Genomic DNA, 116,962 nt, shown 5'->3' with positions numbered 1-116,962 from the left:
ATCACAAGCTGTTAAGTAGTCACACAAAATAAGTATTATAGTCAAATAGGTATGAGTAGAAGTAGCCTGATTTGACAACTTATAAAAATAATTTATTATAGTCATAAGCGCAAGGAGGTCAACAGATAAAAAACTGCCTCCAACCCTGGTTATTCCTGCCACTGTATTATATGAATCTGACAGTTTAAGCTGCTTCATCTTTCCACCTCACTGACTCTTACTGACTTCTCTAGAACACAGTGTTAAATTCAGCGTTCGCTCTATTCAAGTAACTCAGAGAACTGAAATGTCAGCAAACAAATAGACAAGAGCTCCTCCAAGTAATTGCCTAAGACCTTTTGAAGGGTAAAATGTTCTGAAAGCAGTGGGGTGGTGGGGAAAATACTAAACTTTATGTTCTTGGGAGTGGGGGAAGAAAGTGTAATTGATAACTTCAGCACAGGTAGGTCTACCTTTCCTGAAAATGCAAGAAAGAAGAGAAGGCGACATGAGAGAAGAAAAGGGGGAGGACAAGCTAGTCCTGTTATCCTGCCTGGAAGGCTGGAAAAGCAGGGTGGGAGAACCAAAACCCCCGGGCTAGTGTTGTCATTTCTAGCATCTCTTGCTATTATTTATAGCATCTCTTTTGAGGCACTGAAATAGAGCAGTGACAGGCTTTACACAAATCTGCACAAAATTAACTGGACAGGGAATCTAGAAAAGGCAGTAGCCGTGTTGTGCCAGTATTTCAAGAATAAGGACTTTGTACTCTGCCTGGAATTCATGTGAAACTTGCTGGCTGTTGCTGGCGGGGATCCCAGGCGGCGTCCGTGCTGGAGGCGGGGGAGGGAGAGTGCGAGGAGAAGGAGCAAGTCCCAGCCCGCTTCCTCCGGCGCAGCCAGGCCTTGGAGGATCAGGACTGCTCAGCCCGCCAAGGAGCAAGAGGGATTTTGGAGAAAGAAGAATAATTGAGATGAGGGTTTGTTTTCCACATTGTTAAAAGGGGTCGGCCTTTTTTATTAGTCTTGATGACCATTTATGGAGGCTTACTGGCTTACAGAGGAAATTACTATCTGATGTTTTCTCGGATTCGTGTAAGTAACTTTGCTGATCCCTAGAGGTGGATGTTAGATTTATGAATTAAGTTGTTTTTTTCATTTAACAGCTAAGGAAACTGGACAAGCCCTAGGGCCCAGTACTGGGTTCATCACATCCTAGCGATGTCAGTGAGAGCTCTGCTTTCAGAAGGAATCAGCCCCTAACAGAGAAATGTGAATATGCATATTTAAATTGATTTTTTTTTTAACAAGTTTGGTACTTCTTCTAGCCCTTCAGTAAGGGTAGTGCTTCTAAAATGGCTTTCAGTAAATCAGGAAGCACTAATTTTAATCATGCCACAGCCAATGGTATAAAGACCCAAATATCTTTTAATACCACCGCTGCACCTCCCTGGTTTGAAATTCACAGCTTTCCTGAGGGGCTGTACAAAGTCTCAGTCTAAATGCCTGCTCTGACCAGCTGGCTGTGCTGCATGAACCTGTGGGGAGAAGGCGGAAGGTAGCAGAGCTGTTTTACCAGCTTGGAAAGCTTATCAATGCCCATGAGAATCAAGGGGTTTCTTAGATGTCCAGATCTGTCTGGTTCCCTTGCTCCACTAAAGCTCACAAGGGCTGTGATGATCCTCAGCTACTCAGCATAGGCTGAGAACATGTTCACTGCAATAGCTTTGGCTTAATCATGTACTTCATGCCCTTTGAACATAATGCTGCCTACCACTTGCTGGGAAGGCAGAGCTCTGCCTCCATTGTGGAAGCACTGTAAAGACGTTCCCATTACAGATTAGGACCAGAGCCATTGCTAGTTCTTCCTTCTCGCAGGTTAATGCCTTCGCGCACATGCCTGATTGTCACCTCAGATCTGTCCTATGGGGCTACAGTTCATCAGGGCTTTGGGGGAACTGTTGCCAGGCTGTGATTCTGAGCTGCCGCTATCATACAAATAAAAGATTTGAGATCCTAGTGAGTCCTTTGCTTCACATTAATACAGCCTGGTTTTCAAAGCGTGATATTAGGCTTCTGGCATCTGCATTTGCAGTAAGGTCTTGCTTTAAACAGGCAATGCGTTGCGTCAGAGGGATCTCGCTGCTTCCCCATTAATCTCTGACTCAGCCAGGGGGCAGGGAGGAGGAGCTCTCAGTACTGCCTTTAAGGATCTTGCTGATAGAGAAGGGAAGCGCCATCAACCCTACGGAAAATTCCATAACTAATAGAGATCAAGCATATTTTTTTCTTTTTACTTTCATTTCCCATATTGTCTCAGCCATAGCCAAACAAGCACCTAGTTGTTACTTGGAAAAAATCATCAATGGACCCCAGGTTCTGACTCTTTCTATACTGTTTTCCTGGCCAGAATAACAGCATCTGCAGTTTTTTTATCCTATAGCTCATCCTTTGAAATGTATAGGGCAGGATTATACTCTGCTCTGGCCAGTTCAGTATTCCTCAGATATTCAAGGTACCTGTAACGCTCTTATGTACCAAAAAGGCAGAAAAAAGTTCTCTCAGAAAATGCTATTTTTTCCCTACTGGAGAACATGCTGATTTTGGAGAAAAAAACGCACAAGTCTTTCATTAGTCAAGATGGAACTTTTCAGTTCTCTGTGTTTAGAAGTGACTTTGTTTAGAAACATGCTTTTAGTTGTTATAGAAAGTAAATATTCTTATTAGCTTCAATCTGTTCCTTAATAGAGCTGACAACAACTTTGTTCTTGTGCTGGTTTGAAGTGGAAAGAAGTGTGGAAAAGTAGGGACTTTGCATGGATAGGATATTTCAGATTTTCATCTCTTTTCACAGTGAAGGAATAAATGTCATCTTTAATTTACTTCAGTGTACAGCATGAAGATGAGCATAGGGGGTTGCAGAGAGGTGGGTGCTGGTCTCTTCTCCCAAGTGACAAGTGATAGGACTTGGGAAGAAATGGCTGCAAGTTGCGCCAGGGGAGGTTTAGATTGGACATTAGGAAAAACTTCTTCACTGAAAGGGTTGTTGGACGTTGGAATAGGCTGCCCAGGGAGGTAGTTGAGTCACCATCCCTGGAGATATTTAAAAGACGTGTGGAAGAGGCACTTAGGGATATGGTTTAGTGGTGGACTTAGCAGGGTTAGGTTTATGGTTGGACTTGATGATCTTAAAGGTCTTCTCCAACCTAAATGATTCTATGATTCTATATGCCAGTCCCCATGGAGCCGGTTTATCACGTACTTTTGCATGACTGTTTGCACAATTTCAGTGCAACATTTTCTGCAGATCCCTTAGTCTGTGGCCGTTCACAAGGAAAAGGAGTGCCTTTCCCAAGCCATTCTTTGTCCAAAGTGACTAGTTGTGCTCTCTATTTCAGCAAGCATAGGAAATTGCTTCCAATCATAAAATTTGCCTTACCAGACAAAAATAAATATTGAGAAACTGAAAGGTTATTTCTAGGTTTTTAAAGTCCAGGTTGAGTTCATAGAGTTGGCAGGTAGAAAAACTGGCTTGTTAAATTTGTAAATGGCATTAAGCTTTGAAGTCCTTTAAGGAAATAATCATAATGATATTTATGTTTCTGGACAGTTTTTAGTAACATTCAGATAGAAACACCTCTTTGAATGTACTAGGTGACATCCAAACCTAAGAATGTTACAGTCCCTTTCCTAAAAATTACACTGCAAATACTAGTTTCCAGGATGCCTTTTCTTTGAGGCATTTTTTGTGGTTTCAAAGCTCACAGTAAGTATTCAGATTTTCCTGGACCTTGAAGATAATTTGAGGTTAAGCGTGAGATACTAGTTTTACTTATCATTACCTTCTGTTTGTAAATGGTGAAAACCTTCCTTTCAGTGAATACCAGCAGTTCTGTGCGTGTATTGAGTAAGTGGCACCTTTAACACTTGTTTAAAGCCATGGGCGTTTAGCCTTCTTGCCAAACACTCACAAGTCCCCTGAAGTTATTAGCAGCTGGGAACAGGTCAGATCTTGCAAAACTGCATGCTGTGCGATCTGACCTTACCTGGCCTCAGAAGTGTCTTGCAGCATCAGTTCAACAGGGCTCTGCAAGCACACGTTCAGGAATGTAGGGCCTGCATAATCAAGCCCTAGTAGTTCAGTCCATCTCTGTTGTAGCCAGCCGCAGGCAGTGGCAATATGATTGTTGTAATGCAAGGCAGTTAATGACTAAACTCGTAGGCAAGATAACCAGAACTACTGGGCTCTGATTTTTTTTTTTTTTTTTTTTTTATTCCACCAGAATTTCTGTAACCAACTATGTACCTGTTTCACACATGGGGAAGCCACGAAGTTTACCAGGGAAAACAATGGTAAGAAAAGACATTCACTGAGGGTCTTTTCTGTTTTTTACGTGTTGTGCTTAAGAAAATTTAAACAGATATCTCTTTTTTCAGAAACTCTTTGAGAATCTGAGAGCAGTTAATACAGGTTTAAAACTATTGGTCTTTCAAGGCATTTCATCCTACCTTCTTAGGACATGGAGGTTTAGGAGTATATATAATATATGGTATAGTACATTTACTATGTATTTATCACATTGCAGTATCTATTAATGAACTAGCAGTCAGTAGATATGTTCTAGCATATGTATTTTACCTCAGGTGAACATCTGTAAGCTGCCTCTTGCAAACACCTTGAGCAACTAAGACGTGCTGAGATATTCTTAGGGTGTTCAAGGAAGAAAACCAAGGTTAAGCCTGTCACTGCAACCTTGAAGGAGGTGTGTAGCACTGGGTGCAGCGGATGCAATAGTCAAGGCACTGCCATCATAACCAGCATGACTCCGCACCAACCACCTCTAAGCTCCTGTCCCACTCGTTCCAGGACCCTTGACAGGTATGTCCTACACCCCTGTACAACGGGTGCCTCAGGAGACTTGCAAGCATCCAACCACTCATTCTGCTGGAAACGTCTGCTGACATCAGTGCAAATCTCAATAAAGAAATGCACACACAAAACTCCTGTGCGAATAAAAAAAATAGTACAGGTTTTGGAAAACGCAAGAACTTTTGTAAATATTCAGGAGCTCCATCTGCTGGCAGTATTTGGTAGCTGTTTGCATCTACACTGAGTCTTCATAAAATTTTAAGAATAATAGTTTAAAGTCTATTGTAAAGCTTACAAATGTTTTTGTAATATTACCTCTTTACTTTTAATTTCAGGAGCTGCCTAGACATTTGGCTAATTTTATGCTTGTTTCCAAGCACCTGCGTATCAAAACCTTCAAAACCCAATTTTTTACTGATACTGGTTGATGATCTTGGTATTGGAGATGTGGGTTGCTATGGCAATGATACAATAAGGTGAGAATGTATTCTACGAAATAACTTAATCCTTCTTGGTGAATTTCAGTGGAAAAAAACACTGATAACACTTAGTATTAGAAAATTCATTATTATGGATTAGTTTGTCTAGATACACTTCTCAAACCATGTAAAAAATAAATGTTCTACAGTAATTCCTACTGGAGTAATAATTATACAGGCATGCTTGAGCAACTTTCTTGGACTTCTAATTTTCAGCATATGCAGTCAGAACTTTGCAAATGTGTCCATGTGCTGTATTTGTCAGTTTTTAAGTTTCCACAACTCCAGGTTTGAAATATCAAGGACTGAGATTAGGATTTAGTATCAGTTTACAACTCGAGTAGGCTTGTTATGAAATGACAGCTCAGTCTATGTGATATATTTATCCCTAGTGCAGTTATCAGTCTGTATATAGGTTGATTGATAGAATGATTGTGTATATATATTCTGTGTTTACTCTAACCTACTACAGTCTTGGAAATTGTGTTGTCCTGTATCTATTAATGGAATCTTTTTCACTATGCTGCACGAGCTTTTAATATGGGGATAGACCTGAAATACGCTTTTTTCCGCCCTTTTCCGCCCCTTTTTTCCTCTTTTTTTTTTTTTTTTTTTGTTATTAATAAAACACATTTATCCATGGAAAATTCACTTCTAAAGAGTCAAGGTATTTCAAAAAATGTATAACACAGAGCATTCCTAGTTGAGTTGTAGATAAACAGAGAGTTTTGTAAATTTGATGGTGACATCCTTGACAAAACTAGGAGGAGCAGGATACCACGAACTTCTGTATAATACATTTTTATCAGAGATGGGATTTTTCTCTTTAGGACCCCTAACATTGATGGCCTGGCAAAGGAAGGAGTGAGACTTACTCAGCACGTTGCTGCAGCTGCTGTCTGTACTCCGAGCAGAGCAGCTTTTCTGACCGGCAGATACCCCATCAGATCAGGTTGGGCCTCTCTCTAATGGTTCACTGCAGTTTGTCTAGCCGTTATTGCTATTAAAAATCCCCTTAAGTAAACCATTTTGAAGACTAGTTAATCTCAGGGTTTGGGGTCTCAGTGAGATGGGCAAAAATAAAGATGACTAGATTTAGTGATTGATTTCTATGGGAAAATCCCTACATAAAGCACATTTAATATGGCTAAATGGCGACACAGAAATGCATGAAAATCCAAACAGCACAAAGCACCCAGAGGTAGAAATGTGAAGAAGAAAATTGTGGGAACACTGTATCTTCAGTGGTATTAAGATTATATTAAGTAAAGTGTAATATTTTGAATATTCTGGCAAACTTTTTCATAGTGAAACATGTCAGACTGTGGAATAGTTCTCAACAATAGTGTTTTAAAACAGATTTACTTCAGCTGCGTAAAACTTCAGCCACCGCGTATGACAGTAATAATCAGTAATAATCAGTGTAGCTCCTCTGATGTGATTCTGACTTTCTAAAGGAGAAATGTAATCATGAACTGTACATTTCAGAAGTGTGTATCCCTGACTCTGTAAGCCTTTTGTTCTGTATAAAACTTCTTTTCTTTTTCTTTTTTTTCCCTTTTATTTTTTTAACTTTACATTTTAATAGAACTTTGGTTGTGAGAGGTTGCCTAATGTCCAAACACAGGCATCTTAGTGTCGTTTGTAGACACCCCAGCATAGTTGAGGCATCGGCACTGGACTAGCAGATAATGACATGGGACTTGGAAGAGACATCATTCTGGGGGTCAATCAGAATATCCCAGGGCATACTTAATGGCTTACAAAAAGGCACTACGCTTAGGCAACTGAGTCCCATTCTTTAGAAAGAACAATCTGAGAAGACTGAAAATCTGAAATCTGGCTTGTTTTATTTTAAAAACTTATTCTTCCCTAGGCATGGCATCCAGCACTCAACAGCGGGTTCTCTTTTGGAACGGGTGTTCTGGCGGGCTCCCACCAAATGAAACTACTTTTGCCAGAATACTGCACCAGCAAGGTTATTCTACAGCACTTGTAGGTATGAGACATAGCAACTTGCCGCCGTTTCATTGCTTGTTATTCAAATGAGGCTGCTTCTGTAAATATTTTTCTTTGCCAAAATGTCTAGGATCAGTTAAACTAGAGTTTCTTGTATGCATAACTTTCAAAATCAGCAGGGTTTTTAGAATTTCATCCACAAGCCCCAATGTCAGTACAGCCTATCTGATAAATCCAAAATGAGGAATGGAATACATAGATGTACACTGCAAACAGAAGTAAATGCAAAGGAAAGAATCTTGTTTGCCCAGTACAGATTGCTTTAGGAAGAACCAACAGAGAAATTCACTGATCTATTAAAGCAGAAAAATGTTGTCTTCCAGTTGGTACCTAGACACCACAGTGGTCTTAATTATATCTGGTGGCTAGATTTTCTGTTATTTACGCATCCTGCTTATTATCACAGTTAAGACTCTAGAAGGGCCTTACTTTCTGCAAAAAGAAACTCTGCCAAAAAAAGCTGAAAGGGTCCCATCAACTTCAGTGGGTTTTGGTTCGGAATACATGTTCAAAAAAAAGGAAAATCCTGCTAACTCTTTGCTAATTTTGCCTGAACAGCGATTAAAGGCTCTGTTGTTCAAGCACCTCTAATTTTTAATCTCTTTTTTGATGTAGTCAAAGGTGTCATGTGCTTAATTGTAATTACTGTGATTTTTCACACCTCTGCTTGGCTCTGACACACTGAGATGTCATTTAGTTCCTAAATTGATGGGAGTCTTGGTGATGTACTGACTGCACACAAGCCTGTGCAAATGGGTGAACTTCCCCTAGCTCACTGCAGTCTGGTATAGCTTATACTGTAAACTACATTCATATACACAAGCACAGAGTTGGTTAGCAGTTCTCAGAAGTTATTTGTCTAGCTAATAGGCCCTAGGCCCATGGTTATAGACTTTCTGTCCTTCAATGTCAGAATAATTACACCGCTCTGTAATACGACTTCATTAAGGTTCATTATCAGTGTATGACATATTCTTGATATGTCCAATTGTACTGGATAATTGGAATGGCCTATTTTTGCTACTCATTTTAGGATGAATATAGACACAGAGCCAATATGCACACCTTCTTCCTGAAATTTGTTCTTGGACTGTGAAGGTCGGATAGAACTTGTTTGTAAATTAGTTCCTATTTTTGCACTTAGCTGTTTCTTTTGGCACAAGGGTTTCTCTGGTTTCTCCCCACCGGGCTAACCATTAATGAATGGCTACTTTATCATGTGAAAAATAGTAAATACCAACTATTGCAACCCTATTTGTTCTTATTCAGGGGGGTGTCTGAGCTGGACCATTGCCCTGCACGGAATTTTAACAGATAGGTGAGGAAAACCAGCTGCTCTAGGCAGATAAAGTGCCACACCAGCTCCTCCCTTGGCTGCACCTTAACTGAGGAGTGCAGCCAACCTATTAGAAAACACAGGCAGACACACCCAAGAGTAATGATGTTGGATTTAAGATCTTAAGATGGCATGACTGGATGGATAAATGAGGGGAAGGCAGTGGATGTTGTCTACCTTGACTTCAGCAAGGCTTTCAACACCGTCTCCCACATCATCCTCATAGACAAGCTTAGGAAGTGTGGGTTAGATGAACGGGCAGTGGGGTGAATTGAAAACTGGCTGATAGACAGAGCTCAGAGGGTTGTGATTAGCGGCACAGAGTCTAGTTGGAGGACTGTAACAAGCGGTGTTCCCCAGTGGGTCAGTACTGGGTCCAGTCCTGTTCAATATATTCATCAATGACCTGGATGAAGGGATAGACTGTGCCCTCAGGAAGTTTGCTGAGGACACAAAACTGGGAGGAGTGGCTGACACACCGGAAGGCTGCGCTGCCATTCAGCGTGACCTGGACAGGCTGGAGAGTTGGGTAGGGAGGAATCTTATGAAATTCAACAAAGGGAAGTGTAGGGTACTGCACCTGGGGAGGAACAAGCCCATGCATCAGTACAGGTTAGGGGCTGACCTGCTGGAAAGCAGCTCTGTGGAAAGGGACCTGGGAGTCCTGGTGGGCAACAGGATGACCATGAGCCACCAATGGGCCCTTGTGGCCAAGAAGGCCAATGGCATCCTGGGGTGCATCAAGAAGAGTGTGGCAAGCAGGTCGAGGGAGGTTATCCTCTCCCTCTACTCCGCCCTGCTGAGGCCGCGTCTGGAGTACTGTGTCCAGTTCTGGGCTCCCCGGTTCAAGGAGGACAGGGAGCTGCTGGAGAGGGTACAGCAAAGGGCTGCAAAGATGATTAGGGGACTGGAACATCTTTCTTATGAGGAAAGGCTGAGGGACTTGGGTCTTTTTATTCTGGAGAAGAGAAGACTGAGGGGGGATCTTACCAATGCTTATAAATACTGAAGGGGTGGGTGCCAGGAGGATGGGGCCAGTCTTTTTTCAAGGGTGCCCAGTGACAGGACAAGAGGTAACGAGCACAAACTCGATCATAGGAAGTTCCATGTAACCATGAGGAGGAACTTCTTTACTTTGAGGGTGGTAGAGCACTGGAACAAGCTGCCCAGAGAAGTTGTGGAGTCTCCTTCTCTGGAGATATTCAAAACTCATCTGGATGCATTCCTGTGCAATCTGCTGTAGGAGAACCTGCTCTGGTGGGGGGGTTGGACTAGATGATCTCCAGAGGTCCCTTCCAACCCCTATCATTCTGTGATTCTGTGATCTTTGTTTTATACTTTCAGGGAAGTGGCATATGGGTGTGAACTGCAAATCCCGCCGTGATCACTGCCACCATCCTTTAAATCATGGCTTTGATTATTTTTACGGCATGCCTTTTACCCTTTTGAATGAGTGTCAAGGCACAGATGACCCTGAACTGGCCAAGTCTTTGCAAGATACATACTGGCTTTACACACAGATTATCATCCTTGCAGTGCTTACTCTTGTGATTGGAAAACTTACCAATTTATTCTCAGTAAAATGGAAAATAATCATATGTCTTGCCATCTGTGGTCTCCTGTATTTCATCTCCTGGTTCTCCAGCTATGGTTTCACCAAGTACTGGAACTGTATCCTGATGAGAAACTTTGATATCACTGAACAACCGATGAATCTAGAAAAAACTACTTCTAATATGCTGAAGGAGGCAGTTTCATTCATTGAAAGGTAACCAACAAAAATTGTATCATATTCTAAGGACTTTTAAAAATTATGTGATTACTGTGTCATACACCACTAAGATAGGCAGCTGGCATGCTGAACCGCCTGTCCTGATGCTGGCCAGTAATTTGTTTTCTGGCATCCCTCTACCTGACAGCATCCAACTGCTGTCCTTTGTCTTACACGTAGCTTGTCAGCTCCTCAGGAAAAGGAAGATGAATTTTTTTGTGTTTATGCTTTGTTCACCCAATACAAAGGGGTCCTGGCCAAGGACTGGGCCTTCTGCTGGTAGGAGCAGAAAAATTATCTTAGCCTGATGAATGGACTGTAATAGATAGTGTCATATGAAGTTCATATTTTACTAACAGGAGGGTGATAGTGAGTTTTGTTTTGTTTTCCAAAGGCATCCTTCATTTACAATACTTTCAATTCCAGTTGAGGTTACTGAACAAACCACTAAGTCTTTAAAAGTATTCATGTGTCAAGGGTGGGCATAACCTTGAATAAGATTATACTATTTCTGTCAGGGTATAGGGGTTGGTTGTTTGGTTTTTAAGGGAAATTGGAGGTAAAATAAGTCCCTTCTGTAAAACTTCGAGCATAGCTAATTTCAGGTTCCTAGGATATCCTTCCTGGACTGATGTTAAAGGGATATGGTTCCCCTGAGGGTGCAGTGTCATAGCTGCCTCTTGCATGAGGATGTCTCAGATGCTCAGTGACATCCATGTTTAAGTTTAAGCAAGCAAGTCCTATTCTCCTTGCCTCTGAGAGTGTGTCAGTCTTTTGGCTATGATCTTCCCTAGTTATTTATTTAATGTTCTACACATGTCTAATTTGGAACCAGAAAAAAAATGGGCCCATTACTATTCTGGTATTAATAGAGAACCAACATCTTTGAGGGGTGTTTTAATCCCCTCTGTCTCCCAAAACCTTAAAAGTGCAAAGATGCCAAAATAAAAAATTTTTGGTTTAGACCACAATAATAATTTTTATTGAAATAGACACTATGATACCACTGTTATCTTTTGGGTTGAGTGACAGTTTGCAGAGAAATGACTGTTGCTTTCTTTTATTTCAGAAACAAACATAGACCATTTCTTCTCTTTGTTTCCCTTTTACATGTTCACACCCCTCTCATTACCACAGAGAAGTTTCAGGGAAGAAGCAGGCATGGCCTATATGGAGATAATGTAGAAGAGATGGACTGGATGGTGGGTAAGTGGTCTTCTTGAAGAAAATCCTTCATTTATTTGAATGTGGAAGAGAAATTAAAGGGGTGGTCACAGAACTCCCTTTTTGCGTATGTCAAAAATCAGTGAACTTGCCTTGGATACAGTTAGCTCCAGAGATTGCCATACCATTACCACACCTCTATCTTTTCTTTCTTAAGATGAAAGCTTAAACTTTTCTTGTGAGGATTTGTTCTTATTTAATTAACACAGTTCTGTGCTGCAGTGTTAAATGCAGTCAAATAATCAAATATGTACTTGATCATGTTGTTAATCAAAATGTATGACATTTCTCCAGCTCTGTCTAGTCTTGTATTATCTAGAAGATATAAGTGGTGCTGCTGATGAATATTATGTTATACGGTGGTTGTTTTGTGTATTTGTTCATTTTTATCAAAGAATAATCCTTGGAGCAGAAACCAGAACTCCCTCCTAGTCAAAAGACCAAGTTAAAAAGCTATGGAGTTTCACTTAATAAATTGTGTGAAGTCAGTACATCGTGAAGACTCACTTTGGCACTCAGAGCCTAGATTTGGACCTATTAAGTTTAAAAATCTAATTGGTTTAATTAGGTTTAAAAACCTAATTGGCACTCAGAGCCTACATTTAGAACTAAGCCTTACTTAGTTGTTCCTTTCTGCTTCAATGGGAGGGAGATAGCTACTGTTTGTATTTAGTCAAAAGTGAAGACCCTATTGACAAAGTATTCACCTCCTGTCCAGGCCAAGATTCAACCTCTGAACCTTTTCTTCCTCCAATAACCATGTTTACAAAATTGGCTTTTGAGATGAGCCCCACTGCTTCTGATGGGCAGCCTGAGAACCTCTGCAAGATCCAGTTGAACCAGAGGACTCTTCCAAATTTTTGGCACCAGTCACCTTCAGGCACGGGCTACGCAGGCAGAGCTGTATAGCAGAAGTCCGATGGTGTAAGGAACATGCCTTGTATAGGCCAAACAGGATGGCAGCTAGTGAGGACAGAAGTCTCCAGGGTTGGACAGCTAAGTAAGAGATTTGGGGTCTAATTCAGAACCAATATGCCTAGACTCAATCTAAACTCTTTTGAGGGGAAGGTGTCTATTTTTAGGTAAGGCCAATAAGTAGTTTGACCAAGGAGACACAGGAAGTCTGTAAAGGAGAAGAGATTGAGCAAAAGAGCCTATCACTGGCTTATGCTTTTTCCTTGTGTACTTCAGCTTTTGCTGCTGCTTCTGTATCTATGGAAGCTGTTCTTGGTGAATATATTTGATGCAGAAGGTGATGAGGACAAGTAATCAAAGATAAATCATGTTCTGTATAAACATCTGATGCTATCAGTACCGAAAACATTTCTTATGAAGTTAGGTTTGAATTGCACTCTGTGGAGTTTTCCTACTGACATCAGGAGAAGATTTTGGTTGATACTATGCAGCCTGGTCTCAGAGTCCCTGTTCAGTCCCTGGTGAGACATTGCAGTTTTCTGTGATTAGGAATCTAGCCAGCACTAGTATTTAAGCTTTTCAAGATGCTTGAGGCTACACAATGGAGATAATCCTTGACTTAGAGAATTTATAGCGTAAAGCTGATGGAGTATTCTGAGTAGCTTGAATAAAAGGATCATTCATTTAAAGTATTTTCCAATTGGTTTTATTTTTTATTTTCCTGTTTTTATAGACATCACAAACAAATTTTGGACACATTCAGCAGCTTTCCATTGGGTTCTTATTATTTCTCTAATGCAGGATTACTCTTTGCATTGCTTGTGGTAGCTCATAACAGATCTCATTCAGGTAAATGGAAAGACTCAATCTTCACTGAATTTTGAGTCAAGACCTAAAAAATCTGACTGTATCTCTGGACATAATTATGATGTTTTGCTTTGTTTATAGGCAGGCTTCTGGATGTTATTGACAAAGAAGGCTTGAAGAATACCACATTAATTTATTTTGCATCTGATCATGGAGGATCCTTAGAGGCTCACAGAGGAAATGCTCAATTGGGTGGATGGAATGGGATCTATAAAGGTAAAATTTTGGTAGTGTGTACATGCATAAGACTTCCTCTTAAAAGAAAATGATAAAAAAAAAGAATAAAATACATCCAGATAGACTATATTTACTAACCTATATGCTGGGATGATAATCTTGGATTGTAGGGCTGGAGCAAATTCAGGGTATCAGCTATTCATCTTTCAGCCCCCAGACAGGATCACTTTCACCAAAGATATTCCTGACAGCTACATTGTCTAACCTATTCTTAAAGACCTTCAGTGATTTCCCAGATAATCCAGTTTTCATTGTCTGTGCTACCTGAGGTTTTTTCCTGGTGCTACTTTGGATTTCGTTGCTGCAGTTTAAGCAACAGATCTTGCCCTATTCACCATCTACAGAGAAGAGATTCTTCCTTTGCTCCTTGCAGCAGCCTGTTGTTGCAAGGTCATCATGTATTTCAATGCTGTTATGTTCCCCCTTGTTCGTCCTTTCTTTAGACTCCAGTACACTTGTACCCTCTTCTAGTTCCATGTTGTCTTTAAATATTGTAAGCATACTTTCTAATCCATAACCCAAAGCACTACTTGATATATTCTATGATGCTACAACATTTTCAAGTGGAAGGGACCCATAAAGATCATCAAGTCCAACCCCCTGCTCCTTGCAGGACTACCTAAAACTAAACCATTGGACTAAGAGCATTGTCCAGACACTCCTTGAACTCTGACAGGCTTGGTGCCGTGACCACTTCCCTGGGGAGCCTGTTCCAGTGATTGACCACCCTCTCTGTGAAGAAACTTTTCCTAATGTCCAATCCGAACTTCCCCTGATGCAGATCCAGAACACACTGTTTGGAGTCTCATTTGATATATCCTTCTGTTTTTCACAGTAGACAATTATCTATGTCAACACTGGCAGATATCGTGATGACTATTTTCTTAATATAGTTTTCCAGTTTCTCATCGATCATATAGATGTTTCATCCAGACTGTCTTTCTGTGACTGGCTTGCGACACAGTGTCAAAAGCTCTGTGGAAATGAAGATTTATGGTATCTCTTGCATGTGCTCCCTCCAGACTGCCAAGCCTCAAAAAGCCACTGTGACAGCTTGGGCAGCTTGGCACTTACTGTATAATGAGGCCATCACTTCCCTACAGAAGAAGATTCGGGTGTCTTGATCTTGCTCAGCATCAAAATGCACATTGTCTAGTAGTAAGTTACTTGATGAGTCACACAAGCAATGTTTGATACAGCTGGGATCTCATCCAGGAACAGTCCTAAATGCTAAATTAGCCTTCAGTTCTGGATATGAAGTTTCCATACCAGAAACAGATGAAAAAAGGCCAACAGCCTCACTTGAATATCTCAGAACCTAACCTAGGGGATTCACTTCTACTAGCCTAACACAAGTATATTGGTAACAGGAGAGTCCAGAAAGGAAAGGTGATTGTGATTAGACAGAGATTTCAGTATGAGAAGACAATGATGAATTCATGCCTGCTTAGAGAGGAGACAAGAGGAGATAGAATATCAGTTTAGATACTAATAACAGAAAGGCATTCCCATTTATGTCCACACAGAGCAGAACAGGGGACATACATACCAGTGAAACTAACTAGCAACAACTCAAAGAAGATTAAATAATTTGGTTAAATTCATAAATATCTGTAGAACTCACCGCTGCTATGGCTAACAGGATATTAAAAACAAGAAGATAGATAAGCATGAGTTACCATTATCCTACATAGCACAAAGGTTATTGCACAAGCAGCTGCACTTGCCTTGTTTATAGTCCATCATGCCACCCTGTCAGCCTTTAAAACTGAGCTCTGGGAACTTTGCCTCTCAGCTGTAACTATGAGCCCACCTCCACCACAGCAAAGTCCAGCATTACTTAGCAAAGCCAGAGGTTGGTATGAATACCATTGAGCTGCTGATTTATTAGCTGAGCTAATAAGCTAGCTTCAAGGTTTGTTTGCCAATTTTTCTACACCACTTTTCAGCAATGACTTGTCATTTCTGCCCTTGATAGGAGGAATAACAGCGCAAAGGTCATATAGGTACCCGAGCTTCAACGTTTTGCAATTTTTGTTTTCTAACTGGACCCTCAACTTGGAGTTCTGGCTTTAAAACACACTGTTTCATTAATATTCCCATCCTTTATGTCTATAATTCATATCTGTAATTAATTAATGGTTCTCACTTTGAAATACTATTCAGAACAATAAAAATTTTGACTTATAAGAGAACCAATGTATGGAGGAGAGAATTTAGAAGAAGACTAGAGGAATACAAGAGAAACCAAGTTAAGAAAGACTCTTTGGATTACCTCAGGACAATTTCAACAGAAATGTAGGTGGAAAGTCTTCATCACTGCAGCATAGTCAGAGCACTCCCCTATTTACTGCATGCGTTCTGCACTCTTCTATTTGGGACCATGTCAGAGCACCCCTGAGACTGTAAACTCCTGGAGGGCAATCAAACGTTATCCTAATTCCCCTCACTGCTCTCCAGGACTGCAAATCATTTTGTAATGTTCCTGCTGCCTCTGATGGTGAACTGTCTGATAACCAAGCTTGCCCTGTGTTAATCCCCCTTCCTCGGGCACCAAGTGGGGCTGCAACCTCTATTCCATTGAGACCAAGTCAGGTTTTGCTTTTTATTAATAACAGACTTTTTTTCTTGTATATGTTTCCAGGGAGAATGGAGATCATTCTCAGAAATGACATTCAATTAAAATTATGGGTCAGAATGTCTTCTCAGACATCAGAGGGTGGAATTGTTCCTCTTCTGCCAAAAATGCTTAGTAGTGGGTTGCCGTATGTGCCACCCAAGAAAGCAGTGTAAAACAGAGAGACTAATAACACTTAGTTTTGAAGAATGGAATTTGCACTGTAGTCATTGCACTGTTCTCCAGGATTTAGTGTGTTTTTCATTAAAGTTATTTGAATATTCTAAAAGTTTTAAAACCTTTTGTTACACATGCATAATAAACATCTAATATCTGTTATTCTTTTATCTTTTTTGGTACTTTTCCCCCCCCTCTCTAACAGGTGGAAAAGGAATGGGAGGCTGGGAAGGAGGGATCCGTGTCCCAGGAATAGTTAGATGGCCAGGAGTGTTGCCTGCAGGGACAGTTATCAATGAACTGACAAGCCTTATGGACATTTTTCCAACAGTGGTTCACCTGGCTGGAGGGGCAGTGCCTGAGGACAGGTACAAATGTGGCTTCATAAACCATAGCTGCTCCCCTTTCTTGATTTAGATAGAAGCTGACTGTCATGCATCCTAACAGCCACAGGTTAAATTCTGTTTGTTTCTAAACAGGCAATTCTCTAGCTTTGCTTTCTGTGTAGCTTTCCCCATCTTATCTGCTTATATGGAAAAAGCAAAGGAAAACAGCATTGCGGGACATGTTTTAGTGGGCATGGTGGTGTTGGGTTGATGATTGGACTTGATGATCTTAAAGATCTTTTCCAACCTTAGTGATTGTGTGATTCTATGATTTAGCTAATTCAATTTTCTAATCCCTGAAAGGGTAACCTGGTTGATTTGGGACACTTGGATGACTGTAAAAAAAAAAAAAAACCCAACCAAACAAAAAACCAACAAAACCCCACAACTAAAGCCATCCCTTCTAATTTTACTTTTTATGAAAAATCCACAGATATTCACAAAGCTAGTTGGTCCTGTCAGAGTACTAGAACAGGCCCTTTCCAAGACTAGAAAGCTTGGTTCTTCATGAGTAGAGAAGATGGAGCAAATGGCACATGGCCTGCATTGGGCTGCCAGTACCAGATAAGTAGCTTCCTCAATAGTAAACAATTTGTAGCATCTATGTTAGACTCCTTTAAAGAACATGAGAAAGCGTGGGTGGCTAAGCCATTTGAGCAAAAAGCATAAAAGTACTGGTGATGTGTATCTAAACCAACTGTTAGTCAATTCAGAAAGTGGCTTTTTTTTTTTTTCTTTTACAAAGCCTCAAGCTCACAGAGCTATCAGTGACTTCCATTTCAGGGAGCAAAATTAAAAGCTGTGAACCATGCCTTCACTATGGTTATCACTTACTCCCAGGAAAATTACAGGAATGGTAACTTATCTCCCCAGGCAGGATGTGTGAAAGAGCTGTAATTGCAAAAACTGCTAGTAACTGCTAATCACTGTTCTCCACCCATCCACACCATTAGAAATCTCAGGGCTCATTAGCTAAACAGTAGCTTGGTTTAGAAATGACACTTGAAATCCTAATGCTGCATACATGGAGAGTGAGTATGCTCTAGCTGCAGACTGAAATTCTTAAGCAGTCTGGTGACTCCTGTCCTCTCCGTCAGGGTGATCGACGGGCGCACCTTGCTGCCTTTGCTGCGGGGGACAGTCCAGCACTCCGGGCACGAGTTCATGTTTCACTACTGCGGTGTGTTTCTGCATGCAGTGCGGTGGCACCAAAAGGACAGTGAGTATAAACCACCCCCCTTGTGCAGATCAGAGATGATGTAATGACCTCTAGCTTCCAATAGAGTATCATGTAAAAACATATATACGTATATCTGGAGTAAGTTTATTGCCTCGAAAGCTCACTTCTTCCGCAAGGTGCGGAATGGCTTTGTTGTTAGCTGTCCTGCCTTGCCTGAGGTGTAGAGGTTTGCTTCCTGGGTAGCATAGCTTCAGAAATCTCCCCATCGTTGCAGTGTTTCTATCGCTTTTTGCTCCGAAAGCACTGGGGGTCAGCTTTAGTGTAAGACTGAAGAAAAAGGAACTGTCCACATAAGGTCTTTATCTTAAGCAGTAGTTTGTTTGTCTTCAGTAGCCCTATCTTATTTGTTTCATTTGTTTCAGCTGTGGCATTAGACAAGCTGACTGCAGCTGTAAGGCTTTCCTGAGCTTTCAACAATCACCCAATCTTTGCTGATGTCACCCTCTATTAAAGTGTAAGAGAACGGGCCAGTGACTGGTAGCCTGTTTCTCTCCACTGACTAAAAAGGGAGCTAAGGCTGACCATATCAGATATAAAAATCACCTTCCTATTGAAGTTAGTTGAGATGAATCACACCTTTTGTGACTGGATGATGTGACAGTAAGTGTAAAGTTGATGAATTTGTGGTGATGTTGTATTATTTTTTTTTCATTCTGCACAGCTGGAGAAATGCAGGAGCTGATGGAGTAGGCTATGCCTACTCATCTTCCCATCCTTTAGAAACTTGAATAAGCCCCTTTAATTTTTGTTTTGCTTTCCCTGTCTGTGAAGTGAGAGAAGAAATACGGAGTTCTTGAGAGACTGCAATTAGGTAGCAGTTGCAAATGCTAGGGCATTCCACCATCAGCAGCTGTCCCCATTCAGCTTCTATGTTGAGAAGGAGCTGAAGAGCACTTTGAATGCTGACTGTGGGGTGACATAACCTTAGGCAGCCCAGTGGGAAATCCTTCTCACGTCAGTGTTAACTGGGTGATTTTTCTCGTGTCCATTTACATTTCCTTTATGATACTTTCTGATACCATGACAGTATCCAGTATAGATAGTATCAAGCCAAGAATCTACTTGCCTAGTGAGCACTTGAAGACTACAAAACTTACTTGTACTTGCAAATATTTCAAAATTGACTTCTCTGTTCCCCTAGATACCCTCGTGTGTGTGTGTGTGTATCAGGATAATGGTTGAGAACTTTGCTGTCTGTCTTGTTGGCGTGAATACATACCAGAGTTGCAACACCAAAGCTTTAGTCATGCTGCTGGTTTAACCTTGAGGTCAGTGCCCTTGTTGTCACAGTTTGACAGAAGCATTGCTCCTGGGCAGGAAGTCACTACACTCAGCTGACAGGAAACATGGAGGAAAGGGACTAAGGACTAAGTGTGAGGAAGTGATGCCAGGTGCTGCAGTGGAATTTTATTTTTAGGTTCTTGATCCCCAAAGATAAATCTGGGTACTTCATTCAGGGAAAAATGTGCAAGCTATACAAGACATACGGTACTTAGGGAGCTAATCCCTTCCGGGTAAGATCCAGAGCAACCCATGCGCACTGCTCAAGGAGCTGTATGGTAGAAAATGCTAAGTACAAAGGTATTTCATAAATCCAGTTCTTCCATGGAGTGGAGCATCTTCAAGCCCTCCAGGGAAGGATTTCGGGTTTTGTTTCTTGAGAATCCTCATTCTCTATTTTCTCTAGAGAGAAGATGCTGATGATAACATTTTTGTCTAAGAACTAGGAAAGGGATAATTCATTTAAAAACTAAAAAGAAAGAAAGAAAGAAAAGGGAAAGAGTGCTGCAACTGCTGATACTCTGCCTCGTAGCTAAGTGGTAAGGCCTTTACACCCCTACCGGGGCTGCTGCAACTGGGCAGAACTGCTGCGGAGCTGGTGCTTGGCGCAGCCACAAGCCGGTGGGCCTGGTTGCAGCAGCTCGCTCTGTCTCGCTGCTTCCCCCAAGCCGGGGGTTTGGGTGACCGCGTACCACCACGGCTATGAAACAAGGTGCTCCCATTGAGGGAACCACACTTAAAGTGCTCAAGGCTGACATTTTGGCTGTCTCAACCAATTACTTACTTATCTAAGGAGACCAGGACTCAGTTCTTTCCTCTGTCTGGGCACAATCAAAATGTATCATCTCTATGCGACATGTGTAAATCACCACTGTGCATCTTTGCTCTTCCTGGGGAAAGTGGGCCTCTGCAGTAATTATAAACCAAGATTAGTTGAACCAAGCCCATAACCTAACACTTCAAGCAATCAGTTTTGGTTAGGGGGTATCTCCTTCCATTTTTATTAAGCACCTTAACATGATTAAAAGATAGATGGAAAGAACCACTGGAGGAGGGACTGGTGTGCTCCTTCAGTAGGAAGTGCTGTATGGAGTAGCCAGCAAGGGGGAGAAATGCCTAGCAGGAGAACGCTGCAGGCGTGGCGGTGTGCAGCACCCACCTCCCAAAACACTCCTCTTCCCCCTGGCCTAACCGTCCCCCAGCACCGGGGGGGCAGGAATGAGGGTCTGGGTTTTGAGCGTGCTGCCGCAGAGCTGCGCCGCTGGGCCGCTCTCCCCTCAGGCGGCAGAGCGGAGCCCGCAGGGGAAGCCGCCGCCAGGGGGCAGCGCGGCCCCGCCAACCGCCACCGGCCAACCGCCGCAACCGCTGCCTGGCTGGGCGGCAGGCGGCAGCAGCGCGCGCGCTCGGGGGGCGCCAGTCAGACGTGAAATGAATGCTTCAGACGAGAAGATTATAACAAAATAAAATCTCCCCGGCTCTTCAGCGTAGTTAGCTGCTCCGCTTTTCATTTTCACGTCTCGAGGTGCCACCCGCATCCGTGGCCGGGCAGAGGGAGCGTGGCCGGGCCCCCGCAGGCTGAGGGCTGTGGCCTGCTGCCCTGGGTCCCCGGAGAGGCATGGGGCAGCCCCGGGCCCAGCCGGGCTCACGGCGCCAGGGGTCCTCGCCGGGCCCCTCCCCATGGGCAGTGGCTTCATTTCCAAAGCGGCGTCACGGCTGGTGCTCACCTGAACCGCAGCCTGAGCTCTAGGCCAGAGGTTTGAGCTAACACACACCAGCAGAGCAGGACATGGCCTGTGCCCCAGGGAGCACTGCGCTGTTGTGCATGGAGCCCACAACGGCCTACGCTTGGCAGAAACATAAGTCAGTCACCACTTGGAAGCTCGCGCTCTCTCTCTCTCCCCGTGTATCCAATACTCAGCAGACCAGGGAGTTAGAGACTGACAATGAGAGTACAGCTCTTAGAGCTGCCACTAGAGATGTGACGCAGACTGGTGCCAAGCCGGCACCACACCACAACCGCCAGTAGCTCCAGGCTTGAGCACATCTAACCCTGAGCCCAGTCAGCTGTTCACACTACCTAAAGCAGAATAGTGGTCAGAAACTCAAATCTCCTATGCCTCTAAGTAAGTCCATCACTATTCCTAGAGCTCTCTCTTCTTTTCTTTGTAATGCATATTTTTTTCTGGACACAGAAAGTTTCTGGGACAAGAAAGCTTTGTCTGACTACAGCAACTCCTGGAGAAAACTGCTGCTAGAAGAGTCATGCGGCACTTCCCTAGTGAAAGGCTAAATACATAGTCCCTCAAGGGGTGCATTTGAAGAATTGCTTTTCAGGTCAAAGGGCCACTGTGCTCCTCACCTAGCTTTCACCTCTTGTTCTCCTAGACTATGTAAGGTGCATCTATGTTACAATTTTAGTTCAGATCAGAAGCATGCTTTTGAAGCAAACCCCTCTTGAGCATACCCACTCATTGTGCTTTGGTTTGCATTGTAGAATGGGCTTGGAGATCATGACTTTAATTTAGATGAAACTAAACTGTAAAATAGGCTTCAGGATCATACCTAATATGCTCTAGTCACTAAAAGATGTTGTGTAGACAGGACCGGACAAGAGTTAGTGCCCAGTGAAACACCCCCAGACAAACAAAGTGTGGATGTCCAGACATCAGTAAGTGTTCTGCTCTACAGATGTTTCTAATAAGCCACACTACCTGTAACATAGACACAGATACAATATTCAGATGCAAGGTGTATTTTGTGTTCCTATGAAGCCACACACACAGCTAGATCTCTTATGCATGCCTTTCTGCCATTTTTTCCCCCATGGAGACACAACTGCTCATGGCAAGGGGGCTGAAAACAATGCAATGTTCTGCATATGAAAGGCTGGCTAATCAAATACTACCCTGGCGCCCAACTTTCAGCCAAGCCAGAAATTCTGATTCTTTGCTCCAACTACCATTACTTCTGACTGGGCTGACAGACTTTTTAGAATCTGTTTTAGCTCATTTACAATTATATCACGTTTGTATTACATTTTTATTGTCTGTTTACTTCTATCTATTGGACAGGCTAGATATGAAGCCATTGTGTCTTGAAGTCACCCAGGCAGGACCCATCAATTAAGCCCTTCACTGAAGCCAGAAGAATCCTTTGTCTGTATGTTAAAGAGTCCTTTCCTCTACCACAGCACAATAAGGCTTATTAGTGACAGTCCGTTTCTTTCTGCTAGTTAAACTGATTGATTGTTACCAGATGGGTTTGAGAGATGTTTGGATTGAAGAAGCATGTTTCCTTTCCCTTGGATATATTATATTAACATGTTGCCCTAAAATTCACACGCATCCTTCAAATTCTGTCAGCTACTTCAGTAGCAAATTGCATATCCCTCTTTGCCTCCTGGAGATGACTGAAACCCTGCTGCTTCCATCAGCACTGATTTCTACCACCTTTTTTTTGTTTCTTTGATCCCTCTGTAACCCAGCTGTCTACTCAGCTCACCAAGACAGGTTAATTACAATCAGCCTCCCTGTATCCTTCCGAATGAACTAAAAAGAACCTGGCTCTCTCCCAGTCTGCAACTCCAGTAATTACTTGCAGCTGTGAAAAGTGGATGTTAAAATTTTGCAGAATCGGAACAATTCTCCTCACTCTACAGTCACTTCTCTGAACTGCCCTATAGTGTATAAGTTATGGGGAGTTCAGCTGAATTATTTATGGAAAAGAGTGACTACTTTGTTTTTTCTGAACATTGATCACATAAATTCCTACCTATAGCTAGATAAGTCCACCTGTCCATCTCATATTTATCTATTAAATGGCCATTTTAGCAATATCACAATAGCACTCTGTCTAGAGCAAGCTAATCAGAAAAATGCGTATGGCCATGACAGTACTTCGTTCACTCCTTCTAACAAGTATCTATGCTACCTGACCAACAGACCCAAATCCCATGCTCGGGGAACCCTTACATAACAGAGGATGCTTGCGTTTTTGTCACGAGACAAAAAGCCACATTTTTGTCACGAGACAAATGCTCTTTTAGTCTCAAGACAGGGAAAAGTAGAAGGACATGGAGCACATCCCAGCCAGAAGCAAAGCACACACCCAAACAGCTAAGGGATACCTATCCTTAGCAAGCCATCAGGAAGTAAGCCTGTTTCCTTTAAGAAATCCACCTTCTGTATCCTTTCTCTTGCAATTTCAGAAATGGAGATATCTAAAATCTGTAACATTTCTAAATGTGTTATGCCAAAACATTTGAGACCCATTGAGACATCATCCCTCCACAGAAATGCAGAAGCATAGCTTAGCAGGATTTGGAAACTGTGGGGTAGAAATAAAAACAGACATAGCCCGCCAGCAAGCAACTGGAGATTTTAAGCAAAATGATTATCTGAGCCTTAATATCTGTTATTTGTTCCCCCTCACCTTTTAAGAAGTTTTTAAATTTTATTTATTAACAAAATATGTTCTAGCAGTAGTGACATGACAGAGACAGAAGAATAAAGCTGCAGACTCCCAGGCATAAAGAATACAAGGACAACAGAAGGAAGGGAAGTTCAGCTGATTCCATTGAACCAAAAAGAAAATGCCATGTTGGGACAATGCAGTTGTCAGCTACTTGTCCTCAATGCATTACAGAAGTGGCTCCAAGTGTTGAATGTCCTCTTTCTTATCCTCTCCCTATTTCAGACATAGTATCTAATTGCTGACTTTGTGTTAAGCACATCCTTGCCTCCCAGTTGAGCAAAGTGCTTTCTAAACACGAGGAGAGGAATAGGGGAAAAAGGAGGAGGGAGAAGGAAAGAAAATCTCCTGTTGCACTGCATTCAGATTTAGTCCTAGTCATCTGTCAGTTCTTTATTACAAGTTACAGACCTGCACTTATCCAGCGGTCAGTACAAGAGCTTGATAAAGTACAAGCTCTAAAGCTGCAAACTAGTTGCCTTCGTCATGTTAACTTAAAAACTAGACTCTATATTTTACTGTTTTCATGCCCTGCAATTACCACCCTGTTTGAAAGCATGCTGGAAAGTGAGCATGGAAGAGAGCTGTGATCAGTTTCTGCCCAGGTGCTCTTCTTGGCTTAGATGTACAGAGCCAACAGAAGAACTACCTACCAGGATCTGCCCCCAGAAATCACAGGCTTTGTTCTCCATTTCCTTCCCCCCCCCCCCCCCCCAAGAGGCATGTAGAGTTTTAAAGGGACACAAGAATGTGGCAGAGATTTCCTCTGCACCCAAAATATTAGACCTAACCAACCACACTGTATATGGCCCTGCACATACTCAGAGCCCAGGTGTGCCCGTGAGCCTTGAAATCCATTCTGAATCCCTGCCAGCTCCCAAAAGAGCCTTTTCCCCCTGTGTGACAAGCACAACATATAAGCTTGTCCTAGGAATGACAAAGCAGGTCACTTAAAACCCAAACCAATATTTCAGGGACCTCCCCTGAGTCCTAATGCCATTAAGCTGTTCACATGTGCTTCTTCCGCTACAGGTGGCACCATATGGAAAGCTCATTATGCTACTCCAGTATTCCAACCGGAAACCTCAGGGGCCTGTTTTGGAAGAGGAATTTGCCCGTGTTTTGGGGATGGTGTAACCCATCATGACCCTCCACTACTGTTTGATCTCTCACAAGATCCTTCTGAGGCAAATCCTCTATCAGCTGACACTGAGCCCTTGTTCGACACTGTAACAAGGAGAATAGGAAGAGCTGTAGAAGAGCACCGCAAGACCCTGTCTCCAGTCCCACAACAGCTGTCTCCTTACAATAATATATGGAAGCCATGGCTGCAGCCATGCTGTGGCACATTCCCGTTCTGTTGGTGTGATGAAGAAAACAACAAAGCAGGTGGCATACTTTAATACCAAAATCAAAATACAGTTAGCTTAAAAAAAGGTAGTAGTTTTCACATTCACACGACTACAGTCATACAGAGGTATGGGTCTAATGACACTGGAATAACTGAAAGGGACATAATTGATGCTTTTTATTCAACCTTTTCTCTTACCCACAGAAATTCAATAAGCCTGTAATTTAAAAAAAACCTGAAAATGCTCCACACATATTCCATCTATGGGTCACTTCTATAATCTATCAGTCAAGTGCATAATTCTGGGTCAAATACCCAAATAAATGAAACAATTTATTTCCTTACTGATTTTCAATTCAAATAAATTATGTATCATAAGAAAGCAAACTTTAATTGCAGCTGTTTGTACAGGCAATATGCTTGTTAAGGCAACAGGACTGACCCCAAGAGGGGATCTATATTCAGGTCTTACCATTTTAATGAAAAAAACTGTCCTGTGTTTAAAAGCACAATTGCACATTTAATTTGGAAACATACCAAAACACACTGGCCTCTAAGAAATAAACACCTAGTAATTTACAGCAATTTTTTTGCCTCATCTGTACATTCATTTATCTATCATGTAAGAATTCCCAGGAAAAACTGAACTGCCAAATATGTTTTAAAAATTAGGTAGCTAAAGTTACCAAGTTCAGCAGTGAAGTATCTCGCTATTCTGAAACGCTAAACCACAGCAATTCCTACTGACATACATTTTCCACCTTGTTAAATGATCTTACTTGTGAGAGCATTGAAAATCATCACCCAGCTGCCTTAACAAGATAGGCAAATTTCATGATCTGTGAGACCAATTCAAAAGCTGCATGTCCCACTTCAGCAACAATACTCCCGATTTTGTAAGAGTGCTATTACACCCTATGAAAAATGTGCTTTGTTTTGTAAGACAACGCTTTGTTTTCAGTAAGAGGTGTTAAAAAATTCACTGCACACACTAATCACTTCAGTGGACAGGTCATCTTCTCCAAGCCAAACAAGTGTCAGCACTCTGTACAGTCATTAGGGAAAGGGAGGGAATTAAAATATCTAATCCTCTCTTGCCACCCTCAGGTTAAATAAATTCATCTCTCAATATATAATCCTAACCATGCTCTTGCAGGGTTTTTGTGTCAAATCCCATTTTTAAGCAGAGGCTCCTGCTTTTTCTGCTTCAAAAAAGCTAGATTGCATGCCAGAGACTCAGATTCAAACTTCTAAGAATCCTGGACACTGTGTATTCACTCCTACTGCACAGCTGAATGTCACCAAGATTTTAAAAGTAAAAAGGGATGGCAAGAGCAGCACAGCAGGTGCTTCAGATGACTTGTTTCCTTAAAGCTAGCTGCCTTGCAGAACCACTCCAGGGCAGTTCTGCTCAGTACCAAGGTTGTCCATGTGTCATTTTTTGCTTTTTGGAAACAGGAGGAGATAAGGTGGCCCACAGCAGCTGATAATCCTAGAGCAGTGTGCTGCTCTCTCAGCTCAAGCTGCAACAGCAGGTCCCAGCCCTTTCACCAGCCTCGGGACAAAAGAGTGTGCATGCCTGGACTATGCACCTTCTGCAGTGTTTTCAGGCAAGCTCTGGACTTACACCCCCAGTGTGGTATGTCACTGGTGTGGTAAGTCAACTGTGTTATTTTGCTCTAAACAGCACAGGTTGTGACCATGATGCAGCACCAAACACAAGCCTCCAAAAAGCTGACTAGGCATTTCTTCAGGTTATTTCCTGTTTTACCTTTCCTCTAAAAGGTCACCAAGCAAGTTATCTGGAAATTATTCCACCTAAATCAAAGGGATAATCTGACAATGAACTGATAGGACACAGCAATGTCAGACTTGACAGAAGTATCTAAAAATACATTTGTTCTTACTGCTTGATAGCATTTAAATCCACATCAGCATTGCTAAGAACTTGTCCGATTTTACATTTTTGTGTCTGACAGGGGTTGAAACCAGAGCAGCTGCATTTTGCTGGATTCATGCAGAAATAAAAGAGCATAAAAGACCATGCATTTTAAAGCCAGTTTTACCAATTCAGAGACAGAGGAAAAATCTTACTGCTCAGTGAGGAGCAAAGCCAAAAGCTGATCTCTAGAGTCAAGCCAGTCAGTTCAGTAACATCTACGTTGTCAGTTAAGCATGAGGATAAGCTTTTTCTCAGTTCATCTCACTGCCCTCCCCACCCCCCCACCCTGTTCAGACACAAGAGGCCATGATTAGAGCATTTATCAGGGGATGAGAAGGTTTTCAAGCACCCACGCAGCATGTAAGCATAGGTCCAACCTCCTGTTGACAGACTGGGAAGCCCAGTACATCAGCAAAAACCCTGAACTCCATCTCCAAGCATAGCGTGAAGTTTAAAGCCAGGCTAAGAGCTAGAAACATGAGCAGAGTGCATTTGGATTGGCTTGTACCATGTCCATCATGCAAGCCTGTCCTTCGCCTCACAGTGGGAAAAAAAAAATTAAAAAAAAAAATCACCCCTTATAAAAGTAAACATTAAACATTTGTGCAACACCTCATGCCCCTGAAAGGTAAATTTGTTAAACTGACATATAGACTTAGGCACTAAGGATCCACATAATTTATTTGCTGCCTTCCTGACATCCAAACACAGATAATTTCTTCTTGGCTGGCATCTGTGGAAACCTGAAGGGGCTTTCCGGCAGGAGGGGGAGGAAACAGGCCTGGCAGCACAGAGTAACTGGCTTTTGTCAAGTAACTGTTAGAGACCTCAACCAAGCACAGGGAAATAGGCTCTCCCCACACAGAGAGGGAGGAAGAGCGCAGACAGTGCGCACAAAGGTAATCTGTAGGTGATGAGGAGAACAAAGTAATAGGAAATCACTGAACAGGATGTAGAACATCACTTCAAAAAAAACCCCAAAACATTAGGAAGGGAGAGAGAAGAAATAATGCCCTATGCAGACTATTTTCAGTCCTAAATTCCTTTCACTGTCTAAAGCTAAATCTATCTTAAAAGATGCAAATTTTGAGGAGACAGTGGTAAGCAGGGAATGGAAGTAAATTATTTTACCTGTTCCCTGCAGATATTAGCCATGGACTGGTTACAGATCTCTCTCTCTGTATACACTCTAGCCAGAACATGCAAGCTCTGTACAAGCTATTGTTCTGATCTCCTAGGAAATGTATATTCCCCACAAAGCAGGTGAACCAAACATCACACTTGAGTTGTCCTGGTGCACACTTCCACATAAAATGCATTAATAGGTAAAAAGCTGTTACAAAAATTGTTTGCATTTTAATAATACTGAAAGAAAAACTCTTAAGTTACATACATTTGCTTGAAAAAAACACTTATAATGATCTCTTGCAAAATATATGAACATAAAAGCTAAGCTATATGCTGTCTCCCTTCTCTTCTCATGGTCTCTTCCTCTGCAGAAGGGAGCCAGCACCACATAAAATGGTCTGTTGGGAAAACCTGAGACAACTGGCAAATTCCAAGCCAGTGTCAACCATAGCAGAATGTGTCTACACATGGTTAAATACAGACACCACAGAGAGGGAAGCACTACTCTGTAACAAATGAAGTTTGTTTTTACTGAAAGAGCTGTGGCTGAACTGTATAAATGTTTGTCATTCATGTTGTATGAAGCTGCCTTCCACCTAAATAGTCTGATCATTATTAAATGACATTTGGAATCACTGCATTAGACTGACTCAACAAAGTAACTGTCGACTCTCACAGTAGTGACAATAAGCTTCTAAGGGACCTCACTTCCCTGTGTTAAGTATCAGACACGTCGCTTTGTGCTCTGCTGGGACCCAAGGGAATGCCAGCACATGGATCACAAGATCCTATCATTTGAGGATGCAAAATAATTGTGTAACAGATAAACTGAGAAAAGCAATTTGAGCTCAGAGTTTATCCAGCTTGAAATTCCTGAGGACTCTGAGTATATTTGAGAAACACTTATATAAATGATCAAAAAAGGAGGAGTAAGTATCAAAAAAACTTTTGCTCATCGCCAGACTGTAGGTTAAAATATATACAGTGTGAATAAAATATTGGAGGATTTCTGTAGAATGTTTTGATTTTAATGTTACATCTAAACAACTCTGTAAATAGCAAATTTATTAAAAACCTAGTTTCTCTTTGAATTACTATACTAATGCATTACTAAGATTTTTTGAAAGCATGAAAAAAATATTAAAAACCCCACCCACATTTCTGAGATAAATGGGGATATTACAGGTTCCAAACAACCCTGGGCTTATGTTCTGCCATTTGTCTAAAAGCTGTAAATGAAAGGTTTGGAAACACAAAGAATTTAAGGAGGTTTAAAAAAAATAAGTCTTTAAACTAAACAAAATATAAAACAGGTACCCACCTATTACATACAATCAGCTTTGTTCTAAGTATTTAATACTATGAGAAGGCTTTGAAAATCACAGTTCTCTAAAATAAAACAAATCACCTGTTTCTGATATTAAACATCTAAGGGAAAACCACCTTTATTTCATGGTTCAGAACCCTGTACAGTACCATAAAAAGAGAACAAACACTTTTCCAAGGCAGTTAACATCATGCCATCCTGAAGTGGGAAAAGTATTAAAATAATCACAAGTCAGAGGCTGGCTGTCTTGGAATTTTTTTTGCCTCCAGTTTGTTGAAGTTGAAAGGGTTCTGAAAACAGTCAAAGTAAAATTCAGGAAAAACGCTTGCAACGGTATTTTTCCTTTGTTCATAGTATATCATTGTCAGTCTTCTAACAGTTAGTTTTTATAAAGTCAATTATATATCATCGTATTTTTTTAACTACCTTTGCTATAATTATCGTATGCTGTTATTACAAGTTGAAAGTTTATACCAGGATGCAACATATTGCTTGAGCATCACCCCTTTTAACTGTCAGCACCAAAGAAACTATTATTTGTGAGCCAGACAACTTAGCATGAACAGAATTTCAGCTGAAGTGTTTTGCAAACAATATACTGAAAATACAGACTATTTCAATGACCCCCAGACCTGCTTGTGGCCCCAAGGTTTCAGAATGATGTCTGTAAGAGCAAAGAATGCTGCCTAAAGTACAGCTCTTGCAAATTCTGGATTCACTCACAAGATTCTCACAGTCTGGGGACAACAGCACTGTGCTAGAATCCACTACGACACTACATTACTTGTAACTAGTTCAACATTTTTTGTGTGAAGACAGTTCACAAAAACTCGGGCAGGGTTTTTAACCACAGAGGTACTTTTCCATGAAATACAATAAACCAACTGCTGTTTTCCTAATTCAAGAGATCCTAAAGCTTATAATTATGTATGTCTATAGAAATAATTATAACTCACACCTTTTAATTCTGCTCAGCAGGTAGTGCTAATGTCTCAAAAGTGATTAATAAAATTAAAAAAACATATTAAAGTAACTAGTCAGTCCAAGTAATACTCCCTGGCACAACATAAACAACCTGTAACTCTCCATAATCTGATAAGCACATGACTTCCTATGTCCTTTCCATTTCTATTTCCATGACATTAATGTACTACATTTCTTTGTGGATTATACAATGTTTTGCACACAGTACCATTTTACATTGTAGCTCTTTCAAATGTATTCCATGACAGCTCCTTTTACTACATGCATATGCCTACTTTAAAACCTTTCAGTTACTGATGTCACATCAGTAATTTTTCTCCCATAATCTAATTAATGTGCCTAGTTAAATTCTAGTAGTTCCTGTAAAAAGTACAGCTGCCTGAAGCATGAGTTCACGTTGTTGACTACAGTTCTATAGTGTCTTCAAAACCTGTTTGAATTATATTAGCATTAATGCTTATAAAAACAGAGAACCTTCTCAGAAGTGCAGAAGTTCACTAAGAAACTGGGATAACCAGCAGATCAAATGCTACACGAGTAAGAGTACACTGCAGCTGCTGTAATCTCTGCATAGTGCTGCACTGGGCCACACACACCAAGAGGTAGAATGTACCTACTACTTGTGTTAACATGCGACGGTTACCTACCCAGGAGAGGCAGGCTATCAAGGACCCCTTTATGATCAATGGAGAAATTGAGAAGAGCCATCTTGTGGACATCTCTCTCTGACTTCAGCGGCCCTGAACATCTAACTTGAACTAGAAGCTTGAATTCAGCAGACCCACCAAAGAGATTCCCATTTTAAGCGTGCTTAGAATAAATGAGAAATAAAGAACCAGATAAAATCAGAAATACTCCACTAAAGTAAAAGCAAATCCACTATTACGAATATTGATTCTAAAATACTCTAAAATTTTTCTTCCTTTAAGGGACGTTTTGACCCTTTCACTCCTTTCCTAATTTGTGCAAGTTATTCCCTGCCCCCTCCCCCCCCCCCCCCCCCTTTTTGATGGAGGAAAAAGAAACAAAAATCCTTCCCTCCTACCCTGCCTTTTTCTCCACTAGCATCTATGGCAATCCCTCTGATGCATAACATTACATCATTGTTTTTTAAAACAGAATTCCCAAGTTATTTCATTAAGTAGATCTGTACCAAAATTAGTGACATATTAAGACTGAAACATGTTTCAAGTCCTGCATCAGCACTGCAGAATTCTTCTTCTAATATTGAGTAGCGTTATTAACAACTGTGTCAAATCTGCTATCATATTAGCAGGCCTGTCAAGCTTCTTTCTCTCTAAGTGTTTCTTTTTCCTTGTTTGTTAAGACAAACTTGCTGAAATTAGTCAAATTCAAAGACCCAAATTCACAAAGCAATCCCCCATAAGTATCTTTAACATAATGGAGTCTCATCAATAGATTTTTCTGGAACTACACTCAGATTTATTAGTTCCCACACACAGCTATTGTTTAAAAGATCTTCAAAGGGCCTGTTTACTAAAACAAGTGCCAATTGTGTTTACAGTTCCACTCAAACTGCCTGCAATATGGGGCCACCATGCTACAGGAGAACACCTTTGTCAACTGCAGTTCAAAGTACTGTAAACAAATTGATATAAAGCACCAGAAGGTTTACACCATAGTGTCAGCATTTCTTCCTCTGACTATGCAACTCTGAAAATGCAAGTAAAGCTGACAATATTTAAAAAAAAAAAACAGTATCCTATAGCAACGATATAAAAGGTTAACATAGTCTATCTTAAGAGTTCTACACCACTCTTCATCACACTGGTGATGAAGCCGAGCAGCTTCCTATAAATAGGGAGAACATCCACTAGTGATGTCAGACAGAGTCTGAATTTCCTCCAATCCTAAGTATACTTAAATGACAAGATTTTGTCGCAGACTCCTATGAGGCCATGATTTCACCTCCTCACTTCCTTCTCATATTGAAGTCTACATCATGGTTGCCCTTGAAAGTGTTAACTTGGTTTCAGGAACAAGGTTTTCATTTAAATAGTTTTATAGCATCTTCTATAAGGTAAAAGTATTTTTTAAATAATCTCAACTTGTGTAATAATATCAACTTCCAACATGTTTCACACTCTCGACTGTTTCTGCAGAATGCTATGGGGAGGAGCAAGGAAGAGTGATAAATAGAGGAGTTCAAACTCAGAGGGTACCATTCATTATACTTCAGAAGGCACTATGGGAGAACAATGGAGATGAGACACACAACAATAAAGATGAGGCACATTTAACAGTTAAAAAACCAAGAGTCTGTATCTGTTAATCTTCCCACAAAATACACGAGGACCCATATCTACCTCTAACTTTGGTGTCAAATAAACTATGAAGACAGCCAAGTATTCAAGGACTGCATTTATAGAAGAAACATAGATTCTGATGGCCATTACAGTACACTCCATCTTAATGTAAAAATGCATCCAATTTCTTTTTGATATGTTCAAAAGCATCTTTTCCCATATAGTCCATGCGCCCTTCCTCCCATTTTCTCCGTTCATCTTCTGGACTTGGTTCTTCTGGTTTGAAGTGAATAGACAGCTCTGAAACAGAATGTGCGACCTCATTCTGTGGGAAGAAGCAGAACAATGGGAAAACAGTCATTTGGTTGTTCTCATTTCAGTGCTGTTAAGTTAAACCTTAAATGTCAAACTTCTGCTTTGTACAGTCCCAGTCAAAACAATAAAACAAACAGTATTCATTCATTCTTATTTGATAACGTGATCTCATTTTCCCATGCTTTTACTACTTGTCATAGCATCTTTGAACATACTATTTGTTTTACTTGTCTTAACTCAGACCTTGGCATACTCAGCAACAACACAATGAGAGTATTACAACTAAGGCCTATTTAGAGTAGAATCTCCTACAATAAAGTGTAACCATGTATCTGTGCAAATTTTGTCTTCAACAGGCTTTCATGTGAACTTACGTTCCTAGAATTTTTTGTCATTTGTTTTATCTGTTCTCAAGTGAGATCAGTATTATTTAGCAGACGTGAGACACATCACCCATATGAATTACTTCAAAAGATTGACACTATTCATTACACTGATAACTGGTTCATTTTGAATGACGGTCCGAAATTGTGAATCCTGGTTCAAGATCAAGTTATCATAGATGTACAAAAGCAAGACACATTATTAGTGATAATTTCAACCACACAAAAGGAAAACTGGGTCCATGATTGACCAATACCAGTAAAACTGGAACATCCCAACAATTATAACCAGTAATAAAGATGAAATATAACAAGGACAAATCAAGGCAGCTACTGAAAACCTGCTTTCAGTACTACTCCAAGAGGCTCCAAGGCAAACAATGCATCTCATGTTATAAACAAAATTGGAATCAACCACAGTCGCCTTCCAGTGAGGCTCTCAAATTCAATATGAAGATGTTTCACAATAGAACTTAAATGGGCAGGAGTCAGTGGCTTAAACTGCCCAAATTCCCTGGAATAACCATTCATCTGCCGATTTGGGGCAGATAAGGCACAGGACTTGCGCAAGACCTGCACCTGCAGACCATCTAAGGCATTTCAAACAGCCAACATGACACTCCATGCTTAGGCAACTGCACCCTTCCATATGTATCCAGACCTAGGTCCCACTCTGTATGTGACTTTAAACATGAATAAACACTCTGAAGAGCATGCTTGCTCCCTACATATGCAAATATGCAACAATACTTGGTCTTTAAATTTTCAGGCTTTCTACACATGTAACTGCAGTAATGCATGAAGGTTCCTTTCTTTACCATTGGCAAGCCTTATCAACAGCTTTGGATGCCATTAACAACAAGACAGGAATCATCATGTTTTTAGAAATGAAGAATTTTAGCTAGGGCCCAAACACCCCTGGCTGCACGGGAGCTACAGCTGCACCTACAGTTTTGTTTCTCAGTCCTAAAGTATTTCACGATAGTGCTTCACAATCATACAAATGGCCTCATTAGGAAAATGGCTGTGTTGGTACCTTACAAGACACCCTTGACACCCTGTCACCCCCATCAATGCCAAGTCTGGCACCACTGTCATGCTGCCTACAGATAAGTGCAGTGCAAGATCACAAAGGAAAACCTAGAAGCTTAGGCTTCATGCCTGATTCACTGTACATTTGTTTTCCACTTGCTTGGAAATATCACTTCAGCAGGTAAAAAAACACCCAACAAAACAGAACAAAACACCTAAACAGCTTTACTTGTATTAGTATTGGAGAGCTAAAATTAACACCATGTATTTATTACTCGGGGGCTAGCACAGGAAAATACACATTCAAAAACTAGAAGTATAACTGATAGAAAGGGATCATATCCCAGTATTGGAGAGAGTTAAGGAATTACATAGCTAAAAGATTCAAGGTTTTCTTTGCACATTGCATCATAATTAGTTGAGATTTCCCAAAATTATGTTGGCAGCAGAGACATGCATGCAATTATCAACAGATGTACAATGCAGAAAGCTACATGTACGAGTTCCTGCGTTTCAGGAAACCTCAGATGAGATACAAGTTGTTCTGAAGGTCTCTCAGGCTCAGAGAGATGGACGTTAGAACTGCTTTGTTCAACTTCACATATACGTTGCTAAAATACAGCCACTGAGGCTTTATTAGGAGAATATTTTTTCATTGTTTCCTTATCATGAGAATTCATACAATGCAAATCAATTTCAGTCTTGGGGTAGGGGAAAGCAGGGGATAGGAAGAAAAGGAATGGAACACATTATCACCAAGGACAAAATTCATCTCACCCAGCTTTAGCTATCAAAATGGCATTGAATCTAAGCTCCTACTATAATCAATCTAGGATAAGTACCTCCAGAGGGCAGCTCATCTCATCCATCCTAAAATAGGTTCAAGAGTGGCTGTCATTCTTCAGTGACTACAGAAACAGCCTGGAAAGCTAGCTTACAGTAGGTGCCTACCATTCATAAGGCCAGACTCCAATGAGAAAAATCTCATTTTCGGATAATAGCTTGCTCTAATTCATGAGCTTTTTATATACACAGAATGAGAACAGAATATATTCCAAAACAGAGGTAAAATAGATTGCCCAAAACATATTGCCCCAAATATTTGCCTTTGCCATTTATCAAAACATAAATGAGTAGATAGACCCCATTCTGAAGTCTCTTCCACCAAAACCAAAATAATCCCACAAGACTACTGAAGCTAAGCAACAAAAAGTGGAATGATGGTGTTCCTAAGCAAGAATAGAATCAAGCTATTAATTTCATATTAATATGATCTTCTGATAAACCAACCCTAGTAATTAAAAGATAAAAGAAATTTAAAATTTGAATGACACTATTTTAAGTGAACATTATGATTTTTTTTTTACTCCAAACAAACATCTTGAAAATGTGTCCCTATTTGGTTTGAGCATTTCCAATGGAGTCAGATGTATGAGGCACACAAGATAAGAGTAATTTATTTACAAAACATGTGTTAAGTTTCAGAGCTGGCAGGTTTGCAGTTTTCCTTCAGCCCTTCCACATTCAGGGTGGAAAAGAAAGGAACGAAGACTACAGTCTTACTTTATGGAGTAACTATAGTCTAAAGGGATGAAGCACTGAACATAATAAAAACTGTCTTCATCTTACTGGAGAGTAGTTCACAAGTTAACAATAGCAGATGACATTAGAACATTAGTTTTATTTTCTCCCAATTGTACCTTGCTGTAGCATGGTTTAATTACACAACACGTAATGACTTACAGCTGCAGAAACATTGTACTATTACATCCAACTGCAATAATTCCGGCATAAAATAAGGGGAGTCAGTGCAACAGAAACACCCAAATACAGGAAGAGTGACAAAAGAACCAGGACCCCTACAACGATCATCAGCGGATTCATTTAAGACACTCCTTGTTGCCCAAATCACAAGAATTTGTGGAATGGTTTTCTGAGCCACCACTTCCGGAAAAAAAGCAGTAATTTCTACTAGTTTTAAATATATTAATTCACAAGAGTATTAATATTAAAAAGATTACATTGGTAACAGATTTTTTTTATATTACATTTTATTAAGTACATAACAGCTTTCAATAAGCAATCTCTTTGTAAAATGCAAATGCAAACTCTTTCAACCTCCAGACACATCATACATGCCTGACTAAAGATGAAAGAAAATAAATACTCTTCAGACTATTTCTGATGCTAGCAAGAAAATTCAATAGCTACAGCTAAATTGAAGAAGATATAATCTCCCAGATCAGAAGAATAATTAAAAAAAAAATCTCATTTTAGTATATCATTTTACTTTGTTAGTGCATTAGTAATATACAACATACTTACAGCATTGACAGTGAGTTCCTCAGGTGAACATGCTGTGGGATATATTTCATATGTCTGCTCTGGAAGCACAGGCATTTGCAGCGAATTGGCCACATAAGGACTGACTTTTTCCAGTGTAATTTCAACTCCATTGAAAGTGTGCTAACAAAAACAAGAACATCTCACCACTGAAATGCAATTTTGCAGGAAATTAATATCTTATTTACAACAGTTTCACTTCCTTACAGGGATCTCAGCATTAACGGAGTAAGTTAATAAAATTAAAAGAGTTTATGATCCCAGATTCAGAGCATGTTGCAATTTAGATTTTTGCACTCCTAAGTATGCCAGCATCATCAGGAGGTAAATCTAGCAGGTATTTTCACCTTTGTGTTTCCGTGGCTGAAATATTTCTTTACTGCACAATTTCTTTAAAATTAAAGCACGTTAAAATATGAGATCAAATACTACTCATCCCTTCCTCTGCTTTCCAATTTCTTATGAGGTTAACAAACCAAATTCCTCTCTGGGGCTTTGATGGTAATTGTCCAACTGATCTTACGGGACTATGCAATGAGTTCAATGATAGTAATAGTCTAAAATTAAAAAAAAAATTAAGAAAATATTTACATGTGCACAGAAGTGATCTAAATTGTCATGTTTGGATACAAAATTAAAAATCGTACTTCTACTCATTACTTTATGCTGCTGGTCTCCAAGAAATTTATCAACACATTTTTTATTCTAGTCATGGAAACCATACATTGCTGCATTTCCCTTGAAGAAAAAAAAGTGTAAAGAGCTCAGTAAATGCATGAGGACATATGAGTAGTGAATATAACATCCTAAATGTAATTTAACACTGCCTTTGCAAATGTGATTTATGACCCTCAAAAAAAGTTATAATGTAGTTCTGAAAAGGTAAATTCTACTATAGTTCAAGGGCTAGCTTGATGGTGCACATCAGCTTATCTTTAGAAAGTCAAAAGTACGTTTGTTTCATAGCCAGATTACCACCTTCTCTGGCTAATTTGTATCAATACTTTGTGTTTAATTTACAGAATCTATACACATACATTCCCATACAAACTCTTTATCAATTAAGAAGGGGGCTGGGGGAAATCTTTGGAAAGCAAATAGTACTAAAAATCCTTCCTAAACTGCTAGTTTAGATGCTTCTAGAAGCAACCACTGCTACTACCAATCAACAGATACTATGTTTTTTCATGTAATTCCTTCCTCTAGCAAACACATTTTTCAGAATTTTTGTAGCAATTCCAGCATATTCCCACTAACTCCTTATTAGTTACCTTGCATTCCTCAGATTCTGATTCTTCCATCTTTTGAAGTTTTTCTAACAAAGGCAATATACTGGCACTGTATATATTCCACCAGAGGGCAAGAAATGACAGCTGATGAAAAGATCCAGAGGTGGTGCCATCCTGCATAACTCTCTTTGTTTGAAGATTATATTTGTAGTTCCAGGGCTTTGTTGCTCCCAAGAAGTGAACAACTTTGGCATCTCTACCAAAACTGTAGAGATTAAACATACAGGTCTATACATTAAATATATTTTTTTAACCTATATAAACTGCTAAAGAAACATGCCTACTCTTACGGTGAGGTAATTTTGACATTTTGCAACAGCAACACATTCAATATGAGTGTATATTTAGTATTTTTTCTATCTCATTTAGCATACAGAAAACAAAAGGCTGCATTGCCATTTGCTTCCAGCTGCTTATTCTAGTAGAAAAGTTCGTGAAGGAAAATGACAGGCTCATGCAGTGCCATTTCCAGTCCTCCTGAATACCCTTTTCACAAACAAATAAAATACCACTTCAGACACTGGATCAACAAAATTAGTTATTCCTGATTCCATACTATAAATTACTAATAAATACATCATCCTAAGTTCACCTTCCGGTAACAGTGTTTCGTGCAACTAGAGCAGTAATTCATGATACTCTAAATCCAACTTGCCTTCTGCCAGGAAAGTTTCCTAACTGCATTGTCTGAAGTCATGTAATTACTAGCACAAATTTTGTCCCACAGAAGAACCTAAAAAAGTGGTTTAAAAAAACCTAAAAACCAAAACCAATTGTTTCCCATTGAACTGACTGGAAAACAAGGGAACAACAATCAAAGTAAAGCTGTCAGAACCTAATGCTAAAGTAATCCACATATCTTCATGGAGGAGAAAAGCGTCTCTGAAACAACATAATAGTGAGGCCAGCTCTGGGACTCTCTCTGTATCCAGATTCAAGACACTGCATTTGAGCTCCTACTGCATGATTTTTACAAAACACCATTTCTGACTGCTGTAATTTATAATCAACAAAATATGCCATTATTATTCTCTCTTATAATAGAATGTTTGTTAACAAACTACAGAGGTTTACAGTCAGTCAGAAGTGTTACTACTTACTGATTGAAAGCAGGAACGTAGGTGTATACAGCACTGCTGCTTAAGTTATAGAGGAAAGGTAAGTGTTTGCCAATATCTGCTGTTGCCCAGTTGCTGAAGAAGCTATTCAACAAGCCTTGATCACCCCCTAAAGAATATATAAAACAGTATTACCATAATTATGCATATACTCAAATTTACGTCAAAACTTCACATCCAAGGATGGGAGTGAGACTGGTGTGTTCATGGGACTGCAACTTGGATTTGACAATATGGCCACGTGAGCAGGTACAAGTGAATAATAATACCTAATCCACTCCAGTGCAGGATCGGTGTAAATGGAGTCCTATTGTAATATATGAAGAAAGGAGTAGGAAAAGATTTTGGTCTCCCTCAGAGCAGAAGACTGAAGATCAGCTGTATTTCTCTCTCCTAAACCAGAGAGCAAAATTAAAACTTACTGAGCAAGACTCAGACATAATGTCCCTTCATTGCACTCTTCTGGGAAGCACAGTCCACAGTAAATCAATGGGTCTTTAAGTACAGCGTAAAAGGCAAAGGTCTGCACCTTAAATTTTTGTGGGGACACAATTACATAAAGCCCAGAGAACTCCTGCCTTCCTCCATTCTGCCAGATAGCATGGAAGCTGTGGAAAAACAGCTTACTGAGAAGGAATCTAATGTTTTGTACTTCATCCCTTATGCCTTGCCCCTTACCATCAAAGCTGCCGTGTTCAGCAGCAAACCGGAGCAATAGGTTGTAAGTTTTCAAAGAAGGTCGGAACACAAACACACCACTATTAAAGCAGTCAGGCCAGCCAGAATCAGGAGCTGCTGAAAACTCTTCTCGATCAAACAATTCATCGACATTGCAAAGTACCTTAGAGACAGTAAGAAAAAAGAAAAATTGTTAGAGCAAATGTTTTTCCAGAACATGGGCAGCTACATCAGTACCAACGGAGTAAATTGATAGTCTGGCCAAATATATAGCTTGCTGAGCATAAAAGCAGCAGCAATGCAAAATATGCTAGGGCTCAGAACCTCTATTTTTAATATAATAAGGCAACATTGTTTGTGGTTCTCCATGATTTCTGATAAAAGCACAAACCCTGTGAAATTATTTCATGAACTTTGGAGACCCTCCAGAAGGTCCCTTTAAATATTATAACATACCATGAAAACACACAATTTTCTTCTTTCTTAGCTCACCTTCCCAGAGTCCACTATTCTCAGTAACTGCAGCAGAGCTGAATGAAAGCTGGGAATCCAAATAATTTGAGTTGGCAACAGACTGACTAAAGGGGTAGCAGAAAAACTGTCTCTTGTTACCAGTTTTCTAATGTAAGTTAAGTTCAGAGGGTTGCTTTGGTTTTTAAGCTCCACAAGGAAGTGGGGAGAAATAAAAAAATAAAGAAAAAAATTCAATCAGCTTAAGGCCAAGATCACTTTCAAAGTTGGTGGAAACACAGCTGTGCAGTCACTGGAAGTCTGGACCCCACCCGCAAGTGAGCCACTGTGAAAAGCAGGAGAAGATAATTCTTCAAGGAGAAAGATTACTTCATTGAATTTAAAACAAAAACAAGTATTTGCCCTCCTCCTTTAACTTTAATGTAAACCAGGAAATCATAAGCCTCCCCATCTCACCCCCTGAGAAGAGTAAGTTAATTTGGTTTCTAATTCAAATACAATCCTATTCAATTCAAATGCATCCCAGTCTCCCAAAGTGAGCCGTGTAAGCGCAGGGGAAGGCTGACATGATTGTCCTTGCAAAAATTATGTCCATTTTTATTTCTATACCTCTAAAAATTTTTTTTAAAAAGTAATGTTTCTGGGCTTTTGGTTTCCCCCCCTCCATTTTAAAACTGGCCTGCCTTCCTGACCAGAGTAAGTCCAAACGGAAGTATATGAGAGATCTATTTTAAACATCTCAGAAGTCCATTTGCACAGAATGTGTTTGTGATATCTTTTGAGGACAGTCCTGAGGCTACCCTCAAAACAGGATTTATTTCTATACAGCCAGCAAAACTGTGAGCATTGCCAAAACATGCCAGCTGGAGCTCCTACAACCTTGTTATTACCAGCAAATCTGGTCATTTCATAGGCCAGTAGACTGCCTGACAAGGAAGCGTCCCACACTCAGAGAAGCTCTTTAAGGCAGACACAAACGTTTCCACGGCTCCCGCTCAACTCACCAAAGTATCTGCATCCATGAAGACACATTTGCTATAATGAGTAAGAGTCCAACAGTGAAGCTTAGTGAAGGTTACACCCAGTTCTGGCCTCTGGATCAGAGCCAAACGGACTGAGTCAGCACTGTCAAGCGCATCCACCTCGATGACTTCGTCAAACACGCTGCGGAGGACAGACCTACCAGAGCAAACAGTGGACAGAAAGAAGGTAATTTAGAGAGGTTCACTTTTATGCAAGAAAACAGCAACACACAGTACCACATTTATTACGACAATAACACAGGCTAGATTGATTGGTTAGAATGAGAAGTCAGAAGTGAAAAGTCCTTGTAAACAGCCTGCTGAAGTGACAGCTATCAATCAAGCCATAAACCATCGCCTCTTCCACTACGGGGCCAGCAAATCTCGGAAGTGACAGGTGCTGTATGGGGGAGAAACCAATCCTTATTTTAATTTCTTAATCTCCTATAGAAACACGAACAGAAATTAAAGCAGCTTTCATCCTGCACAATTGTCTCTGACGAACAGGACCATACTGTGTTCCCCGTGCACTGCACAGGACGTGGCATGCACTGTCAGAACAGTCATTTGCACCTATTATGCTCAAGTAAACACAGCTTCAAAACTGCACCTTTTAAAACAGGCAATACATAGTTGCTCACTACTACAAACCGTCTCAAATAAGACTTTTAGAAGACATCTTTTTTCTATGCATATCTTTCATGGGAATTTTATAGGCGATACCAACGTAGGTAATTTTCCTCCAAGACACAAGAAAAAAGTCTTTTAAACACAGCTTATTTATTTACATTACACTATTACCTACAAAGTCCTGGATGTCATACAACACAAAAAGAAAAGCCTGTGCTGATTATCTAGATTTCAGTCATTAGCTTCTGCTTGACTGATCTTCAAGGGACAGGAGTTAACTGGGAAAGTATTAAGAATATGTACAGATTTTTAGAAGCATAGTTCAGGGATGTATTTTTTACAATGCTATCCTTGATTGAAAAAAAAAAATTACAAAAGGTTTTTTCCCCCCCATTGAATGGGGATGAAAAAACTGATGGACTTAGTATCCACCCACATGTCAAATGTATACAGTATTCCTCAGGAAGGTTACAGTGTTCTGACAAAATCCATACTTTAAAAAAACCTGTAAAAACAGATTTCTGTACATCTTATCACAGGGAAAATGGGAAAATATATTTCTTGAGCCAAAAGCATTGCAAATACTTTCACATGGCATACAGAAATGCACACTTCCTAAACTCTTAGTTCTGCTATGGCTGAAGTAGCTATGGCACCTCACGTTCCTTTTAGCAAGCAACACAGTCCTCCAAATAACAGGCCTTGAGTTCAACAGATCTAATGAGATTTCTGTACATGCAATCTGTAGTGCCTGTAGAATCACAACCCAAATTGGAAAGCAATTAAAAAAAGAAGCAAAAGTAAATTAATTTCTCATCATGGTGGCCATGCACCAATATTTTAAGATTAGTCATCTGAAATTGAGCCCCTGAGTTTTTTGGAGAGTTCTGATGACACAGGTGGTTATATATCTTGCTCTTTCCAAAAGAGAAACACTTGGGGAAAAAAAAACAGTACTGCCTTTATTTCAGCTCAAAAGCAAGACACTAAAACCTTACTTCCCAAACTTTCCCAATTATGGGCTTAAGACAACTTCCAGCCACAAGGTTTACTTCTGCAAGTGAATTCTTATTAGGCTTATGAACTTATCATGGATGTTATTTGGGACTCTCTCAAAAAACGCTAGCCAAGGGAGAACTTCTAGACATAATGCTGTGAAATCCACAAGAAGCCTATTAAAATCTTTCATGCTGTTGTTTATTATTCCACATTATCAACCTCCAAAAATACATGAATCCTTACCTCATCCCAGTGGAAACCTCTGGTGTAATTAGTACTGCCAGTTTTCTAGATGTCGTATGGTTCCTCAACGACTGTCCGAGAACCAGAGCGCCTTGACAGTACACATCATCGGTAGCAAGGGTCACAAAAGCTTGATCTGTTACTGTGAGCAAATATTCAGAAGAGTCACTTTACAGCTTTAACATAAGCTCTTTTGGCAGGTTCCTACAATCTCCCTCCTCCAGCTAACTAACAGGCTGCAGCTCATAACAACCTGCAGTTCCTGTGATAAGCTCTTTTCTTTCCCAAACTCCCCCAACAAGACAACTGAATAGAAAATCCAGTGAACGTGACTGCAGAAGGTGTGTTTCTGAATTGTGTTGGGTTTTGTTTGCCTGATTTACATAATAACAGGTATGAAGTTTTTGGACTAGCCTTAAATAAATAATTCACCAAGTCTTATTGCCTAAACATAGTCCAATCAAAAAAGCTGATCTGTAAATATTTATATTTCACAGGTAACTAGCACAGTATAATACAACCAATAAGCAAAATGTTCCTGTTTATACAAAGCCAAAAGCTGAGGAAGAAAACAGGATGTTAAGTACTAGCCAGAAATGTCCTCTTTCCATGACCTCACTGAATCAAGCCCACAGGCATTATTCTTTGCTCTGTCCTCTTTGTACTAGAGTAACTGGTGCTGGCTGAACAAATGCAGAGATACTGCTACACCTCCCAGAAGCTAAGGATCCTGACCTCAAGTAACTCCAAGAAACTTTGGGATGTTTCTCATTGTCAAGAAACACATGGGGAAAAAAGTTACAATAAAAAAGAAAGCAAGATACACTCCTGCACAAAAGCAGACAATGTATTTTGCAGAGATACCAAGCCTGTGGCAGTATCACCAGGGGCTGCTTCTTCAGCTCTGCCCTCTGACAAAACCACTGTTATCAGGGTTCTCCTGAGGAAAGCCAGAACCTAAGATTCAGCAAGGTGAAGAGCTGCCTTGGAGCAGAAAGAAGACCTCAGCTTTCTAGGCTGCAAAATGAACCAGAACAAGATGAGCAGGTGACACAGATGAGGGGAATTCCACTGAGCTCTACAGATCTTTAATACTTGTGTTGAGCTACTTGTTTAAAACCACCATCATCTTAAGGGACAAGCAATTACGTTAAATAAATTAAAACAACCAGACAATAACAACAACAAAACCACCCGGTCATACAGTTTCCAGGCTCTAAGAGAGACACTAGGAAAGAATCTCACAGAACTAGTTTCAGAGAACCCAACAAATGACCTCATGGCTGCCTCGGCCAGAGGCTGCCAAAATGAATGAGTTCAAACCTCTAACCTAACATCAAGGTATGCAATGAAGTATGGTTGGTGCCAGTGACAAGCTCTCAGGTACTAAGTATTTTCATTTTTCATGTCCTCCAAATCCAGAGGAAAGCTGGTGTGCCGTCTTCTTCCTCCTCTTTTTGCCCTACTTCCCACTCATCTCCAGCCAGACCTGAATTCTAATCAAGCACACACACCTTACGTTTGCTGACATAGCAACAGATCCCTGCACCTCAGGAGAAGCCCAGTAGTGTTAAACTTGGCCAAAAAACCTGAATCATCCCTCCAAACTTAAAATAGTTCACAGATCCCTCAGCTAAGGAAACTCCAATAACATTTTTAATCACAATTTCCAGAAGAAGCAAATGAAAAAAGGAGCTTTCAAATCTCCCGTTATCATAACAGCTCAAACAAGTTATGGCTGTTCCAGAAAACACTGAATAAGGAGTTGCTTCCATGGAGTGGTTTAAAAGGACAGTTTTGCAAATGAACTGCTCCTACTGCAATTTTCCAAAAGGTTAAACAAATAAATATAAGCATACATATAAAAACAAAACAAAAAGAACACTGAAGGCTACTTTAGCAATAAAACTATTCTCAAAAGACAAAGTCAACAATGAAAAGCACTTTTGTGTTAGGCAGTAGGAATCTTTAGCCAAATAAAGGTAATAAAACAACTACTGAGAGGAATGTGGGGGGTAGGTTAATAGAAAAAAGCGAACTGTGAAATGCGTGGGAATTTAAATCTTAAAATACTGTTTTAAATAACAACCACAAAACAGAACACATAATCTTCTTATTGCTTCAGCAAGTTCTTTTAGCTACAGAAGCCGAATCTTACATAAGTAATACATCTAAAAATACAGAAGCTACTCATCAAATAGTTCAGCAAGTTGGTATGGCAAATTACCACATCCTACATACGCTTTCATGCCCTGTACCTCTCAGGCTAAAGTTGTGGTCAGAACCACAAGGAAGCAAACTGCCAAACAAATACAGCTTCTAAGAAACTCCTGCTAATACCTCACATAGAAAATAAACCAGTTGTCTCTTTGAGAATCAGATGTGGGATACATATTATGGCCTTCTTAGAGTGAATCATTACAGAGATGCTTAAATAGATAAATCAAATATTGACTGAAACCATGCAATGTTAAAATATTTCTAGTGCAAAGAGAGAAGCACATCCTAGCTATTTTAAAATAGTACAGGGGCATCACTAATCTGTTAAGGAGCCATAGTGGGTTTAAAATTCAAGAGATTTTATGATTACTTTTTCTTTCATCTAATCTCTGTTTTCAAGGAAGAAATGTTACTTGACTTGCCTCATTTACAATGTTCTTGGGAACTCTGTCCCTATAAATGTTTTATAATGGAGAATTAAGGATCAGATTTTCATATAAACTTGTGAAAGTAAACAGTTTACCTGAAAATTCCCATTTAAATGAAATCAACAACAATGCTGCATTAAATTTAATGTACACAGGGTTTCACTCACTGACTTTAAGCTACAAAAGATTTGATCTTTCACCTTTGAAAGCCAAAAGGTGTAGGTATTTAAATAATTCAGGTGCAATGAATTTTAAGTGTCAAGTGCACCATTATGCATAACTTTCAATTCTTTGCACAGAATGACAATAGAATTTTTCATGGAAAACACCTAGTGTGAACAGTATTAAGTTTCCAAGCAAATTGTTTTCAGGCTGTGAAACCCTATGGATAATACCACTGACTCTCAGTGAATTACGTGAAAAGTGTATGATTAGAATCACATTAAAACCATGTCATATGGATTTATAAATTCACTCATTCCTCTTGTCTGGATTACCAGACAGCACATCAAGATGCAAATTTAGAAATCATTATCATCAGCAGTGGCTCCTCAGTTTTAATACCTAACAAGAGTTTCTCAGAACAAACCACAGATTTTCAAGCAAGTAACTTTGATGAGTTATTTTAGAGCCTGCTCTGCAGCTACAGATAGCAACACAGAAAAGACAGCAAAACTAATGCTAATCACCACAGTCAGCATGATTTTGTGTGAAACTTGTTATAGTTTTTTTAGCCAAGATCACCAACTTCTTATGCTACTTACTCATAGCAGTAGTACCTCTGACAACACTGCCAGAGGCAGAATTCTTCAACAGGCCTGAAAACCAATTCTAAGGCAGCTAAAAGCCTTACTTAGAATCTGCACCAGCAAGCAGACAAGGTGGTGCTCACTTTGATGTTCAAAGAAAGAGAGGGCATGAACAAACACCAGGTACCCACTAAGAATCAGGAGCAACTCATAGTAACAAACACTGAATGAACCACATGCACCTAACAGCTTCAAGTCAAGTTTAAGTAGGGTGGGTTTTTTTTCCTACTAGACATAGCTTTTTAAACATATTCCAGTCTCTCTTCTGATAGACAGAGAAAGGATAAACGTGCTCTAGCTGTGGCTTCCAGAGTAACAACTCAAATTTGCCAAGTTGCCCACTCCAAAATTGCAACAGGAGACCAGAGACTCATATGCTACAACCTTCCTACAAGCATATTCTACATAACACATTGTCATCTTATTCCTAAAAATAAGAGTAGCCAAACAAATAGCTAAAAGCCTCCAACAGGTTGGTTAGGTCCCCATTATGTACTGCCATTCATACAAACCAACGCTGTTTCATCATTTTCTTAAATTCCTCCCTGCTACCATAGGTTGCTCTTTTGTCACCTCGCCCCTTCTACTTCAGACACAATCTGCAGGACGGGCTGGCTGCAGTCTGGACCTGTGCCTGCTCAGCCCAAAGCGCCCTTCTGAAATCTCGAGCACCAATGACTTAACACAGCCCCAAACCACCTCAAGTTTTCCAATAATTTTGTTACTCCCCCTCCCACATATAGGTCCCTATGGATCCTCCCCCAGAAGCACGTCTCAATGAAGATGTGTTAGATGACCACAAAGATAAAGAACGCTACAGGCCTTCTCGCTTCTCTGACCTACCACAACTGTATCAGGAACACTTGGCACAGAAAGCTCTGCTCCAGCTGACACCCAGAACCTTAAAAGCAGTCAAGAAGTGTTTTGTTATATGTAGGTAAAATGAATAATGATGTCAGACAATAACCTATGCCAGAGCACCATCAGAAATTATTATGCAAGTTTTCAGGAAAGATGCAGTTCTTGCCACAGTAATCAAATGACAGCTGGCAATTTTAATTCTTATGCTTCCTCGATCTGGGTCCAACAGTAGAAACATTTACATTACTGATGAAAGTGGCACAACCAACACTTTACACAGACCTTTTTATAACAGAATATAAATTGACATTTGGTGGCATGCAGTATTTTTCTTGGTCTAATGGAGTTCTGCCTGATCCAAAACCAGACTCTCTCTTACCCTTTATTAAAACAATACCGAATTTTAGTAGACAGGATTACGACTGTTCTCTTGGAAGGCTACAAAAGAGGACTTGTTTCTCATTTTGTGTAGCTTTTACTAAATATCTTTCAGTTAAGAACAGTTACATTCTGCTTCAAGACCCTGCAATTTTTTTATTAAACAGATAGTAAATGATCTTCATGAAAAAATCAAATTCAACAATATTATAATATGCAAATAAGCATAACACATAGTACCCAAAATTAGTCCCAAAATAGTAACATACCAGTTTGAAAAAATTAGTAGTAATTGCTTAAGCAATCCAAAGACAGCAGAGGACTTGATACATTAAGTTAGATGTTTCCAGTCTTTCCACTCTCCTTTCAAAAAACAAAACCAAACCAAACAAATCCATAATCCTCTAATCCTTTAATTTGCAGACTCCCTTTCTGCATCTTCCTCCAGCGCTGAGGTGCCACATACATGAATTCAAACTCGGGATCCACCAGGCCAAATGCCCGAGGAAGTACGTCTGCGACACCCTTCAAATGGTTCAACAAACCCAACTTCGGGGGGCTGCTGCTTAACTTTTTCCTTGGTTTTGAGAGCACAGTCAAGAAACAAAACAGCACCTGCATCCACCCCGTGCGGTTAGCGCTAAACCAGTTCCTCACGGCTTTAAGGATAACTCTGAACAAACGACTACTGCTGCTATGTAAGAAGGGACGCAGGAAAGGTTTCTCTGAACCTGTGTCAGGCTGAGGGAGCCCAGTCCGTCACCCTGCAGATCCACCCGGGAAGCGCGCAGAGGCCTGGGTGGGCCAATCTGTACATACAAGCAGATGCGTAAACGAGTTCACCTCTCTCATCCCACCAGCCAGACGCTTTAAATCCTAATCTGAGACTGCTAATTACGGCACAGTACCCTGCTGATAACGAGGCAGCAGAGACCCTCGCCCGCACCGGGGTGCGAGAAGGGAGAAGGCCCCGGGGGGGGGGGGGGGGCGCCGGCCCGCGCCGCCTGTGCAGCCCCCCAGAGGCTGCTGAACACAACCGCCGCGGGGTGCTGCGAAACGCGACGGCAGCCCCGCGGGCAGGGCCCGGTGGCCAGAGCCGCGGTACTCACCGGACATCCTGCGGCAGGCGGGGGGCAGACGGGTAGGGGCACGGCCCAGGCCCACGGCACCCACCTCTGTCGCCGCCTCACCTGCTGGCGGCCAGCCCCGTAAACCGCGAAATGGGATTAGCCTCTTTCCTGCTGAAGACAGTGGTAGGTGAATTATAGTCGCAGGAACTCCTGCGCAGCAGCAGAGAAACGGCATTAGCGGCAGAGGCCATTTAGGCGGGTTGGCACGACCCACCCCGCCCCCGGCTTCCCGGCGCTGCCTGTACTGCAAGGCGGCCGTCCTCCTCTGGCCCCCTGCCCCGCCGGGCGCCCCCGCAGCGCCCTGCCCCCGAGGCAGGGCGGGGCCCAGAGCTCGGCCCCGGCAGCCGCCGTCTGACACGGGTTCCGCACCTGCCCGCTGCCCCGGGCCCGCCCGACCGACGCCCCCCACGCGCGGCGGCGGCACCGCGGCGCCTCCTGCCGGCGTGGCGCTCACGCCCCATTGGCCACCGCGCGGCAGCGCCCACCGCGCCGGCTCGGCGCAGGCGGTGGCGCCCCGTGGAGCGCTCCCGCCATGGCGGGAATTGGGGGGCCTCGCCTGCCCTCCCCTCCCCTCGTCTTCCCTCCCCTCCCCTCGTCTTCCCTCCCGTCCCGTCCTTTGCGCGCTAGTCTCGGGGGCTGTGGGTTTCAGCGGGACCGCCAGAGAGACTCCCTCAGGCGCCTCCTCTCGGGCCATCCGCCCGGCAGGCTGCCCGTGCGCTGCCCGGGGGCGCTGGGGCAGGAGCGGGTCCCCCTCACCCCGACCCCCGCCCTTGTTTCCAGGTTCCCGGGTGAGGGGTGCCGGCCCCTGCGGGGCTGCGCGGCGGCTCAGGACGACATGGAACAGAAGAGCAATCCCTGTGGGAGGGACGGAGGGCCTCGCGCCGTGACTGCCCACCCGCCGCGCCGGGAGCGGGGAGCGCCCGGCCCGCCCGCCGGTGTGGGGAGCTGTGGCCTGCGGGGGCCGGAGGGTCGCGGCGGCAGGCTGACAGAACGGGGGGCGTGTGGGCCGCGTCCCGCCGCCCGTGCTCCTCCGATTGCCACACAGCCTCCTCACCACGCACACTCCTGTGCAGAAACGGAGAGGAAGAAAGATAAGCTGGGGGAGACTCTGCCGTGCAGCCCTTTGAGGAAAACATCACCGCCTTCGATGGGGAAGGTTGCAGAGGGTGGAGGAAAGATCCTGGAGCACGAGTACGTTTATGGTACGTGCAGCGTGGCTTATGGTAACCCGTGAGTTAAGGGAGTCTACCCCTTAACTTCTCTGGAGCCTTCATAACCCCTACGGATACACAGAGTCTGGTAACTTGTCACGCAGATAAATAAATAAATGTTTTCAGAGAGCTTGTGCTATTCAGAGTGCTATATATATTTTCACAAATATATATATAAATGCACATATATTCACACAGCGTGTTTTTGCCAGTAACTTCAAGTGAGGTAGCCGTTACATGTAATTCAGCCACACAATGTCTCTGCAAGGTAGTTTGAGGCTGACATTGTTCAGCCATGGCATTTTCGCATCAAACTGTTCTGTGAATATCAGTAACTACTTAGCAGCGGACAACGTTTTAAGACGCTGTGCCACCGAAGAAAATGCACGTATCACTCAACTATTTAAACCTTTATTTCCAACAATTTGCAAGTGATCAGTGTTGCCCCTCCAAGCTGCAGCATTTGTTCTCTCACATACTGGGAGTATCCTAAACGTCCACTGGAGAAGAGGATGTCATTGCTCTGGTAGTGGAGAGGTGTTTTAAGGAAGGAAGGACATAAATGCATAGCAAATAAAGCTTTACTTACACCACAGAAACATAATTCTCAGGAAATGTGTTCATCATCTGCTTATATCAATGGGTCCGCTAAACTATGCTTATGAGTAGCAAGATCACGGTGGTAAATAATTTTTCTGGCAGATCTATTTCAGCTGGGGGAGTTTATAATCAACTAAAGCATTTTCTTGGTAATAAAAGTGGTGTCTACATTTAGTGATTTTCTGGTTTACTTTTGTGCCAGCAACTTTTTTACAGTATAGAATAGATTTTAAATATCAGAGCCAATAATACAAGCTAGAGTTCTGGTGGTCTAACAGCGAGTTTATATTCCTTCCTTCCCCTCCAGATTTAAATACATTAGAGCTTGCCTACATAACCCCCCCATTATCCGGGGAGTGGGGGAAGGGGGGAAATCATCATCATACTAGTTAAATTAACACTGAAAAGTGTGCCTGCGCACCGGTATATTGGTCATATGTTGATGTATAGACCAAAGAGCTTCACAGGTTTAAATACTTGGGTGGGTGGGGTTCACCAATTCAGGTTCATGGGGTTTGCTCAAATTCTCCATGATAAAATCTGCTTTTTGGCTAAATAATGTTAACACAAGTAAGAAGTTCTTTTGAAAATACTGTGAACAAATTTAAATAAATTGTAATAATATTTCAAAAGCAAAAATGTTAATAATACACATAGATCCTTCTCTGGACACGGCTCCTGAAAAAAAAGATTTTTAAGCTGTTTTCTTTTTTTCCCTAAAGTCTTTCATTTGAAGCATTTCTCTTCCCGAGTGGGACATAGATGAATTTGTATATAAAAGCTATCAGCTGGCATATGTCCCAGAAAGTAACAAACAAAACGAACAAAACTCAGATCATCTTAAATAAAACGCAGTATGTATTTATTGAAAATTTTCAAGAGAAAGAAGCAAAATATATATTTGCATTGTTAAACAAACAACTGAAGTGGCAACCACAAAGCACTTTAACATTTCATTAATCAAAACTTTATGTCTACCTAGCAAAATATATATCAGTCTGTTTTAACTATTAAGATGGAAAATTAGTATTTTTAAAGAAATATCCAGTGTTCTTGAAAACTATATTAAAAATATGTTATCATTCATAAGTTCAAAGTGATAGCCACAAAGTTGCTCATTCATTTGTGTGTTGTCAGGATATTTCTGTATTTAAACTGATGTACATTATCATTTCTTACTGGTAGGATCAAAATAAAGATTATGGTAATCTCAGCAACCGATGTATCACAGAATCACAGAACGATAGGGGTTGGAAAAGACCTCTGGAGATCATCTAGTCCAACCCCCCCGCCAGAGCAGGTTCACCTAGAGCAGATTCCACAGGAATGCGTCCAGACGAGTTTTGAATATCTCCAGAGAAGGAGACTCCACAACCTCTCTGGGCAGCCTGTTATCCATTTCAAATTTAATTTAGATAGAATAGTATTTTATTTTATGAAAAGAGAACCTTTTCAGATGACGTCTTTCTCCAACGATTTAATAAACACAAAATCATGTTTACCTCCATCTACATGGAATTCCAGTAAGAAAAAGCATGCTTCACATATAAGATGAAGATAAAAACACACAGGTTTCCTCTATGCTTTAAAGAGTTAGATAAAATGGCTGTGTTGCAGAATTATGTCAGTAAACCACTAGTTTTGCCAGCTTTCATCTGCATTTCATTCATTTGCTAGTATTTTGATTCAGTTAGCTAAATGAAGGCAGAGACACTGGAAGAGTGTTCAGTTTTTGTTGATAGATTTGTCTACATAAGGGCATTTGTTAGCACAGCGTGGTTTATTAGGAACAAGGGAAAAAGATGAAACAGCCTTGCTAGAAAAACTGTATCAACCGTACCTCCACATGTGTATGAAGTTTAAAAGTTGGTGTGATATAGATTTTATAGAACAAAGTGTCACAGACTCGTTCTAAATGGTTCTGAAAACTTTGTACCTATTTTCCCTTTACAGAAATTATGAATAATATGGTTCTTAAGAAAAACAGCCTGCCAGATTAATGCCTTTAAAGGCTCCTAGAGCAGGACCTAAGTTTTCAAGAAGAGAAACAAAATTTATGTCAAATTCCAGTTCCTGAGAAGAGCTAAACCATTTCGGTAATAAATTAATAAATAAATAAATAAATAAATTCTGCATGCGTTCCTGTCATTTTTATTTTTTTAAACAGTAGTTCATCAATGTACATATTCTTTTCATGCTGTATTTTAAAATTAAGAATGGATTTTCAATCTATAGCTCCTTTCACTTTGCTAGAATTCAGACATAAATACAAAGTAAAGGCATTAAGATTTTTAATGCTTTATACAGCTTCAAGTTTTCCTTAAACATTATAGACAATAGAGAAATATACTAAAGAAATCAAACATGTATTAACGGAAACAGCAATTTCCTTATTCCTATTCTATTAGAAGGTTAAGTATTTTGGCTAATTTTGAAAACAGAAAAAAAAAATTGTTCGCTGACTCAAATGCTCACAAACCAAAACCTTTCCATTTTTAGCTTATATTAAACTTTATTTCTTTGTTGTTTAAAATAACTTCTGAATCAAAATGTGTATCCAACCTTTAAGAATGCAGGTTGGATAGTTCAATACCATCCCCAGATGTTTTAAGCACATCTTTGGTGATGTAAAGCTCAAGGTGCGAGAGTGACGTCAGGTAAAAGAGAGTAGGATTGCAATGGCTCAACAAAACATTCCTTAGAGGAAGATTTTCTTTTGTCAGAATGATAAAATAATAGAAAGAAATTGTCAGATCTGTGGGCTGAATGTCACCAACCAAAGGAGCCTGTGATCAGAGGGCAACTCTTCTTTCAGCAGTTTACACTGTGGCCCCACCTGAAAAATGAAGATTGAACATTCAGCATTTCCACCACGGATGCCCTTTGCCAGCACTTCTGGGCTTTTTGTGCTCCAGTCCTCTTGAGGCAGCAGGTGGGAACCTCGTATCCCCAGAGACGTATCGACAGCCTTCCCCATTGGTCTCACTCCCCGTTTCCAGAGGGCCGCAGGATCACTGACCTGACGCTTTAGTTACAGCCCAGCCATAGAAACAGAGGAAAATAAGTGACTGTCAGACACTGCGGGCACAGACAGCCTTCACGGCCCTGACCGGCCTCCCCCGGGACATCCCGGGCCGTGCTCTGGCTGGATCTCCCCTGGGTAACCCTGCCCAAGCCTTGCCCCAGAACCTGCTATGGCAGCCCCAGAACCTGCTATGGCAGCCCCAGGCCAAGGATTTCTGAAGCGCAGGGAGATCCCACATCTCTCAGAAATGCCTGTGAAGCTTCTCCACACACACCCTGCATTTCACTCATGTCTTAGCGGTTAGTCCCATTATTGAACAAATAACACGAATTAGAGGTTTAAATTGACCTCTGTGGCAGCTAAGGGCCAGGGCTGGGCTGTTCCTGAAGAGCTGGGAGCCGAGGGCAGCTGCAGGGGAGCCCAGGCCGCCGCCTCCGTGGTGGCGGACATGCACAGAGGGGCGGTGATGGCAAACAGGCCCCGTGGATGGGCCTGCCATTGTCAGATGAAGACAAGGCAGCCAGCCCACCCAAGGCCAAGCCAGGAAATCCAGCCAGCCATCCGGGCTCATGGCCGGGGTAGGCATGCCGGGCATGTGGCACAGGCTGGGGCAGGAGGCCTACCCAGGCTGGATCTGAAATGGGGTCCCTGGCCAGAGTATACATGAGAATGCCCCAGGCGAGGCTGATCTGGGCCGTGCAGACTGGTTTCCGCACACGGGGCTGTGACAGCCAGTCACCTCTGTGGTGGCAGAGACCTCACATCATGTAATTTCCTTCATAAAATGACGTACATCCATCTTCTGTGCACATTATGGCTTCCTATACTTGTCCTTGATGAAGAACGTTAGTTACCAGTATCTCTTACAGACCAGTGAGGTTGTTTAGGACAAGATTTTCAAATGCCCTCATCCCTGACCTATTTCTGGCCCCACTGAAATTGTTTGTAAAATTCCTGTCTGTTCCAGCGCTAAATCAACTCGGAAAGCTGGAAACCAATTCGGTCTTACCATGTGGTTTGAAACAAAGTCTCTTGTTCTTATAAGCGGAGTAGGCCGCTATCGATCCAACGACTAATATTACAAAAGCAGAAATTATAGGAGATGTAACTCCAGCTATTAATCCTGAATCTGTGGAAAAAGAGAGAGATTTTTTTCAGAGGCACTGAAATGGTTTGCTTAAGCGTATTATCCACTAAGATGTGCTTTGAGGTGTGCAATGAGAATTGCTTGGTGAAACATTGGAAATTCATTAAATAGCATTAAGCAGAAGACTAGAAATTATGTTATGTTACAGCTGTTGTGAAAACAGTGTCTTAAAGCCTAATTTAGTATATGTACTACTTTTGTAAGTAACATTTTCTTACTATTTTATGATGATCAGAAACAAATTATAGAATAAATTATTTACTATACCCGTGTTTCCTCCATGGTTGAAATGATGCTCCTCTTCTCCTGGAATAGAGGATGAAGTTTCATCACGAAATGTTTTTCATCTTGTTGTGAGAACAAAGTTTACTCAGCAAAGTGTGATTTTGTACAGAAGGTGAAAGGGGGTGGCTCGACAGGGCTGTGAAAGAGGAGCTCCCCTTCCAGTCCTGACTGACAGCTGCGCTGGTCGGAGGAATAACCATCCATCCTCCTGACACTTCGTTTTATTATCTTCTAAAAAAAGGATAATACTTATGTGCTGGTTTTGGATGGGATAGAGTTAATTTTCTTCATAGCAGCTAGTATAGGGCTGTGTTTTGGATTTGTGCTGGAAATAGTATTGATAAAGCAGGGATGTTTTAGTTACTGCTGAGCAGTGCTTACACAGTGTCAAGGCCTTTTCTGCTTCTCACACCACCCCACCAGCGAGTAGGCTGGGGGTGCACAAGAAGTTGGGAGGGAACACAGCCGGGACAGCTGACCCCAACTGACCAAAGCGATATTCCATACCATATGACGTCATGCTCAGCATATAAAGCTGGGGGAAGAAGAAGGAAGGGGGGACATTCGGAGTAACGGCGTTTGTCTTCCCAAGCAACCGTTATGCGTGATGGAGCCCTGCTTTCCTGGAGATGGCTGAACACCTGCCTGCCCATGGGAAGTAGTGAATGAATTCCTTGTTTTGCTTTGCTTCCTTGCGCGACTTTTGCTTTACCTATTAAACTGTCTTTCTCTCAACCCATGAGTTTTCTCACTTTTACTCTTCTGCTTCTCTCCCCCATCCCACCTGGGGGGGAGTGAGCGAGCAGCTGTGTGGTGCTTAGTTGCCGGCTGGGACTAAACCACAACTTAGCAGTCTATATCAAGCTGATTTCACAGGGAGCGGGAGGTCAGTATACACTGGCTATTCCCTACTGCCAGGCAATCAGATGATTTATGAATAATTTTAGTCAAGGTCATAGGCCCGGTGCATCTACTTTCAGTTCTCGACAGAAGCCCCTTGATTTGGGACTGTCCTAGCTGAATTCAAAGGAATTAATCTTGCAAGGTTCTGGCATATGCCAGAACACTACAAAATGTTTAGGAATATGTTTCAAGTTTGAGCTTCAGGCTCAAAGCCATGGTTTGTGAAGAAGGATAACTGATCGAAATAAAAATAGCAGAGTCTTGTCCTATACCTTCAGTGACAGACAGATTACCCCTAAAGCAAAACCAGCCAACTCTGAGTTACAAGTAGGGAGAAGCTGCAAGGAGAATTGGCAAATACTACCTGTTATGTGCGGTGGTAAAGGCTTCCCATCAAGGAGATCTGAGTCATCAAAACCTCCTGCAAGGTAAAGATTAGGATTTCTGTTGCATAGTTATCTGATCAATGGTAACCCCTTCAGCACCCTTGTCCAGTTTTTTTGTAATGTACTAGGAAGGAGTGAGGGACCTTTGAAATCCCAGCTTCAACATGGCGGATGGGTCAGGTGTCTTGCACTGATGGTCACCTATTCAAATTCACCTGGAAGGTGGAGTACTAAAACTGTTGGTGTATACCCGTTCTGCATCTGTATTGGCACTTGTAGGATGTGTGGGCTTGAGCTCTCAGTAGAACAAATCCTTATACAATACAGACATCTCAAATCCCAGCAGTTCCTGGAGCAGGAAGTCAGTGGGTCCTTTCCAGGAAAGACTCCAGAAGGACTCCAGAAGGACCTGCCACGGCTCACCACTACAATCACACCAAAAGTAAGTATGGGATACATGGTGGTAGCTGGGATAGATGTGCCACTTCCACTTTATTTAAGTGGGTGTCTGGGACCACATTCAAAAGCAATTCAGGCTTACATCCATCTCCCCAGTCCCACCTGTGGTATGCCCTAGGGCCATGTCAGATGCACATCTCAGTATGGATTTGAACACAGGCTTATCCGTGCCCTGTGGCTAGATGTCAAAGTGGAACCTTAGCACAGTTCAGTGTATACATACCCAAAATGAAAAGGCAAACAAGATGTGTGTTAGCCTCATGCCATTTAGGAGTCAACATCCCACATTTTGGGCAGACAGAAAAGCTTTATGGTACCAACACTAAAACTCAGAAAATCTTTCCGAACACTGGGTCAGGAACAGGGATTACAAAAGGGAGCTGGAGGGAAGGGATGATAAAAACTATTAATAAAGAAATAAGAGAGAAAACTATTCAAAATATCTGCTCTGAACAGCTCATAGTGCTAGATTTTCAGAGGAGAAAATGCTCTTACCAGAATTACTATGGCTTCCCGGTCGTGGCGGAAGAGGTGGGTATAAAGGTTTTCTTGGGATGTCACCTATTGATAATTAATATTTTTAGATGGTTGGACAGACAAAAGTGAGAGCTGTAAGTGAAGAGCATGATAACCTGAGATTTTATACCTATTTCTAATTTGTCCTCCGGTGAATTAAGAAAAGGACCTTGTCACTAGTTAAAAAGTCTCAAGCACTATATCAACAAATAGCTAGGTACTAAAACTAATTAGAAAGTGAAAAGGGAATATTTTCAAAATTAAAATGAGAGGAGAATTCACAAAAATGTTGAAGGAAAATATTTCATGTATTTCTGGCAAGTGCTAACATCATTTAATGCTGACAGCTGGGAAGCACAGTGTGTTACTGTCTGTGTCAGTGGTGCAGTTATGCAGAGCCAACAGAGAAGTTGGTGTTCTGGGCTGGGCAGGAGGCAACAGGTTACCTCTGTGCCATCAGCAGGTATTACTAAGATATGGAGATTAGTTTCATGTAACAGGTGCTGAATTAATCTAATGCATGATGAATTTTCTACTCTTGAACAGTGCAAAATGAACTCAGACTTCAGCTTTGTTGTGTAGGACTTTGTGCTGGTATTTGGCCTTAATTTTTGCCAAAGTATTAGGAAGAGATGCATTGCATAGAGCAGGAGATCTGATAACTAATAGCAGTTTCCAAAGTGCACACATGGTCCTGGAGTAGCAAGAGCTGACTCAGGTCAAAACCCGCCAAAGTTAACACCCAGGGCCGTCACTCTGCATATATAGATTAGATCCCCTCTTGCTGTCCTTTCTCCAACCAGTTCAGTCTCGTATTTGACTGTTCTCATAGCCAGACAGTGAATTTAGCTCTGAATAAATCAAAGTTAGGTCACAGAAATAAATAGCAATTTCCCTCCTTCTCCTTAAATCTTTCTTTCACCTTCAGTACATGCCAGATGCCCTTTTATCATGCTTTCATCTTGCTTAGCTGCTAAATATGATGCTTCTGTTTGTGAGTAATGTTTAGGTTCTGATTCAGCAAATTGTTTAGATATATGCTTAACTTCGGGTGAGTTTAGCCTACTGCTGTCAATGGATTTTAGGTAGGGTCTTAAAGCTTTATTAAATCAGACTTTGCCCAATTAATTCTATTCAATAGAAGAGACTTGTTCGGTTCCAGAACTGTGTGTAATGAACTAAGACTCACCATGGCACAAAAACAGAAAACTGCCAATCCCATTATTCGTTTCTATTATGATGCTGCACTTATTCAGTCTCTCTAAGCATAAGAAGATACATTTGATGGCGTAGCTAGTGAAAAAATCATGTCTTCAGAACTATTGATAGTGAGGTACATATCATTAATCCCATTATACCATGTATGAATGTCAATTAAGAACCTGAACTGAAAATGGAGCAAAGAAATAAAAACTGAGGGAAACATCATTCACCATCGACTGATTGAAAAGGTGGGTTTTAGTGAAGATACTTAATCTATTCATCAGTAATTTAATCAACATACTAAACCCATCCTCTCATAAAAGTACCCATTAAAAACTTTCAGATATGGAACAATTAGTATGGGCAGGAAGAATCACAGAATCACTGAGGTTGGAAAAGACTTGTAAGATCAAGTCCAACCATCAACCAACACCACCATGCCCATTAAAACATGTCCCACAATGCCTCATCCACACGTTCCTTGAACACCTCCAGTGAGGGTGACTCCACCACTTCCCTGGGCAGCTTATTCCAGTGTCTCACCACTCTCTCAGCAAAGAATTTTTTCCTAATATCCAGTCTAAAAGTGACAGTATAAACATGGGAATTATAAACAAAATTAGATTCAGCTTTATAAAGTGTGGGCTAACATGTCATGCAAACACAGGCATGAAATGCCACAGGGGAGCCTGGAAATGCGGAAAGCCCTGGAACTGGGAAAGAATAAATAAAAGTTATGATTCTCTAAGACTGAAACATGAGTAAACCAGACCACTGCAACTGGAATCATAATTCAGAGGTTCTGTGCAATGGGCTGAGAAGTAATTTTTCTTTTGTGTAGCCTTGATTCAAGTGGAATTTTAGGCTTTGATTCAATACTACTTGCATTTTAGATAATTTCAATGTACAAGAACCTTTCTAGAGTACTTCACATCCTTGGTATACCTCTAAACACACTAAACAAAATGTGGTGCAAAAATTCCCAAAGTCAAGGATTTCATATGTCTACACAGCTCAGCACAGTATGGTGAATACTTCCTGGGCCAGTTCTGGATGTTATAGAAATACCTGGAAGTTATAGCAGGTTACAACAACTTGCCTGCTTCAAGCTTAAGCTGTATCTTGTCCATCAGTGCTCATCTCTGAAACATTCCTTCCTGCATTTCTGATTTGGGATCAGCAGAGCTACAACAAGCTCACACCTCTCTCTATCCACTGTTAACCTCTGATTAACCTCTGATCTTAGGCAGACTCATTTTTGGTAGCTGAAGAAACTACTGCCATCACTGGTTGTCTTCAACCTTCTGCCAGAGGCCACCACCGTGAACCATCACGGCTGAATGGGCAGTGCATCCTGTCCCCAGCCATGACTGTGGTAGCCTGGCATGGTAATGTAAACCAAAGCCGACTCAGTTCATGCAGGTAGGCCAGCCTGCAAGCTCCCATAGCTGGCAGCCAGACATAGCCCATCCTGCTGTCCCCACTCTGCATGATGGCCTCTGGCAAAAGGGCTGCATGTACATGAGTTGTAATGACTCCCATGACTACAGTTCCTCCTACAGTCTTGAAATCTCTTCTCAGAAATTAGGCAGACTTCGGAAAAAGACTACGAAACAACCCAACCATTATATTTGAGAAAAGAAGAGAGTACTCACCCCCACCAAGAGCATCTTCTAAATGCAGATCATTGTCTAAAAATGAGAAGGAGGAAGATACAGAGAAGTGAGTTACACACAATTCTTGAGGGAAACGAGATGTTGGTTTTAATAGAAAACGTACAACTGAATGTTTGACAAGCAACTTTTTCAGGTCAGTCCCGCAAGGTCAAATAAGGTATTACACTTTTCTTGAAAACTCTTACAGAATTTAATATTTGCCCATGCAATAATTGACAAATGATACAGTATTTTCTACTCAAAACACGAAAGATTTATTCCTGCTTTAAATAAGCTCAGAATAAATCTCCTAATGGAATCAAGATCAATACCTCTTTAATGTATTTGCAAGTACGTAAATTGCTAAGATATTAAAATGTGTCTATTTTTAAAATATGCTTATTTATTAGCATTTATGTCTGTGGTTAAAACTGGTATATGAATGTGTTGCTCAAGTGTAATTTGTTGAACTGCAAAAACTGAATACCCATTTCAAGAACAAATACTGGGAACTGAAAAACCTATTTAGGGAGAGAGAATTGAATCAACTAATTCATGTAAGGGTCATGGTGACATAAAAATGTTTGCTTCAAGCGATCATAACGTGCCTATCTAAGGTTGGGTGACAGTGTGTTTTTCTTTGGCTGAGCTATAAAGGTTTTAAAATACACTTAAATGTCTGCACATGCATGTTATCAACAGGCTATTACCATTCCCCCAGCACTGTACACATGTGCCGCTGTACCTGGCATGGAATTTTTCTTCCAATAATGATTAAGCTGCAGATGCATAAGCAGGAGGAACTCAATTTGCAACATGCAGGTGTGTATATAAGTACGTGGGTGATATTTTAGGGTGTGTATGGAATGACGGTGAGCTCTGAAAGGTCACTGAGTAATAGGCAGAAATATGGTAGACGGATGTCATAACTCCAAGGATCCTTTCTTGCTCCTTATAAATGTGGAGTGCTGGAATGAATCAGAAGGGAGAGCACAATCTACCTCAATTTTTATATTGATGCTTATTGCCACAGAAAATTAGATAGTCGATTAAATATATTTTTTTTCATAATAATTGTGTCAGAATTCCTGAAACCCAGGAAAATCAGTCCAAACGCATTGCCATGCAGAAGTCTGCCTTGGTCTGTTCTTTATATCCAGAGGTAGTGGGAAGCGGCTTTTGCACAGTATCTAGTCTCACTTGTGTAACAACTCAGAAATGATTTCATGTCACCAGGAAATCTGGCAGGAAAATAACCAAATTCATGACTCGGTTTGTTCTTCTCAAGCCAGGTGTTGACCCTGTCTGTGTCTGGCCAGCAGAGAGCTGCATTTCAAAAATACCCTTATGTGTCAAATACTAACATACTAAAATACTATGTAAGAAGCAATAAATTGCAAACTGGATTCAATTTATTATCGAGATGAAGAATTCAGGTAAAATGCAGGGTTCGATTCTGGAGGGTTCATGCAGAGATTTGTTGCAGAAATGCTAAGGTTGATATGAATAAAATACAAATAGAAATGTGTATGTCTGTAGGGACCAAAAGAAACAGCAGAGCAAAGGGTTAAAAGAACAGACAGTAAAGGTCACCATTCCCAGCAGTAAAGTTGAGGAATGTGTTGTTTCTGTCAAAACCAGCAGGCCTGTGCGCTGATAAGACGGCAGCACAGGAGACTTGTCAGCAGAGGAAAAGCAGAAGGGCACTCTAAAGCCAAAGGTTGCAGCATATCACCTATTCCATTACTTTTCCTGTTCGCCCACCCAGAAAATAGACTGTAGATATAGGCTGTGTACCCTAAACAAGCAAAACCAGACAGTGGGCAGCAACCTGGCCTAGGGTTCAGAGGCACTGAAGTAAGCAAGATTATGAGGCAAAGGACCTCTCCATAGTAGCTGATGATTCCTGAAGGGTATAAAAGAGCTGTACATAAACTAGCTTCTCATTTCTGATCAACAAGGACCACAGAGACAGGCTAAAGACTCAGTAGCTGGCATACCTTGTCCCATGTTGCACATGATGCTCACCAGATCACCTGAACACACACATCTAGGTGCTGATGAGGATGTGGGTTTGAGTGTACGGCTGAATGAAATCAATGGCAGGATGAATGTGAGTGGGTAAAATCAACTTATTTAGAGATTTTGTCAATAAACATCACCTTCTCCTTCCATTAAGTTTTATGTTGAACGTTGTTACACTAGATGGGAGGTGCCTACAGGAGAGCTTCAACTCAGGCAGAGGTTTCTATCTGGGAAGTGATGCCCAGAGGACATGGCCTGTACAGTAATTGGCCCCAGCTCAACCAAAATCATCATCTCAGCCAGCCTCATTTCTCAATGATACTGGCTGAATGAAACAGAGGAAACCCTGAGGTTAAGGTGAAGGATCAGGCAGATGCTAGGACATACTTCTGTATCATCTTTCTGCACGTTTCCAAATCCAGTGATTGATTTTTAACACTGTTTTTTTTTTTTATTAGTTTTAATTGCTTTTAAACTCCCTGCAATCCTCTTCAGTGCTGAAAGAGATTCCAAAATGATCTGGAAAACATGAAGTTCTTAATTCCTAAGAATTAGTAAAGTCGATTCAGGTAGGGCAGATAATAATCTGACAGTCATATCTCTAACAGATTTAGGAGTCCCTAAAAATCAAATTCCTTTCACCTGACTGAGGCAGCTTCACTGTAGATATTGGCATCCCTAGGTTACCTTTAAACAGAGTCTTTTAGGGCACGATTCAAGTAACCTACTTAAAATGTCTGTATTAGGATGAGAACAAATCCACATTTAGGTTGATTTGAACATCCCTAGACATGCTGATTTCTCTCCAGACATTTCAAAGGAAGTCAGGACAGTTAGCTAAGTAGAGGGCAGTGGCTTAGCAGCACTTTACAACAGACACTTCTAATCTAAGCCAAACACAGATTTTCCTTGCAAAATGAAGTGGGAAGGAAGTATGCAACCATTGCAGGATTTAGTAGCTACCACATTTGCAAATGCTGCCTTGTTTGTTCAAAGAGCAAGCCAGAGAATCGTGTGGAAAATGTAACTGCTTTCGTGTACCTAAAGACTTACTGCAATGTTTGTCGAGAAAAAGATTGAAAGTTGTGTGGGCTGATGTTATCCAGCATTTCCTGATTCAAGCATTTCGATTGATAGCCAGAAATTTCTTTCAGTGTAGTTTAGTTGAAAAATCTCTATGTTATCATAAAATGTTCTATCATAAATGCATGTGTGGTTTTGTTGTTGTTTGCAGTTTGGGATTTTTAAACAATAGCAAGTGTTCATTGGAAATCGTCATTTGTCATCCTGAGGACTACAGCTAAAACCTTTTGGTTCTCTCTGCTGTTCAGAGCGTTTTTTCCTTTCTGACAGGGGTCTTTGTAGGAATCAATACTAGATAACATTAAGTAAATACATGGAGAGAAGAAAGAATACCCAAATTCCTTCTGATTCTTTTCCAAGCCCGTTATCAAGCATCATGAATATTTATGCTAAAAGAAAAGATAACGGAAAAATAGTAGAACAGTTACCCATTTTTAGCAACAGTTACCCATGGTTATACTCCCCAGGGAGTTCAATACAGGCTGGAAAAGCGTGAAGAAGATCTTCAGGAAATAAAATGTCATCAGTGGCCAGTCATGCTCAAAAGCCTTACTGAAAGCAGTAAAGACATGGAATTGCTGACTGTTGAAAAAACACTTACTTTACATACAGAAGACAGCTAGTATTCACACAAATTATCTCAGCTACCGTACATTAGCAAATATGATCAAGAATCTTATGGGAGACAGTTTCTATATATCTAAAATCAGTTATGACCCATTGTCTTCATTACTCACTCAGCACAGGCCTTGTCGGTCTTCTGATCACTGTAGGCTTCCGGGTAATTATGTCCTCTGTGGGACACAATGACATACCAATAAACAATAACAGCTTAAACTTTTTCAACTTATCAAAAGAAGGTATCTGCCAATCTAGAGAGCTGCATTCAATAAATCTTTACATATCATGACAGAAGCTAAAAATGAAGGGATATGTTTTCAAAGCCATTATTTTTTTTGTTTTGAATAAAATTTTAATTTTATGACAGAAACATCAAAATCTAGCATTTCTCAATTCTGTATATCTTTAACTTAAGTATTAGCCACTTCATATTCCAGTCCTTAAGGAAAAGGACTTAAGATTTATTACTGGGTCTAAATGCCATGGTAAAATAAGGGTAGGAGATTTACCTACCTGGGTGATCAAGAGCATCAGCTAAATCAAAATCACGTTGACCTAGAAGGAAGGTGACAGAAGTAAAGAGACTAAGTCAGTGGGCAGGTTTCTATGACCTCCAGGTCTGAGGGCTCTGGGCAAAGCCAGAACACCAGTAAGAGGCAAAAAAAAAGTCCATCCGAACAGGAGCAGGCGCAGAGCAAGCTGGCAGCTGTTGTCCCTGCACCGTGCAGTCCTGAATGACCATGCGAGATGGGCTCATTTAATTCAAAGAAGCTATTCGTTCAGGTAGCTGCTCTCTCATGTTACCCGTATTCAGGCGCTGTGCAAACATGCCTTTGAAGAACACAGGTTGCCTGTTACAGGGCACAAGAGCTATTGACAAGAGACGGCTGAAAGTAGCATTCAGCACAGTGCTTGCAACCCAGAATCATTAGGTGAGAACTTTTAATATTTTCATTGTTGTTTTACTAGCTCAGCTTCAGAGAGCAGCTTTACTGGCAAGCCTGCCTTGTGATCACTTGTAACATGAATCAACTTTTTTTTAAATTCTTCCTGTAACATGTGCCAGCAGTAGAAGATATAAAGATGTGTTTACCTAATTTAGTTTCCACTGTACCGTAAAAAATCTGAAAGGGGAGAAAATAACCCTTCCTGTTCAGTGTTAGGTGACAATGATGTCATTAAATGTCACAGCAGGGCAATTAGCATCCTGACCTTTGAAGTGAGCCAGTAAATAAAACTGGAAAATGTTGAAAATGTATAAACTGAAGCATACAACTTTGAACTGAACAAACACAGTTATTCATGTGAGTTTTACTTTCCACTCTTTACAGTCTGCCACTTTCCTTTTAATACACAGCCTTCATGAAACACCTCTTTGCAGAGTATGTACCCATTGGTTTTCATCCAGACCGAAACTTCACCGTCCTTGTGTTTGCCCACCAAATACACGATCAGCCTGCACAAACCCACAAAAAGTCACAACGTGTCATGGCTTCCCTAAGCAGAAATGTTTTACTGTGCTCTATCGAGTAAGCCTCTTGATCTGCATCTATTTATTATTCTGTCTAAAAGGCTTAATACCTAACTCTTCGAGGAAGTGTTTTTCTTGGTAAGTCTTGAACACTTCACAGCAAGAAAGGTGTCGTTGTTCAAGCAGGGAAACTGAGGAACAGAGAAAGGCCATCAGAGGTTCTCCAGCATGCCAACGCTCTGAGTTCAGCTCAGCCCTCTCTTCTTGACAGGTGCTGTCCATCTGCATGGCATTCTTCACAGTAATTATTGTTCCTGAATAATAAATAGCTCTCGCCTGTGTCAAAGAGCTCTTGGAAGGATTAATTATCAGTGGTAAAACACTGTATGATCCTCAGATAAAAATCAGCACAGGAGCATAAAGTAGAAATGTTTTGATTCCCATGAGGGTTTTCACGTAAGTCTGTGAACTTAATTACAGCTGGTGTCTGACGGAAAAGACAAAACAAGGCTGGCATGCAAAATAGTGAATAGCTTCTAAAGCAAAACTGTCCCTATAAAACATTATGACAAACCTGTGTTTGGAAAGGAAAAGCAGGTAACAGCTTAAAGCTTTCCTGTTCATGTTATTGAATTGATCTTGGAGTGTCACCTCATCTGACCACCTCTCCTTCCCCTGCCCTGGCCACTCAGCCAACCTAGCTAAGTCCGGTAACCTTTCAACTGGGTCCTTACATGGATAATATTCCAAGGCCTTGGCAGGTTACTTTTTTAATATGAATCCATTAAAATACATTAAATTGACAAGTGGCTTCCTCAGAAGATATTCCCTGCCAGAGCTCTGAGGACATCACCAGCCCTTGCTGGCTCTGAGCCACTGCCTGTGGGCTGTCAGAGCCGTGCTGCTGCCCAGCCATGGGACCATTTCATCCTGATGCAGACCCCTACCCACAGGCTGACATCCTGGCATTGCCTCAAATTGTATGGTCAAATTATGTTTTTCTGAAGCATTTCTTCAGTGCCAACAATATGAGCAACTTAAGTTTGACTGTCCTTTGATTTTGTCCTCTGGGTAAATCTTCATTGCTGATCAGCATCCTGGGTGCTGAAGGAGGCTGTCTGACCTGAGCCCAGCTGCTGCAGGATACTGCCGACAGGATTCAAACCATTTCTCATCAGAGTGAGTCATCAGAAATAATTTTGTAACACTGAAGAGCTGTTGGCCAAGCCAGCTCCTTTTTACAGGTCCTGACATGCAGGAAGTAACGATATGGAAAGCAGCTACCAAGGTCCCAATGCTATAAAAAGAATGTGATAGAATCGTCTTGTGAAGGAAGACTCTGGAAAAATTCCAGGTACAATATTTCTTTGAAGTTAGGAAAAATAAAAGAACAGAAGGAGGAATCTAATCAAAAGAGATTATGGAATTCAAACAAGATGATGCAGATGCTTCCAGTTGCATGAGAACCAAAGCAAAACAGCATACTGAAACAGTTAACTAACATCTGCCCTTCTCTTGGACAATACCAACGTTTTCCTCTCCTGTTGTTTGTCTGCTCTGATATTGAAAAAGTGGGAAAAGACAAGAGGTGTTCTTTTGAGACAGCAAGGGAAAAACAGAAGACAACTACAGAAATTTTAAGAAGAGGAAAAAGAAGCCTGAAAATCCCCTGCAGAAATTATTCAGATTGATTTTTTTATTATTATTTCTCATGATAAACTAAGTAACAAAATAAACAGAAACAAACACAGAATGACGGACTGAGAGTAAGACAGGAATCTACGTTGAAATCTCTTTGGCTGTGTAAATATAACCCTTGACAGATGGGCAGATTGTATGTGGACATCTGTGCAGCATGGTAAATGATATTCCAATAAACTAAAAGATTGCTTGGACTTCCATCCCAACTTCCTCTGGTAATAACATCAAATGACCGCAAGGAGTAAGATTTTGTGGAGCAGAATTTTAAATGCTTATTACCATTTCTGAGACTGCACCTAGACATTTGAAGGATCTAATTTGGGAGGATAACAGATGGTTAAATAGCTGAACAGCCCAGATTTCATCTGCAAAATGGTGGGTCTAAAAACAAAAACACATTAGAGACTCAGAGAATATTTAGCTCAATAGGAACTGCAGTCACTTCAGGGAACTCTGAAGATAAATGACAATGGAAATAAATTAGTCAAGCTTCTTCAGAGAACAAACAGACTGAAAGAAATTCATTTTCCACATATAAAAATGGCCTTTTTTTCGGACCAGCTTCCTTAATAGAAACAGCTGGAAATACACTGACGAAAATGAGAATAGAGGAAATTTTACTGGGGAGAAAACAGCTTTGTTCCTTCAGGGTTTTTTGTGTGTGGTTTTTGTTGGGTTTTTTTTAACCTGGATAAAGTTATGAAGAGATTTAGCTATGCGAGAGATATTATCCCAGAGTTATCTCTGTTATTACTGCTTTGGGCTAGTGTGCTATTTCTTGGCATCACTTCTAGCCTTTCTTCTGGGAGTATCCCTGTTTTTACATAGAAATAAAATTCTTGTAATAGTGGTTTTTGTTGGGTGGTCCACAACGATTCATAACAGAGAATTTGAGAAAATGCTTATAAGCTCCTGCCTGACACCACAGAACAGCCCTTATCTGCAAATGAGAAAATGCTAAGAAAACAAGCCTTCCAGATGGATACACAGCTTGTATCGCAAAAGGACCTGTTTTAATTATGTTTATACTAGCTGCTCAAACACAATGAACTATCCTAACAGTAGGACTTTTGCTAGCACTGCCAGCCTCATTTGGGATCTAATTCCCTCATCTCCACCCAACACATGTAGCTGTGCCTATAAAAGTCTGAAGTGTAGACCTGGCCTAAGAGTAGACTTCTCTGTAGCAGCCAGAGAGGGGAGAATATTCTCCATAAAGCCAAGCATCACAGTATAGTAGCTTAAATTTCAAAGTTACTACATTTATTTTTACAGGCATCATTCTTTCAGGTAGGACATTTGCTTTCACTAATGCTCATACTTTCTATGAGCCTTTGAAATACAATGTGTGGAAGGCTGGTGGTACAAAATCCTTCTTAGTCCACTTTTGCTCTACTGTGCAGACTGTTATGGTTGCTTTTTGCTGCAGAGATACTGAGCCAGCTTTTACTATGTTCCCTTGAATACAAGCCACATCCTGCTGAAGCATCATGGAGCTGAGGTCATCTTACCCCACCAAGGCAGTCCCCTGCAGAGTCATGTCCTCAGACACATGTGCATTTAATGTTCACAAACTTTTGCCCATATTAGTTTTCTGAAAATGTGACCCAAATATCCAGTCACTAAAATGCAGACAGCAGCGTCTTTTGCCTATGGTTTAATTTGTGACCTAAAAGTTAAATGGATCCATCACCCTTTAACTGTGAGCGTATTGATCACAAGGGTCTGAGATCCGACAGTTTTTGAGGAGGATTTACAAGGAACAAGGCTGGATTCTGCAGGTAGATGTTACCTATTTGTCATTACGACTGTAGTCAGAAGTTTTCTGACAAAAGGCTACCATGGCATCACTCCGCAATTTTTAATCTCCATAAGTAGGCTCTGTCCTGCGCTGGATCCATATGAACACAGCTTGTGGCCGTTAAAATGACGCACATTTAAATAAGACAGTATGAATATCGCTAAATGAGAGTCAGGTTATACAGCAAACAAAATTAACTTCTCAGGCATTTAATATGCATAGTCTAGTATTAAAAATGAAGCTAAGAACCATGAGAAAATGTGCCTATATGTGTAGATACGTGTGTGTGGACATACATCTTAAATGCGTATGTGCACATGTGTGTTAGATAAATCCTTTTGTCATTAATATGGTTAAATTAATGGGTTTTGAGTGCATTGCTAACAGTCATATGATTGGGATGAGATTACCTGTGTTAGAAATAAATTAGAAGCCACTAACTTAGAAATGTGAGCTAGATAGAAAGAGAAAATAAGTTGATTTTACATTATTTAAAAACAAGAAAAAAAATTATTTCTTCAGTGTAATTAAATAAGAATTGTTTGGGGAATACAACGAGCTTAAAACATTATGAAGCTGGCGGAGACTGCGGAAGAAGTGGGTGACTCACAAATGAGAACAAAAATTTTCTAAAAAGGAACAATATGTTACCGAAATCACTCATGGGACCCATTTTATGTTCTTTTTAGCTGAAACAGTAAGTTATTCTTTGTACAGATAATTTCTGATTATTATACAATCATGAGACGTATTTCCCCTGTGATGAGAAAATAGGATGTATTCTCCCAGGTATGTGATTCAGAGCATACCCATTTACTGGTCCAACTTTATTCAGGAAGCCATTATGTTCGTTTAAAGGAAATTACTCATGTAAGAAGAGTTGTGGGAGAACATAAAGGTTTACAGCCCAGAGTGGACACTTTGGACAAAATCTCAATGAGCGGGTACTATTTCTTTGATGTAATACTCTCATGATCCATATTTCCTGATGAGGTTACTGTAGGTTTTTTTCCATCATGGCCCTTCTGTTCCATAAACAATGATTGCCATTACAGCCCCTTGATGTTGGGGTGGAAAATGAACATGCTTTAAAATCTGTAATTAAGATCTAAGTTTCAGTCCATAGACCACAGCATATGGACCTGATTATTGGCTTCATGGTTTTTTCTGGGCCACTTCTGTTTATAGTTTGAATTCAAGGGAAATGAAAAGGTCTCTCTCACTTATTCATACAAGAACACATTTAAATAATTACCAGCAAATAAGATGCACTAATAAAGGAAGAGTGGCAGTAATGCTTTAGGTCTGTGCAGCATGGTCTCATCAAACATGAAAGAAAATCTTCTAGTTCAGTGGTGTTTGCTTTGCTGTGGACAAACAACAGCTGATCAAAGGTAGCTGCTGTTCTTTATGATGTGATATGCCCTGCATACATATCATTTTCTATATTTTCCTTCAGAGTGAGTGCAGAAGAAGCTGGTGTGTGCTGTAAAATTACAGGCAGAGTGAAGGAGTTGGGATCTCCGATGAAGCAGCACCATATGTTTGCACATCTTACTGAAACTCAGATTTTCAGCTTTGTGTCATGAGGAAGCGGAGCTTAGGCCACGGCCTGGGCTGTTTAGCCAAAACTTCTCTCTGTCCCTGTGTGGTTTGTGAAGCTGTCAGCCCTTTTCAGCCGTTTGGTCTGAGGGTGTCAGGCTTAATGACTGTCACATTACATGAGAACTGTACATGGAGGTAGGCTCAAACAAGAGACCTATATGAGTGTTCCTACTGAAACCCTATAGTGTGGCAGAAACAACAGTTCTGTTGATCTCTCTGAGTGACCGCTCACTGCCTAAGTACCAGCTGGCGAATCCACACTTTCCCCAGCTGGTAGTTTAGAGACAACAGAGGGAGCTGAAGATAATGCGGGAAGTCAGGGAGATGCCAGGCATTGCTATTTCTGTTGCTCACAGAGTGTCTTTTAATGTTCCTCATCCCACCTTCATCCCAACTACACTGGTAAAATACACGCAAAATACCTTCAGCTCTTCAATATGGGTAGCACAGATGTCAGTAGTACTATTCTGTAACTAACACAGAGTTGAATTTGTTTCAGAAATTCTGTTGTATAACTAATCCTGTGCCCCTTGAAGTCACAGTAGCCTATCAGCATAATTATTTATATTGCTTCTAAGAGCGTTAGTAATACTGCCAAGTCAAAGTGGATGATCAGGGTGCTTCATACATGATCTTTGCTTGTGTGTTTAAGATGCAAGACAGCAAAGAAGCAAGGCAGGCATCTTCTCTATTTCATGCCATTAAGAATGTGCTTTCTAGAACAGAATAATGCTGGAAAGAGTTGCTGGACGTCAGCAAGCATGTCTGTTCAGCAACAAAGTCTCTGTGGAGTCTCAGGAGCCACCTCTCATCTCATTTGGAGCAATCTGGAGCATCATTGCCCTTCTTGAAAATATATTGCTGTGATTTAGCTTTTTAAATAAATTCCTCAGGAAGTAAAAAATGCATTGATGACAGGCAAAGCTTATACAGTAGAAGTGGGACTGTTATATTTTCATAACTCATTCAAGCCCTTTCTTTCAACTGGCATGGCCTATTTGCCTTCATGAGATATATTGTACTACAGATTTTAGACAGTATTTTCCCATAACATTCATAGATGTCAGCCCCCCTGTGGAAAAGAAGGAAGACTCTGATCAAAACAATCTGAATCTCCTCCTAAACACGAGGCAAAATGCCACAGAAAGGCATATTTTTATTGATTTTTAATCTGGAAAGAATTATGACATATATTTGTTTACTTATTACCCTCAATGGGATGGAAAGGGATTGACAATCGCTGATGCAAATGAGGGAAAGATACATACTGAAAACAGGCAGTTTGGGCACTGCTACCAGGCTTGCAATGTGGCAGCAATGTTTGAAAATTGAACCTGAGAAGCTGAGTAACCACACCAGTTGTTAGCTCTTCCCAAGCTCTGATGTTGCAACAGCTCTGCTCTTAGGGTTTCAACCAGTTCAGGTATGTCTATTTATCAAGCTGCCATCACACCCTTGGATGATAGCGCTGACATGCCTACAGATGATAGTAGCTCTGGTATTGGGAGTAAAATAGTTCTGGCGCCCAGCAACAACAGAATTAATTGTCTGATGTATCTCTGCTGATGCCGTGAGTGCTTCGGCATGTACGCAGGGACCTCACACAGAGAGACAACGAGGACTGGAGCTTGATGGAGCAGTATAAGAAAAAAAGGACTGTGTTTTTCATCTCTCCCAGTCTGTCTTTTAACTCCAGTGAAAACTACATTATTCCTAAAACTAAGTCATGTAATGTCTCAAATCCAAACAGGTCTGTAATTTTCTCCCCATAAAGTGCCTACCTAATTAACCAAGAATACAATTAGTTTTGAGTCAACATCTTTGCAAGCCTTAGCCGGACAGTGGTACATGGTTTACTGGCTAGCAATAAATGCTGTTCCTTTTACCCGCACAGCATGCAGTACTGGATACAGTAAAGTTAATGTGTCTTAAACATTGTCAACCTTTGCGCTGTCTATATCAGGTCTCACTTTCCTTGTGCAATGTGGTCCTCAGTTATGCCATGCTTCTGCTGAGATGTGTCCATCAAGCTAGTCTAGCCAACTAACTGAAGATAGCCGGACATAAAGGAAATGCTAGATGGTAAGAGGAGTGATGTGATCTGGTCTGGCCGTGGTGGCACGGTAGTTTCTAGAAGGTATCACAGATGGTTACAGCTTAGATGATTAAGAATTAAGGCTGCATACAAAAAGGTAAATCATGCCATAGACATTCCTACCATAAGGACTTAGACCATCTTTTCACCAGCATGGCCAAGCCCTTCTCATATCATGTCCTGATTAGGACTGAGAAGTGATTCCTGTAAAAGTCCCCTTAAACATGGTAAATACTTTGATGATAAAATTCAGTGGCTGTTGCCATAGACTTAAAATAATTCATTTTGCTTTCCAAAGTGGATTAGTTTCCACAGTCGTAAGACTGTGCCCAAAGCCCACAGCAGCTTTCAACAATGACTTCTTCCCCAAAGCAGGGCCTGAACTGGCTCTAAATTAGCACATGCATAAAGCAAGAACGGTTAGGCTGACTATCCTAGTAATTAAAGTGATAGAGTATATGGAAATTGGCTTGTCCATGCTCAGATGGTTTGAACAGAAATATTCAACATAAGAGAGTCCTCCAGAACAAGAAAGTCTGCATGCCAGTCATGAGAGACCGTGTGAATCATCGCTGTTCACAACACACTACGGGGCAGGCCAGCACAGTCCTACTGCTCTGCTGTTTCTGTGCCACATTACTTGCTGAAGACCTCCAAATAATTCCTTGTTTGTTAAAATGGAACTATGGCACTAATTTAAGGCAAGATTTTTTTTCACTGCCCATCCCTGCAAGATCTCCTAAGGACTCCATTTAAATCAGGGGTGGTGGGAGGATGAGCAGCACCAGCTATTTTGGAACTAGTGGTTAATGACTGATTTCTTCCCGCAGTCAAACACTGTGCTACAAGTTTTTGAACTAATGTTCATATACAAAAAAGGTTACAAGTACACTACATGGCAGATGCACATGAGGATGATCCTATTTGGTTTGATATCAAAAAAAGTTTTTCACGATGTTTTGCTAAAAGAAAATTATGTTAGAATATAGAAAAACAACCCAATATGAAAGGACTATGTTTTCCCAACTGGTATTCATTCATCAAAAAATATGTGCAAAACGTATTCAATTCTTCATTAATCCTGCATAAAAAAAAAAAAGTATGCTTGTGTGTGGATTTTATATATTCAAGAGTATGTTGGCTGAAGTTAATAAATTATTAATTTATAATTATTAAAGCATGAGCACCAATACCAAAGCATAAGCATCTTTAAACTGAATCAGAATTTGTTTTTACAATATAACTAATATGTTTTAAAATATCAGTTACCAAGAAAAGCTCTAAAAACTTGAAGTTAGTATTTGACTAAGGATCTCTCTGGAAACTTTAAGTTCTCCTGGAAGCTGTCATTTTACAGCTCCCATTTTAAAAGTTTATACTAAGGTCCAAGCTTGTGAATAATTTTAGGGTAGCAACACTAAAGAGAAAATAAGAAATTATAACAAACGAACACCAACTAGCATGGCTATTATGAGCGAACATCCAAAAGATACATCTCTCTCTAGAAACTGCCGAAGTACTTGCTAAACACTCTTGAATGCTTCTCATGAAACAGTAGAAACAAGAATAACACCAGCAAGCATTTCTAAATAAACAAACATTTTCTTTTTAGGGGTTGGGGCTTAGGTTTTGGGGTTTTCTTTTCATTTTTAATAATCACACCCTAGAAATAACCAAAGGCAAAGGTCACTTACCTCTTACATGGACTAGAAGAAAGCCAAGGCACAAAAGAAGGATACTTCTGAATTTCCCCATGGTCTTCTATGCCGTGCCTTGATATCACTGGTTGGCTTTTTCCAAGCGACGACGTTAGATGTTGCAACTGCAGTGCCAAGGTTTGAGGGAGACGCTTGGAATCAGCAGCTCTATCCAAAGAGTTCTCTCACCATCACATTCAAGCACCAAGTAAGAGAGAATTCCCTAAAAACCTCTTCTAGTACAGGACAAGTAATGAAAGCAGACAATCCTGCTACGGCCAAGCCCTGAGCAGCACCGTAGGTGCCACCCGCCCTCTAAGAAATCTATTTATTGCCCAGGCAGGGAGCCTGGAGAGCCAGGGAACCAGCAGCAGCACCCAATGAGGAGGGAGCCAGTGCGCCCTGAATCCTCCTCCTTCCCGGAGGGAAAGCCAACCAGTTTGACATCCTCGCCTTCAAAGCAGGGTGTGGTGCTGTGGGAGCTCAAGTAGCTTGTGAGAGGAGACCGGCCTTCTCTGAAGCGTACTTTAAAAAAATTTCTCAGATATACTCTGTCCTCAAAGCGCTGCTTCTCTGCTCAGTTTTTGGCTGAGCAATAACTGCTGATAAAGGCAATCCTGTCAGAGTCCTAACTGCGAACTAAAGAGAAGTGGAGGCCAAGAATCTGCTTTGCAGAGACTTGGGAATTGTCTACAGAGAGATGACAAAAAACCCTGATTTTATAAACTTCAAATGTGATGTTGAACTACTGAACTGAAGCATGCTCAGCTCCCCGGCAGATGCTTATCTTCACAAGTTAAACGTTGGCTGTCGTGATCTTTTCCATTGATCTAGATATATTTTTAAATACAAATATCTATGCAATATCATATGGAGAGAGGACTCAGATAGTGTCTAGCATAAGAACACAAAGCTTTGGACAATGAACAAAAATCATGCACGCATCCATCCATGAACATACTTTAAAATCACTGATGTGATTTAGATCCACTTTTGGCATACCTCTCTCTAGCAAACATGTATGCCAGCGCGCTTGCCTGTTGAACAGACCTGGCGCTAGCCAGGAGACTGGTGTGCGTCCTCCCTTTCACTGGGGGGTAAAGCCGGAGGCGTTTTCGTCAGCGCTGTTTTGACTAGGGCAGCAAATACTCTGAGGACTCTGTTACCATGAATGGCTGATCTGTATGCTCATGGTGTTGCTGGGTGATCCACTCTGCTGTGAGGCACAGGCTAGCTCCAAGTGCATTTCTGTTGAGTTACCTAGAACATACGATACCATGTGTGCACTGAATTCATGCTTTTCAGATAGCTACAAGAAAACTGATGCAACAACATAAGCTGGACTGATAAACCCACTGATATTGGATCTTCAAGAAGCTTGATGTTCAAGTGGGTCAGCTTCCCTGCCTGGCCCCACCCCCCCCCTCCAAATTTGAACCAGCAGAATGGTTTATGAAGTCCTGGCTTACTGTATCACATGGCTTAACTATTTTTAAGCTAGTAATAGAAGCTCTAAATCTCAATTTATGTATCATCATTCTCCTTGTCAGGGCCAATTGCTCAATCTCAGAAGAGTTAAGGACATTTAGGTTTAAGAGGTGACTTTGTCAGCCAGTTAAAACAAGAATCATACCATGGCACAAGCAATCCCATAAGTCCACTGTTGTTTTTTTTTCCAGAATAACAAAAGCAGGCACACATGTGCTAATCTTGGTATCAGTGATGAATTTGCCTGAAGGGAACAGGATTGTTAGCAAGGCTATGTACTAGTCTCAGGCAAGTCCAAGCAGCTCACAAACAGTTCAGTAACTTTACTTCAAAACAGTTGTTCTTCTAAGTGAAGCCTTCCCAAAATGTGTTTTATCTCACCTGTCTGCTGATACTAGTTCATTGGCATATTGAAGATTCTTAAATTAAGTTTGAAGACGATGTACCCCTTGTCTAGTTCTTCTGAAGCCAGCTACTGCTCTGTCTAGCTAACTAAAAACATGACGAAGACAGCACAGGAAAGGCGAATTGAAGGAGCAGGCCTAGCGCTGGAGTCGGGATGTCTCGAATACTTATCCCACTTCTGTTCTTGGGGACATTGCAGGAACTCCTTAATCTCAGCTCCCTCTGTCAAAGATGTGCAACTGCTTGCCCGAGATACCAAGTAAGTGATATTATATATTAAAAACAAATATAAGGCCTTACACCTGACCATAAATTGCAGTTTTGTCACTTTGAGAAATCATTGACCCATCTTTTTCTATTTAAAGGGAAACCAAAGTTCTGCCTAATATTCACCTGACAAGGCGGATGACTTGCCTAAATTTTTTTTACTTGTTCTTTCAAGAAAAACGGATATATTTAAGAAAAAGCAAACAGGTGGAGAAACGGAGCCAGTGTTTCTGTCTGTTCTCTACACCATGTACTTTTAGCCCATTGGGCCTCTTTTAGATGAGACAAGCTAAAAGAGAAGAGGACAGTCCCAACTCATCACAGCTGCAACCCCATCCTTCCTGTGGGCAGAGGTTAGACATTGCTCTCTTTGGCACAGGTGACCTGCTGTATGAGTCCATCAGAGGCGAAAACCGAATTATACACTAGAAACACTGGGCAAAGCCACCAATATCCTACAGTATTCATGTTTTCTCATAAAAATGGAAGTATTTTAATTAAAATATTGAAACATTTGGTAATATTAGACATTAAATTAATATAAGCTAAATACACAAGTGAATCAGTGATACAATTTCTTGACAATAGAAGAATACAATTACTACACGCTAGCTGAAGCTTCAGTGGTTTTTCACAAGCAGATGGAGGAAGATGCATTTTAGCATTTTATCCTTGTGGTTCTTAAAGTACTCCAAATGCAGGGGTTTGAAAAAACTGTATTTTTGCTCCATTCAAGTCCTTTTCCTATTCCTAATCATCTCTCCACTTTCTTTCAAATGCGTCTTTTATATCTGCGTAACAGAATAGAGCAAAAAGAAAATAATTTTTTCAGTTTATGAAAACGTTAAGGTTTGTTTGATAATCTTGTCAAGTGAAAAACACACAGAGAATAGTACAGTTTAGATAGTGGCCTAAAATAATTAGCAAGAAAAATAGCAAAATGCACAATTGGGAGTGTAATACAGCCCAAGGTACACTGAAAGGTGAGTACACTGAAAAGTTTTCCTTAGCATTCAAAATTTGTCACAGACATTGAAATGAGCATGAATAGGATCTACAGTGAAAGCTGCCAAATGTTATGCATAAGAATCGCCAAAATTTCATTTCCACAGCCTGATGAATTTGTTTGGATAATTATTTCAAATGGAGATCACATTTGATAACTGTCAAAACATTTTCCAAGCAGTCCTTTCACTGATAGTTAGGATGAACTAAACTGCCACTTCAGCTCCCTTGTAGAAGCTAAAGTGACATGATACTCTACAAGAACAAGATTCTGCTTTGCTTTTTTCCTCCTATTACTGACAGTAACTCCTCCTCCTCAAAGGAGGTAGACTGGAGAAAAAACAGAACTGAAGAGGGTGTGCCATAGGAACAAGACAGAGCTCTTCGTTGCCATCCATTTAAACTCAGTTTAACAGTGAAGGTACCTCACCAGGAGTTAACTTGCAGTTTGGGCCTGGAAAGGACAGTATTTTTTCATCCCACTGCACAGTCTGATCAAAACTTGTATGGAAACGAGAAAGCTAATTCCCAAATTGGGATCTGAAAGTCACTGACAGCCCATAAGAACACGATGGGCAGCAGCTGATCTCTGGGAGATGACCATAAAAATACTTCCAGTAGGGTGAAGAATAGTTGTTAACTGGTGTTTCTTGACCCAATGAATGCGAGAACTAATGAATTAGGATATTTAGTTACAATGCAAGAGCAGTTGAGCTAGGGAAGTGCAAGATCAAAGTCTTAGTGGGTACTGAGGCAAATAGCAACGTAGGAATTAATACGCGGATAACTGAAAAATATGTGAACTGCTACACTTTATCCACAGATAAGTAACAGAAACCTATAAATCGGCAGTTTCTTGCTCACCACAAGAGAACAGCCCGAAATTTCAAGGTCTTTCTTCCTTCTCCCACAACTCCAGCCTCTGAATCTATGAATGGACAAAGCCAGAGGAAATGAGAGCTGCTGAAATCAGCATTATAACAGCCATTCCCTCCAAACATTTTTAGGTTTGCCTGCTTTGTGGAGTATAGCTGTGCCCAAATTCCATGCAGCAATCTATGCCGGGTTAGACTGGAAAAAAAATCAGTAAATTTTTTACCATTTAGTCACTTGGCAACGCCTGCATTGCCATGTCATTTAGTTATGGTCCTCTCGTATCAGAAGGTGAGACAATGACACATGGCACTGCAAAAGCATCTACTAAAGGCTGTGATGATAGCTGGATGAGGAACACTCAATGCCAACACCGTTAAGTTTGCCCATGCTAAGCCTTCTATTTCTGTGTGTGTTTTCACTAGATTCTGTGTTACCAAATCTAGATGTTTTTGTTCAAAAGCCATGCCTGACCTTCACACAGATAGATGCTTTCTCTGCACTTCGCACTGGTAAGCACCCTGTGAAAGCAGCTCACAGCTTTGTTGCTACTGGCCAACTTCCTTCTAAAATGATTAAAGCGTCTGTAAGAAACAAACCTGAATTGCTGATGGAGCAGGAAGACAAACTCCCTTTGAAGACTGCCTCTATGGTACAGTACCAAAATTTTTGGATTTCTAGAGCTACTAAGAAGGAAAATACATAAACGTTTTCTTTTTTTTTAAATTTATTTTTAGAAAAATCATAATGTTGATAGGAGGTTTTAATAAGTAATTTTTAGGCTTGCAAAAGCTGAAGAAGGATTCAAGAGTCTGGTTAGCTAAAAGCTAGTTTGAGCTTCTCCTGCCATTCTATCCTTAACAAATGTTGGCTTATTTCTGTTTTCTCTACACTTGGCATTGATATGAGATACCTGTTTATTCATGCAAGTAAGCAGCACATTTCATTTCTTTGTATTTACATAGATCAAATGTTCATATAAAAATCACTTTTCCACCCTCAAATACACTTAAAAGTTTTAGCACTTTTTTACTAAAAGCAGAAGTGGGCCAAAAAGAGTTTTACAAATTAATTGCATAGCTTTACATAGATTTTACTATTTTGTTTTGTTGCAAGCTAAGAAACACGTACAAGAAATTCTTAAATGAATTATCCTTGGCATACATTCATCTTTGAATGCACAGATATATTTACATGTTTAATATCCAAATTCATAATGACTTCTGAGATATTCCATGAAATGTCATCTTTCTGTAGAACTTTGCCAGATGGCTGAAGCACATTACTAAGACACATATTGTAAAACTGCATGAAAATTGGAAACAATTAGAATGAAAGCCAACAGAACCGGTCAGACTATTCCTTCCAGACAGAACTAGTTATTATTCCAGACTTAGTCCTTTAACTGTTATGAGTTGCACGGTTTTCCATGTTTCCACAGAACCTTGAAACCTTTCTGTGGCTTTCAAGAGCCACAGCAAAGCTCACAAGTGCTTTCAGTTGAGGATGCAATCATAGGTCCTTGTCCCGATGGCAAATCTTCACAAGTCCAAAAGCATTCTTCACACGTATGCTATTTGTACTGTTCAATGCATGCTTGTGGAGTGAGGCCGGGTTGTCTTACTATTATGTACTTTAGAACTGTAGTACGGTTCCTGATTAAGTGCTTATGATAAGCCTTCCAAATTCCAAGTATCACACTATTTTCTGTTAAGTTTTCGGTTATGGAAGTCTGAAGATGTTAATCCCCACTCCGCAATACTTCATCCACAACTGTTCAGACAACTGCCAAACATCAGTCTCACCAGATGTACAAAATCCAATTATAGTTCTGATTTGCAAATCAAGCTTTTCCACACCTGACCAGCTCAGTACTTGCTAAGCAGGAAGAGCCAGAAAGGATGAAGGGTCTGTGTGTACTAGTTTGTGTGTTCTGAATCTGTACCAGACAGATGCAACAAAAAAAATGCAAAAACAAAACTCTGAATTTTTGTCTCTTGGATGCTCAAGAACAAGTATCTCTTCCCTAGTTGCTGACCCAGGCGGCTACACAGATTGTATGAGCAGCACCCACACCCAGATCCATTATCCACACACAGCGAGCCATTTACTTTCAGGTGCCCACACCACATACCAAGTTGTTTGGCTGGTACACTCACTGCATACAGGATATTAAAAAAATGTTTGCACTGCCTGAAAGCAATGGTGTAACAAAACATTAATTGCTTATTTTTTTTGGAGAGGTAAGGAAAAGTTAAACATACTGAATGCACTTGAGACACACCCATTTGTCACAGAAGTACAGGAAAGAATGTAAAGGCACAACATACTTTTACACTCCTGTCATTAAGGCCACATATTGGTGTACCACAATGCTTCACAGGGCTAACCATACAGAAGTATTCAGGTCTACGTCACACTCCTGGAGGTGTTTCAAACAAGAACTGTTTTCTCACACAACTTCAGACTCTGCTTTTTTATTATGGTTTTTTTGTTTGCTTTTTTTTAATTTCAGGCAGAATGCAGGCTCTCTATCCAGTTTCAATGGTCTGTTCTTCATCGTGTTTTCTTTAATTTAGTTCTCCAGAAGTGTGCGTTGAACTAAAAAGTGAAAAACAACTCAAGATTAATACACTAAGTTAGTATACATTTTAAGTTATTTATTACTATGTAACAGTATATGTGGACGACGGACTTTTTGAATAGGCATTTGAAAATGGGGGATAAATTCAGGTAAGCAGAGGCTGGATTCTGTGTAGCCATACCCTGCAATATCAAGGGATATTACATCCCAAATTTCTTACTCAAATAACCATATCCTATTAAGAGCCATGTAGCTATTTACACTTGCAGTATAACCCAACACGCAGTTTCAGACTTGCAGTTTTACGGATTCAAAAATGAAATGGAGTACAGTCTGTGAAGCTGATGGAAAAAGCAGGTTATTGAGAAAAAGTGCTAGCCTAGGTTATCTACATTTTCAGGAAGTTAAAGATAAGTCTACATAAAATTTTAAAAATGCAAACCTGTTCTGCCATGCCATCTGACCTGGATTAATGCAAGACTGCTTCTACATCAACGCTATATTACCAAAAGCAGAGCTAATGTCTGCTGACCCCCAGAACTTAGATCAGGAGTAGCACCATGCTGACCATGGTTGCCCAGTTTCTTGGCTCAAAACATGCTCATGCTTGCCTGCAAAATATAACAGAGGTATGAAATTGGGGATTTAACATGATATCAATATGTAGGCAGGAGTAATCATTTATGATAACATCCCAGTTTGACTTTATTGGTTAAAATAAAGTATGCATCATCTGATGCATTTCACACCTGAGTTCTAGTGAATCTTGGCCAAAATTTTAGCATATCCTGACTCCAACTCATATGTTAACTGCCTTTCTTACAGGTCTTTAAACAATAGTGCTTGCTTCACTAATGCATAGCTGAATTGAGGATACCTGCCTATCTCCAGTCCTGACTTCAACAGCCACGCATGAGAAAATGTATTCTCCTTGAGAGTTTTAGATATTTAATGGCTTAAAAGAGAAATGTTTATAAAGAGGATCATGAGGCAGATGGAAGTTTTTAGCAAACTGATGAAATACCTGGAAGAAATAAGGTATAAGAAAAATTTTGTTAAATTATAAAAAAAACCCAGAATTAGTTTCGAGGGTTTTAGATTAAGCTCTCAGAAGAATATACTGCAAATTTATACTGCTTTGAGGTTTTAATATTCAGTGTTTGAAAGACACTCAACGAACTTCAGCATGAGGGTATGCTGCTTCTTCCTTTGTTGACCGGTTACAAGGGCTGGAAGGCCAAGTTTTCACCCATACTGTTTCCTCCAGATCTATCTATGGCTTTCCTGGAAATAATCACCTGTTGCATCATTCAAGTACCCTAGACAACCATGCCAGGAAGGGTGAGGTTGTTAGGGTTTTTATTGCTTTAAAAGAGATCCTTCCACAGCTGTCACTATTGTAGAAAGATTTGTTATTTGATGATTCTTTCATACAAGAATAATTCTCTGTTCACAACAGAGAATGTTTTAGTTACAACAACATGCTAGTAAGATCAGTCCTCCTTGCCTCCAGTGTAGTTTTGTCTCTGCCCAAACACTATTAACATTTTTTAATATGCATTCTTGCAGAGTTCTATAATGGTTTACAATCAAAAAAGGTATCAAATTCCAATCAGACACAACATACACTACTAAAATGCCTGTCAGCTAATTGCAGTTATGTATCACACTAAAGGAGCAGGCTTGTGTTTTCATAATTGTCTTTAATAATACTTTTGCAGAGAAAATTCAATTCTTTACTTTCTCTAAGCTCCTGTATTTCAAGGACTCCTCAAGGCAATAAACCAATCTGTTCAAAGAATAAAAATCTAGAGGAGAGTGGCCATATTATCAGAACTGAAATCTTGATTCAGTTCTAAGTTAGTTGTCATGGTAGTTACAAACATTTTTTTTAAACAAAAGAGTGCAAGTAATTTTCTCCACTATGTCAGATGTCAATAAAATGCATTTAATAGGATCCCCACCAAAAAGTTGATCTTCCATCTAGATTCTTCTCTTACCAGGTGGCTCAGATTGCGCTCCCCGATGGCTTTGCATATTCACATTCTCTTCATCTGCTGGGAAACAAAGATGTTTAGCATTCAAATTCTCTTCTCTTCAAAGTTGTTGATTAACAGAGATAATTTGAGAGAAGAAACAGCACTGAAGAAACTGGGCTACTGATAGTTGAGTTTCCCTTGTGTTGCCTTCATGTTAATTTTAACATGCATGGTACATGTTACTCAGTTTCCAAACTTCCCAAATTACAAAACAGCAGTGCCTGGCTGGATTGCTGCTCTATCATCTCCCTTCACCAACCAGTCAGAAAGACTAGGAAGGACAAAAACAAAGTTTCTGCCCCACCTATCACCCACAGTACTCCCCAAGTTCTCTGATCCAAGTCTTATCTTATTTAGGTGGAAAGGAAGTAGATAGCAAGCAATAGACGACTGCAGAAGAAAGAATCATTTGGGAATGAATATCTGGGTAGTTGTCAGAAACCTAATATGTAGGCAAGCATCTTGAAGACACAAAGGCAAGATTTACAAAATTAGAAATGACAAGGTATTTTCCATCATGAAAACAGTCTGTAATCCCCAACTTCCACTCAATTTTCCTTGAAGAATGTTTTCTTGCAGTCTCTACTGCTTACTCTTTAGCAGGAAATGCTTTTATTTTAAGAAATGCAAAACGTTGTCTGTCTCCTTCTGAAAGTCTGCATTTTGGGCAAGGCATTCTTCAGACACCCTTAGTAAGAGAGGTTACTCCCTGTGAATACAAATTCACTGTGCTATTAAAACTACCTTATGTATAAGATCAATTTCTAGCCCCCATATAAATAAAAAAATGCATCTCTAGACAGTAGAAAACAAAACTAATTTAGAATTCTTACCACTTTGTTTGAAGCACAGTTTCTTCTTCTGGTAAGCAATGAAACTAGACACTGCTCCAATTACAGTAGCAAGCACAGCACTTACAATTCCAGCTATCGCTCCCTGAGAAGCTGAAAAAGGAGGTTTGTATACTTTTTTCAGAATTGAAAGCAATGTCAAACTTGTATTGTCTCAAAGTAAACCCTGTGAACACTTTCAAAAAACAATCAACTGAAATTATTACATGAAACCGTAGTAATCAACTCTTTCTTTGTGAATAATGAAAAGTGAATCCTCTAATTTTATAACCATTGATTTTATAACCATTGATTTCTTAGCAATGCCTATTGTTAAACAACTTAAGCATGCCTGTTCTAAGTTCCACTAATTAAAAAAGCTACCCACTCATAGCCAAATCTAAGTTGTATGCATGCAATCACTGCACCAGCATCTCTGAGACCTTAACACTTCTGAATCATTTGCAACATAAAGATTTTTTAAAGAATTATGAAAGCAGAGCTTGAAAGCAAGAATTCTAGATTTCACAAAAGTTTTTAAGCTGAAACTCACTACCAGCAGTGACCATTCTAGCAGAATATCAGCAATACAGAAAAAAAACAGAAAAGAAGCTTCAGACATGCAGACACCATCATACACATATAAATTTATGCATTTACCCTCAGCTTCACCATTATTTAGACTTGGGCCCTTTCGTTCTGTAAAAATGAATAAAAAGGTTAGATGTTACATGTCTAAAGAACAGTCATCTCATAATTGAAAACCTTTTTGACAATTAATCATGCAAAATTACAAGCCACCTATTATATCCATACAGCGCAAAGCTCTCTGGCACTCAAACTTTCTATTTTCAAAGCACAGCTCATGGTGATGCCAACTTCAGCCTTGGGTGCTCAGCATTCTACAAAATGAGTGCAACACACTTGTGAAATCTGGTTTAATCAATTTGCCCACCACCACAGAACACTCAGTGGAGAGGAACAGCATATAATTCCAGGGTAGCATTCAACTGTATTTCTATGGAACCAACTATCTTTTCCTAACATCCCAGCCTCATTTACTGAATATTTTTGCAATTCTCTTAGCAAATGAGACAGAAGTTCTATAAATACTACCAACTATGCAACTTGCACCACTGAAGCAGGAACCTGTGCATATGAAAACACAAGTCTCAACAGACGCTTCTTGCCCCTGCCAGTTTTCAAGTTACTGCCCCAAAGGAACCTTGGAAGGTGAAAGCTTCCAAAAAAATTAGCATCAGTAATCTCTGTCTGGGACAACTCTCTGAAGAAGTCAGTAACCAGCAGCACATCTCAACATCACATCAAGATACTTAACTTAACTCTGACCTGGAAATAATAAAGTTGCAGTAATGCACACAGGGATGACTAACCCCATCCTAATGATGACCATTACTGCAGCTTGGTTCCAGTGACCACCTCTGTACTGAAATGCGCCGTGACAATTAAGACATGGCAGATTACTCAAAATGAATTTGGGTTTTATACTGCTCAGAGCAGATATAAACTACATCACTTGGAAGTCTAAGGATCAATTCATCCTGTGGGACAGATGAAATCTTTGAGAACACAAGGTGTCTCTTCTGGCCCACCCCTGGGCTTCCTAACAAGAAGACCTCAAAGAAGCTGAAAGTATGTCACAGAAGATCTGAAAATAACACCTGGATGCCTTTAAGAACTATATTAATAGAGAATTTTGAAATAAGTACCACATTCACATCTCAGTTTTAAAACTCATCTTAGCATAACAGTGAAAATCATTGAAGGTTCCTAGACCAGTTTTACCTCTTAATTATCTGGGTTTTTTTGGCAGAGACAGAACACATTGCTTTTGGAGGTATGCTCTTAAGTTTCAGATAACAGAACCAATGGTGTTACAAGATAGACCATGTTAACCAGCTTATGAGCAAGCTTTTATCAAAAGCTCAGGTAGCCATAGGATCAATATGAAGCACAACCTACTATCTTACCATTGCTGCCACTACCATCGCCTCCTCCTTTTGGTAAACTGCCATCGTATAGATCTGAATCATCAAGGTTGCCTATAAAAAAAAGATAAAAATATTATTATCTTACATGTTTTAAGTTCAGTGAAAAGACACCTCAAGGCACATAATGACATGGAAGTTTTCTCTAGATCGTTCAGCTCAGTTTGTGATGGTTTTAGGCTCAGCATCATAGTCACAAGATGTTCATGTTTCAAAAGCCCTCCCAATCTTAAGTCCCTTCAGCTTAGCACTCTACAGTTTGATAGCAGCACTGCTGCCTCTGGACTTCCTGAACAACTGAGATAAGCCAGTGTCCAAGAGGAGGTAGTACTGCAGAAGTCATAGGCTAAGCAAGCAAGAAGCCCTGTAAGCTACTTAAGTGGAACAAGCCAAGTTTCACTATCCTCTTAAAGCAGAGAAAGGACATGGACAGAAAAGGACCATTTCTTTTCAAGGCTGCAGCTGTGAATGTTTCTTCAGAGTTGGGTTTCTAAGTCACCACCAATCTTCTGAACCTGTACAACACAGTAGCTAGAGGTGGTGGAGGGGAAGAGTTCAACATGCCACAATCCAGTGGCTGCAGTATTTGCCTAACAATAGGAAGGTCCAATTGTAACTCCCTCCTCTGATTTAGTGCAGGACAGTGAACGAGTCCCTCTCCATTTCCACTGGACCCTACCTCATGTGGCCTGAGTTCTCCTCCCTCCCACTGCTGCCAAATGAATCTTTAAGTAAATCTGTTTCAAGCAGCAAAACTAAAAGCATTACACCAGAGAATGCTTTAGCTGGGTGACAAAAGCACTGTACTGAGGCATACATGACCTGAATTCAAATATCTGCTGCAAATCAGGCAGGAGAAGGAACAAGAACCAGGGCTTGCATTTCAGGTAAGGACTCTTTACCACCATATTCCTAGACAATGGCATCATCACAGCTGCATCCATCTTAATCTGTTTTGTTCTGAGTTATGCAAAGACAGAGAAGACCTCTAAGGCACAACAGGCAGGGAAGGACATGTACTTTAAGCCTACCTTTCAAACACAAGAGAACTGTATTTCTTAACTGGGGTCTTTAAAAGAAAAACTAAAAAAAAAATAACCCTTTAACTTTGAGCTTTACCTTTAATTTAGATGCTTTAAGAATACAGTTCACAGGTAGTTCCTACTGACTGTTCAGCATGACTAGAAGAATTCAGTTTGTAAAGATGAAAGGACTCAATCCAATATGCAGGTGCTCCACCATAGGCAGCCAAGAACAGCATTGCCCCAAGCACACACACTCTGTCCCATCCTTCCTCCTCCCCACACCATCCAGCTTTTAAGTGAAAGTGACTCAACAGGTTTGTTATGGAATTTCAAGACTGCTGCAAAGCGTATTTGCAAGACAATTTTTCCTCAATCCTCAGTGTTTATCCAGTGCAACATCTGACATACATAGCAGCCAATTAACAAGGTGTAATTATTGTAAGTTTAACTGAGATAGTAAAACCATGCCATGATTTAGGAGTTTGTGCTAGATGCCTTACCAGTGTCTTTAGGATGTGCAGGTGGACCTTGCTTGGGGTTATCTACACACAAAAGAGAGATTTAGGGGGAAGGGGAAAAAAAAAAAAAGAAAGAAAAAGTTAAGAGACCAAAAGCAGTAACTTTGAAAGGGACTAGGAAAGATTAACAAATACTTTTCTACTGTTCAGAAATTCCCGTTAGGTCAGTCTTACCAGTGTCTCTGGGATTTGCAGGCGAACCTGGCTTGGGCTCATCTGTAAACAAATAAGAATAAAGTGACCCAAGTTACTAGTGTGAAGAGACCAAAAGCAGAGCATATAGTGACCTTGAAAGACAATCTTGCCTGTGTCGTTTTCCTTTCCTTTCATTAGCTAATGCTGTATTTGTTTGGTTATTTTAAGTTAAACGCTGTACTTTAATGCAATTAACAGTGTTTCTGCTACATTAGCCTGTATGTCAGACCCTTGCTATAACTGAACGTATACAGAAGAACTAAGTGTTATGCAGCATTTTAGTTTGGACATCTGATTTCAAACAATGAACTTCTTTAAATTTTTCTACCAGGTACAGATTACTTGGCTGTTTCCTCTTTTAAAACTACCAGCTTTTAACCAATAATAAAGGTTGGTACCTCACTTTAAATAAAAAAAAAAAAAAAGACAAGATACACATGATAAAAGTAGAAATACGGTCCCCACAGTAACACTTCATTTAGCTTTGCCACAAAATAGGATAGTAAGAGATCTTAGTAATTATGTCTGTACTGTTTGGTCACAGTCTTTGATGCCCACATCAAATTAACACACCAGCAGGGGTTTTTTAAAACTGTGTTTTCACCAACAGCTGAACCAATCCAGCGGCCCATTTCTTCTGTATGCTACTTCTCCTTGATGTTGCATGGTCTTGCCTCCTCCCAGCTCTAGCACAAGTCAGATCAGGTCTCCTGAGGCTCTCTATATTCAAAGTAAAGAGGCAGGCACCTCCAGAGCACAGTTCTAAGACCCCAACTTAGGCTTGCCATCCTCTAAAGGATCCTCTCTCTACATTTACCTGAACCATCTGATTCATTCAGCCAACTGTTTCTCATTTAGCCAGCTCTGATTTCAAAAATGTCAGCAGTTGGAAACAGATTGCTTTAAGAGGGACAAAACTTCAAAGGGCTAAATCAAACAGAGCAGAAAACAGTGCTACTGTCATACAACTGTATGTCCTGTGTTAGGAAAGCTGTCTATACTGCAACAGGTCTAGTGATGGTACTCGAAAAGCTACTGTGCATTATCTGCCTAACTGGATGCACCTTCTACTGACTGAGTGAAAACAACAATGCAATTTCTGCTGCTGCCCACACTACGAAGCTGAAGCGCATTAGAAAGAGTAACTTCCCTCATATTATTTCAAACAGATTAATGTTTCCTTGTGCTACTAAAATTACTTCCTGGAAAGAAAGAGTTTACTTCAGGTTTAAAATCTACTTCCATAAGTAATAGTTTAGGGAATTAGTGCCATCTAGTGAAGACACAGCAATGAAACAAGTAGGACTTGGCTAAGAAATGAGTGAAATATATAGATTTTTTTGTCATCCAGACCCTTAAAAATGAAGGTGAATAAACATAACTGCAATTATTTTTATCTGCAGTCTGTTACCTTAGTCAGCTCAGTGCCCTTATTACATTTAGGTAATAAAGGATGGATAGACATTGCACCAAGTACCACTGAGCAGTATCCAGGAAAACATGGTACTTACCAGGGTGAAGGGCATGTTCCAAACTGAAATCATCTACAAAGAAAGAAGGGAAGTTTTAAATGTAATGCAAAAACTGAACTAGTTTTTGACTGGTTTTACACAAAATGCACCTCACAATGTTTTCTTCAAGAATATAATAGCATGCTCATTCAACAGTGGCCCACAGAAGAGCACCACAGAGTTACCAGGCATTATCTGCCAAACTACATGCTGCTTTTGGTGATCATGAAACATGCCAAGGCCAGCTCAAGGTGAGAAAGCTCAAAACATGCAGATTGAAAGCCAGCAGAAGGGATTCTCACAAGGCCTTTAAGCTTGTGAAATCACAAAGTAAATTTGTGAAAGCACTAGCACAGGACTCCAAAAATGCAGAAATCCTTTTGCTATTAGGGAACTGCTTTCTTTTATAGAAATATCTCAACTCTGTGTGCCACTAAATTGAAAAATTCAGGCTCTCAAATTAGTATGTACAACTACAGTTGACTTCAGAGTAAAAAGCATTAACAAACCAATTAGATCTCACCGAAATCTGGTGGCGGTGGCTTCTGAGATGGAAGAGGCTTCTTTGTAGTTTCTGTCAGGGACGGTTAGAAAAAAAAAGTTTAAATCCTATTTAATACATTATTCAGAAGATACATGAAGGACAAACGTAAAACTATATTTATACAATGAAAAGTACAAGATCAAATCTATACAGCAAGACATTTTCCCCTGAAGAAGAATCCCTGAGTGTTCCCAAAGACAAATTTCAGTTCTATGTGGTCAACATTTTGACATACCCATAGCTGAATTGTTCCACTGAGGTTTAAACAAACCATATGTGGGGAAGGTGTCATGCTTGGTCAGGCAGTGATACTCGGAAACAAGTCAAAAGAGCAGCTGCTATTTTCCCACCTACCTCCCAAAATTTGCAAGAGTGTAATAATTACCAAGTGCATCTTGTAAGCTGAAGTCGTCACCATTGCCTGTAGAAGATGAAAGCAACAGTAAGAACGCTGTTTTTTCTTACTGAAAACACTTATTACATTCATAGACATGTCTTTGATCATCTTGAGGTATGTTTTCTGCTTCCTGTGTCAGACTATAAGAATATTTTGAGTCAAAGCTGAAGACATTCTTCTCTATTTCTCCAGACCACTATTCACACATCTCTTCTGAAAAAAAAAAAAAGAGGAACAGCACTAAAAATTGTCTCTATAGAAAGGACCTGGAGGACCAGAACACACATTCCAACAGTCAATATAATGCACTTAATGCTTTATTTTTGCCACTGCTATTGCGTGCTTTCTTAGTGTCATCCACAGCATACTCTTTCCCAGCCTTCTTTCCACTGAACCACAAAATGAGCAGGGGCACAGTTCCAATTCACAAGAATTTACAAGATTCAAGTGTGAAGAAGAGCCTTGGAGTACAAAGGCCAATATGAAAGTTATATGATCGGGTAATGTATTTAATACCTTGGCATTAAAAATTAATTTTCATGGGTTTTATAAGACTTATCTTTTACTCTAACAAAGGTTAACAGTATGAAGGTTGTTAATTGATGATCTGGAGCACTCTCTTCAAATTCCTAAAAGACAGTTAAATGCAGCTGTCACAACTACGGGCTCTCCACTCCAGGTAAATTAGTTTCATTTTCAGCCCTTAGGAAAAGAACATTCCCTATTGCTGTATTAGGTCAGTTGCTAGAGCTACTGCTGCTTACCCAGCCAACTGCAAACACGCTAACTCAATACATTCATGATACAAACTGGTTTCACAGCATGAATATAGTAGTGTGATCTCAGCAGCAGAGGCTTGTAAGATAAACAGACAGCTAAAACAAACTGCTTGGGTATTTCTGATAGTTCATCATTCCTACTTTCACTGAAGCATGGAAAAAGGCATGAAAGTAGATACCAGCTATTCAAGCAAAAGACATCCAAATATATTGCTCCAGTCCCAAAGAAGCTGGAAGACTTTTTCTACCTACGGAGTATCAAGCCAGCCAAAGCTAACTTAATTCTGGCCAAAGCTACCTTAATTCAGAAGATACACACATAAAGCATTGATGTGTCTGGCTTTTCCTCTAAGAATGTAGCTACAGAAGATGAATCTGAACTGGCTACTGCAAAATCTGAAGAGAGGAATAAAAAACAAATGTCAAAAATCAAACCACAAGCACAATGTTCCTTCTGCTTACATGACATGCCAAGTTAAGACAACAACAAATCACAAGTCTAGTACCAGGAATGACAGATGCTCATATACTTGGTGACATCTTTTATCTCAACTGAGATCAAAACCGAAATCTCTTTTCCTTCTCAGATAACTGCACTAATAGTGGCATTTTTTTTCCAGAGAAGAAATGAGACTAAGAAAAATTTTTATTGTTTTATTATGGAAGCAAGGGATGACAACTAGAATTAAAAAAAAAAAAAATCAAAGGCAATCTTGCTGTTTCCTGAAAACATCCTTCAAGCTAGTCTTCAGTCTGGCCAACTGAACTGCTACAGCAGAAACTGAAATCTGAAGTCTAAGCAGCGATTCCCATACTGTAACATTTGAACTGAGTACCACTTTGTTCACAGCCAAGCAGGGAGGTAGCACTGCCTGGTCAGTGACAGGCACCTTCACGGAAACAGAGGCAATTCATGGCTTTATTGTGGTGCACGAGCAAAATGCATTTAGAACCTCCTGGATAAAGTCATTAGGTATAGATCTTGGAGAGAAAGCAAGAAGATATTTTACTTGATGTTCTTCACTCCAGGTGGAGACCATAAGCTCTTTTAGATACTTAGCTCATGAAAAACTGTTTCACAGAATGCAAAATATTTGCAGGTTGTTTATCTGAAGCCTACATCATCTTGCAATACAACCTTAAAAACCTCACTAAAATGAGCAGTTGCTAAGACCCAAATCTCAGGTACTTCTGAAGTTATCCCTTTGTTTAGACTACACCAAGAAATCTCCATATTAACAGGCAAAAAAAGTCAAAACACCCAAGAGAAATTTAAACAGGTATTTTCATAGTTGTTCCTCAAACTTGAATTCTGGTTTGTTTGTTTTCTCAAGTACATACATCTCTCAGGCTACAGTCCTCCAGGGAGGAATGCTTCAGACAGGACCTAATCAGATATTTGCTAGTATAACTCTAAGAAGGCAGGCAGAAGGATCTGTTGAAGATGCATGCTCCTCAAAACACTCTACCAGAGTAGCAACCAGAGGATGGACCACCACCATTGGTTAACAGCATCAGTCTCAAGGTTAAAGATATATCACTAAGTCAATGAATGTTACATTGTGGGGTATATTTCAAGAGCACTGTTTCTTTTTAGAAGGAGTAGCAGTGGGAAAAACAAGCACATATACTCAACATTATGCTTTGGTGCAGCTGAAGTTTTACCTGGAGCAGAAAAGAGGCTATTTGAAGAGTCTCCCACTGCCACCAGGAAACTTGGTCTGAGAACTCTGAATGGTTCTAGCTGCAGTGGTTTCCCTCAAGAGGAGGAAACCAGTGTAAAAGAGTGTGCATTCAGAGACATTGCTATTTTAATGGATTGTTTTCACACATGATCTTCATGGAGAAATAATTTAGGAGGAGACTGCTGACGGCCAATCTCACATAAGACATGCTGTGAGAGAGTAATAAACAAATTTGAGAGTTAATAAAAGAAAAAAAAACTTCTATATTGACTGTAATTATTCAAAATTCTGCAACCACAATTCTGTTTTCCAAGCATGCAGCAAGATGTCAGGTTCTTCAAACACATTACTTTATCTCAATAACGGTAGCAGAAAATGTCAAAACCTAGCTTATGAAACTCATTACAATAATCTGCACTCTGAAGTGCTGGCAGTCTGCTTTGCCAGCAAAGACTGAGTGTTTCTCCACTGTTCATGACAAACCTTCATATGTCTTTAAAGCACCTGCTTTTACAACTGTACTTGCTCAGCTTTTATACGGGTGGGTCCAACTAAACTAGAAGTTCAATTACTTAGCCTGAAAGGAGAGAGGCTCAGAACCAGGGATTCAGCTGGTTCCAGGGAAGAAACAATCAGACAGAGATAAAGCTACAGAAATAGAATAAAGGTAGTAGCAGGATCCAAGAAGAAATAGTCAGCAAGAACATGCTGCACTCCCTACAGGTTTAAGGAGCACCCAGAATAACCTAGTTTATGAGCATGTTCTTAGTCTAAGCAATGACAATTGCAAATAAAGCAGATATTATACTGTGTACAAAGCACAATACAGCAGGTATTTCTAGCTCCTAGGGGCATGAGCAGATTCAAGAACGTTTCAGAAGTGTCTACACTATTTTTCTTCCATGTCCGTAGCTCAAATACCAGGATCAAGAGACAGATCTTCAGCAGGCTTTCCCCAGTAACCTGCATAGTTTGTGTCAGATGAAGGAAAAACAGCAGGTAAAGCAAAAGAGCAAACATAAGCTTTGGAAAAGCTGATGAGCTAGAGGATATTCAAGAGAGCCAAGATTCTACACAAATAGAAGTCCTTTGCAAAGACCCATCACCTCTCTTAGATACTTACTGCTACGGTATTAGATTAGCCATATTTACATTCCACTGCAGAAGCTGACACAAGCTTTGGAAAGTTCCTTCATTAGTCATGTGTATGGCAACACACCAAGAAAGGAAACTTGTGATGAATTACCACAAACATAACTTTCTGACTTGAGCAACAGACTGCTTGAATTTTGTTTTTCTAAAAATGCTGGTGCTCTCCTCCTTCCCTCCCTGCCTCCCCAGCACCCTGCGCACCACAGGGTGCCACAGAGCCTGCATGCTGCAGCTGGTCTTCCAGTTGTAGGCCTATGGACCAGGTGACAGTGGTCAGCTTGTCCCTGTCCCATCACTGGACATTACCTGCCACTCCGTCAGTGGCCGACTAACTTACAATCATAGAATATCTTGAGTTGGAAGGGACCCATAAGGATTATCGAGTCCAACTCCCTGCTCCTCACAGTACTACCTAAAGCTAAACCATACGACTAAGTGCATCATCCAGACGCTCCTTGAACTCTGACAGGCTTGGTGTCGTGACCACTTCCCTGGGGAGCCTGTTCCAGTGACCGACCACCCTCTCAGTGAAGAGCCTTTTCCTAATGTCCAATCTGAACTTCCCCTGATGCAGCTTCATTCCATTTCCTCATGTCCTATCACTGGTCACCAGAGAGAGGAGATCAACACCTCCCCCTCCGCTGCCCCCCTTGAGGAAGTTGTAGTTGGCGATGAGGTCACCCCTCAGCCTTCTCTTCTCCAAGCTGAATGAACCAAGTGACCTCAGCTGCTCCTCATAAGTCTTGCCCTTGAGGCCTTTCACCATCTTGGTCCCTCTCCTCTGGACACGCTCTAATAGTTTCATAGAATCATTTAGGTTGTAAAAGACCCTTAAGATCATGAAGTCCAACCATTTGATGTCCTTATACTGAGGTGCCCAAAACTGCACACAGTACTCAAGGTGGGGCTGCACCAGTGCAGTGTAGGGTGGGACAATCACCTCCCTCGACCGGCTAGCTATGCTGTGCTTGATGCACCCCAGGACACAGCTGGCCCTTTTGGCTGCCAGGGCACGCTGTTGACTCATGTTACACTTCCCATCAACTCGAACCACCAGATCTCTTTACACAGTGCTGCTCTCCAGCCTCTTATCCCCCAGTTTGTATGTATAACTAGGATTACACCATCCCAGGTGCAGAATCCGGCACTTGCTCTTATTAGATTTCATATGGTTGGTGATAACCCAACTTGGGTCTGTCCTGCTGCCTAGCTGCTCATTTTCATGAAATCTGCAAAAATCTTGAGCTCAAAGAGGTCTTTCATCTCTGCGGAGTTTACACAAGGTTTGGCAGCCCTCTTGGGGGACGAGGGTGCTGGTAGTCACAAGGGCATAAACTCTTGGCCAACCAGGTGAAAAGCAGCTTCTCCAACTTCCAGCAGGGAAACTGGATTTTATACTCCCATGTCTGTGCTCCTTCCCCTTGGGGGACTGAAAACATGAGGAGTAGAAATATTCAACACCTAACCATAACAGAAGCTACAGAAAATACAGGAAGGCCAGCACATTAAAACTTGTTCATGAAACACTTTAAATAACAGAGCAAAGCCATCACATGCCTTACAACCACTTTTTATGCTTACCAGCACTCGATTCCAATCCAGGTTTTGCCTCACCAGCATTAGTTATCTACAATAAAGGACTTCTACTGCTCAGCTCACATTTTGACAGTTATTTTCCAACATGTCCTAAGCAGGCAAAACCAAGAGGAGTGATTTAATCACAAAAAACTGGGAGAAGGTGACCTGGTTCTCCATACCTTGCTGTAAGAACTGCCTTTCTAAGGTTTTAAATGGAGAACCTGGAACATGAAAACCACTTGCTGCGGGTAGAAGAACATACTTAAAACTGTACTCCTCCTCTCAGCCAGGGCAGAGGTTTGCAGGCAAGATCCCTCTGCGTCAGGCAACGCAGATGGGATGTTTACTCCCACTGCCAAGCAGCAGTTTATAATTAGCCCTGCCTGGAGTCTCATGAAATTAAATCCCACACAGTTTGTTTCAAACCCTGTTCCTCCGACAAGTACCCACCTATCGATAACTGCTTTTCAAGTTTAGTTTCTCTGCAGAGCAAGAGAAAACAAAAAGCTTTGCATAAAGTTCTGTTTAGAAGAATGAAGCCCCTTCCTACCTAAAATAAATATGGCCCAAACACAAATAACAACTGTAAATCAGCCAAAAAACAAAGATAATTTTTTACATCTGGGCAGCATCTGCTTTCTGTGCATCTGGAGTGTTCACTAATGTATCTGATGGGACTAAAGTCAGCTAAGCCTCCACTGCAACCAAGATTTATTTCCTCTTCAAAAAGATGCGTAAGACTACGCTAATAACTATCATATTTAATTTTTGTACAGTGATCCAAAAGCTACTTCCCTGAAAAGTTACTTTGTTTGCACCAATCTTGAAAATACATTACAGAGGAAGTTAGGCAATTATGTGGCCTAATCTTTTTCTGATCTGACTGCTCATAAATAGCTTTCAGACTAATATGTGGTTTATTTTAATATTTGAATTACTAAGTATTCTTTCCATCAAAAAATGGCAATTTACTATTTTAAAAAAGCCTACAAGGTCACACTTTGACTCAAAACTATTTGCTTAAATAACTGTAGTCATGTGAGGATTTAACAGAACATGGTTAAATAAGCCATTTACTGGGGAAGAAAGCCCCGTATTTTGAAGCAGTTTGGGGAATTTTGCTTGTCTAAAAGTTTCCCATGCACTGGGCAACTTTTGTTGCCCCTTTGAGCTGTAGAAAGTAAGAAAATGCAATGGGGCTCTAAACATTAGCTATAAGCAGAGTTTTCTGGGGAGGATTTAATATAGGAATAAGAGGACAGAATGAATAGCTTTAAATCAGCAGAAAGCATACAGAAGAACCAAGTCAACCACGAAGCTAGAGAATTAACACGATGGCAACAGTCCTGCCAAATGCTGAGCTGCTTATCGAGAAATGAGAAGGGGTAAAAGAGAACTATGCAATAGTTACAAAAGGTCTAAGAACTCCTGTGAGTCACTCCAATCAAGTAGATAAAAGCAAGTATTTGGCATCTTAATCACAACCTGCCCAGTGACGAGTTGTCTACCACAGTCTGGTTGTTTTCTTACAGTTCATAATTCTGCACATCCATAACCAATGTAACCACTATCCCTCCAAGCAACGGCTTGGATACTTGGTGATTCTCTTCTGGTTACACCCCTTGGAGGTAAACCAACACCAATCAAATGGCAGAGCCACAGGTCCAAGATCTCCTTAAGCTTAAAAGAGCTTCCAAAGCACTGTTGCTATCAGCAGCTTGGAAAGAGCTAAAGTATTTTCCGTGCTTTGGGGAAAGTTGTTTCTTGCAGAGAGTACCTCCCCCACATATTCAAAATACTCAAAACCCGGCTGACCACAGTCCTGGGCAACCTGCAGCAGCTGACCCTGCTGGACCAGGGGGTGGGACTGGAAGGTCTCCAGAGGTGTCCTCCAGCCTCAGCACCCTGTGGTTCTGTGACTTGGGCCAATTCTAGTCACTGGACTAAATTCCTTGTGCTACAAAACTCATATAACTACAAATAAAATAAATCACATTGTCCCTCTGCAATACTTTTTACAGATAAGAACTGAAATACATTGCTCTGTCTCATGAAGTTTGTAAGCGGAAACCTAAGCTACACTAACAAAAGCTGTTAGAAGAACATTTGGGTGACAGAAGCATGGCACTTGCATCAAGAAGTTACAAGATTAAGTTTTGGGGGCACTGGGATAGGAAGCGGGAAGAGAGGAAAAGGGTTTTGCAAAATAAAGGTGCTTGAATCCAGATGGCAACAAATAAAAAGATATTGCAGATAGTTATTTGATTTTCGCTCATTTCTTACCTGTAACTTCACAAGGGCCTGACCATACTTCAAGGCTGCAAATGCCATATACTATGCTTATTGCTATTTCACCTAAGTACTTGGCCTTACCAAGCATAAAGGCATTACTAAAATTTGTGAACATTTTAATAAAAGTATTTTCTAGAAAGCAAATACTAAGTTTCTTGTCGTGTAAATTCAGGGACTAAGGCAAAATACACCTGGCAGACAGAAGCATAGTCTTGTCTGCATTTATGTGCAGCACACCCTTGACGAAGGCTGCAGGTGTTTGATTAAGTGTTGCCTAGCCTTACGTTATTTAAAGCCTGCATGTTGGTACTTGTACCTGCAAGTGCTAGGCACACCGAAATTTTCAACCTTCCAGGTAACTGGTCTTGACTTCTTGCTACTGTTCCTCGTAGTAGCCCTAAACCACAGAGGCGTCACTGTGCATTAAGCATGAAGTTACTTGATGTCAGCAACGCCCGTCCCCAGCTGTGCAGTCTCACCCCACACCTGGGGCCACCACTGCCACTGCCTTCTCTTGCTTCAACACAGCACCTACGGAAGCCAGCCCTGTCCTTTTGCCCCTGGGGCAGGCAAGGAGCATCCCCTGCCCCTCTTCCCAGGTCTCAGGTGCCAGCACAATCACTGTCCCCCCAAGGAGGCTCATGGAGCAGGCACAACAGGCTTAGACACCTCTGCTCTCCATCATTGTCTCTTCAGAAACCTGTGCCAGGGCTGGACCAGGAGCTCTGAAGCAGTCTTAGGAAACCCTGCTCTCAAACCTCACCAAGATCAAGCAGGCACTGTGCACCTACTTCGCATTCAGCCGCTTTTGAAATTCTGTCTTGGCATAAGAAATGTCAGTAGTTAATTTTTTATAAGCCAAAGAAACCAAAATCCTTTAAGTACACGCTGCTCACAGTCTACAGCTTCAAAGTTTAAGCTGCTTGACAGACAGGACTTTAAGCCTTCACAAAGCTGACAAGCCTTGCAGCTGCTACTCATATAGCCTAAATTTCCATAACCAGGTGCATTCTTACCACAAAGGTCACATTTGCTCTTGTTATGAAAGTTCCCTTCCCTAACTATTACATCTATAAGTTTTCATAGTACAAAAGTGTATTAATTTTGTTAATATATTTTAGTTTACACTATACATTGCAATGTAGTGAGGCATTGGAATATTCTGGAGACTTTGGTATTGTTCACGCTTAAGTAAAAGAAACGAAAGGACAGCTTGGCCCTGTAAGGACGGACTTTGTTTCTTGGAAGCTTAGAGCTGCCATGAAGGATGAAAGATGCCCCTGGACAACCGAGACAATGCCAGCATCCTAGCCCCTCTAACACCTCTTTGAAACCCTCCCAGCACTGGCTGGCATCATAGATAAGTAACTATAGCAAGACTGACTCTAGGGACGTCTGGATCAATAGACAAGCAGCAAGAATGCTGCAGAAATATAGTTGCTTTGCAAAGTTTTACTATGATTAATAATCAGTAGTGTGGGTGTTAGTGATTAGTCAAATCATGTTGTACCTGAACATTTGAAGGGTATAAGAACCCTGTGTAAAACCATATTCGAGGTGCCTCAATTTGGCTGGGACACTTCACGAGCATTTATAAATATTTACCCTTATAATTTTATATTTTGGTCCTAGCCTCTCCCTAGCAGACATCTAGCAATAGCAATAGCTTCAGCAGTTCTTGGCAAGAACCTTTCGGCAGTTGACTGACATCTGTGAAACCTCTTGCTCTGTAGCAAGTACTTCAAAACAGTGGGCATATCACAAGCAGTCAAAACTATACTTTGAAAACTGTGGAGCAGTATACACACTGACAGCACTAAGATGGACAACAGAGGAGATGGTAGGGCTGGGAAGGGGAATGAGTTCAAGGCTCCTTGAACACTCAATGTTCTCACATTCATAAAGAGATTCATGAACATTAAGCCTCACTGGGATAACAACTGAAATCTCAGCCAGCACCAAAAATTAACAGTTCAATACACTGGAAAGACTACAATGACAGTTAATCAAAAGATTAGTCTCGAATTTAAGAAACCTGTTTTATCCAAGCAGGTTGCAAACTCTTCAGTATTGTATAATTTAATAAATTCATTGGTTCTCTTGAAAGTAACTACAACTGGCATCAAGTAACCTAATGCTATTTTATCGCCAGAAGTTTATCTATACTCCTATTCAGATAATAACATTCTAAATTCCCTTTGCACTGAAAACCTCTATATGCATCTGTACAGTTCAGTACCCTGCCCAGCCTTGTGCAGAGAAAGGGAGAAGTGTTCTCAGGGCAATTGTGTGATCTCTTGAGCCATGACTTCAAGAGTTGCATGCTTTTTCTGCTCATTCCAATGTTCAGTAAAACACTTTACACAGAAATAAAGTGTGTAAGATGATAGACTGGAGGCTTCCCTCCTCACCAAATGATCAGGAATCACCAGCATTTTGTTTTGTCTGCATCCTTACTTGCTCACACTCTGCACCTTCTGGTAGCCTCTTGGATTGGGGCTGGGAGGGACAGAAGGAAGAGCAGTCCTGAGCGGGCTCGGAGGAAAAGGGAAGTGCAGCAGTGAGGCTCAGCTGCAGAAAGGTTAGGGAGGTCCACACTAGATGAAAGATGGTAAAGTTTTAGCACCAAGGAAGAAGGAAGTATTAAGAAACCAAGATTTGTGATCTGGCAGCCAGTGAAGTAAAAGCTCAAAAAACTCAACAGTTACAGTAGTATGTAATCCTCACTCTGAATCAAGGAAAAAGAATTTAAATTATAACTTATGATGAACAAGTAAATGGAACTTGGCCTTCCATTTAGAAATTCCTTCTTTAAAATAAAACTTAGTTGAAATATACACTTGCAATGTGCACAGAATAAGTCAAGAATACTCTTATTTTTACGCAGTACACTGAAATGATGGCTCGTAGTAAGCAAGACTTTTTTAATGTCTGCTGGTACTTGTAAGCTGACAATTTCATTTCACAGCCTGTTTCTTTTACCTTTCTCACCAAAAGTCTTACCAGTTCAAAACAATTTGTATACTAATAGCAAAATTCAAAACAAAATCTGTAATCTAGTCAGAAACATTAACTGAACAGTTAAATTGACTTTGCTTTTCCAGACTTTTTTTCATCATGGCTTGTTCAGTAATGGCTAAAAAGATTTTTCAGTCTTGTCAATCTGCATACTTAAAAAGAGCTACTACAGCTTTTGCTAAAAGAAAGAAGAGGAAGACTGGGTTTTACAATGAGGGTTTCCTGTGGGGAAGGCAGAGGTAGAGGAAACCAGAGCCAGTACAGTGGTTTGCAACGATTCAACTCATGAGATTGAATCAGTTCTGGAACTAATCAACTCGTTTTATAACAAAATCTATTGTTCTGCTAAAACTTCAAACATCAACATGTTTGATTAGCATAAAAGTGACACTTTTCTTCCTGCAGGTATTTACTATTAAGGGATTAATTGAGACAGAGTTGCATTAAGTGACAATTCAGCGGGCCAGGATTTCGCAGTTTGTGCTCTGTTGCACTGCACCAGCATTGGTTTGGAAACGTGCAGACTAGCTTCAGCCACAGAATATGTGATGTGACAGCAGTCTGCTTTCCTGGGCGATGGGGAACACTGGAGGAGAAGGCTCATTTTTTCTACTTCAACTAACTTTGTATCATGTACGCAAAATTACTACCTAAAAAAGTATTTCTGAAGTATAGACATGTACACAGAGATACTGCATGCACCCAGGTCAATGTGCCTAGTTTTAGTTGCCCAAACCAGACAGATAAAAAACTAAATAGATTAGTTGGAATCCAACTAAGTGGCAGCCACAGATAAATGGAAAGCCAGAAATGTGGTGTAGGTTTTGTCAGATGAGGGTTTATTTTTTGTTTCTCATTAAAAAAATTTTTTTTTTTTTTTTACTTCCCATCCTTCATTATTGTTACTTGAGGAACAAGATAAATCTTCCCTTTTGTACCAAGGCTATGTTCTTAGTAGTTCCAGTGTGTTCATGTGCTCAGCAAAACACCTGGAAGGCGTTGACAGTGAAACCTTAAGCATTTCTAGTTCAAGTGCATCTTGTGAAGGTACTTCTATTCTGCTATATTTAGACAAAAACTTTTATCAAGAATTCTCCATGTCTACCCTAAGAAATAGTTTCACCATCTCCACTCTGATTCTGTATCACCTTCTAATGCAAACTGGATTTTATATTCCAGTGTTATCGCTTGCAGGCAGCCATTACACATGCCAGACTTTAGTCTGCACTAAAAATTTATTCATTTAGTAGAACACCACAGAATACGAATGGATGGAAAAATTGTCCTCCGGACAGGTAAGACTTGCAAGCTGAAGGGAGCCATGCCTGGGTGCAGGACTGGCAGTGGAGACAGTGACAAAGATGCAATGGCAAAACCCAAGGGAAAGTTGTAGAAGCAGCAGTGGGCAAGGAAGAAGAAGATGGAGAGAGTCAGAGAGGTGTGGATGCAGGGAAGCTGCCAGCTCACGACAGCCACAAGCTTCAGAATCACAGGTCTTGCCTGGAGTTTTGGTGGGGCGGGGGGGAAAGGTCCACATCTCTGCTTAGTTAGCATAGTAAAGAGCTGGCCTTTACAGAAGGCCAAAATAGCAAAAAGGAAAGCTGGAAGTTTTTGTGAAAAGGGGCAGGGGGAGGGATGTCATAAACCAGATTGCAAACTTGCTGGCTAAAACAAGCATGGATAGCTCTGATCTGAAGAAGTGATGTCTGTATAACCATTTGCAACATTTGGGGAGGGAGAGGGCAGGGAACAGTTGATGAAGTAACTGCTGAATTTGGGATTCAATCACAAGATGCCTGGCATCCAGGATGTACTGAGAAACACAGAGGCAGGCAGAGATTCCTGGCATCAAAGAGGGAGAATACAGACAGGCATGGATAGCTGGAGGCGAGGGAGGAAACAGAAGATTGAAAGAGAAAGACAGAAATATAGAAAAAGATAGACTTATCCAAAAGCTTTCCACATAGGCTTCCCCAAACCCTTCCCTCAAACCTTATCCTGAAACTTCTTGTTTCTAAATTTAACAAGGACTTGTGTGCCTCCAGAGCTGTCTGTTTTGTCCAACAATAGTATCAGCTCTAATAAAAACTGTATCCTACTCGACACATTTGCCTCTCTTATTTTTAACTCACCACATCATGCTACTATCACCACTAGCCTAGCCCCTTCCCTCTTCACAAAGGTTCAGTATTTTCCTCCAAATCGTAGGGAAAAAAACAGTAGTGGTAAAATATAAGTCTAAACACTGTAACTCCATTTTTTCCAGATAGAAAAGGTTTAGAATGTAGTATTTTTGAGGCAGTAATAAAAACAGTAATGCTACCAATATCGCAAAGTATAAACAGACTCACAGAATTGGCTATCCTGGAAATATCAGAGTTTAACAAATGTTTCAATGTATTTTTCCTTCAAAATATTGGACTTCTTCACAAACAGAAAAGATGAAAGCAGTATTTTCTGTGGTTAAGCAAAACTGCATACAAAGACAGTTTTACAATTAAAATCTGATCTTTACCAATGACGGTTTTACCAATTAAACTGATAGGTGTTTAATCAAAAGGAACTTCTACCTCATGGAAAGATTAACTTGTATGCTGTGTCATAATATTTACCTGATGAAAGAAAAACTGCTATCCTAAAAACAAAGTTTGATTTTACCTAGATTAAAACGCTTTGGCTCAAACTGAAATCAGCTTTGCACGTACTTCACACACATCAAGAAATTAATACCATTTCTTGTGAAAAATTTCAAAGAAACAAGAAATCCAACGGGAGTTTTACAGGACTCAAGCTATGAAGAAAGTAGAGCAGAATTAACATCTGCAGTTAATTAACAGTTACCTTAGTCAATAGGTTTTTCTTTTACAAATACAGTTAAAGATGCCATTTCTTAGATGTTTATAGTATGTGGACTTTTCACAGGTGACTGAAATCTGTATAAAGGAAACCAACTCATTTGTTATACAGCCAATGATGTTGTGTGATGAGACCTGACTTAAAAAGTAAATGTTGTCTTTTAAAATGATCCTTTTCCCAAAACATGTTAGAATGATTCCTGCATTTGATGTGTTATTTATGTATTTTAAAGGAACTGTTCTGTATTTAGAAAAACTGTTGTAAACAGGCATTACGCCATGAAGAACTAAGTTCTTGGACTGTCACAGGAATTTGCCTTATGACTTTTTGGAATTCTTCGTAGAAAATCTTCTGGATCCTATTCTTCTGAGTTCTCCAGTCACATCAAATGCAGAGGCTAAACCAATTTAAAAGGAGTTTGTGATGAGTATCACTGCAGTAATTTTTATTTTCAACATGTGAAAAATGTGCTTTCCTGCAGCAAGCAGGGAAATCTTTCCCAGACTAGAATTTGCAAGCATATAGAGACAGCAAGACTTTTTTTTTTTTTAAAGAAAAACCAAACTAAAACAAATTTTTATGATACCAAGCAACCTTCCAAACGCAACCTTTTGCAGTATTGATCCCAAGTCTGCAGAAAAGCTGACTCAGCGCTGTTGTCACTACATCCTCTTGCAAGGTGGCACAGAGACCTCCTGGGCCAGCCAATAACATACAGACAGGCAAAGGGCAAGACACACAAACTGTAACACTGTTTCTCTGTATTAGAAATAACTGGCAGGGCCTGGGTAGCAGGGGCTGATAACATGGTGGGACCCCAGCTGACCAAGGAATAACCTACTATGCACCACGCTGGAGGGAGCATACCATAGGATTCACAGCAAGGCCAGGGATAATACCAAGATTCCGGCACTATAGTAAATCTTGGGGAAAAATGCCTGGAAAGAATAGGAATTCTGCATGCTCCTGTCCTAGATCCTGGGACCTGAACAGAAAAGGAGAGGGTATGACCAAGTCGAATGGAAGGTCCTTCAGAGATGCAGCATTGCCAGCTGAGGAGTTGTGAGCACAGGGCAGAGTCGGAGCTTGGTTCAATCATTGCCTTCTCCTGCCCCAGCCTCCAGAACACATACTGTTTTGACAACCCACGTGAATTCACTGCACTGGGGGGGGGGTGGGGCGCGGCTACTAGCCTGGCAGCAGGTACAGATAACCAAATTTATTGGGCTGTCCGAGTAAGGTGGCAACGCACCACTTGGCCTTATCTACATTGTGCCCTAATGGATATTAGTGCTCAATGGACCTTATTGCCCTTGTGTAGCAGGGACGAACGAGTAGTTATTCACAAAGTAAGTGGAGAAGACACATGCCTACCTCTAGTGGAAGGGAGCCTCAGTTTGAATAGACAAGATTGGTAGCCCCTACCTGTCGCCACCACCCTGCTGCCCCTGCCCTCCTTGGGCTTGACTTTCTTGACCACTGTAGATGGACAGATGAGACAGGAAGGCATTGGGCTTTTGGTATAGGCAGTGTGCTTTGTACAGGAGGGAACCAGCTACAGGACTCTTACTGACCCCAGCGATGTTGCATCCACTCAGATAGACCTAGTTGTTCTTCCCTTAGCAACCTAAATAATTTGCTGAAAGAGGTATTGAACTGCTTAAGGAGCTGCTAGTGTGATTTAAAAAGTAATCAGTAACTGATTCCCTGGAAAAACAAGGGGAGGGGGGCTCTCAAACACATTTACCTTACAACAGTCCTGTTCGGCCTGTCCAGAAGCATACTGGAGAATGGCACTGAACACCAGACGTCAGAGCTTTGAACGACGTAGCTGCTGCATTAGCAGCTGTAGTTCCAGGCGCGCTGCAGCTCTTGCATGAGCCAGAAGCCAAAGAATATACCTGGTATGTTACAACTGATGTTGCAAATGCTTTCTTTTCAATCCCTCTGGCTGAAGAAGCAAGACCTCAATTGCCTTCATCTGCAAGGTGTGCAGTATGTCTGGAACCGGCTTTTGCAAGGGGTGGAAACACAGCCCTACCATCTGCCATGGCATCATCCACAAAAACCTTAAAGCAACATACCTCTAGAGAATTTTTCCACTGCATCGATGATGCATTGACTAGAAGAAAAACTCTCAAAGAAGTACTAAGTAATGGGCAACAGGTAATCTTTATCTTTCCCAGCTTGAACAGATTAGTCCGTGGCCAGCAAATCAACAATATGAGGAAGACTGAACACCTCTGGCTATAAAATGAGTTATATGTTGAAAATAGCCAGTGGAGTTTGTTTACTGATGGATCCTGTCAAATCACAGCAGGAAACGGGGCTCCAAGCAGCTTGGAGCCCCTCCACAGGGGAGGCTGCCACCTGCAAAGGGACAAGAGGCTGCCATCAGTTTGTAGAAGTAATGGCCTTTGGAGTTGCCTTGGAACATGCTCAGGAGCATCAGTGGCCCTGAGTATACATACACACAGATTCCTGAATGATCACTAATGTGGTGCAGAAATGGCTCAAAGATTGGAATCATGATAACCAGCAGCAGTGAGGAAAACCACTTGCAGCAGCAGAAGAACGGAAATTAATAAAACAGCTACTTGGAGAAACTGGTGTTAATGCGCATATCTGAAATTCAAAGGCAATTTGAGACACATAATAACCAGACTGACCATTTAGCTCAACTTGCCAGCAAAAATTTAGGGTTTAAGCACAAAGGAAAGCTATTTTCAGCCAGGTAGGTCCACGAAACTGCTGCTCAGGTACTGGGGCAGAGAACACAGCTTACACTTGTCCCAGGAAGCCATAGTGCAAGCAACTAGGCAATGTGAGTTTTGTGGAATAAGACGACACACATGGAAAGTATGAATGATGAAACTGTATGTGCAATGGGAGAAAGAGAAGTTTGGAGAAGCCTGGCAAGTAGATCAGCCCCCTTCTCTCCAGCAATGCTGGCAGGTGCTGTGTCTTCACACTGGCAAAGCTAGCAATGGGTTGTTAGAAGCTTTTCTACTTGGAAAGAAAATGTAGGCAGCAAACTTATTTGTTGGCATGATGGAATGCAGCCTTAGCTAGACTCAGATAGCAGTAGTCATTTCAAAACCACAGCTGTCCAAGAATGAGGGCAAGATTGTGGAGCACAGCAGGTGTTTCATATTCCTTCTAAACCCCAGGCATCTGGAAAGGTAGAATGGTACAATGGCTTACTTAAAACTGCACTCCAGGGAAAGGGAATCTCACCTCCACAAAGCTGGGAGGGAGCTAATTAACATAAAAGTAGGAGCCCATCATAGCAGCCCTACAGAAAACCATATACCCCAAGTTCAGCTGGGTGACAAGGTACCAGCCAGCCCTAAGAACACCAAAATTGAGAAACAAGTTCATGTCTATCCTCCTGCAGCAACTGAAATCCCTAAGGAACGTGTGGACGAGGCATTGTGGGACATGGTTTAATGGGCATGGTGGTGTTAGTTGATGGTTGGACTTGATGATCTTATAGGTCTTTTCCAACCTTAGTGATTCTGTGATATTCTGAGTCCTTATCACTTGAGGACCAGGAATTACCTGCTAGGTGGCCTTTGGAAAAGTGATAATGAAATTAAATATGTGCTGTTACATATGATAAATTATCTTACTTTACTTCATTAACTATGCCTTGTGTTTTGGAGACACAAGACACACATGTTTGCAGACAAGAGATATGTCCAAACAATTCCTAAGTACATGTTGCTCAAGAATATACAGGGCATGAACTGGGCACGGTTTCAGCCACAGAGGCCTGCAGGGTGCCCTGTCTGGGAAGAGGCCATGAACTGTCCCTGTGCCGCTTACAGTCATGTCATGTTGGCACTGACACCGATGGTGTGCACGCAACCTTCAACTGGTCAGAGGAGCACAGAGTATTCCTGCTTGAACACATGTAAGAAAAAGCATCAGCCAGCTGGGACAGGAGACACATGAGGAGATGGTCTGAGAGACTCACAGAGGGAGAGAATGCAGAGGGGAAATGTGGCTGGGGATGTGCTCTGGGCAGGAGGGGTTCCATGCCAACAGGGTACATCCCTGAGGGACTTCAGCTATGAACCATCCACATCAGGGCAAGCACACCCCTGAGGGACTCCAGCTGTAGGCCACTCACACCAGGGCCACCCACACCAGGGCAGGAACAGCCCAGACAGACCATAAGCGACCCTCACTGGGGCAGGGACACTGAGAAGCAAAGAAGAGCAGAGGAAAATCAGCAGGAAGCAAGGAGAAGCAGCAGAAAGAAACCATTAAGCACATGACCTTCCTGCTCTGGCTGTCACGTCACCGAAGGAGCAGGGGATGGGCTGAGCGTAACCTGCAGTGAAAACCAAGGAAGCCGAGATGGGGTGGGTAGGGGTGTTTGCCTTCAGCTGAAAGTAGGGAAGGGGGAGGATCTTAGAGGTTTGATTTTCTTTCTCTCAATTCCCAAATACATGATTAGAAGTTTATGTTAACTGTCAGTAAGCTAATTTAGGTAAAAGTTCCCCGAGTTGAGACTGTTTTGCTTGTAACATTCTCTTGAAACACTTTTACTAGACTCCAAAGAGTAGGTTCCCGTGCCAGAGCATGGAAAAGCAGTTTGGCTAAAAGAAAGAGGCTTGCGCCTGGCAAGATGATCTTAACTGATGAAGATTACTATTATTACTGCATTTCACTAACACAGCTGTTACCCGATGAAATACAAGTTGATTGCAGTGAGAGGTTCAAGACAGCAAGAGTTAAAGCAGCATCCCTTCCCAAGTGCAGGCAACCCCACCACGTGCACCAGAGTAACATCAGGAAAATATTGAAATTGGTCTTGGCTGGATGGCAGTAGGCTGAGTCACGCTTAACTCTTGCCAAGTTAAATCACTCTAACTACAGAAAGCTTAAGGATTGTTGCAGTGATGTCATTTTGATGTAGCAGTGCAGTGGCCATTTTATATAAATAACAACACATAAAACAACCCTCTTACCCATTTCAAATTAGAGGAAATAGAAAGATGGAGAAACATTTACTGCACTTTTCAAGTTCATGCTGCCGTGTATGCACACTAGCACTGCTACTAAAATTGTTCAACTGAAAGAAAGTTGTGTGGTTGGTTGGTTAGGTTTTTTTAAATCAGATTTAAAAGTCAAACAACTCCAGAGCCCACAAAGCAGAGATCAGTCTGCAGGAGTCCCTCTGCCACCTCCCTGCCCCAGCTGAAAGCTCCATCTACTACAATACAGACAGGCTGATTTCACCATCTTTCATCCAACTAGTCATTTTTTCTCAACACTGACTTGCCTCAACAAGAAGTCAGGGGCGCAAGTGTTTCCTTCCCTTTGCTCATAGCCCTGTAATTACAGCGGTCTTACGAATAAGGGATCTCCACTTGTAATTCACCTTAGGCTACTGATCTTGCAACATAGATACCTCAGCCTCCAGCGTTTATTTTGCTCGCCTCCCAGTGTTCACTATCACAACTGTTTCTTCTGGCAAATGTGTTTCAACCAACAAGCTCTACTCAATTCTTGCAAAGGGTACTTAAAGCATATATTCCTGAGTCCAGACTCAAGATCCTCAGTAAGCAGACAGCTTTATATGCCTTGATCATTCTACAGTAGATAAGGGAAACTTTTGAGCCTGGTGTCTGCGTGCAGCAATTTTCTGCCGCTCATCATGTATGGATTTTTTTGTTTAATTCTCCTTCTGCTGTGCTCTTCATATAAATTGTACAGAACATCTGCTGCCTAATACTTTCTTTTATTGTATTTTGAAAACCAGATGCCTAACCTGGTGGTTTTGAAGATGCAAGGCGGCTGAGCCAGCCCCAGAGCTCACAGCCAGCCAAAGCAGGAAGCCTCCAGCCCTCTCCACCCCTGCCCCCAGCTTATTTCCACTCTCGGATGCTGGGCCCTGCCACTCCCTTGCGCTGGCTCTGACACCCATCAAACACTCCGCAGAGCAAACTCAATGCACCAGATTAGTCACGTGCTGACTTATCAAGCTGAATCATCTCAGTACAGGCCCCGATGGGCACCAGACCAAACAGAGTAGGAGAGGAATGGGAAGATCCCACTCCTCAGCAGGGACAAGCTGTTAAGACTGCCTATAGAAACTGATGATATAAAAACTCACATTCAACCTGCCTCTGGATCCAGGCCCAATGGTATATAAATTCCAGCTTTGCCTGACTTACAGAGCTCATACTTGGCAAATGAGACAACACCTGAATACCAGTTATGAAGTTAAAACTGCAAGCTCTTTTTCTAAGCAAGCTCAAATAACAAAGTTCACTCTTGCTTAATAAGACATTCAAATTGAATATTGTTTTGACACTAACAGCTTTCACGTGCCTAAAATGGATGATCCCGTAAGAAGTTCTCAGTCCTGAGGCACAGACTAGCCTGCCTGAATTGCAAAAGCAAGCAGTGCCAGTGAAACCAGTCACCTCCAAACCATCGCACCACTGCTGAACTGCTTGTGAGGCAAGATCCTTAACTTTCTATAGCAGTTCTGCAAATTCAGACTACAGACAGCCTACCAACAGTGAAATTAAAATTTTCAAAAGTATGTAATTCAGGTTTTGCCTTTTTTTTAATTTAAGATTGCACCACCACAAATGTGAAATTCCCTGAAGGGCCCCACCCTACCCAGGCTGACATTCTCAACAGTTCTTGAATTCTTGCAAGTTTTGTTTAAGGTAAAAGTGTCCAAACTAATTATAACCTATCTACTTGGTTCGTATTATCAGCATTAACCAGTACCCAGATAAATTAACCAGCTTTTTAAGAGCACTCTGTTAAAAATGTAGCATCGTTTTCCTCAGAACTCAAAACAAAACCCCTGAAGGCAGTTTTTGTGCGCCTTCCCTGCGGTGAAGCAAAAACCAGACTCTCTTCACCTCCAAACTTCTTGGCAGAAAGTTCAGAAAGACTATTTTTGAGTGACTCCAAATATTTCCACATCTTAAGAGCATTACACCAAAGATCTTGCTGTCCATCACTGTGAGGACTGCTTGCAGAGATAGAGGAGCAAGTTTTCCACATAAGTAGTAAGACGATATCTAAATGTTAGCAGCCCGAATCACCTGTCAGTTTTAAAGGTGGTTACTGTAAAATTGTACTATTTTTCCAAGAGTTCAGCTTTGCTAACCTAGCAGATAAGACCATGACAAGGCCACTGCAAAAGAACTGGATTCAAACAGGCTAGACACAAAAATGCTTATCTGGCATCCCGCATGCAGCATCTACAGCTTCCAGTCAAAGCTAGGAACAGATATTTTTCCTTCTCTCTTACAGTGAAGAGATAGGTATCTAAGTTTTGAAGTGTGACTTTTACAAAGCACCTGAAAGAAAATACCTAGGCATAGCACCAAGTATGCTTATTAACATAGTTTAAAAAAAAAAAAAGTTTCTTAGAAATAGGTCATATAAATGGGAAATGTCAGTTTGCACTGCATATTCCAGTTTAGGAGTCTTCCTCATGAAACAAACTTGGTATTGGGAACTTTGCTACTTTTATCCCCCCCGCCCAAACCGTTTCTTTATACCAAATACCAGCGTGCTATTACTTACACAACGTTTCGATCAGGATTCAAGAAAATCATCGCTGACACACACTGAAGCCGTGAAAATCTAGACCGGTGTGTTCTACCCTGCAGTTTTGCCATAATACTTTTTTTTTAAAAGGCTATTGTGTGACGGCAAACGTTCTGGTGAGTAACTATCCAATGCCCTGGAATTGCCGTAACTCCCCTTTCTTCCCTAAAATGGAAGCCGAGCTCCAGCAGCGCTCCCCGCCGCCCCGAAACCCCCTCCAAGCCTCCTTCAGGGCCCCCCCTGCACCCAAAGGCCCTACTGGGGCGAGTACCACGTATTCACCGAAGAGATTAAAAACAAGACAGGGTTTCCAGTGCGGGAGGCAGGCAGAAAGCTCAGGAATACTTTTCCAGTTAGTTAAAAGGAAAAAAAAACAAACCCAAACACAAAAACAAGCCAAAAAAGGGCTGGAGGGAGAGAGCACCGCTTCCCCGCCCCGGCAGAAACGGGCAGCCGGCGCCCGGGGACCCGCCCGGCTCCCTCCCGGGCTCCTCTCGTCCCCGGGGCCGCTCCCCCGACGCCCCCCGCGCCTCCGTGCCGAGCGGCAGCGGCCGGCCACCCGCCCCGGGGACGGAGGGCAGGGGCGCGGTCCCGCCCCAAGCCCGGCGGGGCAGCGGGGTTCCGCGGCAGGACCGCTCCCCGCCCCCCCTCCTCACCTCTGGCGGAGATCAGGACGACGAGGAGCACCACCAAGGGAAAGAGTCTCCAGCACCGCATGGCTGCCGGCCCCACACACGCCACCCGCTCCCTGACAGCCGCTCCCGGCACCCGCCGCAACCGCTCCCGCCTGGCCGGAGACGGCCCCGCCCCGCCGCCCGGGGCTGGGTGCGCCGCGCGGAACACGCCCAGGGCGCCGCGCTGTCAGGCCGGGCACCGTCCCTCCGCTGCGGGGGGGTGTAGGAGGGCGAGGGCGAGCCGTCCCGTCCCGCCGGGGCCGCTTCTCCCGGGGCAGAGCCGGGCTCTCCTGCTCGCCACAGCGGCAGGACAGCGCCCGGCCTGACAGCGCGGTGGCAGCGGGGGGGGGCGCGGAGCCCGTCCGCCTGCGGGAAGCGGGCCTCCCCTCGGGCCCCCGCGGCTCTCGTCAGGGCGCGGCGGTTGGGCGGCCGTTACCCGCCATTGCCGTGCCGCGCCGCGCCCGCGGGGAGGGCGGGCGGTGGCGGCGGAGCCCCGTTCCCCGGTGGGCTGGAGGCGTCGCGCTGAGGCCGGGAACGGAGTTTCCCGGGTGGGCTCGGCCGAGTCCTTCCGGCTCCGGCGGGCTGGAGAAGGAGCAGGGCTTCGGGGCGTGCGGGTTGATGCTGCTCAGCCCTGACAGCTCCTGTGCAGCCTGCGTGCGAAAAAAGGGGGCACCGGACCGACGAGCCTCAAAGGAGGCCTCGTTTTCTGGATGGAATGAGCTCCGGCCGGTCACAAGCGGTGTTCCCCAAGGCTCAGTTTTGGCACCAGTCTTGTTTAATATCTTTGTCGATGATCTGGATGAGGGGACTGAGTGCTCTCTCAGAAAGTTTGCAGGAGACACCAAGTTGGGCGGGAGTGTTGATCTGCTTGAGGGTCGGAAGGCTCTGCAGAGGGATCTGGACAGGCTGGATCGATGGGCCCAGGCCAACTGTATGAGGTTCAACAAGGCCAAGTGCCGGGTCCTGCACTTGGGTCACAACAACCCCATGCAACAATACAGGCTTGGGGATGAGTGGCTGGAAAGCTGCCCTGCAGAAAAGGACCTGGGGGTGTTGATTGACAGCTGGCTGAAGATGAGCCAGCAGTGTGCCCAGGTGGCCAAGAAGGCCAATGGCATCCTGGCCTGTATCAGAAATAGTGTGGCCAGCAGGAGCAGGGAGGTGATCGTGCCCCTGTACTCGGCGCTGGTGAGGCCGCACCTCGAATCCTGTGTTCAGTTTTGGGCCCCTCACTACAAGAAGGATGTTGAGGTCCTGGAGCGTGTCCAGAGAAGGACGATGAAGCTGGTGAGGGGTCTGGAGCACAAGTCTTATGAGGAGCGGCTGAGGGAACTGGGGTTGTTCAGTCTGGAGAAGAGGAGGCTGAGGGGAGACCTTATCGCTCTCTACAGCTACCTGAAAGGGGGTTGTGGTGAGGTGAGTATTGGTCTCTTCTCCCCAGTGACAAGTGATAGGACAAGAGGAAATGGCCTCAAGTTGCGCCAGGGGAGGTTCAGGCTGGATATTAGGAAAAATTTCTTTACTGAGAGAGTGCTGAAGCACTGGAACAGGCTGCCCAGGGAAGTGGTGGAGTCACCATCACTGGAGGTGTTCAAGGAACATGTGGACGTGGCATTGTGGGACGTGGTTTAGTGGGCATGGTGGTGTTATAGTTGATGGTTGGACTTGATGATCTTACAGGTCTTCTCTAACCTTAATGATTCTGTGATTATGTATTATGAGAGAGGCATGCTCTTGCACTGCTGCCCTTTCTTCACCTAGGCACTCTCTTTTTCTGCTTTTCCTCAGGAAAAGGTACCCAGCACTAAACACACCAGGACACCTAATAATCTTGCCCATAACAAGCTTGCTTTTTTCTCTGGTTGGACAGAAAATCTGTAAAATAGCTTTGAGTCTTGTATTTGTAAGTGATGCCACACCAGGCCCGTGGCTGATGGATACAAACGTAAACCAGTGCACAGTACAGCACTGAGTTTTCTTAACTAATTTTGCTGGCGTGGGAAGATGGATGTTAAAGATCCTATTTTCTTATAAGTCCTTTTCTAATGGCGGTTTCGTGTCCTGAATTGGAGGCTTTCGGTTGAGGGCAGGTCGGTACCCTGGGTGCTGTCGTAGCAGCCTGAAGCGCTGCTGCTGCGCGTTGGGGTGGGAACCGTGTCGATGCAGCTGTGCTGAGCTCTGCTCAGGGGCACGTATGACAAAAACACCTCTCCCAAATCCTGGTTTTCCACTTGCCAAGTACGCGCCAATTATTGACTGGATAATAAGTAGTTCAGTGACGCTCAGCATGTGATTTAGAAGGTAACTGGAGATGTGTGGCTGACTTGGATTCACTGGTTGTAGGCCTAAACCTTCCTCAGAGAGGTCTATGTCTCTCCTCTAGCATTTGTAGAACCTTGCCAGCTGGAAAAGTGGAAAGTCACAGAGTTTCTGAATCACTGTCACCCGTTCATAAATTGACGGTAATATTTTTTTGTCCTTGATAGTGCCTAGTCAAGTAATTTTTAGATTTAACCTGAGATAATAAAGAGTTTAATTGTAGTAATATACACATCTAATCTTAAAATTATGCTGCATTTTAAATTAAGGATAAGCTTTTCCTTTAAAATACACGAGTTTTGCAGGAGTAGTACTGGAGAGTCCATTGAGGACTGTAGGCAGGTGGGCCTGAACAGCAAGGGGTGTTTTTTTCAGTCATTAACATTTATGGAGTTGTGCTGGTTTTGGCTGGGATAGAGTTAATTTTCTTCATAGTAGCTAGTATGGGGCTATGTTTTGGATTTGTGCTGAAAACACTGTTGATGACACAGGGATGTTTCAGTTATTGCTGAGCAGTGCTTACACAGAGTCAAGGCCTTTTCTGCTTCTCACACCACCCCACCAGCGAGTAGGCTGGGGGTGCACAAGAAGTTGGGAGGGGACACAGCCGGGACAGCTGACCCCAACTGACCAAAGGGATATTCCATACCATATGATGTCATGCTCAGCATATAAAGCTGGGGGAAGAAGAAGGAAGGGGGGGATGTTCAGAGTTATGGTGTTTGTCTTCCCAAGTAATGGTTAGGTGTGATGGAGCCTGGCTTTTCTGGAGATGGCTGAACACCTGCCTGCCCATGGGAAGTAGTGAATGAATTCCTTGTTTTGCTTTGCTTGTATGCACAGCTTTTGCTTTACCTATTAAACTGTCTTTATCTCAACCCACAAGTTTTCTCACTTTTACTTTTCTGATTCTCTCTCCCATCCCACCCGGGGGGAGTGAGCGAGCAGCTGTGTGGTGCTTAGTTGCTGGTGGCATTAAACCATGACAGGAGTCAACATTACATCGTTGTTAGCAGCTTCCTTTTTTCTGAACTCCAAACCTAGAAGTAAGATTGAATATATGCACATGCATTGTGTAATCCAGCAGTATGGATCTAGTCATTAACGCTATGTGCACAACACAGGAAATTATTAATGTTGATCAAAGGATGTTCTTTAACAGAGTGTTTGTTTATAGCTGTTGTTAAGCATCATCTAAGATGTTGCTCTATTGACCAAAAGAACATGAATCAGTACTCCTCAGAGTGCTGCGCACTTCTCTATTTAATCACATCATACCCTGCCACTTTTTTTCCAGGATTGCAGAACTAGCAGAGAAAGCCTAGTTATCTCACTGGAATTACCACATCAGAGCAGGGCCCTGTAGCTTCCTGTTTCCAGAATTAGTCTTTGTCAGAGTTACTGTCTTCAGATGAGGTAAAAGCAATCTCCTGTTAGAACAGATGTGAGAAAACTGCACTTTGCACTAGAGCTAGTGGTTTCCAGTTCATTCAGTCCTTGAGGCAGGGGTACAGTTTGCTGGCACTAGCCACTTTATGGCTAATAAATTTTCCAGATTTATTAATATCAGGTAATTTTTTTCAATCTTACTAGTCTTTTGTTCTGAAGATTTCACTGACATCTTGTGAAAATGAGTTTCGTTATTTGTGGTTACCAGCTCTTCTATGTGTGGAACTTTTATTAGAAAAAAACCCAGGCTTTGTCATTTCACACATAAAGCCAACTCATCTGTAAAAATAAAAATAATTTGGTACTAGGGCTGGTTATCTGATTGTGTGAGTAATATGCATAATCCGAGACCCACTTCTGATAGCACCTATCTTTGTATCACTCAACCTGCAGTGGTTGTCCTAGCAGGTCTTTCACTCTGTGTCCTGCCCACAGCCTCTACCAGGAAGCCTCTGCAAACAGCTCGGGCATTTGCCTGATCTGAAGATGCCTCAGAAGGAGAGAAGGTTACCTTAAGACTTATTTCTAAAGAACAGGTTCTTTAAAAGAGAGGCACGCTCTGTGGTTTGGCCGGAAGAAAAATACGACTTATACAGGAGCACAATGAAGGCTGGAAGTTGTAAAGCCAGATGCAACTGTTCAAACTTGAATAAACTCAGTGACATGAGCAGCTAAAGAGCTGCCTTTGCAGCTGTCTGTGAGCTATGAAGATAAATGCTCCTTTCTTCTCAGTTTCCTCCAATTCCTTTTCTGAAGTAGCTCTTTTCCTGCCTTGGCATAAGTTTTTTGCCCCTTTTACCGATGAGCTCTCAACCTTGTCAGAAACAGCATAGGTCTCCAGATGTTCAAAGAAGCAAAGGAAAGACAAACAGATTTTTATTTGCTAAAATCAAAGTCTTCATGGAGCAGTTAAAAACTTACTGCTCTGTCCCCTGAGGACGCCTTTTGGAAGAAAAGGGCCACAGCCAGTGGATGATGAAGCGGACAGGCAAGGACAGCACTAGGAAAACAAGAAAGGAGGTGGACGGTATTGGCGATGGTAAAACGCTACTCTTTGATGCACACACACATTTGGTTACTGTTATAAAGTTGGTCTAAGTACAGAAATAACCCTGGAAATTATGTTGCCTTTTTTGCTTTTACTGTTCACAGAATTTGGCAATACCCTGCAACGAC

General features: G+C 41.4%; 4 protein-coding genes across 5 annotated transcripts; 1 reads left to right on the top strand and 3 right to left on the bottom strand.

Annotated features, from left to right (window-relative positions):
• The first annotated feature begins 4,278 nt into the window (after window positions 1–4,278).
• Window positions 4,279–25,270, top strand: LOC104263241 (arylsulfatase D). Its single transcript, XM_059821255.1, has 10 exons — window positions 4,279–4,331; window positions 5,184–5,324; window positions 6,158–6,279; window positions 7,204–7,326; window positions 10,027–10,450; window positions 11,523–11,659; window positions 13,541–13,675; window positions 16,696–16,858; window positions 17,974–18,095; window positions 24,900–25,270. The coding sequence occupies exons 1-10, from the start codon at window positions 4,279–4,281 to the stop codon at window positions 25,268–25,270; spliced, it is 1,791 nt and encodes a 596-aa protein (XP_059677238.1).
• A 7,759-nt stretch (window positions 25,271–33,029) lies between these two features.
• GYG2 (glycogenin 2) lies at window positions 33,030–49,406 on the bottom strand. The gene is made up of 9 exons (XM_059816036.1): window positions 49,276–49,406; window positions 43,390–43,557; window positions 41,500–41,674; window positions 40,025–40,187; window positions 39,329–39,455; window positions 38,211–38,433; window positions 36,922–37,062; window positions 35,097–35,207; window positions 33,030–33,191 (listed from the first exon to the last, which is right to left on the bottom strand). Exons 1-9 carry the CDS (start codon window positions 49,404–49,406, stop codon window positions 33,030–33,032), a joined length of 1,401 nt encoding a protein of 466 aa, XP_059672019.1.
• Window positions 49,407–53,267: 3,861 nt separating this feature from the next.
• Window positions 53,268–74,762, bottom strand: XG (Xg glycoprotein (Xg blood group)). The gene is made up of 9 exons (XM_059815929.1): window positions 74,702–74,762; window positions 64,848–64,889; window positions 64,451–64,507; window positions 60,606–60,641; window positions 57,727–57,792; window positions 56,751–56,807; window positions 55,466–55,504; window positions 55,061–55,180; window positions 53,268–53,275 (listed from the first exon to the last, which is right to left on the bottom strand). The coding sequence occupies exons 1-9, from the start codon at window positions 74,760–74,762 to the stop codon at window positions 53,268–53,270; spliced, it is 486 nt and encodes a 161-aa protein (XP_059671912.1).
• A 2,685-nt stretch (window positions 74,763–77,447) lies between these two features.
• On the bottom strand, window positions 77,448–112,103 carry CD99 (CD99 molecule (Xg blood group)). Of its 2 annotated transcripts, none has more exons than XM_059821913.1 (11): window positions 112,001–112,103; window positions 90,383–90,418; window positions 89,977–90,027; window positions 89,454–89,486; window positions 87,922–87,963; window positions 87,730–87,771; window positions 86,187–86,258; window positions 84,856–84,894; window positions 84,199–84,309; window positions 83,327–83,383; window positions 77,448–81,343 (listed from the first exon to the last, which is right to left on the bottom strand). In XM_059821913.1, exons 1-11 carry the CDS (start codon window positions 112,059–112,061, stop codon window positions 81,318–81,320), a joined length of 570 nt encoding a protein of 189 aa, XP_059677896.1. In that variant the 5' UTR covers window positions 112,062–112,103; the 3' UTR covers window positions 77,448–81,317. The 2 variants fall into 2 exon arrangements, with proteins under 2 accessions (XP_059677896.1, XP_059677903.1); XM_059821920.1 differs by having other exon boundaries at window positions 83,327–83,380.
• Window positions 112,104–116,962: the final 4,859 nt, after the last annotated feature.

The sequence above is a fragment of the Gavia stellata genome, chromosome 1 (genome assembly GCF_030936135.1).
Source record: "Gavia stellata isolate bGavSte3 chromosome 1, bGavSte3.hap2, whole genome shotgun sequence".
Taxonomy (NCBI): Eukaryota; Metazoa; Chordata; class Aves; order Gaviiformes; family Gaviidae; genus Gavia; species Gavia stellata.
Note: the sequence above shows the minus strand (reverse complement) of the source record. Positions and strands in the feature narration are given on the sequence as shown.

Excerpts from the sequence above, each read along its gene's own strand:
- CD99 (XM_059821913.1), bottom strand. The coding sequence starts at position 112,061 with ATGCGGTGCTGGAGACTCTTTCCCTTGGTGGTGCTCCTCGTCGTCCTG. Across the intron at positions 90,028-90,382 it reads CAGCTTACAAGATGCACTTG|AAACTACAAAGAAGCCTCTT; the intron begins GTAATTATTACA and ends CGTCCCTGACAG. Across the intron at positions 89,487-89,976 it reads GCCACCGCCACCAGATTTCG|ATGATTTCAGTTTGGAACAT; the intron begins GTGAGATCTAAT and ends CTTTCTTTGTAG.
- XG (XM_059815929.1), bottom strand. The coding sequence starts at position 74,762 with ATGGGGAAATTCAGAAGTATCCTTCTTTTGTGCCTTGGCTTTCTTCTA. Across the intron at positions 64,508-64,847 it reads TGATGCTCTTGATCACCCAG|AGGACATAATTACCCGGAAG; the intron begins GTAGGTAAATCT and ends TGTGTCCCACAG. Across the intron at positions 57,793-60,605 it reads AGAAGATGCTCTTGGTGGGG|GTGACATCCCAAGAAAACCT; the intron begins GTGAGTACTCTC and ends AATTATCAATAG.
- GYG2 (XM_059816036.1), bottom strand. The coding sequence starts at position 49,406 with ATGGCCTCTGCCGCTAATGCCGTTTCTCTGCTGCTGCGCAGGAGTTCC. Across the intron at positions 41,675-43,389 it reads GAGGTTTCCACTGGGATGAG|GTCTGTCCTCCGCAGCGTGT; the intron begins GTAAGGATTCAT and ends TTGCTCTGGTAG. Across the intron at positions 33,192-35,096 it reads TTCCTGAAACGCAGGAACTC|AATGAGGTCGCACATTCTGT; the intron begins GTACATGTAGCT and ends TTCTTCCCACAG.
- LOC104263241 (XM_059821255.1), top strand. The coding sequence starts at position 4,279 with ATGTACCTGTTTCACACATGGGGAAGCCACGAAGTTTACCAGGGAAAA. Across the intron at positions 10,451-11,522 it reads GCAGTTTCATTCATTGAAAG|AAACAAACATAGACCATTTC; the intron begins GTAACCAACAAA and ends CTTTTATTTCAG. Across the intron at positions 18,096-24,899 it reads GCGGTGGCACCAAAAGGACA|GTGGCACCATATGGAAAGCT; the intron begins GTGAGTATAAAC and ends CTTCCGCTACAG.